General features: G+C 36.5%; 12 protein-coding genes, 1 long non-coding RNA gene and 1 pseudogene across 27 annotated transcripts in view; 8 read left to right on the forward strand and 6 right to left on the reverse strand.

Annotated features, from left to right (window-relative positions):
* LOC137722329 (importin beta-like SAD2) overlaps positions 1–8,147 on the forward strand; it is a 12,405-nt gene extending 4,258 nt beyond the window's left edge. Inside the window, exons 8-22 of the mRNA XM_068461298.2 lie at positions 439–584; positions 663–786; positions 882–1,062; positions 1,936–2,095; positions 2,180–2,221; positions 2,300–2,418; positions 2,506–2,704; positions 3,184–3,315; positions 3,814–3,917; positions 4,323–4,502; positions 5,174–5,313; positions 5,552–5,691; positions 6,299–6,459; positions 7,031–7,157; positions 7,255–8,147. Of these exons, the coding sequence (XP_068317399.2) occupies positions 439–584; positions 663–786; positions 882–1,062; positions 1,936–2,095; positions 2,180–2,221; positions 2,300–2,418; positions 2,506–2,704; positions 3,184–3,315; positions 3,814–3,917; positions 4,323–4,502; positions 5,174–5,313; positions 5,552–5,691; positions 6,299–6,459; positions 7,031–7,157; positions 7,255–7,415 (2,116 nt within the window). The 3' untranslated portion in view covers positions 7,416–8,147. The remainder of the gene's footprint in view (positions 1–438; positions 585–662; positions 787–881; positions 1,063–1,935; positions 2,096–2,179; positions 2,222–2,299; positions 2,419–2,505; positions 2,705–3,183; positions 3,316–3,813; positions 3,918–4,322; positions 4,503–5,173; positions 5,314–5,551; positions 5,692–6,298; positions 6,460–7,030; positions 7,158–7,254) is intronic.
* A 13,672-nt stretch (positions 8,148–21,819) lies between these two features.
* Positions 21,820–25,380, forward strand: LOC137723606 (putative pectinesterase/pectinesterase inhibitor 35). Its single transcript, XM_068462804.2, has 2 exons — positions 21,820–23,021; positions 24,276–25,380. The coding sequence occupies exons 1-2, from the start codon at positions 21,950–21,952 to the stop codon at positions 24,974–24,976; spliced, it is 1,773 nt and encodes a 590-aa protein (XP_068318905.2). The 5' UTR covers positions 21,820–21,949; the 3' UTR covers positions 24,977–25,380.
* A 770-nt stretch (positions 25,381–26,150) lies between these two features.
* On the forward strand, positions 26,151–28,028 carry LOC137722477 (UDP-glycosyltransferase 92A1). The gene has a single exon (XM_068461485.2). It carries the CDS (start codon positions 26,246–26,248, stop codon positions 27,785–27,787), a length of 1,542 nt encoding a protein of 513 aa, XP_068317586.2. The 5' UTR covers positions 26,151–26,245; the 3' UTR covers positions 27,788–28,028.
* On the reverse strand, positions 28,029–30,473 carry POM1 (Chitinase family protein). The gene is made up of 3 exons (XM_068461486.2): positions 29,886–30,473; positions 29,260–29,419; positions 28,029–28,790 (listed from the first exon to the last, which is right to left on the reverse strand). Exons 1-3 carry the CDS (start codon positions 30,271–30,273, stop codon positions 28,373–28,375), a joined length of 966 nt encoding a protein of 321 aa, XP_068317587.2. The 5' UTR covers positions 30,274–30,473; the 3' UTR covers positions 28,029–28,372.
* Positions 30,474–33,163: 2,690 nt separating this feature from the next.
* On the forward strand, positions 33,164–33,778 carry LOC148697292 (putative lipid-transfer protein DIR1 pseudogene; annotated as a pseudogene). The gene has a single exon (XR_015961405.1). The product of XR_015961405.1 is annotated as a putative lipid-transfer protein DIR1 pseudogene (transcript).
* Positions 33,779–40,859: 7,081 nt separating this feature from the next.
* SPPL5 (SIGNAL PEPTIDE PEPTIDASE-LIKE 5) lies at positions 40,860–55,069 on the reverse strand. Of its 2 annotated transcripts, none has more exons than XM_088692261.1 (14): positions 54,389–54,824; positions 53,985–54,143; positions 53,647–53,758; positions 53,306–53,425; positions 52,763–52,920; positions 52,154–52,330; positions 51,385–51,419; positions 51,148–51,304; positions 50,538–50,591; positions 50,300–50,392; positions 48,752–48,891; positions 47,802–47,872; positions 47,405–47,488; positions 40,860–41,158 (listed from the first exon to the last, which is right to left on the reverse strand). In XM_088692261.1, the coding sequence occupies exons 1-14, from the start codon at positions 54,527–54,529 to the stop codon at positions 41,049–41,051; spliced, it is 1,611 nt and encodes a 536-aa protein (XP_088548387.1). In that variant the 5' UTR covers positions 54,530–54,824; the 3' UTR covers positions 40,860–41,048. The 2 variants fall into 2 exon arrangements, with proteins under 2 accessions (XP_088548387.1, XP_068317762.2); XM_068461661.2 differs by lacking the exon at positions 40,860–41,158 and adding an exon at positions 46,961–47,281 and having other exon boundaries at positions 54,389–55,069.
* On the forward strand, positions 41,647–42,292 carry LOC137723626 (putative lipid-transfer protein DIR1). The gene has a single exon (XM_068462823.2). The coding sequence runs from the start codon at positions 41,730–41,732 to the stop codon at positions 42,054–42,056; it is 327 nt and encodes a 108-aa protein (XP_068318924.1). The 5' UTR covers positions 41,647–41,729; the 3' UTR covers positions 42,057–42,292.
* Positions 55,070–56,427: 1,358 nt separating the features above from the next.
* Positions 56,428–64,199, reverse strand: LOC137723580 (prolyl 4-hydroxylase 1). 2 transcript variants are annotated; one of them, XM_068462778.2, is made up of 12 exons: positions 63,976–64,199; positions 62,860–62,907; positions 61,630–61,698; positions 61,471–61,520; positions 60,632–60,697; positions 59,489–59,563; positions 58,980–59,054; positions 57,946–58,016; positions 57,803–57,854; positions 57,596–57,685; positions 57,062–57,154; positions 56,428–56,850 (listed from the first exon to the last, which is right to left on the reverse strand). In XM_068462778.2, the coding sequence occupies exons 1-12, from the start codon at positions 64,037–64,039 to the stop codon at positions 56,743–56,745; spliced, it is 861 nt and encodes a 286-aa protein (XP_068318879.2). In that variant the 5' UTR covers positions 64,040–64,199; the 3' UTR covers positions 56,428–56,742. The 2 variants fall into 2 exon arrangements, with proteins under 2 accessions (XP_068318879.2, XP_068318881.2); XM_068462780.2 differs by having other exon boundaries at positions 56,603–56,850; positions 61,626–61,698; positions 63,976–64,149.
* Positions 64,200–66,853: 2,654 nt separating this feature from the next.
* Positions 66,854–73,931, forward strand: LOC137723147 (mitochondrial import receptor subunit TOM40-1). Of its 2 annotated transcripts, XM_068462318.2 has the most exons (12): positions 66,854–67,155; positions 67,579–67,660; positions 67,761–67,860; positions 67,953–68,048; positions 68,160–68,210; positions 69,872–69,937; positions 71,100–71,201; positions 72,707–72,775; positions 72,896–72,979; positions 73,455–73,550; positions 73,646–73,737; positions 73,819–73,931. In XM_068462318.2, the coding sequence occupies exons 1-11, from the start codon at positions 67,020–67,022 to the stop codon at positions 73,700–73,702; spliced, it is 939 nt and encodes a 312-aa protein (XP_068318419.2). In that variant the 5' UTR covers positions 66,854–67,019; the 3' UTR covers positions 73,703–73,737; positions 73,819–73,931. The 2 variants fall into 2 exon arrangements, with proteins under 2 accessions (XP_068318419.2, XP_068318418.2); XM_068462317.2 differs by having other exon boundaries at positions 73,646–73,931.
* A 1,386-nt stretch (positions 73,932–75,317) lies between these two features.
* Positions 75,318–81,347, forward strand: LOC137723481 (Phosphoenolpyruvate carboxylase family protein). 2 transcript variants are annotated; one of them, XM_068462676.2, is made up of 9 exons: positions 75,318–75,823; positions 76,476–76,687; positions 77,632–77,913; positions 78,861–78,983; positions 79,437–79,587; positions 79,902–80,122; positions 80,685–80,721; positions 80,821–80,980; positions 81,116–81,347. In XM_068462676.2, the coding sequence occupies exons 1-8, from the start codon at positions 75,439–75,441 to the stop codon at positions 80,937–80,939; spliced, it is 1,530 nt and encodes a 509-aa protein (XP_068318777.2). In that variant the 5' UTR covers positions 75,318–75,438; the 3' UTR covers positions 80,940–80,980; positions 81,116–81,347. The 2 variants fall into 2 exon arrangements, with proteins under 2 accessions (XP_068318777.2, XP_068318778.2); XM_068462677.2 differs by having other exon boundaries at positions 75,340–75,823; positions 80,025–80,122.
* Positions 81,348–81,740: 393 nt separating this feature from the next.
* LOC137723482 (ENTH/VHS family protein) lies at positions 81,741–89,626 on the reverse strand. 3 transcript variants are annotated; one of them, XM_068462678.2, is made up of 14 exons: positions 89,386–89,626; positions 88,833–88,958; positions 88,530–88,581; positions 88,304–88,383; positions 88,143–88,221; positions 87,806–87,889; positions 87,421–87,566; positions 86,664–87,023; positions 86,144–86,185; positions 85,635–85,727; positions 85,337–85,536; positions 83,657–83,898; positions 82,647–83,580; positions 81,741–82,550 (listed from the first exon to the last, which is right to left on the reverse strand). In XM_068462678.2, the coding sequence occupies exons 2-14, from the start codon at positions 88,865–88,867 to the stop codon at positions 82,087–82,089; spliced, it is 2,811 nt and encodes a 936-aa protein (XP_068318779.2). In that variant the 5' UTR covers positions 88,868–88,958; positions 89,386–89,626; the 3' UTR covers positions 81,741–82,086. The 3 variants fall into 3 exon arrangements, with proteins under 3 accessions (XP_068318779.2, XP_068318780.2, XP_088548388.1); XM_068462679.2 differs by having other exon boundaries at positions 83,657–83,880; positions 89,386–89,578; XM_088692262.1 differs by having other exon boundaries at positions 83,657–83,889; positions 89,386–89,578.
* A 4,056-nt stretch (positions 89,627–93,682) lies between these two features.
* On the reverse strand, positions 93,683–97,833 carry LOC137723139 (mitochondrial import inner membrane translocase subunit PAM16 like 2). Its single transcript, XM_068462310.2, has 4 exons — positions 97,693–97,833; positions 95,479–95,566; positions 94,053–94,186; positions 93,683–93,954 (listed from the first exon to the last, which is right to left on the reverse strand). The coding sequence occupies exons 1-4, from the start codon at positions 97,693–97,695 to the stop codon at positions 93,823–93,825; spliced, it is 357 nt and encodes a 118-aa protein (XP_068318411.2). The 5' UTR covers positions 97,696–97,833; the 3' UTR covers positions 93,683–93,822.
* A 21,389-nt stretch (positions 97,834–119,222) lies between these two features.
* On the forward strand, positions 119,223–121,352 carry LOC137723437 (uncharacterized). 7 transcript variants are annotated; one of them, XR_015961407.1, is made up of 4 exons: positions 119,223–119,402; positions 119,478–119,530; positions 119,704–120,164; positions 121,060–121,352. It is a non-coding gene; the product is annotated as an uncharacterized LOC137723437 (long non-coding RNA). The 7 variants fall into 7 exon arrangements; XR_015961408.1 differs by having other exon boundaries at positions 119,498–119,530; XR_011066911.2 differs by having other exon boundaries at positions 119,224–119,402; positions 119,762–120,164.
* A 1,279-nt stretch (positions 121,353–122,631) lies between these two features.
* On the reverse strand, positions 122,632–128,063 carry LOC137722570 (uncharacterized). Of its 2 annotated transcripts, XM_088692263.1 has the most exons (4): positions 126,647–128,063; positions 124,085–125,971; positions 123,156–123,982; positions 122,632–123,045 (listed from the first exon to the last, which is right to left on the reverse strand). In XM_088692263.1, the coding sequence occupies exons 1-3, from the start codon at positions 127,911–127,913 to the stop codon at positions 123,171–123,173; spliced, it is 3,966 nt and encodes a 1,321-aa protein (XP_088548389.1). In that variant the 5' UTR covers positions 127,914–128,063; the 3' UTR covers positions 122,632–123,045; positions 123,156–123,170. The 2 variants fall into 2 exon arrangements, with proteins under 2 accessions (XP_088548389.1, XP_068317706.2); XM_068461605.2 differs by having other exon boundaries at positions 123,156–125,971.
* Between the last annotated feature and the right edge of the window lie 14,029 nt (positions 128,064–142,092).

A 142,092-nucleotide genomic window follows, 5' to 3' on the forward strand; every position in this document is an offset into this window, starting at 1 on the left:
CCACTTCATTGCTTATTATTCCTTGATGCACTATAGCATATTATTCTTGAGTATTCTGAAAATATGACTTGATTGTTTACTTTTCCATTTTATTATCCCCTTTTAATTTTGAAATTACTGTGATCCTGTGAATATTGAATGTACTTGAATTTTTCATGATGTTGCACTAAGAAAGAAAACCTAATTTTTGAAGTGAGCTTATTTCGTGTGACTAATTACTAATGTATAATCTCTAAAGAAAAAAATTTGTTAATACTTATATTGTTGAATGGTTTCTGTTGTATTGGATCTGTCAACCTTCAAAATGAATTCTCTGTATAAGACGATGTTCTTTGTGTTAATTAACTTATGATTTGCTTATAGTACTGCTCCAATGGTGGAGATGTACGGAACATTTTTGTATCTCCCTAACCTCCTTTCATTTGTTTATATATGCAGTATCTCAAAGAATAGCATGTATAATCTGATGCAACCTCGACTTAATGTTCTTCTTTTCGAGATTGTTTTTCCCCTTATGTGTTTCAATGATAATGATCTAAGGCTTTGGGATGAAGACCCGCATGAATATGTGAGGAAGGGTTATGGTCAGTTTTCAAACTCTTGTTTTATTACTTGCAGATCTCTGCTTCATTGGTGGTTTATTCGTTTTCTTGTTGGTGCAGATATCATTGAAGACTTATACAGTCCAAGGACAGCTTCCATGGATTTTGTGAGTGAGTTGGTTAGAAAACGTGGAAAGGAAAATCTTCACAAGTTCATTCAATTCATTGTGGAGATTTTTAAGAGGTAGCTTTTCGTTATCTTTTGAATCTGATACGTATGTATTGGTGACTTAACATTGACCATTTTTTTCCTCTTGAATTTTTTATTTCTTGATCCAGATATGATGAAGCACCAGTGGAATATAAGCCATATCGACAGAAAGATGGTGCTCTTCTTGCTATTGGATCACTTTGCGACAAACTGAAACAAACTGAACCCTACAAGTCTGAACTTGAGCGTATGTTGGTGCAACATGTATTCCCCGAGTTTAGTAGTCCTGTTGGCCATCTTAGAGCTAAGGTTTGCTACGTGAAATTCCTTTTCTGTATTTCTTACAATAATTGTGTTTGTTTTTATTTTTCTGGCTATGTTGCACCACCTCCATGATATTCTATAGATCTTTATTAGGACTTTCTACTTGTTGCACCCGTGCAAGAAATTATTGCATATGAAAATAAGGTGGACAGTGACATGCTAGTGTTCTTGAAACACCGACCCTAAAGATCCTTGAACTGACATCTGATCTTTCCATAATCAAGAATCTTTTATTTCTCTTTATCCATAAAATCTCAAAAGAGGCCCACATGGTATTAGAAATTGGCGTACACTAGAGTGTTGCACAACGACAGACAAGAACCTGTCAACACTTGCTACTTTGTCCAGATGAAACTCGAAATATACATCCTTCACACACAAATCAATATATTAGAAAGGTGCTCATACAATGCATGTGCATCATAGAGGGAGTTATTGGTAGATCGATTTTAAATGAAAATAGTAAGTTGATTTTAAGTAAACCATAGAACATTCTCTGTTTCTCAGTCTATTATCAAAAGTTGGTGGTGAAAATGTTGGAGCCTCTTTGTCCAGCAAGGGAGAGTGAGCTTTTAATAATGGTAACAACAATGCTTGTCAGTCGTGATAATTTCTGTGCAACAGTCTTTGGTTTTCCTTGTTTCATTTTCACAAATGTTCTTAATGTTTTGTTGAACCCTTTGTAAATTAATGGAGGAGAGTAGATGCTCAGTTTTTATTTATTCTTACACTAGGCAGCAGTTTTGACTTTAATATGTACTTTATTCTTCTTCCCTTTTGTAGAGTTCTATATGCATTCATTGTATCCGTTTTCTGTTAAAAAGGTATACTTATCCTTCATTATGAAATGAATATTAGGCAGCCTGGGTTGCGGGACAGTATGCTCATATTAGCTTCTCGGATTCGAACAATTTTCGTAAGGCATTGCATAGTGTTGTCTCGGGGATGCGAGATCCAGAACTTCCTGTTCGAGTTGACTCAGTATTTGCATTGCGCTCTTTTGTTGAAGCTTGCAGTGGTACATAGCTACATCTCTCTCTCTCTCACACGCATTCATGTAGTCATCTTTTTGTGTGTGAATTTTTTTTTGTATGCTGTGCAGATTTGAATGAGATTCGGCCAATTCTTCCGCAGCTTCTTGATGGTATGTGGGATAGACAACATTGTTTGCGTCATTAACAATCATCTTGAGACTTACCCAATGTGTAATTTTTCTGTTCAGAGTTTTTCAAGCTCATGAATGAGGTTGAAAATGAGGATCTTGTCTTTACTCTGGAGACAATAGTGGACAAGTTCGGGGAGGAAATGGCACCTTATGCTCTTGGTCTGTGCCAAAATCTGGTAATATTTACTTATCGGTGTTTTTGAGAGTACTTCAGCTTCATCTTCAAATGTGCTTGCATAATTCTGTTGTTTACTTGTTTGCAGGCAGCTGCATTTTGGAGGTGTATGAATACAGCTGAAGCTGATGATGATGTTGATGATCCTGGTGCTTTGGCAGCAGTTGGTTGTTTGCGTGCTATTAGCACCATTCTTGAGTCAGTGAGCCGGCTTCCTCACCTTTTCGTTCAAGTTGAACCAACTTTGCTTCCTATAATGCGCAGGATGTTGACAACTGATGGCCAAGGTTTGAATGACACTTGTTTTCCTTTGTCTCGTATATCTAGTACTTCTGTTTACTCCATTTCAAAAAGTGTATGTTTCACTGCTTGCAATAGGGTTGAGGTCACTGTTATATAAAACGGAACACTGCTTGATGGGTGTATCCTTCATCCTGAACTTCGTCAATGCTTTATATGGCAGTTTTTAACTACTAGTAAAAAAGCTCTTGGGTATTCTGTTCTGTTAAAATCCCCTCAAGTCAGAAAATAAAAACTTTGTTTCTCTGAGATCCAATTTGATTTATACCTCTCCTTTGAAATTTTTTACAATTCAAGAAACTTACAATGTACGTTTCTAGATTAGTTTAATGATCTTTGTTATAACAGTTCAAAGCACTTGTAAGATCTTACGTGATTAAGAAACCTGATTTCTCTTTCTTTGGTGTTATGCACATTGTTGATTAAGACTAACAGATCTACACCCCTCTTATGATTTCCCTTGCAGAGGTTTTTGAAGAAGTGTTGGAAATTGTTTCATATATGACATTTTTCTCACCAACAATATCTTTAGATATGTGGAGTCTCTGGCCATTGATGATGGAAGCATTGGCAGAATGGGCTATTGATTTCTTTCCAAGTTAGTCTCATATTTCCAAGATCTATGCATTAAAACTTCAATTCTGCATGAAACAAAAGCACAAGACAAATAGTATCATTCCATGATTCCCTGCTTCATTTTCTATAATTTTGTTATTTACTGTGATAATTATCTCATCTTAGGATATTCTGGGCAGAAGCTATTGTTTTTGGGCTTGCAGTTCCTTTTGCAGTATGCTATAGTGTATAATTCGTAACCTACCATTTCTTCTTGATGCAAACAATAAAAAAGCAATTAAAGAAACCTTAGGAGAAACTTGAACCTGTAAAATGATACAATGCCACTGTACATAATGCTTAACATGGATGTAGAACATTGATTTTTTTTTTTTTTTTTTTTGTTTTTTTTTGGGGGGGGGGGGGGGTTGTGATAGAAAAAATCATTATGTAAGTTGAAATTTTGATGGTTCATGCAATTATGCACTCATGTACTCTTTTTCTTTCCCATACACTACTCATATTATTTGTTCCTTTGCAGATATTCTGGTTCCTTTGGATAACTACATATCCAGGGGGACAGCACAGTTCCTCACTTGTAAAGAACCAGACTACCAGCAAAGCCTTTGGAATATGATTGCAGCTGTGAGTTCCCTTTATGTTACCAAGTTTTTATATTCTTGTTAGACTGAAGAATACATATAGAATATGTCTCGTGCACTTTATTTCTATATTATTTAAGCAACCATCTAGTGAATGGAACAGTTCATAAATTAGTAAAACACTAGATGGTAACCCACGAACTGTCCCAATTAAGAAGATATTCGGTCATTAATCCTGTTCAATTGACTTTAGTAAGTTGATTGAGTTAATGTGATAATTAAGTTAGTGATTTCATATAGTTAGATCCTATTGTGAATTTCAGTTGGTCTAACAGATATTTATTGGCAACCAAGCAGACCCTTAATATCTCTGGTGATTGCAATTTATAGTAATACGGTCTCTATGCTCTTGTTGATGAGATTTGTGCATTCTCCTTGTTCTGTTCAGATCATGGCAGATAAAAATATGGAAGACGGTGATATTGAGCCTGCTCCAAAGCTCATTCAAGTAGTTTTTCAGAACTGCAGAGGGCAGGTTGATCAATGGGTTGAACCATACCTTAGAATTACAGTTGAGCGGTTACGCCGATCTGAGAAGCCGTACTTGAAATGCCTTCTCATTGAAGTTGTAAGTAGCCAGACATCAACTCTGTATTTCTCATTTTAAATCTTCTCTAGTCTTATGTCTGCCTAGTGGATCTGTGCCTTAGAGGAAAGTAGACATGCTAGATTATTTCTGTCATCGTAGCTATTAGCCATATCAATTTTTCCCCTGGACCCAGTCTATTAGTTCGATAATTGGTGCTTTTCGCCACCTAGGACATTTTCGGACATTTTCTTATTTTGTTTAGTTTTTTATTACTGCAGTCTCAACCCATCTGTAACATGGATTTATATTATCATGGACCTAGAAACTGTTATATTAGTCCATTAAAATAGTGAAGCCACTGAATGTTTGTTGGAACCTTACATGATATGTATTGCTCTCACAATAAGGACATGTCTACAGAAAGTGGTTTTAATTGTCAATGGACAATGTTTCATTGGCTTTACTGTTTCTCTAAAAAATTTGCTTAACAAATTGACATAATTAAAAGAAGCTTCTCTGCAGTTTCTACATGAGCAAGATGTAGCCTTTTCCTTTTATTGTATGACTGCAATGCCAGAAGCGATGGTGATACGCATTCAGAACTTTCTATTATACATGACTTTGTAAACTGACCATTTAAAGCTTTTATAATGACAACTGTCGGAGCCTTTGTATATATGTTTTTAATCGTTTTATTTTTCTGCTGGCAGATTGCAGATGCACTGTACTATAATGCAGCTTTGGCGCTCAGCATATTGCAGAACCTGGGTGTTGCAACAGAGATCTTTAATCTTTGGTTCCAGATGCTGCAACAGGTCAAGAAAAGTGGTGTGCGTGCCAATTTTAAGAGGTAATTTGTGAAGTTTGTTTCACATTGTGTTGCCCCACGAACTGAGTTTGTTTCCATGTGCTTACCTGTCTTGTATGTGAAAGCTCACATTGGTATTGCGAAGTTTGTTTCACATATTGTTGCCCCACGAACTGAGTTTGTTTCCATGTGCTTGCCGGTCTTGTATGTGAATGCTCACATTGGTATTGCTCCTTCTGGAAATGTTTGTTGTAGAGCGTGATTGAGTTTTTCATTGCAGGGAGCATGACAAAAAAGTATGCTGTCTGGGTTTGACATCATTAATGATACTCCCTGCTGAACAGTTGCCTGGGGAGGCATTGGGCCGTGTTTTCAGGGCTGCCCTTGATCTCCTAGTTGCGTACAAGGAACAAGTTGCAGGTCTGTTCTCCCTCTTAACTATATAGATTATATACTAATACAGGCCTCCATTTTTTTCATTGTGAGCTTTTGTCCTTCATATGCACTTAATTTCTTTTAATCCTCCATTTTTCTTCCTTGGACTTGTCCACAATAAATCGCTCTTTTTTTCACTTGAAATTTTAATGAATATAACTGTTAGATTATCACTTTTATAATTGTTATGAAAAACATGTAAGCTTGAGGCCACTTACTTTTCTTTTCATAATTTTTCTGTCCTTATTCTCTCCCATCCCTATTGTTATCTTAGTCTTATTGTTAATTTCACTCCATTTTGTTATGCGTTTTATTTACTCTCTAGTTGCATCTCCACTTGGATTAAATATCCTTGAAACAAATAACGTATGAATGAGAGGAATGTGTGACAGTGATTTAATTCGACGAATGGGAATATTTAGATTTATAACGTGAATCAATTCAGATTTAGAAATGAGAGTGTTTATACATTTCATTGTAGCTGGTAAAATATGTTACTTCTACATTTTAATTTGTAACTTTTGTTTGCATGGCTCATGCACTTAAGTTTTTTACTATCAGTTTTAGATACTCCTTAATGTTGTGTTGGCAGAAGCTGCAAAGGAGGAAGAACCAGAAGATGACGATGAAATGGATGGTTTCCCAACTGATGATGATGATGAATATGGTGATGGATCTGACAAGGAAATGGGACTTGATGCCGAGGATGGTGATGAAGTTGATAGCGTTAAACTTCAAAAGTTAGCTGCACAGGTGTGCCCTGTTTTCTTATTAAGAATTTTTTTAGAGAGAATACTCGTTATTCTATGGTGGTCATCTTTTATGATCTTTTGAGGGTAAGGGTGAAGTTAAACATTCTGTGTAGTGTTGTCACATTATACTGGTTTGTGATGCATAATATTGACTGAACAATTCACCTTTCTAACTTATCCCAAAATTTGAATTTCTTTTCCCCTTTTTTTCGTTATGATACTAAAATTACATCACAACAAGTTAGTCAGGCTTTCAGGTGATTCTCGATGCTTGATGTTTGTTCAAGTTCAATTTCTTTAAATTATTTTAGTCCTTGTGAGGTGTGCTGTGAAAGGCCAGCCCGGTGCTTGCCCAGGTACTAAGTCAATAAAGATGCCTAACAGTCCCATAGGACCCTTATGCATGCAATTTAATGACGCGCTTCGTCCCCTGCATCCCTTGAGAGATTGTCGCGAGCTTTTTTATTTTTTGTTCAAGTCATTGTATTTTCTTTTACTGCATGTCTTCACATTATTCTTTCTTGCTATGTATCCTCTGCCGGCTAATAATTGTTGTTTGCGGGGTGCTACAGGCAAAGTCTTTCCGCCCTAGTGATGAATATGACTCAGACTCGGACGATGATTTCAGTGATGATGAGGAATTACAGTCACCAATTGATGATGTGGACCCTTTTATCTTTTTTGTTGATGCAGTCAAAGGTATGTGGACAAACTTTCCGGTGTTATCTGTTGAATAACTTTTAAATTTATGGCATTTCTGACATGTTTCCTTATTTCCTATGCGTTGCTTGTGAAGCCATGCAAGCATCAGATCCGTTGAGAGTTCACAGCCTTATGCAGACTCTGGACTTCCAGTATCAGGCTCTTGCAAATGGGGTTGCACAGCATGCTGAACAGAGGAGAGCAGAGATTGAAAAAGAGAAGATGGAGAAGGCAGCAGCTGCCACAGCTTCATGATTTTACTTCTCTCGTTGTGGCTTCAATTTTGCCTTGCTCTTCTTTGCCTCTTCCATTCATGTAGTTACGGGAATATAGAGAAACAAAGTCGTTGACGGTCCAATCAGAGTATTTGGTTGCTTTGGTGGTCGCAGTTGTCGGTGAGTCTCAAGGACTTTTCATTTTGAAGTACTTGGAGCAGTTGTCTGATGAGTTCCAACAATATGCAAAATTTTGGGGAACTCTGGAGCTGGTACGTCAATTCTGGGTTTGGCTTTTAGTCATTGTCCGGTGAGTCAGGCCATTCTGTGGTAGGATATGCCTTTCTCCACGGGTTTGTGTTGTCATTTTCTTGTTTCTTCTTTTTTCGTTCACGTGTCTCCTGTGGTTTAGGCATACCATTTATTCAGGTTGAGATTCTCTTCACAGAGTATTGTTGATTTAGATCCGATACGTTATTATTGTGCATACCAGCGAGGGTTCAATGCACTCCGGGTCTGTAATATTTTCAATGTTGGCCATTATATGGGGTGTTTTAATGGCTGTTTTCTTGTTAAGTCTGCAATTCTTTCCCCTGTGTTCCTCTTGTTTTGGTATATATAGCAAAAAAAAAGGTCGGCGGTATCGGTTTATTGGGTTGGGAGTTTTGACATGAACGCAGAGAGCTCCAAGGGTTGCTTGCTGCTTATTGTAAAAACTCTGATGGATCTATTTTTTCGCAGATTGGTTAATTGGAAATGGTGGGTTTATTTATTTTCTTGACTTCTGCGTTGTTTATGTTATTAAATCGAAACCTTATGCAAGAACTGTAACTTTGTCTTTATTTTTGTTTGTTTGTTTGATCACCATAGCACCTACTTTGGTGAATGCTTCATGCAATCGAGGCCGGAAAAATATCAAAATTTGAATTTGTGTTTTAGACGTTACTTGCCTTGCCGCTTGAATATTGTGAGCGGGTTTGTAGAAGAATTGCTTTCAATTGCGGGTTTTCATCTTTAATGCATTGTATTACGTCCGACCTTGACATTGAAGAATGAGTAGTTGAATGAGTAGCAAGTATATCAATTTAATAAAAGAACAAGTTAATCAGAATAATAATAATATGAAAGCAATATTCTCCTAAATGAAGACGTTGAATGGTTGTTAAAAGAGGTGGACTCCTTTGGCATAACATTTTGGAGACTGGATCATTGATTTTGCAAGTCATGTGGGTGATGGAGAAGTGCTTGAAGCAAAGCTACGTTGGACATTGTTAGGATGGTTAGGAAGCACGTCCTAATTCCTAAGATGGATTACCAATGCATCTCAGAGTGGGTGTATTTAATTGGAATTTTAATGGATTATAAGAGTTTAAATACATGGGGTTTTAGATTCGATTTTTGTCAAAGGTAAATCTGAACTCACTGTTCTAAAAATCATCGCCTAGCACTACCTAGGCTGTTAGCCACTGCCTCGATTAATACCTAGGCATTTGAAAATTAAGAAATGACGCCTGCATAAACGGTCTAGGCACTTACCTAGCCCGTCCAGACTCGCCTGGGCACCTGCCTAAGTTGCGACTCACTTTGATAGAAAATAGATAACTTTAATTTTGCATTTTATTTTTTTTTCAATAAATTGTAAGAGACTTGTTGAATACTTAAATGAACACATATTATATGCTTGTTCCCCATGTTTTCATTATGTTTCAATACTTCATAATATATGTTATTCTATTTTATAGTTTATGATGAAGTTATATATATATATATATATTCAAGTATAAACAGACACTTATTTATACGAAATATAATAGATTTACTTAAATTCGCCTAGACCCCGCCTAACCGTCTAGGCGCTAGGCTCTAGCCCGTCGCCCGACTAGCACCTAGCATTTTTTAGAACCTTCTGAACCACATTATTGATAGTCTATTGTGAGACTTAGTACACTCTTCATCCCTTAGTGTAGATAATTTCGTTTGTTCACAAAAACATAAAAAAAAAAAAAAAAAAAAAAAAAAAAAAAAAAAAAACAAACAAACAAACATTTGTATTCAAACAAGATTTTAAAGGAGTTCATAATGACTTTTTGGTAACGTTTTACAAAACGACTTTTGAAGATCTGTTTTGTAAAACCAGCAACACACACAAAATATTTATTTTTATGGTCTGAGAATCATCTAGTAGTTTAATCCGAGAATGATTTTTGAGAATGAAAACATTGTAAACGCGTTTGATATCAATATATAAAATGTTAAAATAAATAATGTAAATTTGTATTTGGTAGTAATTGTGGAGACATAATAACTACATCCAGTAGAAGATGGACATGTAGACAATATGCTCAATATGTGCTCTTACCAATAAGGACCGTAAGAACTACTAGTTGGCAGGACTGTGGATAATGGTTTGCATCATCAAGGACTGCCTAGTATGCTTTGCAGTCTCCCCTCCCAGCTGCTTGCTAGGATTATTCCCTATAAATAGGCAGGTAAAATAGAGGAAACCATAATCGCCATTTACTACTAAGAACTCTCTCAAGTTCTCTTATCTATCCACTACTTTTTGACTTAGGCATGAGATGCCCTTCGATACACCCTCACCCGAATATCCACGTGGACCCAAAAATCAAGGCATGCTAATCATCACCTGGAGGGTCACGAAGCCATAATATATAAGTGATGTGTAAAAGTACAAATACATTAAAACCAAAGTCTTAACTAAAAGTTTTAGTGCGCACTGTAGGATGAACCCTTATTACAAAACATGCAGTGTCAGAGCATAAATAAAAGTGTAACACAATTAAAGAATATTCTCATTTGGATAGGATGGATATTTGTACAAAATAACATAAACTAACTTTTTACATAATCGGAAGTGGAAGTCAGCAAGTACCAATGATCCTCGTCTACACCAGAATCCAACTACTAAGTCCTAGAGGGCGCAAAACAAAAAATATAAGTGAGCAAAAATATAAAGATTTTCTAAAACCTTTGTTTCTTGGAATATAGTAACCCCTCACACCCTATCCAGTATTATACTGGATCACATGTTAGATTTTGATATAGTGGACTTTTTAGTTAGTGAGGATCTTGTTCGCGTTTAGCCTTTTAGGTGTTTTTATAGTTTTGTTGGGATTTGTATCTTGTACATGTCTCTAATTTATTGTTGAAATTGTTTTAATGAATATCACTATTTTTTAAAAACATTAAAACAATTTCACATGAGAAAATTCAATTTAATAAGATTGCTAAGGAGACTTTTTCAAAGTAAGACTCTTTATGGGTTTTCAATCACCTCATACTTTTGGCACATTATTTTATAATGTTGGCACGAGAATTATGTCAAAAACATGATATAACGAAGAGTCAAAAGTGAGGGAATCTCCTTAGCATTTATAATTTGAACATATAACATTTTCCAATAAAGTAGAGATTAAATAATTATTGGCAAGTCCTTATAGATTTTAAACCTAAGCACTCTTTTCGTAAGCATTTGACATCCTTCGTTTTTCTAAAAAGATTAATTTAAGGACGACTATCATTTTTTTTTTTTTTTTTTTTTGAGATCAAGAAGGAGGATCTTTAAGATTTCTGAACTCCACTTAAACAATTAATTACACTTAAATTCAAATTTAAATCTCTCTGTCATTTAATCCAAGTGGCTTTGAGAAGCATGTGGATTCGACACCTAGATGATTCTTTCCAAAACATAAAAGTCAAAGAGAGTTTTGTCTAGTTGTTCATTTGATTTGATTTCTCGTCCTTTTGACATTATTGAGTTTTTCTAAGGCCCCATATACGTATTTCAATACATATAACAACCATTCGAGTTCTGACGCACGTATACCTCCAACCCTTTTGGTATGGAAATGACATAGTATATAGTCCCATATATTGCATTATTAGGTTAAGCTGAGTCACTAAACCATATTTATCGCTTCAATCTTAAAGAGGGGTTGGATTAGCCTAATTGTGTTTTTGTAGTGGCACCTTAATTATATATATATATATATATATATATATATATATATATATATATATTGAGAAATGCTAAGGACACTCTCAACTGAGACTTTTCATGGACTTTCTGTCACTTCATAGTTTAACATTAATTTTCGTATAAACATTATAAAACATTGTACAAAAAACATGAGGTAAAGAAAAGTCCATAGAGAGTCCTAAACATAAGGGTTTTTATCATAAATGGTTCATGAAATTGACCCTCACCATCAAGATGGTCCCTGAAATTGAAAATCAATCAATGTAGGCCCTAAAAATAGGTGTCGCAAATCAATGTGGTCATTCTGACACAATTCTGTTAAGTGCTGATGTGGCACATAAATGGGCCCTACAAGTCTTTTTTTTTTCCTCACAAATGGTCCTTGAAATTGACCCATGACATCAAAATGGTCCTTGAAATTGAAAATTGATCAATGTAGTCCCGCAAGTAAGTGTTTCAAATCAATGTAGTCATTCCGTCACAATTCTGTCAAAAATTATGTTATGTGCTGATGTGACACATAAATGGGTCACACAAGTCTAATTAAATTAAAAAAAATTACAAATAGGCTTAATAATTTAATAGTTAATAAAAAAATTGTCAACCTAAGAACCTAGTCTTGCAATCACCTCCGATCATAGTTCACATTTCTCTACCTCTTTCGCTCTCTATTCTCTAAAAAAAAAAAAAAAAAAAAAAATTCTCAATACACTCATCTTTACACACTTCGACTTTACCGAATTGAACTTGAATTGAGACTACCTTTGGTGACGGCTTGGCCCATCAGCAACGACTACTGGGATATCACCGTTAACATTTCGGCGATCAACATTCTCACAACTTAATCTTGGAGAGCTTGTTCAGCGCTTCCCTAGTGGTCTGGTGATGCAAAGAACAGCGAGGCCTGCCTTGAGATAATGAGGTTATAACTGAGGTGCATCCATTGTTGGTTGAAAACTATTTCCACACCTCCTCTTAGGCCTTGGTTAAGTCTTGTGCCTTTGAGAATTTATGGAAGGGATCTCTCTTCGGAGTAGGCCCTACTATAAGGAAAAGAAAATCGGTTGTGCAGAAAGGTTCTTAGACAATTTTTTTAAAATTTTCAGGGACTATATTGATTGATTTTTAATTTCAGGGACAATCTTAACGATGATGGTCAATTTCATGAACCATTTGTAATAAAAACCCTAAACATAATGTGTTTCGTAGTGCACTTTATATATACTTTTCCCTCAATTATTTGTTCTCTTTTAAGCTGTTTATTGTGATGCTACCCTTCCATCTATCACGACATCCATATATTTATGCTTTTGGATTGAATAATCATTTCTTTTCTCTTCTCAAGTCAATTTTCTAATAGCTGTATTGTCAATGAATTGACATCTACAGCTCTAACTAGAAACTGCTTTGAGGAAATAAATATGCTCAATATCTACAGGTTGATCAGTTTCAGGATAGATGAGTTCGGATAAGATGTTGATATTATACTAATTATTTCTAAAAAAGCATTGTCTTCGGCTGACAATAATGCTAGAAAGATATATTTAAGCTGAGTTTGATACCTAATGGTAAGCTTACTTGTAGTGATATAACTTTATTGTAAGTGAATAATCCTGTTTTGAAAGTATCGTAGCTTTGTAAATATACTATCATAACCTTGTGATCTAGTAATCATTGCCGGAAATCTAAAGTCATGTCATGTGAATGTGAAGAAGGTATATATTTGTTGCGAGTTCGTTAATCGGTTTTGGCTAGCTTGTTCACTAGATTATTAATTAGTTGGTATTGATTAAACACATTTTTTGAGTTTTTATTTTAATTTAACGATATATTTATATTAATGGGTGGTGATTTTGGGCTAGACTACAAAGTGGGCATGCAATAATACTTTAGCATCGAACTTGTCATCCATTGAAGTTAAAGCAAAATCTCTTATACGTAGAGAAAAATACTATTTGACCATAGATGACTAAATGACATTTTCAAAGTTTTAAAACACAGAGCGCTTAAAATGTTGTGTACAAAATGATGGACAATCTTCGTATGCATGACGTTTAACCATCATATATGCATGGGTTTGGGATGCTCTGAAAGTAACAACCTTAGTTATATACATGCATATATATTTTCCTTTACGACGTACATGCATACACAGTTATTACCAGGTGAAGCAATTTTAGAACGACATTTAGCCTGGAAATGATGAGATTTATATCTGAGGGCACAAAAATGTTGCCCTTTATGTAATAAATAAATTTCTGGTATTTGTAGTACTGTTTAAAGTCTAAAGAACACAGGCAACCACACACTTTGTAGTCAGCGATTGTAAATCAATTAGAAGAACAACTAGATTATAAAGATGATATAGATAAGGAAGGGTGGCCTTTCCTTTTGAGTGCAACTTTGTACCAAACATATACATTTAAGAAGAATTATGTTAAAGCTGATATAGAATAAGCAGCTGGCATCTCCTTTTCCCATTATTATTGGATGAATTGATATATATAGATATATATTCTTGAGTATATTACATAAAACTACCTCAATTATTGGATCAGTCACAATTTCATACCTCATATTTAAAACATTTCAATGTTATACTTCATCTTACGAATTTGTTACAATTTCATACATTCCGTCAATTTGTCTGTCAATTCTTTCATTAAATAGTGATGTGACTTGAGACGGGACCCACTCTCTATTAAAAAATTAATTAAATATTAAAAACTTTAAAAAAAAATATTAATATTTTTTTTTGCATGGGGGACCCACCCCATATCCCCCTCACCCTTCTTCCCCGCCCCCATCTTCCCCAACCCAAAACCAGAACCACCCTAAATCTAGATCCCAAAAATGGCGACATGGGTTTTGTTCATTTGGTATTTTTCTTTGACCCTTTTTAATATTTTCAGGTGCAGAGCTCGCCCCCAAGGTGGGTGTGAACTACGGCCAGCTGGGCAACAACCTCAAGACCAAGCAGGTCAAGCTCTATAACGCCAACCCCAAAATTCGCACCACCATCTGTAACACCGACCTCCAGGTCTCCATCGTGGTCCCTAACGAGCTCATCAACAACATCTCCTCCAATTAGACGTTCACCCACCATTGGGTCCACACCAACGTCGTCCTCTTTTACCCATAGAGACTCAGATTCGGTACCTCCTCATTGGGAATGACATCCTTAGCCAACTTGATAAACATATTTGGTATAATCTCGTACCCGCAATGCGAACACCAAACCGGGTCCTAGCACAGATAGGAATTTCGAGTTGCATGTGTACTCGATTGACTTGAGCGAGAAGATGCTTTTGTCAGAGTACTTGCCGTTGCTGGCGGCGACGAATAACAAGCCATATAAGGGGCTGATTTGGTGCATGGTGGCGAAGGGAACGAATATGAGTGTGGTGGCGTCGGCTCTATCATACGCCTGCTCGTGAATAGGGCCGCGGTTGCCACGTTAAGGCATGGGGGGAAGCAGCGCGGTTGAAGAAGGTGGAGGAGTAGGAGAAGAAGCTGGAAGTGAAGGAGGCAAAGGCAGAAGCAGATGAGAAGCTGGAGTGGAGAAGGCGAATGCGGGTCGGATCTGCGTTTGGGGTGGTTTTGGTTTTGGGTAGAGGGAAGACGGGAGCGGGGAAGAAAGGTGTGGGGGATAAAAGGTGAGGGGGATAAAAGGTGGGTCCCGCATGCAAATTTTTTTTTTAGTTTTTAATATTTAATTAATTTTTAAATAAAGAGTGGACCCGTCTCAAGCCACGTCATTATTTAACAGAAGAATTGACATACAAACTGACGGAATGTATGAAATTGTAACAAATTCATAAGATGAGGTATGATATTGAAATGTTTTAAAGATGGGGTATGAAATTGTGATTGACTCACTAGTTGATGTAGTTTTATGTAATTTACTCATTTATATAAAGCCAACAAGTCCAATGAATATTGTTTTTTGGTTCACAAGCTTCGCCAAAAAAAAAGAAGAGGACAAAAATGCCCCTCAAACAAAAAACTTCAAAAGCAACTCAAAATAATGCATCAAATATGACAGGGGTATTTTCATCATTTTCATAGTATTTTTTAATGATTAATTTTTTTGTACTGTTTTTTTTTAATTAGTAACTCACAATATACTAGCCATAATGTGATTCAATCAGTTGTTCATTAAATATTATTTTCTCTATTTTTAAACACGTTCAAAACATCTTAAGAGGCATGCAATGCCGATTATAAAAAAGGTTTTTCGCACGCGAATAATAATGTGATTAAATAGTTGTCAAATGATTGTTTATTTTTTTTAACAAACGATATTATCTACACTAAGACCATCACCAACTGAAGGGTCCAAAGGGCCAGAAGGCTGAAAATAGCTCGAAAACCGTCTCCAACCGAGGGCAAGGCCAGATGGCTCGTGGAATCTGAGAAGGCCACACGGAATCTGAAAGGGTTGGAGGGTTGGCTGCAAGTAACTAGCCAGCCCGGCCGGGGCTGGCCAGAAAACTGATTAATCATGTCGATTATAATTGACAGGAATTCTTAAAAAGAATTTTGAATCCAACGGCTAGTTGACGTCAACTAGCCGTTGCTAGCTAGCGCCAGTTACCGTTGGATTCTTTTTTATTTTTTTAATTCTATTTTTTTTCCTATAAATTCCTCACAAAATTTTCACCATTCCTACACCATTTCAATTCTCATATTTTCCTTCCTCTTTCAAAAATCTATCCTTCAATTTTTTTAATAATTTTGAAATGGCCTCGTCTACAATGAAAGGTAGGGATTGGACCCGAAAAGAAGATGAAGCTCTTTGCAAGGCTTATAGATGGGTGTCGGATGATAGTGTGAGGGGGAATTGTCAAACAAATGACGGTGTTTGGAATCGTGTGTCCAAAAAATACTTAGAGTTCTATGAAGGCACCGCTCCAGTGAATATTCGAAACCATGAAAGTTGTTCTTCAAGATGGAAGAAACATCTTAAGCCAAGTTTGAACAAATGACATCAAGTATTGTTAGCAGCCGCAAGTAGACATGAAAGCGGCGCTAATTACTACAATGAAGTAAGTGTTTTCACAATTTATTTTAAATATTTAATTATATTACATTTAATTTCATAAATTAATTTCCTTTAATTTTTTTCTAGGTATGCCAGGCGGAGGAATTGTATATGGACAGCAGCTCGAAACTCTTTTAGTTTCACAGTTGTTGGGAAATTTGTAAAGTGTGGGTGTTATTTGAAGATCCACCACAGAGAGCTCCTATGTCGGTGTTCGGAATTGCATCCTCAGCTGCAGATATGGATGAAGATGGATCTCCAACCATTCAACAAACAAGGGTAGAAAATCTGTCTTTGAGTGAAGGTTCCATACCTAGGGTTATGGGATGAAATAAGGCTCGAAGGTTGAAGGAAAAGGGCAAGGCAAATGATGATTACGCCGCTCAACATGAAGTAGTGGTCTCATTGCGATTATTGGTGGGGCAAAATGCCCTTGAGGTGGAAGAAAGGAAGTGTAGGCATGAAGAACGGGCCAAACAAATACAAGAAGAGATGAACAATAAGAATATGGAAATGAACACTTCGAATTACACTCTAATTAGTAAGGCCTATTTTGATAGGAAAAAAAAAGAAGAAATTATGAGCCGACGGCAGTTGTTTACCTTTGACTATACTCCTACGATGGTGGATGATGAAGATGATGTTGATTATGGATATTAAATTTAAGTTGTAGTAGTTTTTAAATTTAAGTTAATGTTGTTTTCGAATTTAATTTATAGTTTTTAAATTTAATTTGTCTTTTTTAAATTTTAGTTGTAGTTTTTAAATATAAGTTGTTGTTTTTAAATTTAAGTTGTTGTAGTTTTTAATTTAAATAATAAATTATGTTTGGTCCTATGGCTCTCTGTTGGAGATGTTTTTTGTGACAGGGCTAAAATGAGTTATTTGGCCCTTTGACCCTCTGTTGGAGACGGAGGCAAATATGGCCCTATACTGTTTATTAAAATATTAATATCTTAGAGGGCCAAATGGCTAAAATGAGCCCTCTGGCCAGCCTTCGGTTGGAGATGGTCTAAGGGGGAGGGGTGGATTTAGCCTCACAATGAGTTAGTAATAATGTGATTCAATTAGTTGTTTATTAAATATTATTTTCTCTATTCTTAATGTAAATTCAATAGAGATCGATTTTATTATGTGGATTCAGCTCCTTTAATTGGTTTATGAGGGATTTCTTCTAGCATGATCTAAGATTATTCATTTACTTCAAATATTTGACTTTCCTTTTGTTTATTTACGCATATAAATACATTTAAAATCTGTAAGTCACGTGTAACACACCGTAATTCAAAAAATACCTTCTGCACTATGAAAAAAATGTGCATAACTTGATTAAGAAAAAAAAAATCACCCTTTCACTCCCTGCCGACAGTGTATGCTGATCCATACATGCTTTATTCTCTAATTCCTAACTTATCTATCATAGATTGCAACCAGCAACTACAAAGTATAGCTATTTTTTTTTATTGAAAAAGATGTCATCCGCCACCCTTTATAGCCGGATCCCTTTCAACCTAATTAACTTTAAATTCGGATCGTTTAAATTTGATTCAACGGTTACAGTTATTATTATTTTAGAGAAGCCTCTTATTTGAAATCGTTGGATCAAATTTTAACGATTCAAATCTTGAACTAAGTGAATTAAGTTGAAAGAGATCAGGAAAGGATCCCTTTCCCCTTTTATATATATCATTTCAAATTGCAAATTTTGACAGTGACATTGCGTTACAGTACTAGCTAGTGGATGTGTTTGATTTGACGTAGTAGAGAAATACTGCCACAACTAATTTTGAGGCTAATTTTAAGTACAATTAAGGCTACTTTATGGGATGAAAATTATGTAATTGACATTTTGGCCTTGATCTTGTACTTAAACGTACGTCGATTTTTTGGAATTTCATATTATAACCTTCTCAAAGAAATTCAAGGTTCAAAATTCTGGATCCAAATCGACATACTTATGGACATAACAGTAGGCCTTATATCCACTAGCCTTTATGCATGCGATAAAATGTGTGCAGAAGGTTGTCAAATTATTATTATTTTTTTTAACAAATAATATTATCTACATTAAAAATAAGGGAATGAACTTAGTCTCACAATAGGCTAGCAATAATATGATTCAATCAGTTATTTATTAAATATTATTTTCTCTATTCTTAATGTAAATTTCATAAAGATCGATTTTATTATGTGAATTCAACTACTTTAATTGGTTTATGAAATTTTTTTTTCTAGCATAATATAAGATTATTTGTTTACTTTAATTATTTAACTTTCATTTTATCAATTTACGCGCACGCCTATGTGTGTGTGTATATATATAAAGGACTTAATTATTGTGCAGGAGTGATTAGTGTAGTATTTATTAGTAACTACTTAACCAGCAAGCAAGGAGCCTTGTATGTCTGCAGGTACATTACGTATACCAAGCGATAGTCACATCGAGCTTTGATTTGATAAACTGAACTTTCAAGAAAGACTATGGAGACTTTTTCAAAACGAAGTTCTTTCGTCGCATGATTTTTTATGAATTCATTGTTATTTTATAATTTAATGCTAATTATTATATTAATATTATAAAATATTATGTAAAAAATATAAGGTAGCAGATCATCTATTGAAGTTCCCCTTAAAATTTCTCTTGAACTTTCCCTGTTTAAGCTCTGTCATTTAGGAAATTTAGCTGACGTAGTCACATTTGAAGTGCTCGCCACGAGGCAATTATATAGACTTCCAAGTAGGGATGATTATTGGTCCAAGAGGTGATTGGTATGCCACTTTTAGCTCTGCCTCTGAGTACATAGGAAAATAGGGTTTTGTTAGAGAGTACGTGGATTGACTTGTCATTTGCCTCTCGAAGATTTTCTACCCTTCTATTCTTATTCATTTTCATCTTCTTCTCTTACATATTATTTTTTATCTTATTATCTTTATAAAAAAAATCAATATAAGATGTTGACATAGCTTAACCGTGACCGTTCAAATAAAAAGACATGCAAGGATAGAAAAATTAGGAGGATAAAGAATCCTCCTCCCTCTCTATAGAAAGCTTAATTGAAATCTCTTCCCTCTCTATAGGGAGCTTAATTAAAATCGATCAAAATTTTGAAAGTAACTTGAAAATGAATATAGATTATAAAAGCACTTTTTGGTGCTCCATCTGTTCTTCGTAGAGGATGTGGATCATCATTGGATTCTTCTTTTTGTGGGAATCCTATAAATCTTTATATTATAGTCATTTATCGTATATGTTCGTTAATTAATGTTTATATTTAATTTTAAATAAATAATTTAAATAATTTTTGACCGCACGATATATACTGAATGATTAAGATGTGAGGATTCTTAAAATCTCTACAATTTGAATCCGAATAAGATCCAATTACCTCCATAAAGCTTTTTCAAATTGTGATGAGCTTATAAAAAACAATTTATTGTACAAAACAGTCGCAAACAACTATTTGTGACTGTAACCCAACACATTAAAATTAAAGTTGGATTCTCTCTCTTCTTTTTTTCCTTTCCTTTCCCTCCTCTCCTATTTGAACGGTCGCGGTTAAACCACGTCAACATCTTATATTAATTTTTTATAGCAAGAGAAAGACAAAATAAAAGAATGTTAGAGGAAGGGATAGGAGGGGATGAAAAGGGATAAAAAAAGGAGGGAAGAGAATCCTAGTCTATTAAAATTTTGTATAGTACATGTACATGTATTTCAAGGAGCTATTATTGCCACTTTATGCAAAATCATCATATAGTAATCCCTGCTTGTAGAAAAAAAAACAAAAGCAAAAAAGTGTATGATAACTCCATTGGCATGTCATCAACAATTTCTCTATTTGAAATATAAATATAAAATCATTGAAATTATAATACCACGTACCCATCATACTTGAAGGATAGTATATTATTCATATATTCATTTTTATCTCTTATACACCCTTATTAATATTTTACCATTGATCTTCTTCAATTCTTTCGATCTGATGATAAGAAATTAAGAAGAATGTGTGAAAAGTAAAAATAAATGTGGATAGCACTACCCTACTTTAAAATTACTTAGTTAGCCAGCCTAGCTTAAAAATTACTTAGTTGGCCAGCCTAGCATATGCTAAAGATGATCTCATGGGTCTTATAATTTTATTTTGCAAACTAAAAAAAAGAAAAAAAAGAGATGAAGATATACGTTCTCTGTATAATCAACTATGACCAAGAAATCAGAGATTCTATTATATTACGGCATCTCTATTGAAAGATGCAAAATTGAGATGGAAAAGTTACATTTACATCTTATTTTACATTTTCAGGAGATGTATAATTTAGGATTTTATTTATTTTTCTCTCTTTAAATGACGGGTTTCACCTCCAAAAGATGTTAAATGTGTAAGTTTTCATTTTATTACATCTTCTGGCCAATATTGTTGTTTTACAGATCACCCGTTGGAGATCAAAGCATATAATTGTCAATTTCAAAGCATTTTGCACCTTCCATTGGAGATGCTCTTATATATTAATTAAAAATCAATATTGTCGTAAGAAGATTCTGCCAGTGCTAAAACCTTAAAGCAAGCGTTAAGAGGTGGATTATCTATTTTGGTGTAACTAATCTTTCTTCTGCAGCTTAATCTGATATTAACGACATAATCGTACGTAGTGATTAGAAAACCTTGGTAGCTAGCTAGCAGCCTGTGCCAACCTGCTTAATTAGAATACAAATCTGCTTAATCTGGTTATGGTTATATATATAATAATGATTAGAGAAGTTTGTACGTAGGCAGTAATCAAAACCTACTCCACTCCACTTGCATGGAAGAATTAAATACTGAAAACCCTAAATATTAAATAAATATATATAACAGAAAAAAAAAAATGCATGCAAGTTTTAGTTCCTTAGTTCGTAACAAACTGATCAAGTACTAGTGATAAATTAATACGCAAATTATATTAATTAACTTCATTGTTCACTAAATTTTTTTCCATCATTTGGTTACATGCATAAATTAAGTTGGTATATGTACATATATGTGTAGGGACCCAAATACAAGATAGCGTTGCTTCTAAGCAATATATTAGGAATTAGTGATCAATAATGGTGACAACAATCACATTTGGAGTATACAGCTACCAAAGTCACCTTTATTTTTGCTGAAGAATGCAATTTCAAGTCAAAAACTTGAATAAACTACTACAACGTGATAATAAATGGTTTCACCGTTGATTGTATTAAGGCATTTTTATGATAAAACTCAACATAGAGTGAACTATACAATTATTTAAGTTGGGACAATATTTGATTGTATTGTAGTGTGCTAGGGTGCACAGGTAATTAAGTTGAAACAAAATTGATTTAATTAGTAGTCAACCTCTAACTGAACACTGAAATGAAAGCCCTTACATATTCCCGAACAAGTCATAAGGTGGCATGAAACTAAAGGCCCTATTGTGTATATATATGTAACCAAGCTAAGTGCTCACATACGTACAACTCTCTCTAGATTCTCTAATCTGTGTCCGTCTCTCTCATTTAAGCATGTTTACAATACTGAGTTCCTCCAATATTGGAGAAGACAGAAGCAAAACACACACTTTCTTTCTAAGCATGTTCTTGATCATACAAATCTTGCTGCTATCAGCAGAAGCTAATCAGGCTTCTTCACCATCCCTTTTCTCCAAATTCTCCAGAGCAGGACCATCCAAAGAAGCCAACAATATTGTATCTTTTTGCAAACATACCCCTCACCAAGCAGCTTGTGAATCCATTTTCATCTCCAAAACAAGTAATATTACTACAATTACTAAACCATCCCCTCAAACCCTTGAAGGCCTCTTTGTCCACTCAGTCGACTTCAGCATTATAAAGGCTAGTTTGGCTCGCGCTCTTGCCTATAATCTTACCATCTCCCATCGTCAAACCTCTCATCAAACACACTCACTTGGCGTTATCAACGACTGCCTTGAGCTGCTCGAGGACAGTATCGATTTACTCGATAATGTCATACTCAAATACGACAGTACCAAAAGCGCCTATAGCCATGCTGACGACGATATCCAAAGCTGGCTCAGTGCTGCTTTAACCAATCAAGAAACTTGTCTAGACAGCCTTGAGAGTGATAAGTCAATGGTAGACAAGGGTTCTATGGAGACTTCAGCTCAAAATATCAACCAATTCATAAGTAACTCTCTGTCACTTTTCATGCTCACTAGTAGGTCACCAAAGCAGGCCCAAAAGAAAAACCCTAGTAACATTGTCGGTGGCCGGAGGCTGTTGTCGGATGATTTTCCCAGTTGGCTGTCCGGCGATGAGAGAAAGCTTCTAGAAGCTTCTGTGGGTGACTTAGAAGCACATGCTGTGGTGGCTTTGGATGGGAGTGGTACGCACAAGAGTATCGGCGAAGCACTTGGGTTGGTGGCCTCATTGGCTGAGAGTGGAGATGGCGGCAGGTCTGTAATTCATGTAAAAGCTGGGACTTATCATGAATATATTAAAATACCAACGAAGCAGAAAAACGTTATGTTAATTGGTGATGGTTTGGGGACGACGATTATTGTGGGCGATAGGAACTCTGATGATGGTTGGACCACTTTCCAGTCTGCCACAGTTGGTAAGAACATATCAAATTTCCCTCTTCTTTAGGTTTTTTTTGTTTCTAATTAATATAAGAGAATTTCCTCTTCTTTTTCTTCATTTAAAATATATGGCTTTTTTATTTTGTCAAATTGTAAAATATGTAAATTACCTGTTAACAAAATCTTTTTTGTTATAAAGAATGGTGAAAAAACAATTTGGTCATATATCAAAAAAATAAAATCATAACAAGTAATGTCTCGCACAAGTTCAAAACTTCCCACTTTTTTAATCATTGTAATCTTTTTAAACCTCCTTAATAATAATAACTTTTGTTAAAAAAAAAAAAATCAAAACTGTTAGAGAAAAACTAATATTTAATGACTGGTGCTATTGTCACTCACCAAAATTATTTACAAAACTCACTTTTAAAAGAAAATTATTATGATTTTATACTAGTTGAAGATAATATTAAAAATAAAATTATAAAGAAAAAATTATAGGGTTTGCTACCACTCATGTTATTAGAATTTGTCTTTGACAATTGATATTAACTGGTGTCCCGTGATGCCAACTTTGGGTTGTCTTGTAATGTCGGTGAGGGAGCAATTAATGGTAGCAATGGTCTCGATCGTAGCTCCCGCGTTACAGTGGGAGACGAATCAACGTTAGTTAGGCAGCTAAATATTACATCTAATCATTCACTTTATCATCATTTAAAAATTATATCTGTAAAAAAATTATTCAATTTGATATCATATAGTCATTCATATGTGTCAAACTAATCAACAATTTTGATAACAAGTAGCATCGTTGTGATGAACCGTCAATTTATTTGATGCATATGAACAATTCCAATTATGAAGTCCGTACGTCAAAAATACATTAATCATAAATAGAGAATGAGTAAATTCTCTGTGAAGGAAAAACAAGCATTATTATCCATTAAAAAAAAAAAAAAAAAAAAGAAGAAAATATAAAAACAGTTCACATGTATATACATCAACATCAACATCAAATAGAAAAGAATGAAATCATAAAGGAATAGTTGGTTCTATTAAAATTCTTTCTTTTCTTGCTTTAGTCCACCACCTTCCTTCGATATCCATTTCCCTAAATTATAATGTTAGACGTGATGCTCATAAAGGATGATCAAGGTTTTAATTTCGTAGGTTTTTTTTTTTTTTTTTTTTTTTTTGACAAAAAGAGTTGGAAGGAAACTTTTCTCTTACCTAATAAAAATTGCATGTCCTCATGGCACATAGTAACATGCAAACAACCCTGTTTTCAGCTGCTATGGGAGACGGATTTATAGCTCGTGACATAACGTTTGAGAATAATGCCGGTCCATCAAAGCACCAAGCGGTTGCCCTCCGAGTCGGCGCTGACAAGTCAGTGATTTTCCGATGCTCTATCGTCGGCTACCAAGACACCCTCTACACTCTCTCCAAGCGCCAGTTCTACAGAGACACCCAAATCTACGGAACAGTTGATTTCATATTTGGAAACTCAGCAGCAGTTTTCCAGAACTGCAACATTTACGCAAGAAAACCCGCTTCGACCGGTCTCAAAAACTTTGTCACAGCACAAGGCAGAACCAGCCCGGATCAGAACACTGGAATTTCGATTCACAACTGCAAAATTTCGGCTGCTTCGGATCTTGCTCCGGTGAAATCCAAGTACGAGACGTATCTTGGAAGGCCATGGAAGCAGCACTCAAGAACAGTTATCATGCAGTCTTACTTGGATGACTCAATTAGTAGGGCTGGTTGGTCACCTTGGTCAGGTGGGTTTGCTCTAAATACATTGTATTATGGTGAGTATTCAAATTATGGGCCTGGGGCTTCAACTTTGGGTCGGGTCCGGTGGCCGGGGTATCATGCGTCACTTACACCGGTTGCTGCACAAGCCTTCACTGTTGGTGGTTTCATCTCTGGGAACCTTTGGTTGCCTTCCACTGGGGTTTCTTTTGATTCGGGACTCATTAAATGATCGCAATAGCGGTTTTCGCACTCTCAGTTTAGCTTCTGACACTTTGGTTGTGATGTGAACGTACAAAGTATATAACATACACAATTTAAATGCGAGAAGCTAAACTAAGAGTGCCAAAATTACTACCTTTTGAAGACGTTGTGCATTTGTATAAAGTTGTATTTGTGTTTGGTTAGATGTGATCTGAAACCAAGGGGCTTATGTGATCGCAGGCCTATTGTAGTTATGTTGTGTGATAGTGTTTTTGGCCTTCGATCCCCTTGAAACAAGCAATAGTTGTGTTACTATTCTTTAAGTTTAAAAATCCAGTTGAATAGATTGGAAGCTTATGTAACTTGTGTTGCTTTTGGTGAATGCAAATTCGCCTACGAATAACAACGGTCTTCATCGTATAAATTTTAAAATTAGAACTGTTACATAATAGGAGTCTAAATTGTGGGTGCAAAGAAATTTCTCAATAACCACAACGACAATTTCCTCAAAATTGTGAAATCTTTATATAAATGTCTTATATTTACGGTACGAGTAAGTACAGATATATGTGTGTTGTGATTGATGAATCCTCCACTAATCACCATTTGCCAATCTTAATCTAGAGTTTACATATAAATTAGTGGTGACTAGGGACCAATAATTCCATAAACAAAACTACAAACAATCAAATGAACAATTTGTAATATATATTGACGCTAACCTAGTTTTTAATGCCAAAAAAAACTACAAACAATCAAATAAACAGTACTGTTTAATGATGATAGCGAGAAAAATAATTTAAAGCTGCATAATCACATCCACGTTAATTTGCCAACAAGGGCATGAATGTCAATTTACATACTCGAAGAGAAATTACATAGAAAATTAGAGACGGATCGTCACACTAATCACCATTTGTCAATCTTAATCTAGAGTTTATAAATAAATTAGTGGTGAATAGGGACCAATAATTCCACAAACAAAACTACAAACAATCCAATAAACAATTTGCATGGTTGATGATGACCTAGTTTTTAATACAAAAAAAAAAAAAGATAAAAAATATAAACTTAAAGATTTGACTCCGCCTTGAGTCCTGATTGATCAGAACGTGGCACCATAAAAGGGAGACACGTGTCTTTTTAACTCTCCAAATTCCTTAACCAACCTTGCATTGTTTTTTTTTTTTTTTTTTTGAAAATTCATTCTTTGTTTTGATATCAACCAGAAAAAAAAAAACTGAAAACTTCCTGTCAAATACAAAAAGGCAAAAAAGAGGATGAAAGGTAGGTAGGGATGGAAGGCCAAGACCAAGAGCACATTGTGATGCTGCCATTCATGGCTCAGGGCCATCTCATACCATTCCTGCAACTTGCAAGAAATCTCCAACAGAGAAAAAGCTTGATCACTGTCACCGTCGCAAGCACCGCCCTCAACATCGACTACCTCCGCACAACGATCGCCTCCAACTCAAGCTCCCAATCTGACTCCAACATCCGCTTGGCTGAGCTATCATTCTGCGGCACAGACCACGGCTTGCCCCCGAACGGCGAGAACACGGAGAACTTGCCTCTCAGCAAAATAGGAAACCTAGTTGCTGCATCAACGAGTCTTGAAGCTCCTGCTCGCCGCCTTATCTCGGATATCATCGAAAAGGAAGGCCGACCGCCGCTTTGTATTATCTCTGACATGTACTTTGGATGGGCTGCTAATCTTGCAAACAGCTTTGGAACTGCGCATGTGACTTTCACCACAGGTGGTGCCTATGGCACTGCAGCTTTGGTGTCTATTTGGCTTAACCTCCCACACCGTTCTACAGCTTCGGATGAGTTCCCGGTGCCGGGGTTTCCTGAGAGTTACCGCTTCCATATATCTCAGCTGAATCCATACTTAAGAGCTGCAGATGGTACTGACTTCGGGTCAAGAGTTTTTCAACCTCAGCTTTCACTTTCTACCAAATCCTTTGGTTGGTTGTGTAGTACTGTTGAGGAGATTGAGCCAGTTGGATTGAAGATCTTGAGGAACTACCTGGGGCGTCCTGTATGGTCCATCGGACCACTTCTTCCTTTAGAAGCACTCAACAAATCATCTACGTTGGCCTTAAGTGTTTCAAGGCAACGCGCCGGAAAAGAGTTCGGCATACCTCCTGAAGCATGCCTCGAATGGCTTGACTCACAAGGTTCGGATTCGGTTGTTTACGTCTCATTTGGTTCTCAAAACAGTATAAGTTCAAACCAGATGATGGAATTAGCTCTTGGGTTGGAAGAAAGTGGAAGGCCTTTTATTTGGGTAATAAGGCCTCCGATTGGATATGACATGAAGGGTGAGTTCCGAGCAGAGTGGTTGCCCGAGGGGTTCGAAGATCGAATGAGTAAAGGAAAACAAGGGTTGGTGGTGCACAATTGGGCACCCCAGTTGGAGATATTGTCACACAAGTCGACGGGTGTGTTTGTTAGCCACTGCGGATGGAATTCAGTGATGGAGAGCTTAAGCCAGGGGGTGCCAATGATAGGGTGGCCGTTGGCGTCCGAGCAGGCATTTAACTCGAAGATGTTGGCGGAGGAGATGGGCGTGAGCGTCGAACTTACAAGGGGATCACAGAGTGTTATTGTTGGGAAGGAGGTGAAGAGACTGATAGATTTGGTAATGGAGAAAAGTGGCAAAGGAGGAGAAATGAGGGAAAAAGCTGGTGATATTGGGGAGCAGATAAGAGCAGCAGTGAGGGATCAGGCAGAAGACAGGGGATCGTTTATTTTCGAAATGGATGATTTTCTTGGCACCATTTTAGCAGCTAGAAGAAAATCAGCGGATAAAAATTACTCCGGGATAACGGGCTGATCTACCCCAAGAGCTCACAGCAACAGGAAGATTTGGCACCTTGATGTCAGCTCTTCACCACCTGGGGCTATAGTATGTTCCAAGGGTTGGGCTGTTTGCCCAGTACGTGAGCTGATTTCAGAATGTCAATCCATAGAGAATTAGAAGTGTGAATTTCCTCTTGTATGCCGTAATCAAATGCCTAACAGGAATAAGATTACGTACTTTGTCGAAATAAAAAATAAAGCAAGAATTTGCCATATACCGATGAAACTTTGCACTCAAATTTAGTTGTCCATAACAGATATACGAGAACAAAACGGTTCATATATTACATATAACAAATTACACAGACGACTCAAAACCCAGAGAGCAAATATAACTTAAGTATGGCAACAAATCAATCAACAGTTCACACATTCTCACAGATATGCATCTTCACGCGCGAAATTCCAAATAATCTATCAACATCTAGCTTCGATGCCTTTTTATTAATACTTCACCTTGTAGAGAAGAAGATGCGTTTCAATTTTCCTTTTAAATTTCTAAGCTGATGGGAGAAGAAGATGCCTTTGATAGGGCAGGCAACCTAACACGATATGGGTCTCAAGATGATGCAGTAACAGCAGGCTGGATAGGGTTAAATGCAACCTGCTCGGCACAAGTTAACACGTCATGAGGCCCTGCCTCGTCTCGACCGACACCCATAAGGTCAAGGTAGTACTGGTAATGTGAAACGATGTTGTTCATGGCATCAATGTCACCCTTGCCACAAACTGATTCCCCATAAAGAATATTCATTGTAGTGCCAAATCCAGGAAACCGCTTACTCAATGTATCGTTCTTGGTAGGCTTCCAGTCTCCGACAAATGCTTCGTGGGCTGAGGGTTGTGACTTCTTGATAGGGGTCATCCACCTCCATACTGCAGCTTGGAAGGCAAGAGTAGCATTCTGCTCAATGTATTCTGGATGGTTCAACAGATCCACCTTCAAAGCGTCTCCAGCTGCACCGTAATTGTAGTTCCTAGATGGTAGAAACAATGTTAAATTAGTAGCATTGTCTATTCAAAGAACTCAAACTACATCCTAATATATCTTCTAGAACGTCAGATGTCACTAGATTTCAGGAAAAACATAAATGCGACAATAGCTAGACTATAGAACAAACTGACAGACAACAACAAAGGCTTATCCCACTAAGTGGTGTCTGCTGTATGAAGACAAATATGTCTGACCGACAAAACAACTCTATCTAGTTTCCGCCACAAGTAAATTACTAGCTTGCAGTGTGTATCATCTAATTTGTGAACTTGCTAAGATGGCATTATACGAGTAGACCAACGAATTAATCTCATCTAACGATAGCTCGCTCTACTTTACAACACAACTGACATCATCTTTGGTTAATTTATTTGGTAAACGAAAGCTCAGAAATATGAATATTATGAAAGGAAATCGACATAAACCAATGATAAAATAGATGGAATACAAACCAGTAGATAGGCAAAGCACCACGGCCATAGTATTCAGCTCCAGGACTGCAGGGATATATGTACTTGTAATAGTCATCACAGTATGACTGCATGGGACTCATTTCCCTGTTGTAGCAAAGCCCCCAAGCGAATGGTCCTCCGGTGGCCACACCGTAACCACCTGGAACAATCATCCCCATCGCCGTCAACAACCATAAGAACACCGGTATACATATGTGAAGTACAGCAAAAGCTTACTGTATTTTATCAAGGGTTAAAAACCCTTTTCGTCACTGTATTTATGGTCACTGCGTTTTCAATTTAGCCAATTCGGTCACTGTGTTTTACAAAATTTGCAATCTTCGTCACTTCTCGTAACTTTATGTTAAAAAATTAAATTTTTTCATTTTTTGACTTAAAACACAGTGACCGAATTAGCTAAAATCGAAAACACAGCGACCAAATTGGGAAAATCGAAAACACAGTGACCAAAATTGTATGAAATCCAAGTTTTTTCCCTCAAAATCGAGGTTGTTCATAAACCAAATTCACTAAAACTCAACAAATCTCAATCAAACATTACTAATTATAAAAACAAGAGCTACCCAAAATAGCAATTCTATGCACAAACAAGAGTGGTGACTTACAAGAGGTTTTGCTGCCGACATGTCCAAGAAAGGCGGCCATCTCCTTCATCTGCATAAGCTTCCCACCAGTGGTCCCAAACCCAAGAGGCTCGAAAAGCGCGGCGGCGGTGATAAACGCCTGGTAATCCCAAAACCCAACGGCATGCGCCACCGGCGTGTTTCTCTTGGAGAACAGATTCTCAAACTGGTAAGTCTGGAAGTAATCGGAGATGGTGAGATTGCAACAGTACTTTGACCACCCTTTACATTCCCACCCTTTGTCGCACAGCTTCTTCCCCCTCACGATCTTCACTTTTGCGACGGTGGACGAGTAATCGCCGTCGCTGCTGGCACACAGGACAACACTCAGCGCCACCACCGCCACCAATGCAGCAGCGGAGATCTTCATGGTTGGATGCGGAAGAACAAATGGGTTTGCTTCGGAGCTCGGCAACCAGGAGTTAATAGCTAGCTGTTGGTGAGGTAAGCGTTCGACGGGGTGTCGTTGGAGGTAGATGTGAGTGTCGGTGGTTAAATGGCGTGCAAGTTGAGGCGGCAATGGACGGTGGATGATGGGTTGATTAGGGAGCTAAGATCTTGAAGGTGTTCGAGGTTTAATGGGGGGAACAGGCTGGAATTACGTTGGAGGGGGGCTGACCCACGAAGCTCCACCGACAGCGGCTGACGTGGTGTGAAGTCTCAGTACTACCTTCTTGCCACTTGGCAGAATAAGCAAAGGAGAAAATGGGAATTGAATACGGATCGACACAGAGAATCCTCGCCCCTTACTGCCTCGAATGGAAGGAAGAGGATCCGATCCGAATCTCTCACATTAAAGGCCTATGATCAAGTGATTCGGACCATTAAAATTTGATCAAACGACTACAATTATTATAACTTCAGAGGGGCCTTTGTTTGTAGCTGTTGGATCAAATTTCAACGGTCCAAATCATTTGATCCTGGGCCTTTGATGGGAGAGATCCGGACCGAATCCTCTTCCTGAATGGAGTAATGCTAGGAAGATCAATGTTGATTATCGTACTTATTTTTTATTGGTAATATATTATTTACTTTGCAAATTTGATTTATAGATGTGTTATGGGACACGGACAACTACAAAAAATAATATTTACAATATAGTGCAAAAAGAGAAAAATAAGGTCTGAAAATCATATCATTTCTTCATTTTATTTATTTATTATTAAGTGGAAGGAGGTCAATGCTATTACAATAATTTAGGGAAGTAGAATTTTTCAACCTCAAACGCGTGGATTGAACTCCAACACCATGTTCATTAGAATATTTGACCACATGCAAAAATATAAGTCATTTCTCATCTGTTGTTGGGGTGTTTTGTGATGTGTGTATTAGTATAAAAATTACGATACCAAACTCACGAGAAATTTTTCAATGTGTTCAAAATAGGTGGTGGTATCTCATATGTTATTATACAAGCAGAGAATTTTTTTTTTTCTTTTTTTTTTTTCAAATATCTTTCTACTTGTATAATAACATAAGACATATGTATCGTGTTCCTTCTATACTAACTCTCCAACCCCACAACGTCTCAGGGAAAGCCTACTCCAATAAAAGACCATGTGTGGCCTTGGTAGGCTAATATGACAAGAAACACAATAGAGTTGAAAGTTTACCTAATGACACGAGGAATAATAAAAATGATTCTTGATTTCTTTAACCCATTCCAGGTTGACAAATTATCAATATCAGTATAAATTATGTATTCCTAGCTAGCTTTTTTTTTTTTTTTCTTCACACTTTTCTCAATTTTTAGACGTCAAATTGAATAAATTACAAAAAAAACTCAGATAAAAAAACTATCAAATATGTGTAAATAATAAAAAAAGCGTACGAAAATCATCATTTTTCAAAATTTTCATCACCGACAAGATACAATGTCGTGGCAGGTGCAATCTTTGAGGGTGAAAGTCGATAATTTTTAGCACCGACAAGATAAATGTGGAATGCCCCAGAGAACGCAAAAAATATTATGTTCTTTAGTATACATGCAATTAAGGTTATCTTTGAGTGAGAAATTTGTAAATGCATGTATGCAGATTAGTTAAGAATTCCCTTTTAATTTGTTAGTAATTTACAAATCTATCTCCCATGCTTTTCCGATGCTCTTGAAATGCGTTTCGGTTCGGTTCGTTTCATCCAACATTTTGTAGTACCTTCTTTACTCTGCCTCAATTCTTTTAGATCGCCATCCTAATGTCCTATCATGGGTCATTCTCACAATATCGTTTTTCTAGATTTAGTTTTGCGATCAAGGGGATATTTGATCAGTTTCGCAATCAAGATTTAATCTTTTATCGTTTTAGTCAATTGCCCATATTTCTTTGCCAACCACTATTAACTAATTAATTTCCTACCATTCCCTTATCTACATTTCCTAATATATTTTTTTTCTTTGCTTCCAAAGTAAATTTTCTATTATTTCTCTACTTTCCAAGCCAAACCTATCTCACACAACTTATGTATGAAATATCTGAGTACTAGTATTATTTTAAAGCGGTGCTATACACATATTTTTATTTTTTATTTTTCATATATCTTTATAATTTTCGGCTATCAGATCGAATGAATTGAAGAACATCAAAGAATATAAATTAACATAAAATATATGAACGATAAAAAATAGAGTGTTGATAGTACCAAACACTCTTTAATATAACAACAAAAATGCGGAGCGCTTTAGTTTTGACAAGTAGAAAGACGAACAACATCACGTGAAGAGATAACTTAAGAACCCTTTTTCCCAACAGCCAAGGAAAACAGGTCATGACCCAAAAAATAGAATAATTAACCCTTCTTGTCAAGAAATTAGATATTCCACACTTTGGCAAATGATTTCCACACTTTTTTTTACGCTTTCTCCTATATTTTTTCATCTTTTCCGTAGCATTTGAATTGAGTAGATCAAATAGAAATCAACCGACATAAATATAGGAGAGAAGTGTGGGGAAAAAAAACCCAGTAGCGTGAAAATCACTAACGTATCCAGAATTATAATAACTAGGGCAAGTAATACTAATAACTAGCAAGAACAAAAGAAGAAGAAAAGACGAGTAGGTTAGAAATTTAAAACATGCAGACAAAAACAAGTGCGTCGAACTTATCTGAATCACAAGTACGGATCCCGTGACACCACAGCATGGCCAACTTTTGGGTCCACGGGACCACCGTCAGCAAGCAGTACCGCTCCTCCCATACCTTCCCACCACCACCAATAATATTCCTTTGCTTCTCATTCCCCTATAAAACCCACCAACTTTGGAGCTCCAAAATCCACAACCTTAACGCACCAAACAATTCCTATGAGAAAAGATATGGAAGGTGCTCGTCAAAAGCTGGTCGTAGTTTTGGCTGCTGTGGTTTTGGTTGCAATTGCAGGCAATGGCGGTTTTGTTCATGTTGTTAATGCTCAGAACATATGCAACGTCTCTGTCAGCGATTTGATGACTTGCAGGCCGGCTGTGACTTCTCCGAATCCGGCACCGCCTACAAAAGCCTGCTGCGCGGCGCTGTCGCATGCCAACCTGAGCTGCCTTTGCTCCTACAAGAACTCCAGTGTCTTGCCTTCTCTGGGGATTGACCCTAACCTTGCCCTACAGCTTCCCGCCAAGTGCAAGCTTCCCCATCCTGCCAATTGCTAGACAGAGCGACGTACACAAAGGTCTAATCAACAAACATGATTTAGTTACGATTAAGATATGGTTAATCGTGCAATCAGACACAACTTTGGATAATTAATATGCTTTCCTATATGTAATGTAAGCATGTTTAGTTTGGATGTGTGCGTTTCTTTTGTCGTTCTAGTTCAATTTGCTATCATGTTTTCGATATCGAATGTGTAATATTATTAATAATACAAATCTTGGTTTTTTTTCTTATTTTTTTCGGTAACAAGCCTCTTTGAATACAAATTTTAGGGACGGGACTCACCACAAGTCTCTTTCAATATATATCTATGTTTTCACATAAGTGGTTATTAAGATTGCAGTCATATATTTCGCATATAACTCTAGTTTTTTTTATATGGTTTTCGAGAGAGAAGAAATTTATTAAGCTTAATAGGCTCCAGCAAGTGAGGAATATCTCCCATCAAAATTTCACAAGTATTATAATTATTAAGATGATTAAGATCTAAAGATTCCTAATCCTTCAACAATATATACACATACATACATACATACATACATACATACATACATATATATATATATATATATATATATATATATATGAAACACCATCTCCAATGGTTTCCTAATCCTTCAACAATATATACACATACATACATACATACATACATACATATATATATATATATGAAATACCATCTCCATTGGGCTAAAAGTCAAAATTTTTAGTTTGGAAATAGCTTTTCTGCTCCAATCGTTATGGCCTAAAATTTTAGCCCGGGATTATTAAAGAATGAACTTAATCTATTTTTTTCTTAAATTAATTTTCTTTTTTAAATGAATATGTAGATTATCGTAAATTAATTTTATGAACATTTTAATCTAAAAAAAATTTAAATTCTGATAAATATTGAAAAATCACTAAAATTTCCACAAAGCAAGCCTTCAACTTTCACCAATCTTTCAACCCTGGGCTAACTTTCAATTCACCAACCGTTCAACACCAAATTTTCAATTCACCAACCGTTAAACATCAAACTTTCAACTTTCATCAACCGTTCAACACCAAACTTTCAACTTTCACTAATCGTTCAACTTTCATCAATCATCCTCTATATAAACATATGCCCAATATTTGTTGATCACACAACCTTTCAACCTTCAATCATCCTCTATATTCACCAATCTTTCAACTTTCAAAGAGTTTTTGTTTCCTAAAAATCCTCAATATCTCATCAATGGGTGATAGAAGAAGGCGTAGCATGGAAATGCAGATGGCAGGTGACACACCCCGACCCAGAAAGTCCACTTGGACCCTGAATTGAGCTGTGCTGGCCGACACCTGGAAGGTGACGAAGCCATAAAATGTGATAGTGTATAAAAAGTGAATAAATTTGAATTTAAAAGTGTCTAAATAACAGAGTGCGCTACGAGTGGGAGCAAACCTATTTCACACGCGATGTCAGAGCATAAGTAAGGTACAGTAGTGTGGGTAAGAATCATACCCTTAAAAGTAGCCACCAGTACTAAGATTAGCTATATATCATCGTCGATACGAACTCAGCAGTTAAAACCTGAAGGGGTACAAAACAGAAAGTGTGAGTAAGCAGTAAAACCAAGCTTCCCAAAAACTATTACCTTTCTAACAGTAATAACCCCTCACTGTAATTCCCTTATCGTTTTCTATAGGACAGTACAACATATATACATATATCCAAACCATACTCAGAAATGACCAAAACCACGGTTTGCCATCAACTCCACCCTACATTAATAAGTAGGCCAAATGAACTAAATCAATACAAAGTGATATATCAGTCAGAGTCATCTAAAATGACATGTACAACTTATCCATATCTCATTAATCATGGCTAGCATATAAGTCGGAGTCACCTATAGTGACCTGTACGACTTATCCATATCTCATCAATCCTGATCAATCCTGGCTAGTATATAAGTCGGAGTCACCTATAGTGACCTGTACGACTTATCCATATCTCATCAATCATGGCTAGCATATAAGTCGGAGTCACCTATAATGACCTGTACGACTTATTCATATCTCATCAATCCTGGCTAGCCAATAACTCAATAAGTATACCTGCACACGAGTCGGAACCACCTAAAGTGGTCTGTACGACAGGACTGGGTGTAAATAAATACGCTCAAGTGCTACGATCACGTGAAGACTGGGCGAATAATCGCGGGTCACCTACGAGTCGGAACCACCTAAAGTGGTCTATACGACAGGACTGTGCACCTACCTTGGATCCAAGGTGAACGTAAGGTGCGGGAGGTGAACATCACGTGAAGGACTGTGCCCTGGCCACGGACGGGAGCACTAACACTGGGGTGCAGGTTTATGAGCTCTCAATGCATCTCAATATAACATGTGCAACTCATGGCAACCAGTACGACAATATCGAAGTTGCCTAACATATAACTGTAGTCATGCTATAACGCAATCGATTCAACTAATACCATAAACTCACCTGAACTTACCTGGGTGTCTTGCGTTCACCTTTGCACTTGAAAGCATTCCCAATAATTATATGCAAGTAATATACATATGGATATACCATGATGCAATCTAATACTCAACATTGTCGTAGCATTTTCAATTATAAACAATACGGTGTGAAGTGTACAATCAATAATGCCCTACTCCCGAACAACTTATTTTCAGGGATAATTATCCATGACAACCCAATTATCGCTAATTTAACTAACTAATTCACAAAACTAAAACTTGCCTTTACCAATTTCCTTCGCATTACTCAATTTCCCAAGCAAGGCTTTTGTCTCTAATATTTTATGGCTGCATCTAACGTCTCGTTAGACTGCCTACGTACCCTAAACAGGGATCAAGCCATTCGTAGTTCATATAGGTACTTCAAGCATTCATAATAATTATATGAAGGTAATATACCTAACCAATTTAAAAGTGTTGATAGAACTCTCAATAATATGTACGATAAAAAGGGAAAGATCCACTCACCTGGAGTCCACGCTATGATTCTCTAGCGCACGCATCGAGGCGTCCTGAATGATCGATCCCTGTGACCAATTATCAAATCACATCTCAGAACTCTTATCCGTAGAATACGTAATTCACATAAAACACAACCTCAACGACATTCTAAAATAGTTTGAGACCCATTGACCACAAGTCAACAGTCGATCAAAGATCGACGGTAGGGTTTACAACCCTGTATAACTTGACCTGGAAGATCCGTATATCAGATTTCCAATCCGCAACTCCCAACGATCCACAATATGTTTCTAGAATAACATATTAAAATTTCATTACGATCCAACGGTCAGATCTCCGTCAATTGCCTAAAACAAGTGGTCGTGAACATTTATTTTACTAACTTACAAATCCAATTCAGGAAGATCCGTAAGTCGGATTCCCAATCCATAAATTCCTATGATCTTTAAATATTACGTATTATAATGTATCCAATTTTGGTGACGATCCAACGGTCGGATCATTGATTCCCATTTTTATCAAGTAACGTATCGTAACGAATTTAGGTTCCAACGATCAACCTACGTCATTCAAATGACAAAACTGAATTCAAGACATTCGACATAGCCTAAAAATAGCATTGGCGGCCCACTGGCCACGCGCCGCCGCCCCGACTCGCCGGAAAATCCAACTATTTCCAAAAATTCTCAAACTTCACAGAAATGAAGATCTCAGTGAGTGGAGCAACTTTCATACCTGCCACGAAGTCCAAAAGTGGACGGAAGATGGTCAATTTTTCCCACAAAGCTGGCGGGTGCCTAAAACTTCCTGACGTTGATTCGTCATCTACGGTGGTCCAACAGGGTCAAGGTTGGTTGGGTTTTGCTCCTGGGATGATGGGCTACAAAGCGCAAGTGGTGGCATCGACCATCGCTTTGCCGATTTGCCAAAAAATCGAAAAGGGTGGCCGGTGCACTATGGATTTTCGTCAACTTTCGTGGCCTTAAACTGCCACATCCCATAGTTAATCAAGGTGGTTCTTGGGTGGGTTTTGTAGAGGGGAATGAAGCTTCAAGATGGTGGTGGTGGCATCGAAAAACTCCACCGGAGTTGGCTGGAATAGGCCTCGAAAAATGGGTGGTCGTGCATGTCGTTTTGGATTGGGTCATGGTTTTAGGGGAAGCTGCCAGCTTCTCTCTCTCTTCACCTCAATTTCTGATTGGTCCTTCCTTTCTTTTACTGATTGGTCCCTTATTTTCTTGCTTAAAGGCTGATTGGTTAGTCTTCCCACAAGATGGGAGTTCAAATAATTTAACTACCTTTAAATAACCAATTTCAAACGTCCGTAACTACACCGTTATAATCCGGACTCGCAAACGGCTTTCGCTTATACATTCGTACCAACGAGTACTACGAGGATATGCTAAAAGAATAAGTCCCACATCTCTCAAGTCGATGGTCAACGGAAGTCAAAGTCCTTGCCTCTAGGGCAATTTCGTAAATTCATGCTTTTAAAATAAAATAAAAACGTAAAATTTAGAACGGGTTGTCACAGCAGGTGTAGCATGGCAATGCAGATGGCATAATACTAAGCAAGGATTGAGATTGAGGATGTAGAATTGTTCAACACCGAAGTTGAACTTGTCAACTCGTTTAACGTTCATATGTGCAGCGTGATAGAGAAAAGTGTCATGACCGAATGATGAAAGATTATTTCATCGGGCGTCCGATATTTCTTGCTCATGATTTTCGGAGGTGATTTCAGATGAGGAGAGAGCTTTTTGAAAACATCTTGAACGCAGTTGTCAATCATGACCACTACTTTGCATGGAGGCTAGATGTCGCAGGCCGATAAGGTTTATCACCTCATCAAAGGCTCACATCTGCTTTTTGCATGCTAGCTAATGGGTGCTCTGCAGACTCAACTAACGAGTATTGCCGACTTGCAGAAAGTACTGCTATTGAGAACCTAAAGTGCTTCTGTAAGGCAATTGAAGGTATATATGGAGCCACATACATCCGCAACCCAAATCGTGAAGACTTGAAAAAGCTTTTACACAAGGCAGACAAAAGAGGCTTCCCTAGCATGATATGAAGTCTCGATTGTATGCATTGGAAGTAGAAGAATTGTCCTACTGCTTGGGCTGGCCAATTCAAAGGCTGTCATAACAAGCCAACCATCATGCTTGAGGCTGTGACGTCCTACGACACATGGATTTGGCATGCTTTCTTCGGCGCTCCTGGATCAAACAACGATATCAACGTTCTTTGGTCTTCTCCTCTGTTCAATAATGTTGTCAATAGATGGGCACTAGAATTTCAGTAAAAGGTAAATGGTAATAGGTATAAGCTAGGTTACTACCTAACTGATGGTATTTATCCTAGTTGGTCTACCTTTGTCAAAAGTTTTTCTCATCCAGATAGTGCAAAGAAGAAATTATTTTCGCAGAGACAAGAGTCTTACAGGAAGGATGTAGAGATAGTGTTCGAGATCCTACAAGCTCGATGAGCCATTATTAGAGGGCTTGCACTATTTTGGCAGACCGAAGACCTTCATTCAATCATGATGACGTGCATAATTTTGCACAACATGATTGTGGAAGATGAGTACATCGAATTTGAAGAAGATTCAGATGAAGATGTGGATGATAACCAACCAACACATGCGAGAGTTATTGCAAGAGATGTTGAATATCTCGCTCCAACCACATATGAGACCCAACAAGATAGGGTCACCTTGAGTGAGTATATGAGACGTTTAAATAGAATTCAAGCTCCTCAATGTCATGATACACTTTGCAAGGATTTGGTTGAGCATGTATGGCGCTGAAAAAGTGAATGTTGATGATGTTGGTTAAGCATTTATATAATAATTTTAAGTGTACTATGTTGTTATTTATAGAGTTTTTGTGTGGATGATTGAACAAATACATAGTTATTTATAGAGTTTTTGGGTGAATTTTGAGTTAAATAATTTTTTTTTAATTATTTTAGCCGTTGGATTTAAATTTGGGCAGTTAGATTTTTTTTTTTACCGTTAGATTTAATTATATTCGATCTCAACCGTTGGATTCAATAATATATAAATATAAAAACAAAAAAAAATTGAATCTAGGCCGTTGGATTAACCAACGGCTTGATGATCACGACCGTTGGATGCAAGGCGGAATGTGGCCGACAGGCCCACGTGGGTGGGTCCCTTGCGGTCGGAAGGCTTGCGCATTAGGCGCATTGGGGGTTGGGTTGGGTTGCGTTTGACGCCCAAACGCTGAAAAGCAGACATTTCGGTGAGGCCCACACCCATTTTTGTGCTAAATTTTAGGCAGAATCTGGCCTCACTTCCCCATTTAGCTTTTAGCCCAAAGTTTCCTCTTGGGTTGGACTGAGTTTGGGGGAAACAGCCTGATGATCACGATCGTTGGATGCAAGGTAGAACGTGGCTGACAGGCCCACGTGGATGGGTCCCTCGCGGTCGGAAGGCTCGCACGTTAGGCACGTTGGGGGTTGGGTTGGGCTGAATCTGGCCTCACTTCCCCATTTAGCTTTTAGCCCAAAGTTTTCCCTTGGGTTGGACTGAGTTTAGGGGAAAATTTTGGGGGGAAATTTAGTCCATAGGCCACCATTGGAGTGAATCTTAAGGGAAGGATCCCCATTTTTTTTATAAAAATGAGGATTAGTTATAAGGTTCACACTACATCGAACTTTAACGATCTGAACCGTCTATTTTTCAAGTTCCACCTCATAGATCATTCTTACAAAATATTAGCCAAATCCAAAATGTTTAAGACATCTAATTGAGTTTAAAGAAATTAACGAATACTTTATTATATAAGAAACAATGAAATTTTATCTTACCTACAAAATAGATGGTTATATATATATATATATATATATGTATATGTATGTATGTATGTATGTATGTATGTATGTATGAGCAAAGTTGCATTTGATCGAATGTAATTACCGGAACATCCTCACAAAAAACACAGAAGTTGGGCTATGATAGTTTGAGAGGCTAATTCTAAAATAATTAGGGAGAAATTAATTAAAATTGGAGACCGTTTAGTCAGTCAACATAAGCAAATAGATAAACGGCCTACCAACTCCAACCATCTACTCCAACCTCAAATTTTATAATTCATTGCAAAATTGATTTTTGTATGGTGAATTATAATATGAAAGGTTCCAATAACTGAACAACACTTTGGTTCCGCATTAATTTGTAAGGAAATTCCTTCAAAATATTGTGAAGCCAAAAAAATTGCTCTTAAAATGATTCGTCGTCCAAATATGCTGATGCATCAACACAATTTAAGAAATTAATAGGCAATTATAAGTCCCACGTTAAATATCCAAAGGTTAAAATATATTTTTGAGTTTTACTATGAACTCTTGGATAATATAATATATACACGAATGCATTTTGAGCTGAGCATAATTCTTGTACAAATTAAACAAATGAACCTCTTATACCACAAGCTTTTATGGAGAAGACAAGCATCATCTCCAATAATATATGTACATACAAACGGGGGCCATCAGACCGATCTAGCTACTGGCGTCTACGGACGGTTCAACGCTCGATGGGGATACCTCTGCGCCGTAATCCCAGAGTTGTTTCAGCTCACGCCTTATCAATCCCAAAATCACTGTAACACCTGGTGACCAGAGCAGGAATAGGAAGGCAAGGTAAAAGATCTGCAAATTCTATCGGCCTAAAATTGGAAAAACGCGTCTTGAAAACCAAACAGAAGATGTAAGATCAATGCGCTGGAAAAGGAATAACGTTCCATTAGTACCACATGAAGACAATATGAACATGTTTAGTTCGATCATGCTGCAGTCTGCTATTAAAAGGAAATGAAATAAATACAGGAGCGTGAAAATCACTACCGTATCCAGAATTATAATAACTAGGGCAAGTAATACTAATAATTAGGGCAAGAACAAAAGAAGAAGAAAAGACGATTTGGTTAGAAACTTAAAATATGCAGACAAAACAAGTGCGTTGAACTTATCTGCATCACAAGTATAGATCCCGTGACACCACAGCATGGCCAACTTTTCGGTTCACGGGACCTCTGTCTGCATGCAGTACTGCTCCTCCCATTCCTTCCCACCACCACCAATAATAATCCTTTGCTTCTCATTCCCCCTATAAAACCTACCAACTTTGGAGCTCCAAAATCCACAACCTTAACGCACCAAACAATTCCTATAAGAAAAGATATGGAGGGCGCTCGTCAAAAGCTGGTCGTAGTTTTGGCTGCTGTGGTTTTGGTTGCAATTGCAGGCAATGGCGGTTTTGTTCAGGTTGCTAATGCTCAGAACATATGCAACGTCTCTGTCACCGGTTTGATGACTTGCAGGCCGGCTGTGACTTCTCCGAATCCTGCACCGCCTACAAAAGCCTGCTGCGCGGCGCTGTCGCACGCCAACGTGAGCTGCCTTTGCTCCTACAAGAACTCCAGTGTCTTGCCTTCTCTGGGGATTGACCCTAACCTTGCCCTACAGCTTCCCGCCAAGTGCAAGCTTCCCCATCCTGCCAATTGCTAGACAGAGCTACGCACACACTGGTGCAATAAACAAACATGATTTGGTTACGATTAAGATATGATTAATCGTGCAATCATGCACAACTTTGGATAATTAATATGCTTTCCTATATGTAATGTAAGCATGTTTATAGTTTGGATGTGTGCGTTTCTTTTGTCGTTCTAGTTCAATTTGCCATCATGTTTTCGATATCGAATATGTAATATTATTAATAATACAAATCTCGGTTTTTTTTTTTTTTTTTTTTTTTTTCCGGTAACAAGCCTCTTTGAATACAAATTTTAGAAACGGGACTTACCACAAGCCTCTTTGAAAACAAATCTCGGTTTTCATATAAGTGGTTACGTTCAAATTATGGAATGTATAATTAAGATTGCAGTCACATTTTTCACATATAACTCTAGTTTTTTTGTATGGTTTTCGAGAGAAATGGAATTTATTTAGCTAATAGGCTCCAGCAAGTGAGGAATATCTCCCATCAAAATTTCATGAGTGTGGATGCAAATTTTCGCCTCCTTCTTCTTGGACAAAATTGCACCTACAAAACAATTAACGCATTAGGGTCAACGCCAAGAGCCTCATGAGCCCACGATGAGTGGGGACTTTGGCCGAAGAACCTCCGATGCCAAAGTTAGAAATTAGAGAGAAAAGTGTTTAGAGAGTTTTTGGAGTTTTGCAAGAGTTTGGACTTAGCTTTTTAGAGAAAATGGGGTCCAATTTATAGAACATGGCCGGCCCTCTTTGGGAGAGAGAGTGGCCGGCCTTTGGGTATTTTTTGGGGTGTAATGGGTAAGTTATTTAGCAATCAATGGATGAATTAGGTAATAAATCCATTAATTGGTCAATTAACTCAATTTATATGGAATGTTTTGAAGGTTATGGAGTAAATACCTTGTAGGGAATATAAGATGAGGATGGATGAACTAATTTTGAATTTGTTACCTATTTTGGGCACTTTTGGCTTGGTTGAGGGATGCTTACCCGCTGCTCGCGTGTAGGAAACCTGATGTGCCTCGAGGGTAATTTTATTCTTTTTACCCAAAAATCCACGTGTTGCCTCTTGATTATTTTTGGTTCCACAAATACCCCTACACCTGCTGGGTTGCTCGTAGGAAAGGGCAGCAGGTGTAGAGATCTTGCTTTAGGAAACTTAGGACTGCTTCTTATTTTGATGTAGATTCCCTCTTTAATATGAAATTAGATCCTTCTAAGAAAAGGAAATAAATTCCTCTCAAAGTCTATTTAAGTCCACCTTAAGTGGGTTGTTAAATCAACTTTGGAGAGCGATTTATTCTACCCTACAAGAGAGAGAAAGCTTAGAGGATATTTGTTCCCCTTCCTCTAGCAATCTTCTACATCTTGCCCGTGCAAAAGATCGTCTTTCGTTGCTTGCTTCGTCTCCGCGCTGCACCGATGTAAAAAATTTAATTTTCCTTGTCTTCTTCTTGGATAATGCTGTCGCGGTGCAGTCGTTGGGGTGATACGGCACGTCGGCTAACAGGGGCCAGGAGTCGGCTTGGCATGGGCCAGGGAAGTGGTGTGGCAGGGGCCATTGCTTGTGCTGCTCAACTTGATTGAAGCCAAGGATTGGCTCGGCATGGGCCGAGGAAGTGGCATGGCATGGGCAACGATTTGGGCTGCCACGTCTGGGCTGCTTGCCAAAAATGAGGAGACTGCTTGAGCTTGATTTCTCAGCTGCCGTAGATGAAGCAATCAAGGATGGAGCTGCCAAGATCAGAGTTGTTGAAGATGAAGTGTCGGATGAGCGAACTGTTAAATGTAAAATTGGCTACTGCCCCCTAACCATTTGTTGCCTAATTGATCTTCAAGCATTCGATCTTTTGAGCTATGTGGCCATCTCGCACTGGAGAGCTTACCCAGATGGGTGTTGGGGAATTGGTTTACCTTCTCGCACTGGAGAGCAATTAGTTTATCCTCTCGCACTGGAGAACAGACCCATATGGGTGTTGAGGAATTGGTTTACCCTCTCGCACTGGAGAGCAATTAGTTTATCCTCTAGCACTGGAGAGCAGACCCATATGGGTGTCGAGGAATTGGTTTACCCTCTCGTACTGGAGAGCAATTAGTTTATTCTCTCGTACTGGAGAGCAGACCCATATAGGTGTCCAGGAATTGGTTTACCCTCTCGCACTGGAGAGCAATTAGTTTATCCTCTCGCGTTAGAGAGTAAACCCATATGGGTGTTGGAGAATTGGTTTACCCTCTCGCACTGGAGAGCAATTAGTTTATCCTCTTGCATTGGAGAGCATGGAAATCATTGTCGTGAGTGTAACTGAGGAAAGCTGGACTATTGGGACAACTGAAATAATCCTTAGCTTGCCTCCAGTTCTTGGCAGTTGGGCTGATGTGTCCTACTGGTACTCATCTGCCCCCAGCGTGCCATTGGGCTGAGCTGCTACATTTGTCGGAACAGAAGTAGTCTTTATATCTAGCAATCTATATGGGGTAGCCCCGTCTGCTCGACCTTGTCATTGAAAGATGACTCGCTCATGTTGGTCATGTCTCATCGAAACGCCTTGTCAATAGCTTTGTTGTGCGGGAAATTGCGCAATCGCTCGGTCATGAGCCTTTCTACTTCATCCTGAATTTTCCTTTATTGGGGGTGGTAGAGCTCTCGGCTGCCCCCGATCATGACCTTCTGGTCTAAACTACTCTTCCATGTGTTCGGCTCGTTTATGTCGCAATTGTGGTGGGTGTGGTATGTTTATAGCAGGCGAGCGGGTAACTCGCAAGCTGCTGGTTGAACTTGAGTTGGATTGAGTAACTGTTTCTTTTAGTTCGTTGTGTTGCCTACTCTGATGTGAGGTGGAAGATGCTTCTTACGGGTCTTGTCGCGAATGAACATTTCATTTGGAAGGTTGATTATCGGAGTGTGGCCTCTATTGTGAGTGTGTGTTTGTCCGTGGGCCTAACTGAAAGTGCACACTCCTCCATATTCTAAGACAGAAGTATACGCTATCTCGGAGGTCCAGTCGGGAGTGTACTCCGTTAGAGCGCTCTGTTCGTGATTGGTCAAGTGGCTGCTTGTCGGGACGTTGGTGGAGATGTTTGTCTGCCCTTGTCCTTCTTCGGGACACCTCGTCAGGGGCACATGGATCTTGGTGCGTTGCAAGAGTTGATTCACCAAGGTTGTTTGTTGTGCAAGGGCGCTCGTCAACTCTATGACTTATCGAGACAAGTGTTATTCACCATTTGGATTGGAAAAGCTTGGAAGGAATATGCTTCTTTAAGTAGTGGAAGTGTGGTAGGCTCCGGGCACGAGATTTGAATTGAGAATTTCCAAATCTGGGAGAAACGTGGTGAAAATGCCCCCGGCTCGATGGTTGGTCTGGATGGTTAAGATAGTCTTGGGCCGATTTGGGTTGCTTGAAATGTTGCGGGAGCAGGCTGGGCCACGGGGGTATGCTGGGCCACGAGAGTGGGCTGCTTAGTGAGAGCAAGCTGGGCCACGAGAGTGGGTTGCTCAGTGGGAGCAGGCTAGGCCATGGGAGTGAGCTGCTCGACGTATGATGCACGAGGGTGCTCGGCCTGGCAATGCGTTAGGCTCGTGTTGGGCGTGGAGTGACATGACTTGGGCCGTGGTGGTGACACCATGGACCTCGCCACGGGTGGTTACCGTGGTAACCACCGCGGTGGTTCCCGTGGTGGAAACTCGTGGTGGTGGTGTCGCTTCACCTTTTGTCACATTTAACCTCGTGGATCGTGGTGGTCCCATCTCTTGAATGTTGAAATTTTCATTCGTTGAATTTTCTAAATTTCTAGCCATTGTATTTTTGAGAGTCTTCTACGAGTGTGGGACTTAACTTTCAATGAAAGCACCAATTTGTGGATGCAAAATTTCGCCTCCTTCTTGAACAAAATTGCACCTACAAAACAATTAACACCTTAGGATCAAGGCCAAGAGCCTCACGAACCCACGATGAATGGGGGGCTTTGGTCGAAGAACCTCTGATGCCAAAGTTAGAATTTAGAAAGAAAAGTGTTTAAAGAGTTTTTGGAGTTTTGCAAGAGTGTGGACTTAACTTTTTAGAGAAAATGGGGTCCAATTTATAAAGCATGGCCGGTCCTCTTTGGGAGAGAGAGTGGCCGGCCTTTGGGTGTTTTTTGGAGTGTAATGGGTGAGTTATTTGGCAATTAATGGATTAATTAGGTAATAAATCCATTAATTGGCCAATTAACTCAATTTATATGGAATGTTTTGAAGGTTATGGAGTAAATACCTTGTAGGGAATATAAGATGAGGATGGATGAAATAATTTTGAATTTGTTACCTATTTTGGACACTTTTGACTTGGTTGATGGATGATTGCCTGCTCACGCGTAGGAAACCTGGTGTGCCTTGAGAGTAATTTTATATTTTTTACCCAAAAATTCACGTGTCGCCTCTTAATTATTTTTGGTTCCACGACGAGTATTATAATTATTAAGGTGTGTGTATATATGTGTGTGTGTGTATATATATATATATATATATATATATATATATATCTAGGAGCAAAGTTGCATTTGATCGAATGAAATTACCGGAACATCCTCAAAAAAAACACAAAAGTTAAGTTATGACAGTTTGAGAGGCTAATTCTAAAATAATTAGGGAGAAATTAATTAAAACTGGAGACCGTTTAGTTAGTCAAACATAAACAAAAAGATAAACGGCCTACCAGGTCAAACCATCTATTCTAACCTCAAAATTTATAATTCATTGCAAAATTGATTTTTGTATAGTGAATTATAATATGAATGGTTTCAATAACTGAACAACACTTTGGTCCCACATTAATTTGTAAATAAATTCCTTCACAATTTTGTGAAGCCAAAAAATTGTTCTTCAAAAGATTCGTCGTCCAAATGTGCTGATGCATCAACACAATTTACGAAATTAATTGGCAATTTTAAGTCTCACGTTAAATATCCAAAGGTTAAAATATATTTTTGAGTTTTCCTATGAACTCTTAGATAATATATACATGAATGCATTTGAGTTGAGCATAATTCTTGTACAAAATAAACAAATGAACCTCTTATACAATAAACTTTTATGGAGAAGACGAGCATCATCTCCAATAATGTACATACAAACGGGGGCCATCAGACCGATCCACCGGCGTCTATGGATGGTTCAACGCTCGATGGAGATACCTCTGCGCCGTAATCCCAGAGTTGTTTCAGCTCGTGCCTTATCAGTCCCAAAATCACTGTAACACCTGGTGACCAGAGAAGGAATAAGAAGGCAAAGTAAAACATCTGCAAATTTTATCGGCCTAAAATTGGAAAAACGCGTCCAGAAAACCAAACAGAAGATGTAAGATCAATGTGCCGGAGATTACCTAGTGTACATGGAACGAGATATAGGAGTGCAGGCTGACCGTTGCCATTCATGAGATACAAACCCAGGTAAGTAAGACCGAGTCCTGGAAAAGGAAGAACGTTCCATAAGTACCACATGAAGACAATATGAACATGTTTAGTTCGATCATACTGCAGTCTGCTATTAAAAGGAAATGAAATAAATACACTTGATTTATGAGCAAGAACTTACAATCTTATATAAACAAACGCGAAATGGATTTTACCGTAACACAGCAGAAAATGAAAATATATAACACAATGCTTTCCCCGAGCAAGGTAGGCATAATTTTTGTAATTCATGTATATCGTAGGAGGGGAAAGAAATTATTTTTTTTTTTTAAATAAAAACAAATTAGATGTTGCAAGAGCACTCACCAATTCCATAGCCAATTAACAACCAGGGAAAATATCCGTTAAACGCACTCTTCTTATTTTCTTTGTCAAACCTGAGACAGCCAAACCAGGAAAAGATCAAAAACGGGGGAAAGATATACAGAAAATCAAATGTAAAACAAAATACTCAGAAATAGAAAATCAATAACAATTTAACACTCAAAGTTCAATATTTGTATGGCATTCATTATCAATATATCACCCAATTGACTTTAATTATCTTGGCCATCCAGCAACAATTTTTATATGGACTTTTTGGGTTCATCAGCAGAAACTGAGCAAAGCATGAGTCCAGCATGCAAATAACAGAGAAAGGAATCGCGTTATCTTTAATCTCTCACCCCAACCCTCCATTGCCCGGAACCAAAATCAGCCAAAGTATTCCATATAATGTCTCGTCTGGACTTCATTACATAGACGACTAAGGAAAAATTATCGGACTTGATAACAAGAAATATATATGTGAAAGGCGTTAAGTTTCCTCTTTCATTGTTGAGGGAGCGAGAGAGTTCTGATACAGATAAAAAATCAATGTTGGAGCTGATTTCCCATTCATAATCCAATTGTTCACCATCATGACAATGTATCTATCCCAAAGACAGGTGCATTACCATGATGCAACATAATTGAAATTTTCACATAAAACATCCCTCCCTTGAGTTCGTACACGATTTTCGTATGCTTTCTAAATATGCAAATGTATGAAAATTGATAGGTTAGGTGCACTTCTGAGTGTAATAACTGTTAATTGTGGTATGGGGATCTGGGAACATATGTTATATACTAATTAAAACCTCATTTAATCCGGAGAGAATCATATTTAACTAAGGACTTCTTTTCAATTAATCAACTAGCTCAAGAACTTAATCCAAAAAGGAAATGTTGTACTATCTCTTTAAAAAATAGAGACACTAACTGAAAGAAGTCAGTACCTGTAAGTAAATACAATAAGCAAACCAGGAAACAAAACGTCCCCAAAGCCAATCATATTCACACCACCCCAGGGGTCAAAAAAGCGAGGGATTCTCAAAAGCATTGGTAGGGCTTCACCACTGCTGTCACCCTTAGCAACCTATAAGCAAAAGCAAATTGTAACATTTTAGTTTCTCTAATAGAATTTTGAATGAGGATTTCCAAACAAAAAAAAAAGGGCTAAAGTGTAAAAGCTAATACTCTAGTAAAGCACATCTCACATCCATGAATCAATTTCCCAACAATGTACATGATATCGATACACAAGCATCATACATGCACACACAAGATTTACTTAAACGGGGATCATGGGACATAAGCCAAAGATGTCAGTCACATTTATGCTTGCATACTTTTGTTGGTGAATTCATTGACCTTAACACATTACTAAAACTGAGCCCAGAAAATAGAAGGACTAATTATTTCTGACGAAACATGGATGTGAACCAGAACAAGTATTTTCCTGAGGTTGGGGAAAATTGCCATGATATAAGCAATGCTTTTATTACCTACAGAAATACATGTCGATGTACATATGCCCTCTACGTATGTAAAGACACACAAAGACTCTTTGAGTCTTAAGATTCAAACAAGCCAATGAGTCAAACCTTTTGAAGGGATCTACTCTCCCAGTTTGGCAAATGACCAGGCTATTTACCAGGTGGACAGCTGGGCATAGTCAAGCTGAAGTTAGACAACTAATAATCTTTACACCTTAACACTGGACCACCACCTAGACTGCTAATAACATTTTAAAATTACTACTTTTATGCATTACAACATTAGTATGCTAACTACTGTAATTTTATAGTTATAAATTTATGAAAAAAATATAAAATGGATGTCAAAACTCCACATGTAGGTATATTTATTTGTTTCTATTACCATTTCATCCACAAATTACACATCATATTTTTGACAGATTGTGATGGCAAGGTGGGTTGCAAAAATCTAAAAGTATGACTAACGGCTTGAAACCCTGTCCTTATCTTTTCGCTATCAATGTTCCAGCCCAGGTTTTATTAGTACAGTCGATGTAGGTTTCATGTGTAACGAAAAGAAATAAATGAATTTCATGTGTAACGAAAAGAAATAAATGAACACAAATTAGGGATATATGTATTTGCATATGATTGGACAATGGACAACTAAAAATCAACATGAAGGAGTATACACGTATAAGCATACTTGTTCAAACACTCAACACTCTTTCAGTAAAGACTTTCTGAGATGAAAAAATCAAAATTGTATTATTTCTTAATTCTTTTTAAAATATCAGAAAATATTGAATAAGAAAAAAAATGAGTTACAAATAAAAAGGACTAGGTGTCCATCAATAACATATGTAGAATCATTTTGAACAACAGTGAGCCTTCATCAAATAAACACATGCAATACACCTCAATACTCCAATCGATGCATTTCAGACGAAAACCTATGCACTTTTCGATACAAGGTATCTAATAAACCGAGAAAAAGAAGAAAAAGAAGCTGATATCAGAACGTACCGTAACCATGACACTATCTTTGAATATTAAGGGTGACAGGAATACCCAAAAGATGTCATAGACAAATGCACAACAAAGTAGTACGGTAGCAACCTGAGACATGTCAGAATTATGAGACAAAAACACATGTTAGAATTATGAGACAAAAACATACGTTAGAATTATGAGAGAAAAACACATGTTAGAATTATGAGACAAAAACTTGATACATTAATTAAATGAAAGAAAGAACTGGTACCTTTATATTAGGCAATCGAGCAATTTGCAAGACCGTTATCATCAAGCAGATACCCTGTCAAAAAAATTATAATTTTAACTAGCTGATATGAACAAAAGGATAGACGGATGTAGAAAATCATGTAGAGAAAAACCCAAAGATTAAAAATGGTAGAATAATGATAACGATATGGCACAAACGTCATAAATTTTTAGGTTTCTTTGCAATATTATATCAGCAGTCCATACAGAACCCTCAAACAGCTCAACTTAGGTTGATAGAAGATCTTTGGGTGACTAGCTTACAACAACAACAAAGCCTTATCCCACTAAGTGGGGTTGGCTATTTGGGTGACTAGCTTAACAAAAAATATAAGCAAGAAATAGATTTTTTCCAATTTGCTATACTGTATGCATGACCCCTAGCAATTCAATTTTGAAGGTAAGTAAGAACTTTCTTTCAGGTATGACCATTAGAAATGTTCTAAGATATTACAATAGAACATCTCCTATTACTCTGTTACCAAGTATTCAGAATTTGAAAAAAAAAAATTCAAATTTCTGAAACTGCATAAATTTGCTGAATGCATAGTACACTCAGCCTAGCACACATATCAAAACATGAAACTTACAAGAACATCCTGGCCAATCCATGAATATGATGCCCGCCGGGTAACAACCCAGAAAACTGCAAATGCCGCACAGAAAGCCAATACAACAAGCGAGAGAATAGAAACCTCATCCAGAAGAGGCAAAGTTATCGTCTTCTGTCCACCACTTCTCCATTTTCTATTCGACAAGTAAATAAAGACATTAAGGAACATGGGTAATAGGTTCAGTAGAAACAGCAAAAATAATATCAAATGTACCTCAAAATCAGGCTCAGAACACAATTATGCATTCCCTGAAAACAAAAGATACATCAGCTAGTATGACACACAAGTCAACTGACAGAAGATTCACGAGTAGCAGATCAAACACATTTAAGAGAACAATTCAAAAGGATGTCCTTATTTAAGAAAGTTATGGACATCCTATTTCCAGGATGTGATTCAATGATGGAAACCATTCAGTTTTTAGATTCTCATTCAAGGATTATCCATGCCAAAAATCGGTTATATCAGAAAATGTTTAGCTGTTTGATTATCCACAATTTCATCTCAGCTTTATGTAGCAAGCCATGTTGCTTTGCACATTTTAGATGACCAAACACATTAGGATTTGGATATTTTTTACAGTGTTGAAATGATGATCTAAGATATAGATGGTTCCAATCGTTGAAAAACATTATGGGTAGACCTAGGAAGGATGTCCATAACTTTCTTACAATAAGGACATCCATAACTTTCTTAATATTACTGGTATGCTTCTAGTTTCCTATTTAATGTTGTTAGTAGGATTTTAGGTTAGTTGACATCTTGTCCTTAATTTGTATGAATTAGTTTTTATTAATAAAAGTTGTTTCTTATTTAAAAAAAATGCATTCTTTAGCATTCTTTAGATTGTAATGCACAGTTCTATTCAGTTTAATTCCCATATAGGTACAAAAATGCCATGAACTCTGTTTATAGTCAATTTTGTTTACTTTGCAAGCAAATTAATAAATAAAAGAATAAATAGTAGAATTAATCACTGTACCTCAATACCACCAATGCAGAAAAGTACAATCAGCACCCAGATAAACCAAGTAGACATAAAGAAATATAGTAGCAACAGAAAAGTGGATGCTGTTATGACGAAACACACAGCACCTGCCACACTAAGATTCATGACTTCGTCCTCAGAATCATCTTTGGCTGTTCCAGCATTAGATTCCTATCCAATCAAAGATGATATAAATACTATTTCCCATAACTACAACACATTATAAAGTAACAGGAGGGCTGAGAAGAAAATATCAGCCGTGACGGAAATATCTCTACTCAAATTATGGAGGATGTTTCGGTTTCTATATCAATATCAGTGACTGTCAACAGGTTGAGGTATATTTTCTTTGAAAATGAAAGTTTTGAATGAAACTTCAGTGAAAGTTAATTCAATCATTATCCGTTGTGTTGACAGTCACCAATATCAAAACATCCACCAATATTTCCGTTCATAATGAAATATGCAGCCCTGATAACCACACAATATTTCATGTAAAAAAAACGTTCAAGTGAATTAAAATTAAGACATATGTACGAGAAAAGCATTTAGAGAACAAACAAGTAATGTGAAGACAGTGAATTGAGGCTTGCATGTACAAACCTTTTCCGCTAGTTCATTATAATTCTCATCAGACTTCTCAGGAGCAGTAATCTTTGACCAAAATGAGGCAACTATTATTGTTCCAACAGCCATCAGCCACAGGAACACAACTGAGTAGTCCACCACTGGACGCTTGGGAGAATATAATAGAAGCTCCACTGCAATAAGTTAATAGAATTATCCATATATTATCACATCAAACAAACTTTAGAATTGAAAAATGCAAGCACATTAGCTAACCTATGGATGTAAACAAAGATGGAAAGCAAACTCTTAATCTATATATATGGAAACCTATATGTCCAACCTTGAAAACCCTAATTCAACTGACGCCTGAAAAAGCTATCTATCATCTGTTCTGCCTCTGAAACTTCAATTAATTCAAGCCCTTTTTCTATGAAATGCCCTTTATAAAAGCCCTAAATCAGACCTCCCAAACTGTCCCACATCAGCATGCTATCTTCCTATTACGTTATATTATTACTATTAATCACATTCAAGGAAGTAAAGAATTTGACGAAACAGTAAACATCAGAAGTTGACCTTTCTTTCCATCTTCAATAGATTTCTTGAGAGCTTCTCCATCTGACTTCGGAACCATTACGACAAAAATTGAAATATTCAAAGAAGTGCTATTATCAGGACAAGCCATCTTGGCAAGATCTGAAACAATAGGGAGAAAACATTAGAATTTAGTATTTAAGGGGAAAAAGAGTGTGCTGCAGGTCTTTCCTGTGTTGCATCAAGTCCCTAAACTTGCCAACAGACACAAGTTCACTTGCAAGTCCCAACACATAATAATTTGTCTCACAACAAAACAGGAACCCTAGCCAAGGAAACTATAAAATCACAATGGGATGTGGTAAGTGCATTGAGATTTCAACCTTCTTCATTATTTATCACCACGAGCGCCTTAGCACCTCCTGACTGTGCAACTTCTGCCTTTACGGAGAAGTCACAATCACCACGCGTGGACAAGGCAATAGCCCCAGATAACTGCAAAGAGGAAAAAGGGACCGTAAATACTTCAGAAAACCAAATATGGGTTTATCTTATACAGTGAACTCCAAAGAGACAATGATGCTTGATCATATCCTAGAACCTCAAGGCACACTTTGCTTCTACATTTTAAGTGTTTAGATGAGATGATTTCAGTCCACATTTAAAGTGACAACAAAACAAATTAAGCTTCCATTTAAGAAGGTAAAAAACAAAGTTACACCTTCGAAGATGACGCTGAACAACCATTTAAGGGATTCGAGATAACAACGGGCAATTTGACGGCTTTTTCTTCTTTGGAAGGCAATAAAGCCCCAAACTTTGCACCTGCCCCTTCAATAGTTTCTCCTTCATGGCCATTAACCCAATTCTTAACCTTTGCCTGAGAGATTAGATAAACCAGTAAAAAAGGGTTTTTAGCAGGAAAACAATGACAGTATCAAATTAAATTCCAGAAAAATCCCAACTCAATGTAATTTAAATTCTCAGCAAAAAAAACCCCAAAAAAAAAAAAAAAAAAAAAACATGCATTTTCTCATAAAATTGAATCCCCATTTAACAAAATTAAGAACTCAATTTCTTGAAATAAAAAATGCAAAAATGTATGAAAAAAGAAGGGAATTTTACCATTAGGTAAGGGTTGCTGCAGGAAGGAGTGTCGGGGGTGGAATCCACATCCAAAACCATGTCCTTTTCACCACGGGCCAAAGAAAGAGCAATCAGAGATAACAGAAACACAAGGCGGAGGAGATCCGACGCCATTGCCATTGGACACCACCACCACTCGAAGATTCAATCTCCTCCTCCTCCTCCAACAATTTGTGATTTTTAATCCAAGCTATCAACCCCAATTCAATCAATCCAATGTCGAGCGAGGGAGAAAAGAAAGGGAAGAGAATTGATTTATTTACTTTTTCAATTGTTTTTTTATTTTTTAATTTTAATTTTTCTTTCTTCGTCTCTCTGCTCCTGAGAAAAATAAAATAAAAAAAGAAAGCTGGAAATGGCTGAAATATTGAATTATTTATTTGTTTATAGTTGTATATCTGCCTGACGTGATGCCGAAGACTGGTAGGCGGATAGAGGAGAGAATGTGACGGCAAAAGTAGGGAAATTGGGAAATCATGTCAACAACTACATGGAAAATTACTCAACGGATTCACCGTCACCGTGACATCCGATAACAATACGACTCAACCAATTCATTGTTATTCTGTTATTCTGGTAATAAGGATAATAATACGATGGATTTACCATCGTTCTGATATTCTGGTAATAATACGATGTCAATTTTAAGTTTTTGAATATAAAATAAATATAACGGTAAATCAGTTTTATATAAGGTGCTCTTGAATTTTACGTTCAAAACAAATTCATCCCAATTTTCTAGATTTAAAATTTAACCCTTCAACAATATTAAATGTCAAATAACTACTTTAACCTCAAATCAAAATTCAGCAGGTTCAATATAGCGTGACTTGACTATAACTTTGCACTCGTACGTGTTAAGTGTGGTCAATTCACTCATGGCGAGCTTGGACGAGGGAATTTAAAGTTCTTAGCGTTTAGGCTATATTTCTTTGTAATGCAGTACAAAAATTAGATAGAGGAACATGAGAATAAAACGCAATACATGTGAGAGAACTTTCATTAACATATTAAAAAAATAATTCATTTTAGTGTTTTAATAGTGGCTTTGTATCGTTTGAGTAGTTCGCTGGTAGTATTTTTGTAGTGCATTTTTAATAATCGAATATAAATTCTCTTTATACTTTTAGATCCCTGGTAAACGAGAGTTTTTTCAATACACCTAAAATACGCAATGGTACACAATGTGTCATTATATAAATGAAGGGGTACTTAAAAATAAAAAAAAACTTCCCTTGACGTATGTAGCATAAATTTAATTCAATAAGAATATTCATAGTTTAATATAGGAGTAGTAGTCATTTAGATCTCCATTACTTATCAATTTGTTTGAGACGCAATTTTCCATCTATTCTCACCACGCCAATCACTAAATCTCATGTTCCACCCTGAACAACACTTGTTTGAAAGACAAAACACCATAACCCTCGACCTAAACGCGTACCCTTATCGATCCACAATTGTATTGAAATAAGTCTCGAGATCCTCGGCAAACGGATTTTGAGACTTTAACATATTTTTGACACGCCCGGTGAGACCTTGTATATTCAACCAAGAAAATGCCTACTTTTGTCTCAATATTTCTCTTTAGCTCTATTTAAGTATGGAATTAATTTTCCTTTGCTTGAGATAAGGAATATATGTTTCATCCATTTTTTTGGAAACCAATATTCCTTGACATTCCAGCAGAAGATGAATGGCATTTTTTTGGAAACCAATATTCCTACTGAGAACTGTAAATATAAAGAATCGTTTGAAAGTATTTTTAAAATGTTTGAAAGCGCTTTTAATGAGAATGGTTTTGGAACCAATTCTTAGTAAAAATGCAAGTGAATCTTGGAAAAGTACTTGAAGTGCTTCCTGCAAGAAGCACATAACTAATGTTGCTTGCATGAAGCACTAAAATGCTTTTGGGACCCAAAAACACTTTCACCAAAAGCAATTTCAGCCATTTTAAAAGCACTTTCCAAACGAATCCTAAATGTCATGCCATACATGTCTCATGCATACAAAATAAATAAAAGGCAAAAGAAGATTTTCATAAAAGTACTTTATTTGGTAACTCAACAACACAGATTATCGTCATAGCTCTTTTCTGCAGCAGGTATTCCCGATACAGAGAGGGTTCAAGTCAACTATTAGATTCTGATGGGTAATACCACCACTACCTACGCTGAGGCTGTATGATGCTGCTGTCGATGTATCACATTTCCGACGAGCTGATATGCTTCATGTTCATCTTGGTTTCAGAATCTGCTAGACCTAAACACTACAGGATCACTAAGCTACACATGTTGTAAACCCCCTAGTAAAATCTCCAAACTTCTTACAATCTAAGAGGTACGTTTTTGCCTCATCCATTTTGTAGCCGACCACTTTTCCCCGGATAGTACCTCACACCCTCCATGTATGCTCGTCGGATCCTCTTTTCCTTCGAGACTCTGAAAGAAGCAGGTAAAATAAAATTCACATGGATAGAGGCCAGACTCTGTTAGAAAGCTAGAAACTTCGAAATTGCATTTCACAACTGTACTAAAGGCAAACTATCATTTCGTTTTCAGCAATGCAAACACAGAATTTTACATATCTTAAAAATGGTCAAGGGACCGAAGGCACACCCGGAAAATAGTATAAGAAATTAAGGAACCTTACCATGCTCCAAAAAAGTACTGCATCCCCTTTAGTTGGCTTCACAGACAAACCTGTGACAGCTCGTCCACCGCAGGTACATTTACCTGAACTAGCCTGAAATTCCACACAAGTTAAAACATAGATTGGCAACGCGATATTCTACATACATTACGTGCAAAACTGACGGTAGAAAGACCACAAAAGAAATAGATCGAAAGACAACTAATGATTTGCATAATTATATATTTAAATCCCACATTTTTTTAAGTCCCTGATGTAATATAAAAAAATAAAAATAACAATGTCAGGTACAGTAAACTTCTCTTTCCAGAAAGATGCCTGATAAAATGCCCTGAATAAACAATTCATAAGCAAAGTGAACACCTTGGTGCACACTGCACCGTACCCCGTTCTCCCCACCATACCATGTTCCAGTACTCCCAAATAATTGTAGCAAGTATATTTGCCTCTTTTAGCCCTTGTAATTTTAGCATCAAAATCTATACCTATCGAAGATAACATCAAAATATAGCATCAAATCAAAAGACAGATTACCATAGGGAAAATGGTCTCTCCGCCCTCAACATTATCACTCAAATACATCAGAATTGTTGCTACTCGCTGACCACCACGTTTCAAGTTAAACTGTCAACAAAAAATCAAGGAACATTTAGATTCCTAATGTTATAACATTAAAAAATTGAAGGATTGGCTGCAATTACGGGATACCAATTCTTACAAATGCAGGGTAAATAAACTTACAGTGTCAGAGAAGTAGTCATGGTGAGGTTTGTAATACTGATCCTTTTCGTACCTGTGCTGCTCCAGATGTTAGTCTTGATACTAAATATATTGCTCAACATTTTCATGAAACTTACCACATCTTATATAAATAAGACACCCACCTTAAAACTTGAATGAGCTCCCCATTTTCTATTGGCACTTGAGAAAACACAGCAATACGCTTTTCAATTGCCTAATGACGAAATAGAAAAAGAGGACAGTTAGAGTTCTGTTTTCTGCTTTACCACAAAGAACAATGGTAACCCAAATGCTAAAAAGTGGACATCACAGATACTTCACACACACATACATATGCACACAAGGAAACAAATGCCTGACACATACGGAGGGTTTCCCAAGTAATATTTGTTGGCAGGCAGAGGCTGTGGATGTTATTCATACAAATTGTTCAAGTTTTTGGCAGATCAATCTGCCAAACCAACAACTTCCATATCTTCATCCCAAGAACTCACTGGTACTCATCAAAGAATGAGGCCCAGATATCATATGTACACAGAAACCTCTGGATTTCTTGTCAATTGCTCATTGTTGTATGGTCATGTTAAATAGTCGCCGCTTGGGTACAAAAAGGGCTCTTGGATACCAAGAGAAACCCTCCTGGAACAAATTCTGGAAGGCCTTGTGCATCCATTTAGAAATTAGAACCGACTATCAAGATTAAAAAACTAAGAGTTTGTGATAGCATTTCTTTACATTCAACAAGATTTTTTTTTAACTGCCTCCATTTTGAACAACGCAAAAATAACTAAATTTAATTTCCATCTTAATGCTTAAAACTTCCTCGTCATAACATCATTGTATGTTCTACATACATCACAAATGAATAAGCGTGTATGCTGTAGTCGGTGAATTTGAAAAAGATAAAATGAACACACAAAAGAAGATCGCAATTTGGATGCTTTTCCAATAAGAAATGAGATTTGTATATTATTCACAGGATGAAGGTATGAATTTAAAACTAGCCTACGGACCAACGATGATAAACAAAATATTCAAATCAAATAATGAATAAACACCCAGAACTTGGAACCTTTAAGAAAACAAAAATAACATTTAGTATCTTCTGAAGTATAAAATTATAAATATGAATCTGAATGCCAAATGGAAGAGAGCTGAACTTAAAACAAAAATTAACCTGTATCATCGGGTACTTTTTCTCTTCGGGACTCAAGAACATACCAGAACTTGTGCGAACATTACTCTTTATTCCCTGAAAAAATGGTACACAATATGATCAATTATGCACTTAAATGAACAGGAAGAATATCAAACAATATATATATATATGTCTGTGTATTCGATTATAGTTTGATATACAAAAGATTCCATAAGAAATTTAGAGATCACTCTGCTATCTTGTTGATGAAAAGTAAGGACATTTTCATCAGGTTCTCTATCCAAATAACACATTTTATTAAATAGATAAACAGAAAGATATCATACAGAAGTCAATTGTAAGTAACTATATCAAAGCATTGTCCTTTTCTATCCAAAATAGTAAAGTTGTGGCTATTCTAATAAAGCATGCATAAAACTGGAAAAAAGACTAACGAGTAAGCCCGTGAAATTGAGTGAAGTCATGCCCTAAGATAGAGAGTTATCTGATACCGAGGTGTATGATAATTCGTAGGGCATCCTGCGTACCTTTCCTGTTCTTACGTCCACTACAGTGGAGACTTGAAGGCGAGGCGAGGCAAGAGTTCTAAGGTAGTCACATTCCTGAAATGGCCATAAAAACTTTCACTTTCACTTAACTATATAAAGGAGCTTCTTTTTAGAAGAAAAACCCAAAGCTGCTCAATAATAATGCAAGAAACTCATAATTTCACCAGAAGTCAAATTTAATGTGCTACCAAACAACATAGACCAGCCAGCAATTGACAGGTTAAGACTAATAAGCAATTGTAGAATATTCTATCAGAACTTGGGAATTCCAACTTTGGTACTAATACTTTTTGGGGCCATTAATCATTACCCCCCTTTTCATTACTTCATTATGTCTTTACCACCCGGTTCTGTTCTTTTTTTGATCTTCCCCCGCCAACAATTTGACGCGCACAGAATCACGAGCCAACACAATTACATCCAAATACGTTTCCTGCCGAGCTTCAAAGAAGCATACTTTTTTGTTTTAAATAATATTTTGAAATCCAATGTAGCCCAACTCCAAACTACAATGAAAATAATTTTAAATTCCTTTTATTATTATTTTTTTTTTATCCAATTCACTTTAAGTTAGTGTTTTTTTAAAGGTTAGTATAGATCATTTTAAGTTAGTATAGTCCCTTTCAAAAATAAAATACAGACTTAAACAATTACACAATTGCACGATTACAAACTTGCACAATTAGACTTACACGATGACCCTATTACACCATTACTGTAAACACTACTTGCATATTCTCACCAAACAATTATAGTTAGGTAACCCTGAAAACAATTCCAGTTTTCACTATAGACAATTACAGTTAGTTACTCCTGCAAACAATTACAGAAAAGCTACCCTTAAAAACAATTACGGTAATCACATGTCCAACAAAAAATTACAAATAGTTAGAACTTAAATGGTGGAGTGTTCTCTTTTACTGCAGAACGAAAGTGGATACGAGACCCTTATGGTTGCTAACAACAAAGGTTTTAATCATTATTTTAATTTAAGTGAACTTCATTGACTTGTGGGTCCAGCTTAATGCATCCTATGTACTTGGGCATGGTAGAATATTGTAAGAGTTAAGAAACATCATGCCAAACGAATAGAGGCAATTCTGTTATAAGATATAAGCATACCTCCATGCTCAAGAACTTATGAAGTACAATTATTCGAGGCTCCCAGCTGATTACTTCAGGTTTGACCTACATTGAGAGAATAAGAAAAGAAAAATCAAATTCTATTTACTAGAAATTATAATGAGGTATATTAGTCCGGCTTCATGTTTGTATGCAGAGAGAGAGAGAGAGAGAGAGATAGAGATGCATCTCAGATGTGTTCTGCCTTTATTTTTCTTGCAATAGGAAACTGAAGAAATACACAGATGTGTTATGCCTTTATTTTTCTTGCGATAAGAAACTGAAGACATACGCAGATAGGGAATTAACACAGGGAAAGTGGTTAACTACAACATTCCAGGTACTGGAAAACATGACAGACCCATCAACCGGTGTCGACACTAGTTTAAAAGCTACTAATATCATTAACCTTACTAACCTACAATTGTACAAGATTTTTTGGACTACATTACTGCCTGCAATAACAGATATACCTGTACTTGTATCTAGATTGTTTCAGAAACTTTGTCCAACACCCTGTCATTGGATTAAATACCAATACTCACTTCTACGTGCACAAATCATTACAGCACCGTACAACTCCAGGCGGTAGACTATGACTAGAAGGTTCAGACCTAATAGACCTAAGCAACAACGAATTATTTTAAGACATAGATTGCATAAGTGTGTCATATCACACATACTGCCCCCAATTATGAATTGAAGGTACTCAAATGTCCAATTTTCATTGTCCTGTACGTCAAATGATGCATGATATTTACTTTTAATCTTCTTTTCCAGCAGGCAGGGATTATCTCAAGTACTTGAATAAAAACTTAAAGCTAAACTTGCAAACATACATATCCCAGGCGTAAAATTTCTGCTTCTTTATCATTGCTCCAATGAGCACCTGAGAATTCAAAACAGAGGAAAGCAAATTAGATTAAAAAAAATATTTGTAACTTAAGCAACAAATGTGGTCTATCTACCAAACTAAACATGATAAGAACCATACCAACCTCCGGGCAACTGACGATAACCATCATTTAGACTTCTACGCACTTTTCTAGGAGATGGAAACTCAGAGCCTAAAAAAGACCAAATTTTAAAGCAAAAATCATCTAACACATTAACGATACAATAAGCATGATATCCACTTGCAAACAACCGTAAAATAAATATGACATAACTTACAATAAAGCAATACAAAGAAATTGTTCTAGATAATAATTTAATCAACAATATACAGGCTTTAAAAATACAAGATTGCAAGAATTATGCAACTAAACATATCAGTTCCATTGGTGTCCAATGGACCAAAGAAGAGAAAAACTATAAAACATTTAATTGATGAAATAATTCCAACGATACATACCTTAACTGAGAAATATGAGCATAACAAAGGTGGAAAAAGAAACATTTATAGACAGAATAAACCATGCAAGACGAACACTCAATTTATTAGAACCAAAAGTCAAACATTTTTTATAAGGGAATAAACTACAGATGCCAAAATTTCTGCAAACATTTTTCGTTTCCCTCAATCAAAGCCTCTGAGGAACTTTATACGAAACCTAGTGTTATACTCTTGTAGGATCTCAGCTGGTCACTTTTATGACTAGATCTAGAATCACCATGGACTGTCAAGAACTACAGATTGAATGAAATAACATGTTTCACACAAAATCTAACGTGCCTATATGTGTAAATGCTGTAGTTTGATTCCAAGGAGCACCTGTAAATCAGTAAAAATCTGATAGCCTTAATTATCCCGAATCTCCTTTAGTTGCATTGCTTTTTTTATTTATTTAAAATCTATCCATAATTTCATGGCTTAACTGCATTAAGAGTTGCATCACTAATCCACAACCCAATGCATCAACTCTTAGTAATGGTTGTCCCAGCTTGACAATTTTGTTTTGCAAAGAAAAATGATATAACTAGATGAAAAGGGATTCACACTATTCTGTCAAAAAGACACTTTCAATCTGATCCATGTTAATCTGACCAAAAATCTTGATCCACATTATAGTAGGCAAAGCGGGAAAGAAAAAAGGAACCAAGAATTTCTAACATATACATAGTAAGAGCTTCACCAAATGGCTGTGTCACAAAACGTCTTCTACTTAGTGTAGAAGAAGGATACATCAAAAAGGCATAACAAAATCACAACCATGAATTTAACATGCAAGGAAGACGGGGAATTACAAGAAAATATATTTGTATAAGAATAAAGAACTAAAAGATACCATATGAGTCTTCTAATCTTCGTATAAATGCCAATTGAAGCAAAGCACCTGTGAGTTAAACAAAAAAGGAATTCAGTAGATGCTTGTTTATTGAAAACTGAGTAGCACAATCAATTCAACATCATTGTAGTGAAAGGATTCATGTGCTGATGATCTTCAAATGCTTAGCTTATAGAAAACTAAACTTAGCATACTATACAATACAATACAATACAATACAATACAACGCAGAGCAAATAGAGGGTAGAGGTTCTCAAAAGACACAATGAAGATAGTTGGTAATAAAAAGGCCGGAAAATTCCCCAGACGGCATCTCTGTGTTCTGCATAATTCGTAGTACTAGGATATGGTGTGGTGCCAGTGGCCCACATGTCTCCCTGCTATTGCAAATTCCTGTTTAGAAGAAGGATATCAAATCTTTCTTTATGTAAATTCTTTCATTTCTTTCTTACTTCTAAACCCTCTGTGTCCGAAATGGGAGTTTCTTTTAGCAAAACTATGACACCAACATATTAGACACACATACCTCTACAAATTTAGTGCTACTACTATGCAATACCATACTTTCCGGCACGCGTAGCCAGCAATCAATGCAGCACATCCCAAGCAACTCCAGAGCTAGGGTAATCCGATAAATCTCAACCAAATATATAAGCATTTTTCACTCAAAAATATTACATCGAATACTATGCTAGTATTGACTTACAACAACAACAAACCAAGCCTTATCCCACAAAGTGGGGCCAGCTGTATGAATCTTAGAACGCTCGGTTTATGCTAGCATTGACTATAATTTGAAAACCATTTTTGGCCAGGAGCCATTACGATTTGCCCTAAGAATCCAAGTCAAAGGAAGCTTCTGACGGAGCTGGTAAAATTATGAATCCGAAGACTTGTTTGATTACAAACCTTAAAGTATCCAATACCCAGATCAAACCCAGACAGGAGCTTTCGTTTGGTTCCCGAAAAACACGGGAAAATCGAAAGTACTAACATAGGACCAAACTCCTACAGTTTTCTGGGTAATCGCAGAATCCACATATGCACAAATCAATCAAATGTACATGCATGTATATAATCAAGACAACAGAAATTGCTTCGATGGTTTGATTTTACCTATGATCATTCCGACAGTGACAAAGGTTAGCAGCCCGAATACAAACTTCATCGGAGCAGCCATGGTTTCCGGTGAGAGAGAGAAAGAGATTGCAATCAGGAAAATGTAGGAAAATCAAAATACTAAGAAGTATTCTGCACTCTTAAACAGTTGCCAGCACAAGGACCGGCCATTTGTTGAAAAGTCATGTCCCGGCGTTAGTCAATTACTTTCTCTTTTTTCCGTTTTTTTTTTTTTTTTTTTTTTTTTGTGCCGTTTTCAGTCTTATTTTCGGACATGATTTTTTTGGTCAATTTTCCTAACCAACGACCAACGAACAGGGATGAATTTCTCTCGTTCACTACGGCTTGGAGTGCACGATACGAAAGTCTGTTCCCATTTTTGCTCGGGATTGGGATGCATATTATATGATTTTAAGTGAAATTAGTTCGGATTGTCATGGTAGTAATTGATGGGAAATCCTTACGAGAAATAGATGTAGTGATGCCGATAATTTAGATAAGGTTTTTTTTCTTTTTTTTTTTTTTGTTCTGAACAAACGATATTATCTAAGGAGAGTGAGTGAGCTTGTCATCATAATAAACTAGCAATAATGTGGTTCAAGTTCATCTTTGGCGAGAAACAAACTTAAGACCTCTTACTTACAAGTAAAAAAAAATCACTAAACTGTAGTACTACGTAACAAATAATATATTTTTTTGTTCTTGTGAAAGTAGATAAATACTAAATTGGACTAGGGTTTTACACTGTTTAGGACCTCAGTTTGTTTGACCTCCTGAGCTAGGACTAATAACCTATGTTTGGTATGGCAAGAGACCAAGTTAAATGGGATTAGCCCAAACTCTGGACCAGCTAGGACTAATAATCCATGTTTGGTACGGCAAGGACTAAGTTAAAAGGATTAGCCCAGATTCATGTGAACTTCGGACCTCGCTAAGTCGCTTAAATTAGTCCCGCGCGTGAGCAAGGTATTGCTAAGAACCTCACTACGCCGCCTTCTCTCACTTTCTCTCACTACGCCTCCTCTTACTACGACTTCATCAAAGCCATCGATCATTGAGTGAGCTTTATCCAGAACAAGTATCCCCTCTCTCTCTCTATATGGGAATTGGGAGAATTGGGTGCTTCGAAGAAAATGCTGGAAGAAGAGGAATCGCGGTTGCTAAATCGTGGGTGGAGGAGGAGGGTGGGCGTCGTGGCTTGCTTCGAATCTGCAGATTGGTAGGAGAAAACAGGTCTGCAACTATTTGTTTTCATAATTGAGATGATGATGGGATTAGCAAGGCTATGGCAGATGAAGAGAGATGGAGAGGCGTGAAGAAGAGAAATTGATGAACTTAATTATTATTATTTTTTTTTGTAATATATTAGAATTACCATGGTTATCTTGAAGTTCATCAATTTAAAAAGTAAAAGAAAAAAAGAATTTGGAAGGGAACTAAATTTAATTATTTAGATCATAATGTGAAATTTAGTTTTTATAATTAAATTTAAAAAATCAAAATTTAGTCCTAATCCAACACCACGAAAGTTTCACAATTTTAATACTGCTTGAACCAAGTTAAGCCAATCTAGTTTAGTCTATGAAACTAGTTTAGTCTGAGCTACTTCGGTGCAACAAAGGCACCAATCTCCTAAAGGATAGTGAATTAAATCTCATCCCCTAAAACTCCTCTAACATACCACTTAGTACTATTCTTTTTTACTTGTAAAAGAGGTTTTAGGTTCGATTCTCGCCAAAGGTATTTTGAAGCACATTATTATAGCAAGCTTATCGGAAGGCTTAACCCATTTCCTACTCCCTTAGTGTAGATACTATCGATTGTTCAGAAAAAACCCCTCTAACCGTTTCCAATTCACTTGGCCCTGAGTAGCTCAGTTGCTCACCTAGGTAAAAATCAACTACCCCAGGGCCTAGACCATGTGGCACAAGGTTGACGTCAATATGACGAAAGCACGATTAAAAGTTATAAATAATTAATTAAAAATACAAAAAATAAATATTTTATGTTTTATAAAAAATTTCATATAAATACTTAAATATGTTCTTCCACTTTATATCATATTTCAATATTTTCAAATACTTTCAATCAATTTTTTTGTTATTATCCGAAATTAAAAATATTTTTTTTATAGTTTTATAAATAAAATAATAACAATATTTTAACACTAATAGCCTAGGTTATTCAGTTTAGGAATGAATATGGACTTTAGCATTTATTGTTCACTTAGGAGGTTAAATTGACTATTGCCTAGCAGCTTTTTAAGAGTGCAAGTGCTCTGAACTTTGGCTCAATTGGCAGGGCCGGTATTGAGATTTCTGAAGCCTGAGGCAACACAAAAAATGTGCCCTTTAAATTCTTTTCATTAAAAAACCAAAAACGAAAAGCAACCACTTAGTACTACAATTAGTAATATTTCTTTTCACTTTTAAGGTTGGATTCTCTCCAAAGATAAATATAAACCGCATTATTAATAGCCCATTGTGAGACTTAGCCCACTCCCCCACCCCATGTAGATAATATTGTTTGTTTTCCTGTCACCTTTGTCATTTTGTCAATTAGTACTACGGTCTAATGGTATTTATTTTCATTTGTAAGTGAAAGGTCTTAGATTCGATTCTTGCCAAAGATGAATTTGAACCATATTTTTGCTAGCCCAATATGAGGCTAAGCCCACTTATTTACCTTTAATTTAAATAATTTCGTTTGTTAAAAAAAAAAAAAAAAAAAAAAAAAAAACTGGAGATCCTCTTATGCCAAATAGAGTTAGTTACTTTTATACCAAATTTACCATAGCAATCAGCCCCATTATTTTTTACTGCGTTCCTATTTTTTTACCCAAAAAAGCAGCCACCAACGGCCCATTTGGTTCCTCAACCCAAAACACCCGCTTCTCTCTCTCACTAGGGTTTTAGACTTTGGAGGTTTTGCCACTCGAAACCCTCCAGTTGCAGGCTTCTCGTTCTGATTTGATCGGAATCCTCGAGAGCCATTCTTCTTCTCTCCAAGTATTGTTGCCGACGGAAGGCAGAGCACAAGCAATGGCGGGCCTCGTTCCTCCTCCTCCTCCAACCGCCGCGGCTGATACTATTCCGAAGCCGAAGGAGGATGAGAAAGTGGATTACTTGAATCTTCCTTGCCCTATTCCCTATGAGGAGATCCACCGTGAAGCTCTCAGTCAGTCTCTCTCTCTCTCTCTCTCTCTCTCTCGCTCTCGCTCTTTCCTCCATTATTTTCATATTTCATTATCTTTCTAGTTTATCTTGCTTTGTTTTTTGATGTGCAAATTATGGAGATTTGTGTTTATTCTTGTTAATATTTAAAGTTTAAACATTTGCTCTTCTGGGTTTTTCTTTTACATGTAATTCATGAAAGTTTTATTGTGAATTAATATGTTATATAACTTATATTTGAATTATGAATTATTGGAGAAATACAAACGTATTAGGTCTTTTAGCTACCATTGTGGTGGCTCATGTTGCGTTACCCGATTTTAGAAATCAAAGGGAATGACATTTTATTTTTGGGTTTACTTGGAAAGGATAGAAGTGCACTTTGAGTGCCGAGTCTAAGGCGAGATTATTTTGTATGTGTATGCAGTGTCTTTAAAGCCGGAACTGTTTGAGGGGATGCGCTTTGATTTCACCAAAGGACTCAATCAGAGGTTCTCACTCAGTCACAGGTCTGATCAGACTTTCAATTCACCCATCATCATTACGTTTAATTCTTATTATTTAGATACTGATCTGAATCGTAACGCTCCTTTGCCAACCAACAATCAGCGTGTTCATGGGACCTACCGAGGTTCCTTCACAATCTCCCGAAACTATTAAAATTCCCACTGCTCACTATGAGTTTGGTGCCAACTTTATAGATCCAAAGGTAACTAACTGTCGTATGAAATTGATCTTTTCGCATACTTTTCTTTGGCAATATGAATTTAAACTCTCATTTAAACATATGGTAACATGCAGTTGATGCTTTTTGGGAGAATCATGACTGATGGGAGGCTTAATGCAAGAGTAAAGTGTGATTTATCTGAGAATCTTACTTTGAAGGCCAATTCTCAGGTGATTTGGAAGACTGTTGAAGCGCTTTATCCCCTTTTTTATTAGCAAAGTTTGTGCAGACAATCTGTAATGTCTAAGTTAGTTAGTTAACTTTTCTGTGCTTCTTTCCAGCTTACCAACGAGCCTCACATGTCGCATGGCATGGTCAATTTTGATTACAAGGTATGGTGCTGACTTTGTAATATCTTTCAGTTAATTTTCTTTTATATAATGGTGTTGCTACCAAGACGAGGTTAAACTTCTCTCATGGCAGTGATCAAGAAAGAACTTTCATATAGCTATTTTAATTCTAAGTACTTGTTTGGCACAACCTTTTCAGCAATGTAAGAGTTTTGCTGTAGTAAAGGCGCTTTTCTTTGTTTACTATGTCGCTTCACAGCACTTGAAATGAAACTTCATGTTAGGTTCATGCAAAAGCTAAAAATGCTTTATCTGTCATAGAAATGAGACAATTGTATCAAATCAAGCTAAGAACTGTTTGTGGAGAAGCTCTAAGTTGTAGCTTTTCCAATAGCTAAGAAACATCTTATGCTGGAAGCAGTTGCCCTCTTTAATTATTTCTTCTGTGATTTAACCTTGTAACTTTCATCAATGCCCTTTTCACTTTTGAAAATTAATCAGTAATACGGATTGCTAATTGGTTGGTTCAAAAAAATTTTCATGGTTTCTTATTCGGTCGAATTAGTTTTTATTTGTTGTTGTCTGGTAATTTGTAGAGTGGATAGAATGAGAGTTTGGGTGGGAGATCTTTTTTCAAAGCTTGCCTTCTTGGTTGTTTAATGTTATTGATGTCCAGGTACCATAATGGAACCATTTACTGGCTTCATTTGATCCGGGTGAATTGGGATTTTGGTTGTAGACATTTAGGAGGTACTTAAATGAGGTAGTACTGAAATGAGCAGATTTCTAGAAGTTTGAAGCTGGAGTCTTCAGCATCCTACTTGTATGTCTTATTTGAAACTTATTTTTCACTTTGACCCAGTTCTAGAATTTCTACCACCACGAAGGGGAAGCTTCTTGCGTGGATTTTGCTCATGGTAGGGCTAACATGTGCAATTTGATACAAAGACAAGCAAATTGGTGTATTTCAATTTTCACCTCATTGGTGCATTTTGTATAAGCAGGGGGAGGTGTTCAGATTATATATCTGTGCGCTTTCCAATATCTCTACATTATGGTAGAACGGAGGTCAGTGAGTCGGGTGGTTACGGCATCCACTGGTAAGTAATAAGCCTTTTGGTGATGGGAACAAGGCTAAAGTAAAGCCCTTTGAGAATTTACCTTTTGGTGATGGGAATAAGGCTAAAGCCCCTTGAGAATTTATTGTGCTGGCAAATCGAGGAGTATGTAGGGGTTTGGGAATGACCGCTAGTCTAGAGTTAGGTTTTGGGCTTTGATTTGGTCATCTGTTTCTGTGGAATTTAGGGGGTGTTCTGTTTGTACTGTTCTAGATTGTAAGGCATTTGTGTCTTAATTGTTTCTTAATGAAGTTTTATAGTAAAGTAGGTCTGTGGTGTTTTGGCTTCAATTTGGACTCCTTGTCCACTGTATTGAAAAAAAAAACCACGATATTATGTATAGGCTGTTAGGATCGATTGGATTGATCTTTGATCTGCTTTAGAGATTAAGAACAAGAGCTTTGAGAAGAAGAGATTTAGACTCCCCTCCTCCCATCTATATTTTTTTCCTAATTTTTTCAACAACTGGAACCCAAAAGGATAACACAGTTTGATTTTTGTCATGTATTTTGAGCTAACCACTTTGTAATTAATTTTCGAATCATTTTTTTGTACTTATGCCCAACATTGACTTCCTCTGCACAGGGAAAAGATTACAGGTCACAGTTTCAACTAGGAAATGGTGCACTGTTTGGAGCAAACTACATTCAGGTAAAATATTGGACAACATGTTCTGTGTTTAACCGTTTCTTTAGCTTATGACAAGGGCAAAGTTTCATGTCATGATAACTTACTTATTGTTGGCTAATCTATATATATTAATTATTGCCAAATGGATTCTACAAGGTTTCCTTAATGTAAGAGGGTCCATTTTTTGTTCTCCTTCTGGGCTTCTGTATCTTTGGAGCTCTGTAGAGTTTTTTTTTCTTGTAAATATGTGTTAATTGGCAAAGCTGCTGTAATTTTGCTATTTGATAGGTTGGTTTGTTTGTTTTGTTTTATGTAATTTTGCTATTTGATAGGTTTGTTTGTTTTGTTTTGTTTTATGTAATTGCTATTTGATGGGTTTTTTTCTTGTCACCTCTCAAGGAAGAAAAAAGTTGTTCTTATATTTATTTTATATGGATTGTGTATTTCACAACGTTTTGGGAAAGCACTTAATACAAAAAGGCAGAAATGTAAAAATCTGTATTAATTATACTAATGTATTAATGTACTCATGTTGGAGATCAACCCTGGTATTTGATTACCATATTTAACCCAGTAAGATTTTCTTGTTCTTCCCCTGACCATATTTAACCATGTGATGACCATGTTTTTTGCCAATTATTAATAACTGCTTGTTTACTTGCTTTTATTTATCATTTTCTTCGTTTTCCCAGCTTTTATCATTTCTATAAATCTATTAAGCTGTGGAAGCTGTTATTGGCACTCCCAAAAGGTCATCCTGCAATCCAAGGGAGAAATTGCACTTCAAGTGCAGGATGACTTTTTAGTGTGCCAATAACAGTTCCCTAAGATTTTGCCAAAACCCTTTTAGCCATTAAAGCACTTTGATTTTAATTTGAGCATGAACCAAAGGTAAATGGAACAATAAACGTAAGTATATAAGATAATTACAGTATTGATTAAAAATTTGTCATCTTCCCGTTGGTTGTGGCACGTATTATGATTTATACTGGCATTTATTATGTATTCTGGATTGTTTTTCTCTGTAATTGTTTGTTCCATTTAAATTCTTAGTGATAAGCATATTTTGTTGCCTTCATGCCAATGGCACATCTTCTTCTCTCTCTGAAAGTTTGAAAGTGGGATTTTTTATTGATTTACCTAGTGCATTTTACCAATCTTTTGAGTGCTTATTAATTTTCAGAGTGTGACCCCCCATCTCGCTTTGGGTGGTGAATTGTTCTGGGCCGGTCAGCATCGGAAGTCTGGTATTGGCTATGCTGCTCGGTATAACACAGAAAAGATGGTATACTTCTTGAACCCTTAAATTATAACTTCTTGAATATGCGACATACTGTTTTCATTGATTCCCACTGTTGTTTACTCATTAATTCTTATATTGCAAATAAGATATTAATTTGTTACATTCTGGCACCAGAAAGGGCATGCATCAAGATTCATATATCTAGAATGTATATTAGCAGTTAACTGCATGCTTTCTCACTATTGTTTCTTTTTCCAAATACCTTCTTTGTTTTAGATGAATGCCACAATTGTTTAGGTAAAGCTAAAACATCATGAATTTTTTTTCATTTTTCAGATTTAAAGTTGATTTTGTTAAGTTCAATGTATGCAGTTAACTAAAGCGAATAAAGAGGGAAAAGATGTAGCTCATTTTGATTGCAATGTTAGTTTTCAAAATTAATTTTATGACACTCTTAAGGTCGTAAGAGTTGGTTAAAACAATGATATGATGAAATAATTGGAAATAAGGGAAACTAACTAGTTGTCAAGTAATAGTAGGATTGTTCATGTTGCAGCCTCATGGTCTCTATTCTAGAGGAAAAGCGGCAAATATCCCGCACATTAAAACTAATGCTATATTTTCATCTAGTTCAAGTCAGCATTACACTTTAGTTCAAACTTTTGAGTACCACAGGGTATGGCTATGCATATGGGAAAGCATTGAGGTTGAAGTAAGAATAAAAAGTTTTATATATATATATATATATATATATTGCTTACCTCATATTCCACACATTTTCGATTTGCATTTGCATGAGACCTTAATAATTTTATTTTTGATTTTGGGTAAATCACATTTTCCCCTCCTCAACTTTTTGTCCAATTTCAATTTCATACGTCTTCCATTTTTTTTTTTTTTTAAATTTCTTACAATGTCTCACATACCAATGTCATACATCCGTCTCAATTTCTGTTAGTTTCACTGTTATCTCCTCATGTGGACCTTGCAGGCCCCACAAAATTTGTGCCACATGGATAAAAAACAAGTAGTCCACTCCTGAAAGAAAAAAAAAAAACTCAAAATTGCAGCAACACCCTAATTCTTGGGGGAAAATTCAAAACAACACAGAAAGCAAAGAATTACAAAACAACTTGAGACCTAATATTGCAGATTGGTCTTCATAATCATCTTTGGTACTTCATGAATCTTATAAATGGATTTCAGCTTCTTAGTTGCTTTAGTAGTTGTTAAGGGCACATGGCCAACATTTTTCCATGGCACTAAGCAATAACCATCTCCGGTGAGGCCTGTTCTATTACCAAAGGTGATATAGGGTCATAAGATTTTAAAGCCCAAGACGTTGAACCTTGGAAGGTGAACCTCAGCATGTATACTAAATGAACCTAAGTAGGAGTATTCCAACTGTTGTATGACTGGGCAGCTCCAGAACATATTCCATGGGATTTTGTTATATATTTCCTGGCTGATTGTTTTAATAGGAGATTTTGACTCGAGTAACTGTTATGTGATCCACACCTTAATCCAACTTGTCTTTGCACCCTCAGGTTGCCACAGGGCAAGTCGCTAGCACTGGAATGGTTGCTCTTAGCTATGTACAAAAGGTTTCTGATAAGGTGAGCAAAGTTGATCTATGGTTGAACATATTTAACTTTTTATGCTGTTGGAGTATCTTTCTGCAGTTTTTTTTTTCATGATTTATCCGAGCTCTTTCTTATAGTGTTTCTTCCTTGTAGGTTTCTCTCGCATCAGATTTCATGTACAACTACATGTCAAGAGATGTCACAGCTAGTTTTGGTTATGATTACATTCTTCGACAGGTAGCTTTCGAATTGTTAATGTTCAAATATTTCATTGAAATAAATAGACGTTCTCTTTTTCTTCTTCTTAGTTCGTATGTTGTGGTCTTACTATATGCATAGTATGGTACGGTTACACAACCAGTGGTATCTGATTGCTGTTGGAGGATGTGACCACCTATTCGGTGAACAATTTCATGAAGCATGATTTCTCGGACATTATGGCCCGTTGATTCTATGCAGACCTTGATCCCGATTCAGATTCTGTCTGGCTACATAATTTTTTTATGTACATATGCAGTCCATGCATGTAAAACTCACTATACACTGCCTTGTCGACCGTAAACCATAATCACTTCCTATTCATCTAGAACCTGGAGGCCTTAACAGATTGGGTTATTTCTCTTTTTCTTTCAAATAGTGGTTTCTTAGATATGAATTAGTAAGTATTGACCACTCTTCCTGACTATTTTTTTTTTTTTTTTAATTGTTGCAGTGCCGTCTTAGAGGAAAGATTGATTCCAATGGCACCGTAGCTGCATTTTTGGAAGAGCGACTAAATATGGGTCTTAATTTTGTTCTTTCTGCAGAGGTGAGGATTTAGCAACGTTTTCTTTTTCTTCTCAGTTAACGAAACCCTGCTTTGCCAGTTCTCTCTTGACAAGTACTAAAATACACGCCTCGCAGATTGATCACAGAAAGAAAGACTACAAATTCGGGTTTGGGTTGACTGTCGGAGAGTAGAGTGCAGGACCAATGCTGTTTCGTCATTCTTGCCGGCAAGATACTCTCTCTTTATTTTTCTATTCGAGTTGAACTAGAGATCCCTGTATACTTAATCTCGGGTAACATTATCGCAGGGCGGCATCAGTTGAGCCAGTTTTAGTAGCCGGTATCCTTTTGGAGTTCCCCTTTTTCAGTTAAGAGATGTAGAATAAGATTTCGGAATAATTCAAATTGAATTCCTAGTCACGACATGAACCTTTGCCCGAAAAAAAAAAAAAAAAAAAAAAAAAAAAAAAAACTTCGATTTCTTGTTGGTTGTTTGGTCATTCTTGGTCGTACATCAAAGTATTTGGAAGCTAAAACTTCCCCGGTACCCTTGATTTTCCGGTCGACCTCTCCTCGTTCTTGTGATCTTGAGCTTGGGGAGCAACAGAAGCCTTCAAGAGTTGCATTAATCGCCCCCAGTCTGGTTACGACCGGAATTCCTCCTACGCGTCGAACCTAAAAATAACAGTTGCTTGACGAGGATAAGGAGAGCTTGTGAAGAGGACGATGAGGAAGAGGACTTGAAGATTTATGTTTCCGGAAATTGGTCGCTGGGTTTTGAAGAACTGGTGGATTCCTCCCCCTTTTCTGGGTTTTCAACTCGCCCGAAATAGGCCAATTTTGAGGATAATTTGAGATAAAAACTTTTAATATCACCAATTATTCAATCAACATTCAAACACTGCAACTTCAAAATCATAAATTTTCATCAACTAACAATAACATCACCAAAAGTTTAATTGACATTCTGACTTCAACAAGATGGTATCTATGTTGACAAAGTATTACATACTTGCAAACCAAAAGATGACAACTTTAAAAACTAAAGCGTTGTTCCAAACAACTTTACAGAAATATTTTAGTTCATCTTAAACTTTTATTTGTGATATTACATATTTTTGTACTTATTAACAATTATACTGTGTACTTTTATTCAGTCGTAAGGGCACAGACTGCGGCGCCTCAATAAACATAAAAATGTGGAAGGTCTAGAGTTCAATGCTCTAAGCTGGTGAGTCTGCTTGACGTTGCCACAAACAGAATAAAATTTCCCATAGCCTCTCTGCCTTTCTGGGTCTGGAAGAGGTGGATAATCGTGGCTTGCTACCAGTTGTCTTCCTTTTAAAGGAAAAAAAAACAATCATTACAGTGTGGAGTCGTGTTTTCTCAAAGTGGGATCAAGAAAAATTATAACTTATTATAATGTGGAGTTTATTCCTACACATAACTGGTTCTAAGTTGGGAACAAAACTTCTTATGACGAGGTTATTCCTTTATAGAATATTACCGAGAGAGGTTTTGCTCTACTTCCTTCTTGCTAAAATGTGGCGTGAACATTGCCACTACGCATACATGGATAATGGATTAGTATGACACGAGTACTCTCACAGTGATATTTGATAATCATAATACAATAATGTATGTTAGTTTATCTCCCTATGTTCTTTTATCATTGATAATAGGACGTTAGCTTAATACAAGAATTAGTATGATCCGAGTATATTTTTACGGTGATATTTCATATCAATAATACAAAAATACGTGTTAGTTTATTTTCCCGTATTCTTCGATCATTGATAATCAGACGTTAGTAATAGCCTCTCCGTAACATACAAGTTGCTCTAAACAAAGTGTGTGTGTGTCGTCATAATTTATAACGCCTTTGATAACCTTGAACACGCACAGAGACACAGGCACAAGCCATTGAAATGAATCTGCAGCATCAGGTGTTGCTTAGCAGAAACTGCAGCAGCACCGTCTCTCCTCTTCCCCACAATTCCTCCTCCTCTTTCAATCCCACCACCACATCTTCAAATCTCCCATTTGGGTCATCGTCAGCCCTCCATTTCAATCAACAGCGACCACTTTCACTGCCCCACAAGTTCAAACACACCACTTTCACTGCCAAAGGGGCGGCCCCCCAAACCATCGCAGCTTACTCCGGAGGAGACAGAGAAATAGCCCCCGAGTCTCCGGCCAAAGAGCTCCGCCGGATTCTGGAGTTGCCGGGGGTTGTCCAGGCCCCTGCTTGTTTTGATGCTCTGAGTGCCAAGCTTGTGGAAAGAGCTGGCTTTCAGTGCTGCTTCACTAGTGGTATATGATGTTCTATTTATTTATTCAGTTTGTTGATGTGGGTCTTCTTCCTTTCTTGTAGATGTTGACATAATTACATCGTTTGATTGTAGTGACTTTAGTTTGAAGCAGTTTTTGATGTGGGTTTGGCTTGACATGTTTCTTGTGAGACTCTGGGAGTCGTCTTGATTGTATATACTCGTTGTTATTGATACCATTACTTGTAAAAGGTTTGGGAGGGTGCAGTTGCAAGGTATATTGAAATGAAAATTTTTCAGCATTGGTGAACCGAGTAGTATTACATCGATAAAGCTAACATGAAGAAATTGAAATGAAAGTTGTTTAATCAAAGAAGAAAAATGGTAAGATTCTAAAGTATTTCAAACATAAAAATCATAAGTCATCTTTCGTTATTCGTGTGAGTTTACAGACTGTTGTTTCTTAAGATCTTATCTATTCTAGATATTTGGTAATTATCTGTTGTGCAATACGTGGATGGCAATTTGTTCCCTGTGGATGTTCTTGTTATGTTTGTATGTTCTTTATAAAAAATGTAGTGCATGTGATTGCGGTTGTGTTACTGCATCCCTTGGTCGTTTTTCTGGTATATCTTCTTGCCTAAGTGTATCAAACACTAAAGCAAGCTTATTAATGCCATTTGTTCTTCCATTAGGATTTTCAATATCGGCTGCTAGATTAGCGTTGCCAGATACAGGTTTTATATCCTATGGAGAAATGGTGGATCAGGGGCAACAAATTACCCAAGCTGTTTCAATTCCTGTTATCGGTGATGGTGATAATGGATATGGGAATGCAATGAATGTGAAGAGAACTGTCAAGGGATACATTAAAGCTGGTTTTGCTGGGATTTTGCTTGAAGATCAGGTTATAGTTATACTATTGAATTGAACTTTTGCATCCATGAATATTTCCTGTTTTCTTCATCGTCTCTCTCTCTCTCTCTCACTCTCAATAACTGTTGCTGTTACTTTTTTAAATTAACCAATGGTGGAACTGGCAAGGAACTGTGGGATAGGGAGGAGGTGGGAGTAGATTGGAGAGTAATTAAGGTTTAAATTGGGTTTGCCTCTTTTTATGGAAATTTCTTCATGTTTCCCAATCCTACGTTTATAGTCATGTCTACCCAAAGATTTTATAGTTACTGATTTTTTGTGTTCTTAAGCCTGATTTATTTATTTTCCTTATAGTGGATATTTACAAAGAATAAAACCCTACTGTCCATCAAAGAAATTGGATCAGAATTCTGCTAACAGAATAGAAAATTGAATCTTTTGTTGAAAAGCAAGTGTAAAGCTTTTATTTTTATTACTTTACTCAAGTGGCCGGGTTAAAATGAATAAACAATATCTCGTATCTATCTATAAGTTATACTAAAACTTCGGTCCAACTACGTTGGAATTTTTTATTATAAAATAGTTTCTTCCTCGTACATTCCTTTTTGTTTCCTCAGTTAATCTTTAGAGAAGCATTACAAGCATAATATTAGGTTTAAAATATTGAAACTGTTGATTGTCCAAAGAGATCTTTTATGGAATCGGTGTCCTCTCGAGACAGGGTAACTTGATGGTCGGAATGACAAAAAACATGTGTTTGATTCCCATTGGTCTACATGATGTGATTTCATATTGGTATGCGAAGTATGTTACTTCGTATTTCTTTGTGGTTGGTTTGATCTATTTGAAACACCTTATCACCATGTGCTTAAATTTGTAATTGACTAGCTTTTTACTTATTTTGCTAAGTATTATAAATTCATTTATCTTGTCCCTGTTTGAGACAATTATCACTGACAAAACTGTCATCTTTAGGTCTCTCCAAAAGCTTGTGGTCATACGCAAGGAAGGAAAGTGGTGTCAAGAGAGGAGGCTGTAATGCGGATAAGAGCAGCTGTTGATGCTCGGAAAGAGAGCAGCTCTGACATTGTCATTGTAGCAAGAACTGATTCTCGTCAAGCAGTGTCTTTGGATGAAGCACTCTGGAGGTCAAGGGCATTTGCTGATGCTGGTGCAGATGTTCTTTTCATTGACGCACTTGCTTCTAAAGAAGAGATGAAGGCTTTCTGTGGGATATCTCCCTTAGTTCCAAAAATGGTACATTACATTTGTCAAAGACTTGGATTTCGTCACGTTTCTTTTTCTACATTTGTATACCCAATATGTCTAGCCATAGATTAGTTATTCTTGTGCATGATCCTGAGTTCATCTGAGGATAAGCTGTTTGTAGTAGGTTGTATTCTGTTGGTGAAGTCAGAAACTGTCCTCAGTAATGGTATAGTAAACCCTTAAAATTTGCAGAATATAAACCTCAATTATATCTATAATTGAAAATTTTCTTTGTTAATAAAAGCAAAAAGTTACAGCTTTTGTTTAATGAATCCAAGTTATATTTCATAACATGTAATTTGACAAAGACTCCGAGTTATGTTCCGACTGGAGCCCTCATGTACGTAGAAGGATATCGGTCGCCTGGTGCTTTATGTGTATGAAAGATGTAGAATTTGATGGTTGTGTACTAAGGTGTCACTGTGCTTCCTAGTATACTTATTCTTTGGTCTTTGGTTTCTGTTTATTAGTTGTTTATATGGTGTCAAAACTCAAAACTGATGGGATGCCACATGTTCACGAGTTGTGATACTACTGTGGTTGAAATTTCTGGTTTGGGAGTGAATATCTGACTACGGCCACTTTCATTACTCTTTTTGGTCTACGACTCTATTTATTATTATTTTTAATAGCAGAATGTAATTGAAGATTTTTTGTGCAGATAGTATGGTTAAGTGCCAGACAGGTATTGTATGAGATATTGCCTATAGCATGAACGAGAGTTCTTTGTAGAGGTCTTTTCCATTTATGGTACTAGAAACAGCATTTAGTTCTATATATGTTGCACTGCATGGAGATGGATATATGTGATATATGCATATCATGGTATGTCAATTGATAATATAAGAATCATGTGGCTTAATTTGTAACTTCAGAGGGATTGTTGAAAATGGAGAATAATTTGGTGTGATTGATGAATCTCCATGTTCTATCAGGCTAATATGCTTGAAGGAGGAGGTAAAACGCCAATACTCAATCCGCTTGAACTTGAGGATGTTGGGTATAAAATTGTGGCTTATCCGCTTTCCTTGATTGGGGTATCTATTCAAGCAATGCAGGTAGCGTGCCTACACCTTTTTCTTTTAAATAAAGTTCAGCATCAAGAGAAAAGGTCATTTATCTTAACACCCTATAATTATGCTGCTGTAAAAGATTTGATATAGTTATGACTATTGATCTCTCCGCTATTGCATGAGTTAATGATATGATTCAAGAATCAGAACCGAAAACACATCAGCAGCCAACAAAGACATTTCTCATTGTAAACTCGTAGTTCCTGAAAATTGAATAGAAAAGAAACTGTTTACAATATAATGTTGGATTTACCCTTTTTTTTGTTTCAATCCCTAAGAATATCAAGGGAATTTTCACCATTCTGTCAACAATCTAAGTTAAAGCAAACATTGTGTTTCCCTACGCTTTTTAGAAGTGTTATTTGCCTAGGATTCATTAATTTAGAATACTAATTTAGAATACTATTTAAGGAAGGAACTTATATGAATCAATTGCAGGTAGCACTGGCTGGTCTCAAAGGAGGCCGCATCCCTCCTCCTGGAAGCATGCCATCCTTCGAAGAGCTTAAGGAGATTCTAGGTTTCAACAGTTATTATGAAGAAGAAAAACAGTATTCTACCAGCAGCAGTCAGCTATCTCCAGAAAGATGTGAGTAACTTGTATAGTCACATGAGTTGTAGATATGTCATTATTGCTTACCCTGATGATAATTTGTTATCAAATGGCCTCTACCGTCTTTCCCCCCATTTTGATGAAAGTTGATTACTTTTATCAAAACTGGGTTAAAATTGGACTAAAATAACAAATTGGGTTACATCTGGATACTGTAAAAGGACAAATGGCTCTATGCAAGATAAATTTCAACTTGTTTCCATTCAATTTTTTGTGTACCAACCAAAATTTTATAGACATAGATGAGCATTTTCGTTTCATAGTGCTTATACATGAAGGTTATTTTCCAGTGACCAGTAGTGTATACAGTCTCCAAAGGACTGCTAGAGATGGTGGAGAGCAGAAAGATCAGAATCTTCAAGATCCCGTTGTTGAAGTTATAACACCTGACGTGTACAATAACTATGATGCAGATGGTTCCAGGGGCCCATTTTCTGGGATCTGGTCTCGGACGTTGAGGGTCAAAATAACTGGAAGGGATGGCTTTGAGAGACTTGATGTTCGGATTCCTGTAAGTCTTCTATTCTTTATGGGCATAGCATTCCATTCACAATGCTTCCACTGTTATCCAGGAGAAAAGATTGTAAAACTCTTGGAATAGGTGCCCCACCAACCTTATTGAAAATCCTAAGTTTGTCTTCATTCTTAATTGTTAGAAATCCCTACAGTGTTGTGATGATAGGTTCGCAAGGAAAGAATTGGTAAACAGATAGTGTTAAAGAGTTCCGAAAATAATACCCTCCCAAAAATTTGGTGAACAGATGGTGATATATCAGCACAGATTCACCTTATGTTACAATATGATTAGAGAGTTACCATTTCACAGATGGTATCGTGCTAAATATGTGACCAGGCAGTTACTGGAGCGAGACAGCGTGGTCGCAATGCTGTTATGAATATTCATGAAAGAAGGAAAAAAAACACTTGAGCATGTGAAATTCACTTCATTTCGTCTGTCTCTTCATCTGGGATCGTCTTTGATATGATTGTATATCTTCGTCATTTACATGTTAGTCATGTTATTTCAGACTTACGACAACCTGCTTTCATGTTTTGGTTATAAATTTTTACAGGCTGGATTCTTGGAAGGAATCACAAATATAGTTCCAGGTATTATTCATGTTCTCTCCAAACTTATTGAAATAGGTAATTGCTCCAGACCGGTAGTCCCTTATAGTGTAATTAAAACTCCACATGTTTTTCCAACAGCTCTCGTGGGTGTGAACATCAAACAACTGCTAAACGAGGCAACTGATGAAATGGGAGGGAAGCTGCTGCTAGATTTTAATGACACAATTGATGATAGGATTCAAGTTTTTCTAGAGTGAATCCAAGAGAAGTAGAAGTCTTACAAGCATAATGCTAAAAGGTATGTTGACCAAAAAATTGCTTAAGGTATTCTCTGTGTAATATGAACGATCCTCAGACGCTTGATTGCATATTCTCTGAAAGAAAATACCAAATGTTCATGTAACAAGTGTTTCTACTTCTATGATTGATGCAGGGGTAAGGCCAACAAAAACTGAAACTCGGCCAAAGAAATCGGCGGTGATGTACAAAGTTTGATCAATTTAATAGGACGAATGGTTTCTTTTCGATAGATTGTAAATTAAAGTTACGATATGATTACTTTTGATATGTTGTGCGCATTTCTTCTACCTTTTAGTACAAACAAATACAATTTGGGGTTTGGACTCCGTTTTTCGGAGTCGATTGTTAATGGCTTTGTTTACAAACTGATTTGTTTGGTTGTTTCAACCAGTGCTTTTATGGTTTTCTTAGAACTCGTTTGATAAACGTTTCGTGAACTACTAAAACGGTACATCACGCTCACTAACACGTTGTTTTAGTCAATGATCACTGCAATTACGCAGATTGCCTTCTTCGGAACATGATTACGTGACAGAGACCTCGATTTCGGCTTCAATGTACCGCCGAGACGAAGGGGAGGACATTGTTTTCGAAGTTTCTAACGTTGAGCAAATTGACAGTGGTTGATTCGTACTAGGTTGTTTCATTGTTCCCACGAACTCTTGTTCGACCATTTCGGATTTTGTGCGTTTTTCCTTTCCAACGTCGTCAATCACAACTCTTCTGTTTTGCTCGTACCGGCATACAAACTGAGAAAGTTGTAGAATGAATCAAAACCTTATTAGTTTGTGTTCGTAGCCAAACATCGCGATAAATGTTACACAATCTGGCAAAAAGAATATATATCTCCGATAAAAAAGGACCGAAACGATAACCTGAGACGGGTTATCCCCAAAACTACACAAACAAGACAACAGCTGCTCAAACCAGCCAGGCAATGCACCTATAGAGAACACACTCTTGTGACCCATACGAAATGCGGAGTTACAGAGATACATCACATCCCCACATAAAAATTACACGACTTTGTTTCAAAATACCAACCTTCGCGTTCCAACCTTATCGACCTCAAATCAAATATGCATCGACTTACTTCCGTCAATTTCATCGGTAGCCACCGCCATATGGCTGCTGAGGATAACCACCTGCGCCCATCATGGGGTTATAGCCAGGAGGCATGTTTGCACCAGGAGGTAATCCGGTTTGCCCTTGCATCCCCATGCCCATATTCATTCCCATTCCCATGTTCATCCCCATCCCCATACCCATGGGTTGATTTGTGCCACCGTAGCCACCCATGCCCATACCTCCACCTGGACCCCCACCCATACCCATAGCCATTCCCATGCCCGGACCCATCCCCCCGCCCATACCTGAACCCATCATAGTGTTTGGTGGAGCCCTAAGAACACTTGCACCTGCACGGCCAATTCCAGAACCAGATCCCATGGCTTTACCCATGTTAATAGTAGATGTTGCAGGAGTTGCCGGCTGCCTCTCCATCCTCTTTTCCTTCCGATTAATGGAATCAAAGTCAATTCCAATATCATTCAATGGATTAATTTTAGCTGCACGTGAAAAAAAAAGGAAATAAAAGCCATTATAAAACCCTCAAAAAACATAGATCGTTAATAAACAAGTTGAAGAAGAGACATAGCACTCACCTCCAGATATATTTAAATTAACTAGGCCTCTGCTGAGTGTATCAGCCCAAACTGCTGACTTCGGTTCAAACTTGCTGTCTTTAGGTGGTTGAGCAACTATAGCAAGTGCCCCTGTTGACGATGACAGCGGTTGCTGGGAACCCATTGAGGTGTTTGGTCCTTTTTGTGAAAATAGGTTGCCCAGAACATCACTGTTATGTTGCAAACCTGGTCCAGGTGGAACTTGAGGAGTGGCCTGTGAAGCTACTGGGCCGACAGAACCTTGTGGATGGAAGTTCCCTTGTTGTGGATGGAAGTTCCCACCATTAAGCTGTGCAGCTGGTCCATTATGAGCATGAGGAGCCATGTAACCTCCCTGTTGTGAAAAATAGTTTCCGCTGTTGGGAGCTGAAAATCCAACTTCTTGTGGAATGAAATTTCCATTGTTAAACTGTGCAGTAGGCCCTGTTGGAGTTTGAGGAGCCCCATGTGAAGTGATAGGAGCTGTAGGCCCTCCCTGTGACGGAAAACCCCCACCGCTGTATTGTCCAGCAAATCCAGTTTGATCATGAGGGACTACAGATCCTGGCTGCACATGAAAATTCCCGTACATATTAGCACTTGGCTGTGGATGTTGACCTGTTGGACCTGAAAAGGACTGCTGTGAAGGTCCAGTAGGTGGCAAAATATCAGCAAGAATATCCATGTTTTCAGTAGACTGTTCTTGAGACGTAAATTGTGAGTTTGTTGGAGTTTGAACACTGGAAACACCAGATGACGAATAATTTGCAGCAGAAAATGAATCCCCAAAGGGAAAGTTGGAAGCTGTATCTGCACTCTGGTTCACGGTTGGTGGGAAAGAGTCTGTGGACGTCGAAGTGTGTGGTTGAGGTTGGACCGTCTCACTGGAAGGGAGAGCCTTGAAGGGGGAGTCACCGAATGGATCTTCAAATGACTGCATTGAAGGAGAACACTTTTAATCCAAGAAGGATGCCACTTGAGAAATTCTTTTAATAGCAAAAAATGCCTACCTGATTCATAACATTAGACGCTGGTGGAGTTGCCGTAAATGTGGTTGCAGAACTAGAGTTTGCATGGGGTTCGACTTCAAATGTAGCAGTAGAAGGTGTAGTTGGTACAATGGCCAATGCATTTGAAGAGAATGAGTCTGACAGGGAACCTAGTAAGTCCATCTCAACGTTTGAGGTAACCGGGGCTGCTTGGACAGCTGGGGCAGCTGGGGCAGCTTGGGGAGCTGGGGCAGCTGGGGCAGCTGTTAAAGGAAAGACAATGTGAGTTTCTCGTAGTGCTGCTTTTCAATCACAAACATAAATGCAACTAAAATCTTGCAGCTAGTCCCTGAAAGGCCAAAGAACAACTGTATCGAAACAACCTGCTTGCAAAAGGGCACCAAGATAGTAAATGATCTTTTTTTCAGGGACAACATATAAGAATTTTATACTCAGGAGCATGAACTAACATAAAAACACTATGTTGTTACACGAGATCTTCATTCTCTGTATCAACAGGGTGTACATAGAAACCTAAACTGCCTTCCGCTCAACAGTATTAGGATGTTAAAGACAACCAGTACAAATCGCACCCCAGACATACTAGCTCATAAAAAAGATGCTAAAACCCTACTTAATATTAAACTAAGAGGAGGCTGTCAACAATATTTCCACAATTCTAACGTTACCACCACAACTGCAATCACCATGTCTAAGTTAATAACCATAATGTCTCCACAACTACCATCACCTATCATTCTAAGAGAGTTGATCGTGGCATGAAACACTGAACAGGAAAGTAAAAGAGAAGAGAAGAGGATTCACAAAATAACAAAAATCTTCCCAACTTCTACAACCTAAGAAACACAAATAAACACTCACCAATAGCTTAGTAAGGAAAGATGTATTGTTATCAGAAAAACAATAAGACCATCTCCAAAGGAGATGTCAAATTCTAAACATAAAATTTAAATTTGACAGCTTATGTTGCACTTTGACATCTTTTAAAATTTTGCTCTCCACCCGATATGCAAACTTTAAACAAAAATAAAAATTCATATTTATTTTCTTTGTATTGGTAATGAAAGATAATGAATTAAAAGGTATAAAAATATTCAAACATTGCATTGGTAATGAAAAAAAATTAAAAGGCAAGACTTTAAACCAATAAAACATTGATAAAAAGCATTTAATAATTTTTTTTTTTTCGAAGCTGCTGTCAAATTTGGCAGCAAGGGGGGAGAGATGCCATTCTATGTCACATGCCACATCAGATTTGGCTTCTCGGTTGGAAAACATTGCTACTATCTATTTTTTACCGTTATTACTTATTTGGACATTTTGACATCTGCGTTGGAGATGCTCTAAGAAAAGCAGTCAGAAAATTGGAACGAGACAAGTTAACTTGATTGCTTCCCCCTAGTCAAACAATCAAGATAAAAGAAAGTAACAAATTCATGCAAAAGAAATTATAAACTACTCTTTTTTTTGTCAACTAAAAAAGGGTAGGGTTTAGTAGCAGATGTTCCATGTCATTTGAATGGGACCCTCAGACATTCAAATACACCCGTCCTGACATTTGCAACAAACAATTCACAATAAAGAAATTTTGGGCTATAATCATTATAAACACAACGATAACACATTCCTCAGCTGTTCGTACTGGAGTAAAGCATAAACATGTCTACGGTACTTACTAACCTGAAACAGAACCACGTGGATCAAATTCATCTGAAGGCTCCACTTCCTGTTTTGCAGGTGATGCAGAAGCAACATGAACACTGGTTGCTTGGTTTGGATTAGATGCAGAAGCAACATGAACACTGGTTGCTTGGCTTGGATTATTGCTTGAAGGTGGAGATGAAGCTCTAGGAGCAGAAGTTGTTGGAGTTTCACCACCCCTGTAATCAAGAAGAAATATTAAATGATTTAGCTAATGCTTAAAATAGGAAAACAAAATAAAGGGAGATCAAATTCTTTATTACAGACAAATTAATACCTTTCACTGTGAACAGGGCTTCGAGATTCACTTACAACCTCCTCATAACTAGGAGGAGCCCCAATGTTTTGTTCAGAAAATTTCCTACTTAGCCTGCCAAAGATGAATAATATTGTTATTGGGAAGTGGCAGTCTTCTGGAATGCTCTGATAAAAATACCATATTCCTGAAATTTACTATATTATCATCATTACCTTGTTTCTGTTACCGAAATCTTTAATATTTCTTCAATATGATGCATATGTATATACAGATCCATATACCCATAATAAAATCAATATATTGCAATGAACATAAAGATCTTTAAAATGGCCCAATACTAAAACAATCGTTCCATACACATAAAGTTCCTCTCAACTTTTCCAAGGGATCAGCATGCAGTACAAGTGATAGTATTAGGATCTTAATTGTATCAACTGATTCCTATCCAACTTTAATCACTTATATTCATGTCCAACAGCCACACAGACTTAAGAATATATTTCAAGCACATGTCCCTGAAGATTTACCTTCCATCCTGGGATTGGTCATCAGCTTTAGCACCACTACCACTGCAATGAGGACACATAAAGAATTAACAGTAAGTTTCCAATTTAGGTTAAGTAATAAGTACACAATAAAGACATCAGACTGCAGCCTCAACTATTACAAATATTTAAAAAATAAAACAAAATATGTAAAAGCATCCAAAAAATTTTGGCATGTACATATATGCACTTCCACTTTTAATGCATTAAGATGGAAAACTTATCTTTAGTACTTCCTGCTGAAAACATATATTTTTAACGGTAATATTTTCTACAGTCAAACCATCACAGAAATGAATAAATTAAATAACATAGAAACAAGAGAATAAAATTGTTAAATAACAAATCTGCCTTCTCAATGTTCAAGAAGATAACTAAGTTGACTTCCTGAAAATAGTCTCTAAAATAACCCAAACAGAATACATGCCACCAATAAAATCAAAATACTTCTTAATCACATACTAGTAATGATTCAAAATTATCAACGGAACAAAACCATTACCGAGAGGAATATTGACCATCATCATCAACTGAACGCTCCCTCTCTCTATCAGAGCTTCTACTTCTAGAGCCATGAGGGTAATCATCAACACTTTGACTTCTTCCTCGGTAATCATCATCCCTGTAACCTTCTCTCCCGTTGCGTTCATCATATTCTCTACCATAACGATCTCCGTCACGACTGTACCGGTCATCATCCCTATAGCCCCATTCTCTTTCCCTCCCATAGCCATTCCTATCTTCATCCCTGCCTCCATAGCGGCCTTCGTAACGATCATCGTCATATTTGTCACCATATCCTCCTGTACTTGAATGGGAACCGGGCCTATACATTCCACCTGTCGATGCTGTATTACGGAACCTGTTGGGATATAGAAATCAATCAGAAACCTCTTTCATTATAATTTCCTGTAGATGATGAACTGGGCATGGTTCTACAACACTACTCTTACTTTTCTTATACATATAGATCTAGACTTTTTTTCTCTTACACCTAGCTCCGGAATCCAACAAGGCAAAAAACTAACACTCTTTTGAACTATTACAGCCACTACTAAAATAACAGTTAATGCTGTAAAGCAACAAAGAAACTTCAATATAAGACTTCAGAAAATTAACTTTTTCAAGTGGAGAAACTTTTCCTGTTCATAATGGCATGGGATGCTTATATAAATATTAAAATTAAAATAAGAAAAAAAGAATTCAAGAAAAGTAGAAGATAGTTATGAAAACAAAGCCCTTTCTGAGAGAATGCTTACTTGTCCCTGTTAGCAGCTGCTTTCTGTCTAACCTCAATTATCCTTTCTTTATCATTGACAAGAGCCACAAGACTTTGAGACTTCTTTCTGACATTACTTCCCTGGTCCCTTCCACTGGAATCAATGTATTGAAAATTGGACAATGTCTGTATCAAGGAAAAAGTACTGGTTCAGTTAGCTCGATAAACAAGTCTGGTAGCTAATCCAATGGGGCTGGCCCAAGTGGTGTGTGGTAAGTAAAAGGGTTATTATTATGATATGCCAAGGGTTCCATCCCTTCCCAATGCACCAAAAAGAAGCAACTATTTCATGTTCTTTGCGATTCTCAGAAAAATGAATAAATAAAGAGTTAATATGAATCTTGGAAACAAAAGGCCGAAATTACCGATATTTGATAAGCATGCTCCTTTATATCATCGATGACACGTTCTGACCCGTTGGCCACCATGTATTCCAAGACAATTAAAGCCTGATTTGAAGCACAAAATATATTATGAACCACATGTCAACACAGAAGTAAACAAAACCGCGCCATATTACTAGCTGCATCGTGAAGCTAAAAATAAAAAAATACAGTGACGGTAATAATAGGATTTACTCATACATTACATGGAGATAGAAGGGGACAGGGCAGAGGGAGAGAGACAGAGACAGACAGAGAGATAGAAATAAAGAGAGAGAATCCTAAACTATGTGTATCTGAAAGTTACTAGATGACAAACCTTGTAAACATGCCTCCAGTTCTTTCCAGTATCACTTAACCGCTTCCAAATGACAGCCATTATCATTTGGTATTCATGACTGCACAATTGTTCTGAAATGAATATCTTTCGACGATAATTTGTGATATAAAGAAATCATAAAAAGAAACTCTCAAACTTACTAGTTTCGGGTTGCCTGTGCAATTTCGGCAAGAAGTGATCCATGAGGACCCCAGGGCTCATTACTAGTAGCATCAAGAACCTAAAAAGAATAGGGTGTGTGTGAGTTGGGGAGAGAGAGTGTACATCCCAAGGCAGTTATGCCTAGCCACTGATGACTATCAACCAACCTACTTTTGCATACAAAATTATAAACGTAGATGCAGAGCTGACTAAGAAGAAAATTACCTTCTGTTCTATTCCAGGAACTTTCAGCACTTTCTTGTTCACCTCTCTCTTTCTGCAACAACACAATAAACCACATCAGTTTAGCGGTTTTGGATACAATCCGTACGAAAAAAAAGAACTTTCTTTATCAACCGGGTCACAAAAATATACAGAATTTGTAAAGAAGTACCAAAAAAGATCACATTTTTTCCCTTCAAAATACTCTTAAAGTAACAAGTAATAGGAAGATCATTATCTAAGCACTACAAAATTGAGAAAAACATAGTAAACAATTTTAAGAGATGAACACAATTCAAGACTTACAAGTCCCTAACAGTTTGATCAAAGACTTTCTTCATCGTAACACAATTTCTGAATCAGTAGCAATCGACAACAGCAGCAAAACCCACGATCCAATCAAACGAATATCGCCTCTTAGGGAACCTTGACCTGCAAGAAGCATCAATACCATTTAAAGAAGACAAGGATCAAATCAACATCTTTGCTTCCCAAAAACAGAATATTTAAAATTAAATTAAATCATGAAAAATGATACGAAAATGCCTCAGATCAATCAAAATTGAAACCCAAATCTCATGAAAATTCAAAACTTGTTGGCAAATTTGAATCATATGTTATGTGTTGCAAATGAACATACATATATAAACAATGAATGAATATATTGAATCGAGTATTGAAAAACCCAGATGATAATTTGACCCATAAAAAATTATAAATTGGGTAAAAAATAGAATTTGAAATCAAATGTCCAAATAAGCGCAGCTGAATTAAAGCAAACACGCAGAAAGGAAATGAATTAGATCTGAAAACTGAAGAAATTTAAGAAAACCCAGATCTAAAATGACATGAAACCTACCTGTTCCAATTGAAGCGATTATTGGGTCCCCCAAAAAATTGTGAAAAAGAATGAGAAATGGATCTGGTACAGACAGAGGGAGGTGGAGGAGGAGGAGGAGGAGGAGGAGGAGGAGAGAGAGAGAGAGAGAGAGAGAGAGAGAGAGAGAAGAGCTCCTGAATTCCCTGAGCTGTTTCTGGTGATTGTCTTCCTCTTTGAACAAAATAAGTGTATAGCCAAGAGAGAGAGGGTCTTTGGCTTTGGCTTTTGGTTTTTTGGTTTTTATATTTATTTTTTATTTGTTAATTATTTGTTTTTTTTTTAATTACTTCTCAATATTTCTATTTTAAACTACAATAAATAAATAAATCCATAATAAAGAAGAGGAGTCGAAATTTTTAGGGAATTTTGGTTGAAACTTCATGCTGCGCTTAAAATTTTTTATATTTAGGAAAATAATGAATTTTCGATTTAGTTCTTGAATTATCATCTTAATGAAAACTAAGTTCCTGAATTATTTATTCGGTAAAATAAGTCTTTAAATTCATTATAAACTACTAATTTTATCCCTAAAATTATACTCAAAATTATGTTATTCAATTTTTCATCAACTTAATTCACCTAACACTTTTTAGAGGATATTACCACCATTTTCTTGCCTATAAGCTCTTAATGTTGCATATAGGTTGCGAATCTAATGTTTGATTTACCATTCATAGTTATCTCCATAAACTATTTCTTTGAAGGAAATAAATCCTTAAAATATGAAAAACTACCAATTTACTCTCTAAAATATATTACATGCAGGTCACTTGACTTAAATTGACGAAAAATTGAATAGAATATCTTCGAATCTGATATTATAGACGTAATTGACAAATTTTATTAGTTTGGGGACTGATTTTTCCGAAAAATTAATTCAATAACCTAATTTTCACTGAAGTGATAATTTTGAGACTAAATCTAATACTTGTAAATAGTGCAAAATAAAATTTTAACATGTTAATAACAATTCCATATTTTTATTTTAAATTTCACTAAAGATGAGAAATAATTTGGATTCCAAAATACAGTATGTAAAAAGAGTTTAATCCACCGCAACAATCAACCACTTACGGTTATAAAAAAAAAAAAAAGTTTTGTCCACCGCAACAATCAACCACTTACAGTTAATTATTTTTATTTTCTCTCTATCTAACTTTATTTCTTAAATTTTAATTGTGATTAAAGACTTTTTTATTGGTGTGTTATAGTTTTCTTCTTCTTTATGATTTTTTTAAGAGTTTATACTTTTTCTTTCATTTGGAGTTTGCAATAACGTAATAACATTGAAAGATGGGTCCCCTTCTTACCAAAAACACAGTGAGAGGTGTTTTGGGTGGTAGGTGTAGGTGTAGGTGGACAATTCAACCAATTTTGTTGTCATATCAAGTTTGATTCTCATTTCATAGGAGTTAAATTGTTATAGTAGGTCGAAAAATTGAATCTTATCCTTTGTTTGAATAAGAGAAATAAATTTGAAGTTCAGACAAATGTCATAATTTATAAATTAGCGTGCAATAATTCGTTTATTTAGATTCATAAACATAAATAATTGTTATTCATAGTTTCATGAGTGAAAATTTTAAAATATGACACGATGCCACGTTAATGGAATTCAATATTAACTATGCATAAAAGAGGAAAGCAACGCCATCTCTTAGAGAATCTCCGACTTTTTTTATAAGACAAATAAGTAGTTAACATGCCACATAAACCTGCATAATACAATTTTAACTACTTGGTTTTGCTTGTATACATAGAGATTCTCTTATCTCCATGCCTCAATGCTCATCATCCCCTTTGTAGCAAATAACAATTTTTGGAGTTTCTTAACAAAGCAATGATGGCATGGGAGTTCCATGATGAATAAAAAGACACTTTATTTTTCTTTAGTGTTTAATTCATTTAAGATGCTAAAGCAACTGGCATTACATAAACATAAAGCTTGTCTAAAAGCGTTTTCAGGGAAAATGTTTTTGGATTCAAAATGTTTACTAGAAGAAACACAATAAAAGACACTTTATTTTTGTTTATTGTTTAATTTATTTGAGATGCCGAAGCAACTCCCATAATATAAACACAAGGCTCGTATGAAAGTTCTTTTAAAATGACTAAAAACGCTTTCAGAAAAAATATTTTTGGGTTCAAGGTGCTTTTTGTAAGAAGCATTACGTGTTTCTTCCTAGAAACACTTAAGTGATATTCCATAATTTACTTACATTTTACTAAGAATTTGTTCAAAAAATAATTTCACAAAAAATATTTTCAGCTATTTTAAAAATATTTTCCTAAACGAAATCATAAAAGCCTTTTTATAATATACTTTAGTAACTTTACCTATTTCCATGTTAACCTGAAAGGCGGCCAAAAGGAAAAACCAAAAAAAGCAGTCAAGCCTCCTTTTATTTTTGGGAACACCGACGAAACAAATATATAAAAAATTAAAAAAAATAAAATCGAGAGAGCTGTGACAGCAACCTCCGGTCGAGCAAAAGCCACACGGTTAACGCGGTTTCCATATTTGCCAAAATGGAATACTAAACAGTGTTTCTAGAAACATTCCCAACTATCCTATAGAGAGTTCATATTTTCTCTTCTATTGTGAGCAGCGTCAAAATTACGAGACTGACTACAATACTTATACCATTTAACTATTGAGATAGTGATTGTATTTAATTTATATAAGTATTGTAGTCAAATCTCGAAAGTATTTCCAATATAAACATTGATTTTAAAATAAAATTTTTTTTTAAAGAATTTTAAGGGAGAAGTCTGTAATTTTCTTTTAGACTGAAAGAAAAATTCTCGAACCTCAAAATTTTGCTTCTTTTTATTATACTAATTTTTCTTTAATGTTACAATAGCGTTGAGTGGTATGAGAAATGAATGGTTGAAATTAAAAATAAAATATCTATGACTGAAAAGTAATGTTAGAGAAACCACATATTTATATCATATTTGTGTACTATCTCATGTGACACGTGATGCATACAATAAACATCTAATCAAAGTTATGACATATACACATCACTTATCACATGAGATGAACACAAATATAGTCTCCCTATCAATTTCCATAGCTAAAACACCCGCAACAATAAGAGTGTTACGTAGCATTGAAGCTACACCCCTTTCAAACGCCTTACTATCCAATTTTTGCACGTCTTTTCACCTTATGCACACCGACGCCCTTTTTTTATCTTTTAGATTGAACAAATACGGTAAAATCTCTATATAGTCAGTGTTGGGCCTTAAGCAATTTTAATACTATAAGAAAGTTATTACTTGATAAAGTTGTAGCTAAAAAATATTATTGTTTTATTTTATCTTTAATGCAAGTCATATGTACAAAGAACTATATTAGTAGTGGAGTATGTCAATTTTCAAAATATAACATCGAAAGAAGAGTGACATCTAATCTCTAAAAGCATACCAAAAGTTTTAGGCCAAGCAGTAAACATGCGTGAAAATCTTTGAAACATTTTGGCCTCAACAAGAAAGTGTTCATATTAACGAGGTATTATGTACCCGCATCAACTTTGAAAAATAACAATACCCAAACAACTGTACATAAATATTTCACTTCACTTGATTTCCGGCATCACAATTTTTCAAACTTATTAACAATTATTGCTATGCGAAGGCAAGTTTACTTAAGACAGGATCAAGAAAAATTATAACTTACTAAAGTAGAAAGTTTTATCCCTATATAAACGTCCAGATCTCTTTCACCAAATCTCCCGGATCAAGTGATCCGGCTCCTTGAAATTTGATCCAACAGCTAAAATTATTATAACTTTTAAAATGAGCCTTTATTTTTAGCCATTAAATTAAATTTCAAATATCGAAACCACTTGATCCATGAGCTTTGATGGAAGATATCCCCCGGATCTCTTTCCATATAAACCGCCCCAAGTTGGGACGAAATTTGTATTAATATATTATTTTATGAGAATCAAAGGTCATGCCTAAATAAAAAAATACTTGATTTGATGGTGCTCTTCATATTCATATTCCACAGCTAATCAATTTCACATGTGCTTTTTCCATCTTTTTCTCAATCAAAGTAGCCAAAAAATTGCTTTATTATCCAACAAACAGGAACTCTCAACGACAGCTTGGCCACCGCACGATGAAACGAAAACCTTTGATGGCTTCTTCCTTCAGGCTTCAGCCCTCCGTTTAAGACCACTTTGCAAATCACAACCACTAATTATTTGATTATTTGATTATTTGATCAAACATTATAATCAAGATGTGATGTGAACACAACAAGTTCAACAAACTCTGGCATTTCGAAGAAAAGCACGTGTTTATGTGTCGTAGACTCGTAATACAATTTCAATTTTTCGGTTTCAAGCCATCGGACAGACTGCAAGAACACTAATTATACAGTTAAAATAAACCATACTCCTCTCAACTAGGGGTACCCGTACCCTGGTCTTTGTCTCGATATGCAGCCTCTAAACATTCCTTGGCCCTGTGAACTTTTGACTGAAGGTAGAAGGTCCCGTTCTTCGCATTGTTTTCAAATAGAGTGTCGTATCTCTGCTCGGGTTTAAGAAACATGTTTTAGAAACTCCATTCACAACGAATATATAGGGCCAGAGAGGGTAACCAAAGATGAAAATGTTTGAAATATTTACCTTCAGAACTTCCTCCCAAGTGGTCGTCTCTGAGACATTAAGAATCTGCCTAGCTTCCTGCTCTGTCATGACCTTGCTACTTCTACGGACCGCGTTCTGTAATGTTTCTTGGGCAACACCAGTCTTTGAGGCATCTGCAAAATACCGCAGATGGTTAAACAGAGCCTGCCTAGACATCTAAAGTTGGTAAAATCTTTACAGGGGTAAGAATAGCAACCAATCAGATCTAAGCTGTGTGACATAGATATCTCCAGAAACTATTTTCTATTTAATTATGTGCATAACACCACTCTAACCCAGGTCATGACAGCAAACAGACAGAAGGAAGGCGCAGAAAACTGACTTAAAAAAAATACCATAGGACAAATAGCACCCAAATACATCATTGCAAAAGTTGCCTAAACCCACGATTACTAATCACTATCATCTGTTATACGTACAACAATACCAAGTACAATTTCATTGGCCAAGTGCTTATTTGAGCTGAACCTTGTTTCTCCTTAGGGATGGAGGTCAATCTTGAAAGAGGATTTTATTTGAAGTTCCACCAAACCATTACAAAAGCTTGCCCTCCATTTCTCCCCTACCTCGCGGGAAACTTTGCAGCCAACGGATATTGAACTTAAAAAGTATATCCTAAACACAGTTTATAATCAATTACACAAAACCTCCACTTGGATAAGGTGTATATCTTCCACTAATATAGGTTAATCCCATATATTTTTTCATTGCGTGCCCCATTTCACCTTCCTCCTCTATCATTATCTCATGCTCAACCAGAACAAAAAATTGACAAGTGTTGTATTAGTAGAGATTATTGTTTTATGAGGTACAGATTTTGTTAACCTTTTTCTTGGGAAGATTGCAATTAAATTGAAGTCTTAGATACTGAACATCTCTTCTTCAGTGATTCAATGAAATAAATGATTTAAGAAATGGGTTGTATATTCTACTTTCTATGCAAAGCACCGATTATAAACAACTGAGGTAAGTACGTAAAAAAATTACAGATGCTGAGGACAGCACTAGCAAGCACAGGCACATAACTGGGACAAGATGTGAATGCCAGGTAGGGTTAGAGCATTGGTTTGGAAGTTAATAATGGTACTAGGTCTAAGTGAGACAACGTAATCAAATTCCAGAAAAATCAGAAAGCTTTTCCTCTACTTGGGGTATAGGGACACTAATCAACCTGACATATACTAAATTTGTAAGATAAAAGAACTATTTTGGAACCATATTGTTAGATGAGCCAGAACTTTAAACAAAAATGATTACATGAGCCAGACTCATCCTCAACACTAACCTACCAAAGCAGTATTAAAGAATTATAAAAGGATCAACTACCAAAGCAGCCACATATTATTGCTAGGGAAAAAAAACTATGCCTAGAACTGCAGGGATCTCAAGACCAAAGAAGACTTACTTGTAAGTGCCTGACGATATGCTTGAACTAAAGCCCTTGCCACTATACCAGTTCCCATCACAATTAAGTTAGCAAGAATCTTTGCAGCCTGCACAAATGTATGAGGCAAATGGAATAAGCAAGAAAATCTAATGACACAAGAAGTCAAGAGAAATTAAAGTCATTCCCAAAAGCTATGCTTCCTACATTAATGTTATTTCTAAATCACGTTTCCTACCTCACACACACGCGCGCGCACACATACACAGATGTGTACATTCAATCATGCACACACCAAACTTGACGAACGCAATAAAATGAAATCAATCTGTTATGCTTAACTCTATCTTCCGATGTATAACTGAACTTTTTGTTTCATCTATTCCTATCACGTCACTAAACAATCTTCAAAATGCTTATGAAAAAAAATAAAATACATATAAAAGGAACCGGTGACATTTTCACCTTACCTATGCTCATCTATGAAACTATTTTTGCTCGGAAGCTTATAAAGTAAAATAACCAAAATGGGCTTAGATGGCATCCACATAAAATAAACTTCTTTTTTTTTCCGATAATGAGAACACAGATTTTTTATAACTTCTGAAAATCAACCGTGCATACTACATGACATAGTGAACAACCTTTCCACTGGGATGCATCAAGATGCGTAACCAAAAACCACAAAAAACCTCACTAAAATTCAAAAAGCTAAGCTAACATAAAAAGAGTTTAAAATATCGGGGTCTTCCAATCTGCATGAATGAGGAAAAAAAAGTATACTCAAAACTCTGAGATCAGTGAAGCAAGTATAGCCCTTTACTCTGAGGTCAGTGAAGCCCACAAAGTATAGCCCTTTCACTTCCACCCCCTAGCGTCTTCAAGAATCCATTTTTTTCACTCCATTTATACTACTAATAGACATCATACAGCTCATCCACAAGGTTTTGGGTCCACTTTTCCCCTCAAAAAAAGCAAAACACTTCTCAACAATAAAAAAAAAAAAATGCATAATTTGGGTAGCTAATGAACTTCAAACGAAATACAAGACAAACCACAACCAAATATTTAAAAAAAGTCTCATCAAAACTCATTTATTTTAAGCAATCCATTATTCAAGCGCTATTTTCTGGGAAGACCACAACCCAACAACCTTTTACTACATTATAATATTCTTTTGTAACTGACCCTTTAACCAATACATCTTAGACTGGTAACCTCGCTAAAAATCTTAAGAATGAATAATGATATTCAAAATACTCTAGTGCATTCATTTCAGACAAATAGTTCGCTGTCAGCATTTGCCAAGGTCTTTCCAAATTATGGAAAATTTCTGAAGGGATTTCACTTAGAAATCAAATGTTTATAATTGGAACCATTCCAAAAGAAGTCAAGCCAGTACCACTTCAACATGGCCTGGAAATAAGAAGAATTATATTTTCCTTATATTTGAAGCTTGACATCTTTCAAGGAAGAAAAGAACCTACACATTTGCATACATTAAACTTCGTCCTTAAACACCATATACATGAATTCTGCAAACAGGTCTCTAACAGACATATAGGTACTGAATTCACTTGTGTACATAAAGTAGAAAATAGAGGTCAATTACGTGCATCAAATCGTCCAGTAAACAAAATACGGGAAATGAAACTGAAAATCATAGAACTTTAAATCATATAACCTTTGAAGGCATGCACACAGTAAGAACATTCAATCATTTCTTCTAATGTCTAATTTGTCGGATAAATATTCGAAAGTACAGCAATATCTTACAAGTGGATAACAAAACAAATACAATTTTTTATCTCAAATTGAACGCAAATACACACAACAGGTTGTCAACATTTTTGCAAATCATATGCAATCATTTCCAAAATTTGAAAATTCTCACAACCAAAAAAAAACCACCCCAAGAAAAAAAATTCTAAAATGATAAAATCATTTGCTTCCGCCATAAATTCTTTAATTTAAGATTTCACAGTTTAAGAATGAGCAAAGCTTGAGTTTTCCATTTTACCCAAAAAAAAAAAAAAAAATTCAGCTTTCCAATGCTGCCACCCATGAGCTAGTTCAAGGATTAAATACAAACATACAAGACGTCGATGCGAACAAACATAAGCTTAAATTTCCCCCCTTTTCTTCCCTATTGCCCAGTTTTTCTCGGCAACCAAACAGAAAATTAACGCAAAAACCATGAAATTAGAAAGAAGAGAAAGGGGAAATGGATCATACCATAGCTAATTAATACCAAATCGATCACACTGGATTCTCCTCGCCGTACAAATTAGGGTTTGTAATTTCTTCTTCTTCTTCTTCAGGATTTGGTATTTGTTTGGTTGATGGATTTGCGCAGCGGAAGCGAAACTCGTCGGGAGGGGTTCCAGTCTTCAAGAGAAAAAGGCAATGTAACGTAGGATTAGGATCTTCTCCGGATCCTTCACTCTGGAATCTGTCCGAAACTCTTAATCCTAGCCGTTCACGAAGATCGTGCGGCTAGTGTCCATTTTAATTTTATTACGCAAAATATATATAATTGTGATTTTTTTAATAGGGACAGGGATCGTTTCCGGATCTCTTCCACCAAATCCATCAAGTCCACCCATCCGGATGCTTGAAATTCGATTCAGCAGCTACAAATAGGGGCTTTCTTTAAAAGTTATAATAATTTTAGTCGTTATATCAAATTTAAAGGGCTCAGATGGGTGGACTTGATGGACTTGGTGGAAGAGATCCAGAGATGATCCCTTTCCTTTTAATAGGACTTTTCTATTTAAATAGTTTGCACCCAATTTTGAACCTCTCGTAGAATGCTTTGATCCTTTTTAAACATTGTTCTAAAAAATTTCGCCTAGGCCTCACTTAAGTGTTAAGTGACTGGTTACCGCTCTGATTAATTTCTAAACATTTGAAATTTAAGAAAGTTTGCCTAGACCACATATGCGCCCGTCTAGCCCGTTCAAACTAGGCTAAATAACAACTCTCAATTAGGCATAAAGTAGATAATTTCATTTTTTTTAATAAATTGTAAGAGCTTTATTGAATACTTAGATGAACACAAATATATGTTTGTTCACTATATTTTTATTATGTTCTAATATTTTATAATTTTTATGTTATTTTATTTTATAATTTTTGTATCTCAATGCAATTACGTATTTTTAAGTGCAAGCATCCACTTATTTATACGATATATAACAAATTTACTTAAATATGCCTAAACTCTGCCTAACCGTCTAGACGCTATGTCTCAACTCACTCTTCGTCTAGATTGGTGTCTTTAGAACCTTTTGCTTTTAAAGGCGTATTTTCATAACGAAAATGAAGATGGGGAGAATGAGAGGCGTTCATATTTCGGACCCTTTTACTTACTCAAAGAAGTATGAAATGTACTTGGGGCCTCATCAAAGGAATCTGTTCCGAAGGGTTGAGCTCAAATTGAGCTAGCCAAAATTAGAGAAGAACACCCCTTCTTAATTATAGCTTTCAATTATCAAATTCAACCTCTGATAACTCAATTCATAAACATCAAGTATTATAGCCAAAATTCTAATCGGATACACAATATGTTTAGGCCAGTTCGGTGGGTTGAATGAGATTGAGCCTGAAGGATATAATTGATTGGTATGGATTGGTTAGGTTTTGAATCTCAATTCGTTATTTGGTGCAACACTAAGCTGAATGAGACTGAATTGAACTTAAATCTTGTCCATTGCTAGGTACAAGACTGGATTGGACTTAAGGCCATCTCCAACTGAATGCTGGTTAGATGGCTCGTTTTAGCCCTCTGGCCCTCCAAGAAATTGATATTTAATGAAAAGTCCATGGCCATATTTCTTACCATCTTCAATTGAGGGTCAAAAGGCCATAGGGCTCGTTTTAGCACTGTCACAAAAAAATCATCTCCAATCGAGACCCAAAAGGCCAAATTATTTAAATTTAAAAATTACAACAACTTAAATTTAAAAACTACAACTTAAATTTAAAAAATACAACTTAAATTTAATAACTACAAGTAAAATTTTAAAAATACAACTTATATATTTCAAGTCAAATGTGAGAGATTTTATTTAGAGCATAAAAAAAAAGGAAAAAAAAAAGGGAAGTCGGTGGGAGAGTCCCACATCAGCTGTGGGAGTGGAAGTAGAAAAAAAAAATGGAAGTGGGTGAGAGAAATTTGTGTAACCAAACATGCTTATAAAAGTCACATCGCAATGCCCAGCTTTGAACAAATCACCTTTAGGCCTATAATTTTTTTTAAAAAAAATTTGGCCCAAAAAAAAAAAAAAATCAAATATAACAGCTAGTTGACATCAGTTAGCCGTTGTATTCAATTTTCTGGCCAGCCCAGGGGCTAGCTGGTTGCGTTGGGCTAGTCAGTTGGCCCTTTTTTGTCTAGTAAGGCTCACGAGCCCTTTGACCTAGCCCTTAGTTGGAGACAATTTTGGGCTATTTTTGGCCCTCTGACCCTCTAGACCCTTCAGTTGGAGATGGCCTAAAAGGCCTGTTTGGTGGGCTGGTTAGGATAGATTGTGACCAATTAAAATAGAGGGTAAATTACATAAAACTACCTTAACTATTGAGTCATTAACAGTTTCATACCTCATCTTTAAAAAGTTTCAATATCATACCTTATCTTCGAATTTATTTTCAGTTGTCTGTCAATTATTCTGTTAAATGCTGATGTAACTTAAGGCGGGGCCTAATTTCTATTAAAAAATTCATTAAATATTAAAAAAATTAAAATACAATTATTTAAATATTTTTATAAAAAGGTGGGACCCACCCACCTTTTTCCCTCCCACCCGTCTCCCTCTATACACTTACTTCCTTCACTCCAGAACCCCACCCCCTCCCCCATGCCCTTTCTTCCCCTTTCTCTCTCGGTCTCCCCCCCAACCTTCTTCATATCTCCTTCTCGTTCATCAGCCATAATTTCATGCGCTCCCTGAAACAATCAAGGGCAAGTGTTATCCTCCCGATCTCCGCCTTTCTCTCTTGGTCTCGGCGTTGACCTGTAAATCTACGTCCAGAGCTTTCTCCCTTTGTCTTCCTTTTTCACATCGTCCGTTTTTGATTATCACACCCTGATTTTCACTAATCGTTGCCACAATCCGTCGATTTTTTTATTATTTTGTTGAACGATATGAGGAGGGTGGGAAGGAGGGAGTCGAGCGATGCCATGGTATCTGGGTGGTTTTGGGTTTGGGGAAGACGAGGGGGCAGTAGCGATGGGGTGGTGAAGGACAGGAGCGGGGAAGAAGGGGGGTGGGGTCTGGGTTTGGTTTTGGGGAAGACAGAGTGAGAAATAGGGAAAGGGCGCGGGGGGTTCTAGAGTGAAGGGAGGAAGGGTGTTGGGGGGGGGGAGACGGGTGGGAGGGAAGAAGGTGGGTGGGTCCCACCTTCTTTTTATAAAAATGTTTAAATAATTGTATTTTAATTTTTTTAATATTTAATTAATTTTTTAATAGAAAGTGGACCCTCCCTCAAGCCACGTCAGCATTTAACAAAATAATTGACCAACAACTGACAGAATGTATGATATTGCAACAAATTTGAAGATAAGGTATGACATTGAAACTTTTTAAAGACGATGTATGAAACTGTTAATGACCCAATAGTTGAGGTAGTTTTATGTAATTTACCATAAAATATATTTAAGTCTAGTCCATTGTTTATTGTGTCAAAGTGTGAGATGGACAAGATTGGACATGATAGGTTATGAATCCACTAGCCATTTGGCTTGGGGCTTGGGGCTAGTTGGCTAGGTTGGGCCAATCGGTTGGCCTTTTGGCCCTTTTTTGTCCAGTAGGGCCCACGAGCCATTTGGCCAAGCCCTCAGTTGGAGACAGTTTTCGGGCTATTTTCGGCCCTCTGGACCCTTCAGTTGGAGATGGCCTAAATGGCTTGTTTTGTGAGTTGGTTGGGATAGATTGTGACCAATTAAAATATATTTAAGTCTAGTCCATTGTTTATTATGTCATAGTGTGAGATGGACAAGATTGGACATAATGAATTATGAATTCATTATAGAGTGGGTTATCTAACATATTCTTATATGTGGGTTACAAGTCTTGTCTTACAAATCTCTACTAATCCAATCCTATCCCTAAGGCCCAACCGTATCCAACTCGCTAAACGGTCCCAAAAAGATTCATTTATTTTTTAATTACCATTCAATACCACATATAATCAATCCAAACAAATAAAACAACCATAAATTTAATAATAAGAAAGTCATATGAAGATACATATGTAAAGTCATCCAAGAAAGTACCCAAACAAAGTCCAAATTAAAATGACAACCTAATCAAAGTAAAAATTCCCAAAATTTAACTAGAAAATGTAATAAAGTCCAAATTAAAATGCAACCTCAACAAAACTATAATTCTTAAAAATCCAACTAGAAAGATATAACAAGCAAATGCAAAAAATCAAACTACATATAAATCATGCTCTCTATGATCGACCTTCAACTAGCAATTTTTTTCAAACCATCAAAAATTTTGTTCGGCCTTTCCCTTTTCCTACTTGCAGTTGCTATCGATGAATCAAAATAAGTTTGAGTTACTACTTTAGTTTGATGACTCCCTTCTAACCCAATGTGAGTCTCAGATGCCTCCACCTCTTCATTATCATCATCATCCATAACCATCTTCGAATGAGCTAAACATCTTGTTCAAGTTGCGCGATCCTGGCCAAATGTATATGGAAACTTTTCAAACCTTGGAAAGGGTCTACCTCTCCATCCATTAACATCTTTATTTACCTATAATAAATAAATATAATAATAAATCCAATGGATCTCTACCTCCTTCCTTGTTTGCACGTTTTAATTTTATTTTTAACTTTCTTCCAGATTTTTAGCTTTTCAATTTTATTACTTCTCTTTAATATTAGTTACAATACTAAATCTAAACCCTCTTTGTCAACCAAAAAAGGATGAAAGACTATTTAACAAAACAAAATTTTGCTATCTTTTGTTTTAGCCTCACCTACATGTGATTTAAAAAAAAAAAAAAAGACTAAATATACATTTTAACATCTGTATATTGTTTGCTTATTTATTTACTTTTCTACTTAAGTAGTCTACTAAATGTACACTTGTTACTCAATAAATCATCAAACTACTTCCAAATACATTATAAGGATTTCCTTAGTGCTTACGGAAAATATTTCTAAAAAAATAAAATTTGCATTTTTTTAGAAAAAAACATGGATTAACATACACGGTTTTCAATCGATTTTGCAAATTTGTACATAAATCACCGTTCAATCTATTTATTTTCATCTTTGCCTCACTATAAAGTTTTTGAAAATTAAGGTGAGACTTTCCGTTGAGATTCTTGAGTATCGAACATCATTTGACAACGTTATGGGCCTCACTACTATGTTTTTCACTTATTTTTTTAGTTTTCGGCTCAAATATTCTAGTGAATATACATTTCTTACTCAATAAACTGTAAACTGCTCCCAAATTCCTTAAAAAATTTAACTTAATGCTCAGGAAAAATATTTTAAGAAAAGAAAAAAATTTTGCATTTTTTGGGTAAAAACATAGATGTTAGGCGGGATCGACGCTCACAAAACGAGGTGGCGCACGCAGACGAGACAAACCATGGCATGCAAAACAAGGCGGGTTCTGCTCATAGAAAATGGGTCGATCTTCTGGTAAGAAAAACGAGGCGAGATTCGTCGCACAAATTGAGACCAGCCTCGCGCATGTCAAGTCGAATGCACACCAAAACGACAAGGGCTCCGTGGACGTAAAAAGGGGTGGGCTTTTGGCATGCAAAACGATGTAGAAACCTTACATGTAGACACATAAGACAAGGTCGGCCGTGCACGCAGGACTAGGCAAACTCCCGAGTGCTCAGAAAACAAGTCAGGCTCCATGCAAAGAAAAATATATTTTAAAAAACATTAATATGGTAGTTTGTTGTAGTGTAAGAGAAATAAAAGAAAGATGGACAAAAATGCACAAAAATGATGACTTTATGCCACCCTGGAATTTAAATCTTTCTTGCACTATTTTTCTTTTATTTCTCTTACCATCTTCAAAATATACTTTTCCATACAAAATCTATTATAATTCGTATTTAAACACTTGTTGTAACATCCCACATCACCCAGGGGTATGAATCCTCTATGCCTTATATGTATATTCTCATCCCTACCTAGCACGAGGCCTTTTGGGAGCTCATTGACTTCGGGTTTCATAGAAACTCCGAAGTTAAGCGAGTTCGCGCGAGAGCAATCCCATGATGGGTGACCCCTGAGAAGTTGCTCGTGAGTTCCCAGAAACAAAATCGTGAAGGCGTGGTCAGGGCCTAAAGCGGACAATGTCGTGCTACGGTAGATTCGAGCCTGGGATGTGGTGGGAGCCCGAGTCGGGATGTGACACTTGTGATCAACGATTTAAAACCTAAATTTAAAGATATTTGAACCTCTTTTTTTTTTTTTTTTTTTTTTTTTTTCCTTTTGTCAATTTTTCTTTTATCTAAATCTAATCTACATATTAATAGAACCCACTTTGTCAACAAAAAGAGGGTGAAAGACTATTTAACAAAACAAAATTTTGCTATTTTTTGTGACATCCCGTCCCGGGATTATTAAAACGTACGTGCGAAATGACCATTTTGCCCCTGGTTTGTTTCCGTCATGTTGTTTGGTTGTTTTGTGTGGTGTTGGCATGTGTTGGACCACACACACACACACACACTCCCTCTCCCTCTGTCTCTGTCCCGTGTCTCTCTCTCTCCCTTCTTTCTTCTTCTTCCTTCAAACTTGTACGGACAAACACCAAACTCACCCAAACCATCATAGATCGAGGGAACCAACTACACCATTGAACTCGTGAGGCTGAGAGGAGCACGATCGTACCATTTTTAGGTAAGAAATACATCGTTTTCACGTCGATTCGACAATGGCAGTTTCGAGCACTATTCATGCAAACTTAATCTAGCTTGTTTTTGGGATTTTTAAGGTCGTAGGTAGCTTGGTGGTGTGACAAGGAGTCTCGGAGTACTTGGTTGGACGAAATTGGACGTCGGGAAGGCCTGGTTCGAAGTTGGCCGGTTTTGGTTTGTGTGGACATGTATGATTCCGTGAGTTTTAGCCCTTAAAACTTGTATGGATGTGTTCTACTAGTCTAGGGCTTCATTTTGGTTCAAAAATCACGAAAAACTGTTGAGAAACGAGTGAGAAAACTCGAGTTGCAGGTTTCCCAGTTTTCCGGCGCCGGCGACGGCGCCGGAGATTGAACGGAGAAGGTGACGAAATATTCCGTCAGAGTTGACGGAATATTCCTGACGCCGTTAGCGGAATCTGTCAAAACTGACGGAATATTCCTAACGGCGTCAGTTGACGCCGTCAGTGTGCGCCACACGTGCCTGCGCGTGGCCGGCGCGTGAGGGCGCGTGCGGCGGAGGAAAATTTTTCTAAAAATATGGTTGTGATCCTGAGGTTATGTAGAGCACATTGGTATATTCAATTGTCCATTTTGAGCAATGTATGAGAAGTTATTACGAAAGTTAGGTTATGTACTTTAAAGTTAACGTTTTTATAGCTATTTCGCATATAGGTGACACGTACCCCGAGGACGAGCGTGCACACGCGAGGCAGGGGGGCTACGACCCTTCCACATACTAGTGAGTGGGCTTTTGGTTTTCCGTATATACCTATATACTATATTTTTCCCAGAAATTGAATAAATGTTTATTAGTTTATGCCATGCATTACATTATCGTTTTTCGTGCATCGTTGGGTATGTTAGTAGTTGCATATATATACATATGCATATTGGGTGCTGTGGACGCACAGGTAAGTGCCAGGTAAGTGGTATTCATATTCACATTCAGCAGTAGTTTGTTATGCTTAGAGAGCTCATAACCTGCACCCTCGGTGTTAGTGCTCCCGCCCAGAGTAGGGCACAGTCCTTCACGTGATATTCACCTCCCGCACCACACGCTCAGCTTGGATCCAAGTTAGGTGCACAGTCCTGTCGTACAGACCACTATACGTGGTTCCGACTCGTAGGTGACCCGCGATTATTCGCACAGCCTTCACGTGATCGTAGCACTAGAGCGTACATATATGTTACACCCAGGCCTGTCGTACAGACCACTTTAGGTGGTTCCGACTCGTGGGCAGGTTCAGTGATTGAGATTGAGATTTGAGCTCTATATGCAGACGTACAGGTCACGTTAGGTGACTCCAGCTGCCAGATTACATGTTATTGACATGATTATACCTGAGCCCTTGCATATCATTATGAGATTTCGGCATGGCATATTATTGAGCACATGGCATATATTTGAGCATGATTGGCATATCTATATACATACGTATATATGTTTATTTTCTGGGAAGTATACAGGTTTTACGGCGAGGGGTTAGAAAGTATTTTTACAATTGGTTTTCGAAAGATTTGTTTTTGCCCACTCACGCTTTTGTTTTGCGCCCCTCCAGGTTCTAGTTGAGTAGCAGTTCCGGTGGTTTCCCAGAGGGCTTTTCCGGCACTTCTGACAGACACCTATCATTGTAGGGTCACCTTCGGGTGTACTTTATCGTAACTTTTCTTTTGGACTGCTTTAGACCTGCTCTGAATTTGTATTTCACTTACGCTAGCAATTGTTCTAGGACTTTGTATGCTAGTTTTTAATTATTCGTACTTTTATATTACTACTTTATTAGCTTCCGCACGTGCACATGGCTACGTCACCTTCGTGTGACGGCCAGCATGCCCTGATCTCGGTCGGGGTATGTCATTTTTTGTTTAAACCTCACTTACAAGTGATTTAAAAATTAATTAAAAAATATAAACTAAATATACATTTGAACATCTCTATATTGTTCGCTTATTTTTTTTAACTTTTTGGCTTAAATATTATACTAAATATACATTTGTTACTCAATAAATTGTCAATTCGCTTCCAAATACATTATAAAAATTTCCTTCGTGCTCACAGAAAATATTTTGAGAAAATAAAAAATTTGCATTTTTTTACAAAAAACGTTTACTAACACTCTCGATTTTGCAAATTCGTACATAAATCACCGTTCAATCTATTTATTTTCACCTTCGCCTCATTGTGAAGTTTTGGAAATCATGGTGGGACTTTCTGTCGAGATTCTTGAGTGTCGAACCCCATTTGACAATGTTCTGGCCTTACTATTATGTTTTTCACTTATTTTTTTAGTTTTCAGCTCAAATATTCTATAAAATATAGATTTGTTGCTCAATAAATTGTAAAATTGCTTCCAAATTCCTTAAAAAGTTCAACTTAATGCTCAGAAAAAATATTTTGGGAAAATAAAGAAATTTTGCATTTTTGTGAAAAAACATGAGTGTTAGGCGGGTTTGACATACGCAAGACGTGGCGGCACATGCAAAATGAGGGAAACCATGACACGTAAAACAAGGCATGCTTTGCTAATTGAAAATAGGTTGGGCCTCTAGCACGCAAAACTAGGCAAGCTTAATGCACGAAAAAGGAGGCGGGATACGTCGTACAAATTGAGACTAGGCTAACCCCACACATAGAAGATGAGGCTAACTCCTTGCACATCAAAACGACGCGGGCGTCTTGGACATAGAAAAGGACGGGCTTCTGGCATGCAAAACGATGCGAACACCACACATGGCACACCCCGACTTGGAAAGTCCACTTGGACTCTGAATCGAGTTGTGCTGGCCGCCACCTAGAGGGTGATGAAGCCATAAAGTGTTGTGTAGTGGAAAAAGAATGTGGATAAATTTAAACCTAAAAGTGCCTAAACAAAAGAATGCACGAGTGAGCGGAATTGCACTCATTTCACACGGGATGGTAGAGCACAATATAGTAATTAGGGTGAGGGTTATACCACTAAAGATACCCATCTACTGAGATTTGCCAGAATCCTCATTTACACGTAAGCACAACTACTAAACTTAGAGCGGCAAAAAATAGAGTTGAGTGGGTCGGCAAAACAACGTTTTGTAAAAACCTTTATTTTCCAATATACTCCCCTCACCATAAAACAAGTATAGTTTCCTTAAAACATACAACGTAAGTATGTAAAGTTGTAAACAATAATACAACAACATTATAACCAGAAATATGCCAAGTCATGATATATCAATGCCACAATAATAAAATGATGTGATAATCAAGTATAGTTAAGCGCTCATCCATCTAAGCTGACATATGAGTTCGAACAGATAATTTCTGACATGAACAGGACTGGGTGTAATCAATATGCTCTAGCACTATAATCTTGTGAAGGCTGGTGCAGAAGCACGATCACATACAAGTTGGATTGCCTAATGAATCTGCCCAACAGGACTGGCACCTAACTTGGATCCAAGGTGAGCGAACTGTGCAATGTGAACGTACATGTGAAGGCTTGACCCTGGCCTCGGGACGAGTACTAACACCGGTGCAGCAAGATGAACATGTACAGATACGTATGAATGTCATGACAGTAATATCCTAACCATATAGCAGCATTTATCACAATTAATATCCCAATAACGAATGCTTGACAATATAAGCGTGAAAGTGAAGTAACCACGCATTTAGGAAAACTATAAATATGTATAGGTATAAAATAAACTACCCATTCACTTGGTGTCCACGCTATAACTCCCTAGCACAAATATCAAGGCATCACAAACAATCGTCGCCTGGAACAATTATCAAATCACAACTCAGGATTCTTATCGAAAGAACACACAACTCATGTAAAACATATCCCTAAGGACGTTCTAGAATGATTTGAAACTCATTGACCAAAAGTCAACCGTCGGTCAAAGGTCGGCGGTATCCACAATCCTACGTAATTCGATCCAGAAGATCACTACCTCGGATTTCTGATCCGTAAATTCCTATGGTCCTCAAATATTATGTACTATAAGGTATTAGGGTTTGGTGACGATCTAATAGTCGGATCATCAATTCATGCAAGGATCCCGTGAAGGCCAACTAGGTAGTCAACTACGAGACTACATTAAAACATCGTAATTTCACTAAACGGATGTCAAATATGGAATCGGGGCTTCAAAATTAGCCTAAGATTGTCAGGTGGGGTCTCGGCCCACATGCCGCCACGGTTCGCCGAAAAATTTCACTATTTCTCAAAATTCTCAAATTTCATAGAAATGAAGATCTCAAATAGAAGAATAACTTTTATACCTGTCACGAAGTCTAAAAGTGGACAAAAGATGGTCTTGCCCACAAATCTGATGGGTACCTAAAGCTTCCCGGCGTCGATTCGTCGTCTACGGTGGTCTAATGGGGTCAAGGTTGATCGAGATTTTCTCTTGGGATGATGGGCTACAAAGCCCAAGTGGTGGCATCACCCATCGCTTTGCCGATTTGCCGAAAAATTGAAAAGAGTGGTCGGAGCACTGTTTAATTTTCGTCGACTTTCGTGGCCTCAAACCGCCTTATACCGTGGTTAATCAAGGTGGTTCTTGGGTGGGTTTTGTAGATGGGAATGAGGGCTTCAAGATGGTGTGGTGGCGTCGAAAAAATCCACCGGAGTTGGCCGGAATCGACATTGGAAAACGAGAGGTCGTGGGGATGTGGGTCGATGGGAAGGAGAAGCTGGGAGCTTCACTCCTTCTTCCTGATTGGCCCCTTTTTTTTTCCCATTTTTCTGATTGGTCCTCAAAAGAAATAATATGATTGGTTAGTCTTCCCACAAGGTGGGAGTTTAATTTAATTTAAAACTTAACTTTGAATAACCAATTTCAAACATCTGTAACTATATCGTTATAATCCGGACTCGCAAATGGCTTTCGCCTATGCGTTCGTACCAACGAATACTACGAGGGTACGCTAAAAGAATACGTCCTACGTTTCTTTATAAGATGGTCAATGGAAGTCAAAGTCCTTGCCTCTAAGGCATTTTCATAAATTCATGCTTTTAAATTAATAAAAACTTAAAATTAGGGACGGGTTGTCACAACACATGCATAATGATGCAAACCGAAGCATACAAGACGAAGCAGGCTCCATGCACGCAGAATGAGGAGAACTCCTGGGTGCTTAGAAAACGAGTCTAGCTCCACACACAGAACAATGTAGTTTGAAGAACATGAATATGATAGTTTGTTGTAGTGGTAAGAGAAATAAAAGGAAGATTAACAAAAATGTACAAAAATTATCCAAATTCCTGGGGTGGTAGAAAGTCTAAGTCACATGTGACTTTCTGCTTGTTGCTTAATAAATTGTCAATCCACTTCCAAATACATTATAAAGATTTTCTTAGTGCTTACAAAAATATTTTGAGAAAATAAAAAATTTGCATTTTTTACAAAAAATGTGAACTAAAACTCATGGCTTTTAGTTGGTTTTGTAAATTCGTACATAAATTACCGTTTTAATCTATTTATTTTCACCTTCGGCTCACTGTGAAGCTTTGGAAATTAAGGTGAGACTTTCCATTGGGGTTCTTGAGTGTCAAACCCCATTTGACAATGTTCTGGGCCTCACTACTACGACTTTCACTTTTTTTTTTAGTTTTCGGCTCAAATATTCTACTAAATATACATTTGTTGCTCAATAAACTGTAAACCTGCTTCCAAATTCCTTAACAAGTTTAACTTAAAGCTGATGAAAAATGTCTTGCGAAAATAAAAAAAATATTTGCATTTTGTGAAGAAAAAAAAAACATAGGTGTTAAGCGGGCTCAATGCACGAAAAAATGAGGTGGCGCACACAGAACGAGGCAAACTATGGCAAGCAAAATAAGGTAGGCTCTGCTCACAGAAAACTGGTCGGGCTTATAGCACACAAAATGAGGCGAGCTCCGTACATGGAAAACGAGGTTGGCTCCATGCACACCAAAACGACGAAAGCTCCGTGGATGCAACAAAGGATGGGCTTCTAGACGCAAAACGACGTGGACACCTCACATAAGACAAGGCGGGCCACGCATGTAAAATGAGACGAACTCCTGGGTGCTAAAAAAATGAGTCTTGCTCTATGCACAGTAAAATATATTTTGCATGGTAGTTTGTAGTAGTGATAAGAGAAATAAAAGAAAGAAGAACAAAAATGATCCAAATTCCTGGGATGGCAGAAAGCTTGTTGCTCAATAAATTGTCAATCCACTTCCAAATGCATTATAAAGATTTCCTTAGTGTTCACGGAAAATATTTCGAGAAAATAAAAAATTTGCATTTTTAACAAAAAAACGTGGATTAACACTCACGACTTTTAGTTTGTTTTGCAAATTCGTACATAAATCACAGTTCAATCTATTTATTTTCACCTTTGCCTCATTGTGAAGTTTTGGAAATTAAGGTGAGACTTTCCATTGAGTTTCTTGAGTGTCGAACCACATTTGACAATGTTTTGGGCCTCACAACTATGGCTTTCACTTTTTTTTTAGCTTTCGACTCAAATATTCTACTAAATATACATTTGTTGCTCAATAAACTCTAAAACTGTTTCCAAATTCCTTAACAAGTTTAACTTAATGCTCAGGAAAAATAATTTATGAAAAAAAAATTGCATTTTTGTGAAAAAAAAAACATGGGTGTTAGACGGGCTTGACGCACGCACAAATGAGGCGGCGCATGCTGAACAAGGTGCACTATGGCAAGCAAAACAAGGCGAGGTCCGCTCATGGAAAACAGGTTGGGCTTTTGGCATGCAAAATGAGGTGAACTCCGTAAACAGAAAACAAGGCTGGCTCCATGTTTGCCAAAGCGATGCAGGCTCCGTGGACTAAAAAAGGGGTGGGCTACTGGCATGCAAAAAGATGCATACATCTCACATGCAGAACGAGGCGAACCCAGACACACAAGACGAGGCGGGTTGTGAATGCAGAACGAGGCGAACTCCCAGGTGCTTAGAAAATGAGTTAGGCTCCATGCACAGAAAAATATATTTTGAAAAACATTAATATGGTAGTTTGTTGTAGTGGTAAGAGAAATAAAGGAAAGATGAACAAAATTGTACAAAAGTGATCCAAACTCATGGGGTGGCAAAAAGTCACGCGCCACTTCCGGAATTTGAATCATTTTTGTACATTTTTCTTTTATTTCTCTTACCATCTTCAAAATACACTTTTCTGTACAAAATCTATTATAATTCGTGTTTAAACACTTGTGATCAACGATTTAAAACCTAAATTTAAAGATATTCGAAATTTTTTTTTCCTTTGGTTAATTTTCTTTTATCTAAATCTAATCTACATATTAATAAAACCCTATTTGTCAACCAAAAGAGGGTGAAAGACTATTTAACAAAACAAAATTTTGCTATTTTTTGTTTTAGCCTCACCTACAAGTGATTTAAAAAACAATTAAAGAATATAAACTAAATATACATTTGAACATCTCTATATTGTTCGCTTATTTTTTAACTTTTTGGCTTATATATTCTATTAAATATAAATTTGTTGCTCAATAAATCGTCAATCTGCTTCCAAATACATTATAAAGATTTCCTTAGTGCTCAAGGAAAATATTTCGAGAAAATAAAAAGTTTACATTTTTTGCAAAAAACGTGTATTAACAATCTTGGTTTTGCAAATTTTTACATAAATCACCATTCAATCTATTTATTTTCACCTTCGCCTCATTGTTAAGTTTTAGAAATCAAGGTGGGACTTTCCGTTGAGAATCTTGAGTGCCGAACCCCATTTGAAAATGTTCTAGGCCTCACTATTATGTTTTTCACTTTTTTTTTTTTTTTAGTTTTCGGCTCAAATATTCTACCAAATATACATTTGTTGCTCAATAAATTGTAAAATTGCTTCCAAATTCTTAAAAAGTTTAACTTAATACTTAGGAAAAATATTTTGAGAAAATAAAGAAAATTTACATTTTTGTGAAAAAACATGAGTGTTAGGAGGGCTCGACAAATGCAAAACGTGGGGGCGCATGCAGAACGAGGCAAATCATAACACGCAAAATAAGGCAGGCTCTGCTCACTGAAAACAGGTCGAGCCTCTGGCATGCAAAACTAGGCGAGCTTAATGCATGAAAAATGAGATGAGATACGTCGCGTAAATCAAGGCTAGCCCCGTGCACGAAAAATAAGGCTAGCACCATGCAAATTAAAACGACGCGGGCGCCGTAGATGCAAGAAGGGGCGGGCTTCTGGCATGCAAATTGATGTGGACACACCACATGCAGAATGAGGCGAACGCAAGCACACAAGACAAGGAGCGCTATGTGCATGCAGAACGAGACGAACTGCCGAGTGCTCAGAAAACGAGTCAGACTCCATGCACGAAACAATATATTTTGAAGAATTTGAATATAATAGTTTGTTGTAGTGGTAAGAGAAATAAAAGAAAGATTAACAAAAATGTACAAAAATGATCCAAATTCCTAGGGTGGCAGAAAGGCACACGTGACGTTTTGGCTACCATAAAGTCATTCGTGATTTTCTGCCACCCACGGAATTTGAATCATTTTTGTACATTTTTCTTTTGTTTCTCTTACCATCTTCAAAATACACTTTTCCGTGCAAAATATTTTATAATTCGTATTTGAACACTTGTGATCAATGATTTAAAACCTAAATTTAAAGTTATTTGAACTTTTTTTTTTTTTTTTTTTGCATTCTTTTAATTTTTCTTTTAACTACATCTAAACTATATATTAATAGAACCATCACTGTCAACTAAAAGAGGGTGAAAGACTATTTAACAAAACAAAATTTTGCTATTTTTTGTTTAAGCCTCACCTACAAGTGAGTTAAAAAAACAATTAAAAAATATAAACTAAACATACATTTTAACGTCTCTGTATTGTTCACTTATTTTTAAACTTTTCGGCTTAAATATTCTACTAAATATACACTCGTTGCTCAATAAATCGTGAACCTGCTTGCAGATACATTATAAAGATTTTATTAGTGCTCACTGAAAATATTTCGAGAGAAAAAAATTTGCATTTTTTTTTTACAAAAAACGTGGATTAACTCACGGCTTTTAGTCGGTTTTGCAAATTCGTACATAAATCACCTTTCATTCTATTTATTTTCACATTCGCCTCACTGTGAAATTTTGAAAATTAAGGTGATACTTTCTGTTGAGATTCTTGAGTGTCAAACCCCATTTGATAATGTTTTGGGCCTCACTACTATGTTTTTCACTTATTTTTTAGTTTTCGGATCAAATATTCTATTAAATATACATTTGTTGCTTAATAAACTGTAAAACTGCTTCCAAATTCCTTAACAAGTTTAACTTAATGCTCAGGAAAAATATTTTACTTTTTTGAAAAAAAAACATGGTTGTTAGGCGGGCTTGACGCACGCAAAAATGAGGCAGCTCACGTAGAACGAGATAAACTATGGCACGCTAAACAAGGTAGGCTCCATTCATTTTTTTAATAAAAATAGGGATTAATTGTGGAGCCCACACCACATCGTATTTTATCGATCTGAACCGTCTATTTTTCAAGTTGCACCTATTCTTGCAAAGTATTAGTCAAATCGAAAATATTTTAGACATCTAATTGGTTTAAAAAAAAGTTAACGAATATTTTTTTTTTATATAAGAAACAATAAAATTTTATCTTGATAATTAAATAGAAAAATAGTTTCAGATTGAATTGAATTTTTGCAAGGATGATCTGTGAATCAAGATTTATAATATAGACGGTTTAAATCGTTGAAGTTCGATATGGACTGGGCTCCATACCTAATCCCCAATTTTTGAAAAAAAACAAAAATGAAAATCCTTTTGCATAAAAGGCATATATATATTGCATGCAAACTTGTTTAAAAAAATACACGGAATTATTCAAATCAAAGAACTAAAAGCTTTAGTGTCATCCAAACCTCTCTATAGAAAGAAGACTTTTGCTCTAACAATGTATGCAAGAAAAGAACTAGTAACTATGATCTAAAAATTAGTTACTGACTTAAGCATTAAAAGTTGAATCAATTAGGTCTCCGGTAACACAATTTGAGCTCAATATGAATTAATTGTTAGTGAGTGCCAATGATATCAAGTTAATTATCAACATCCACTCTTCTAAAAATCACCGTTTAGCGTGTTCAAGTGCTAGCAGGCTGGTCAACGCCCGATTAATTCTTAGACGTTTGAAAATTACGAAAGGGCACCTAGACCTGCCTAAGCGCCCGGTTGGGAACCCGCCTAAATCGCAGCTCTCACTTAAATAGAAAATAGATAACTTTCTTTTTTAATTTTATTTTTCAATAAATTACAAGAGACTTGTTGAATACTTGGATTAATACTCATTATATGCTTGTTTCTCATGTTTTTAATATGTTCTAATATTTTATCATTTATATATCATTTTATTTTACAATTTATGTATATTAATGCAATTGTGTACTTTTTAAATATAAAAAGACATTTATCTATATATTATATAGTAAATTTAATTAAAATTAAAAAAAGAGCCTAGGCCTCACTTAGATGCCCAGACGCTAAACTCCTACCCGCCGGCCGACTAAGAAAATACATGCAATCCCACCTTGACCTATGAAAGATGCTATTTGGATAAAACAAAGTACGAAAAGCCATTTGAAATTGCGAAATGAGGGAAAATATGAAGGTGGGGAATGCAACACTTGACTTGTGAGATTATGATGCAAATTAATGGAGCAGGTGGTGACGAGTGGACTTTCTAGCTGTAATTACTGATCTCAATTCACCTGCTCTTCTCATGGTTGAACGCACGTTATGACAAGGGTGGGAAAGTTGCCCATCCTGCGACCATAAAATCCCTTCAGCGAAGCCCATTTTATCATCCAGATTGCCTGAAGTCGCCTTGTGAGGAAGGGCAAAAGCAGAGCAGCACTGGTTGCTAGGTTAGGCGGAGGACGAAGCAACTTTTTAAAGGCTTTTTAGCCAAAATGGTATCTGAGATTGAAAATCAATAGAAATTGTCCCTGAGATTGTCTATCATCCATTATTTTGGTCATTCCGTTAAAAATTTAGTTAATGTCCCGAAGCTCTTAGCCGAAAGTTTGGGCAATTTTCAAAGTTTCGTAACTCAATCGTTTCTTAACCAATTCAACCCATAATATATCAAAATGAAGATAGAAAAGTGTAGAACAAAATTATATCTATTTAGAAGCCCAATGGTTGACGGAGATTGCCAAAAAATAGCCTGAAAATTGATTGGCCCACAGGAAAACTAGAAAACTCGCTGGAAAATGGGTAAAATTAAACATCATAACTTCTTCAATACTCAACAAAATCGAGCGATTCAAAAATGAAAATCATACTTCTCGATGAGACAAAGAGAATGGTACCTTTTTAGATGGCTAAATCGCTGTGGTTTGGCCGGAAAACGGCTCGAAATTGGCTATCTTGGTCTCAAGTTAGCCACTTTCGAGTCATTTTCCGGCCAAACCACAGCGATTAGCTGTCAAGAAAGGTACCATTTTCTTTGTCTCATTGAGAAGTATGATTTTTGTTTTTGAATCACTTAATTTCGTTGAGTATTGAAGAAGTTACGAACGTTTAAAGTTTACCCAGTTTTCGGCAAGTTCCCGCGGACCAGTCGCCTTTCAGGCCATTTTCTGGTAATCTCCAACAACCATTGGGCTTCCAAATGGTATAATCTTGTTCTACACTTTCCTATCTTCATTTTGATATATTATGGGTCGAATTTGGTTTAGAAACGATTGAGTTACGATGCTTTGAAAATTGCCCAAAGTTCCGGTTAAGAGCTCCGGTTCACTTAACGGAGTTTTTAAGGGAATGACCAAAATAATGGATGGTGGACAATCTCATAGACCATTTATTTTTATTTTCAATCTTAGGGATAAAAGTGATGTGTTATGCAAATCTCATGGACTATTTTGGCTAAAAACCCTTTTTTAAAACAAATCTTAGACCAAAAGGACATCATTTAGGCCATCTTCAACCAAAAGCTGGCCAAATGGCTCATTTTAGCCCTCTAGCTCTCCAAGAAATTAATATTTTAATGAACAGTACATGGTCATATTTGCCTCCATCTCCAACCAATGGCCAAAGGGCCATAGGGCTCGTTTTAGCCCTGTCACAAAAAACCGTCTCCAACTGAGAGCCAAAGGGCCATAAGGCCAAACATAATTTATTATTTAAAAACTACAACTTAAATTCAAATCCAATGGCTAAGTGACGTCAGCTAGCCGTTGGATTTGAATTTTTTTTTGCTATAAAGAGGATGGATATTGGGCTATAATTCACACAACTTTGAATTCAATCTATTTCAATTCAATCTCTTTCAATTCAAGTTTGCAATGCATTCCAACTTTGGATCCTCTTCGGATTCCAACTGGGGGTCATCATTCAATTCCAAATTGGAAGAAAAATAGGTGCAAATGAGACGAGAAGATGAGGAGTCTGATGAACAAGTTCAAGTAAGGCACACCAAACAAAACAGAGTAACAACCTCAATGGGGTGGCTCTGTTGCTGGTCGCTCTTACAAACCATGAAATAGAGTAATGATGCATGCCAATCTAATGAACAATTACTTCAACCCCAACTCGGTGTACACATAAGAGGATTTCAAAAGTCGCTTCCGGATAAGGCGTCATGTCTTCGAGTGTTTACTTTGTGATGTCCAGCATGTCAATCCATACTTTCGACAGAAATAGGACAGAGCAGGCCGCCTTGGTTTCTCACCTCATCAGAAGGTTACTGTTGCACTCTGAATGATGGCCTATGGCTCCCCAACTGATTCGATGGATGAAACCTATGGTATGTCTAAGTCTACATGCCTTGATACTCTTGAACAATTTTGTGACACAATTGTTCAGGTTTACAAAGACGAGTACCTCCGCGAGCCAAATCAAGAAGATCTGAATCGGCTCTTTCACAAAGCTGAAGACCGTGGGTTTCCGAGCATGATAGGGTCATTATATTGCATGCATTGGGATTGGAAGAACTGTCCCACCGGATGGCAAAAAGGTTTATGCGAAAGGTCAAGAAAGCCAATTGTTGTGTTAGAGGTGGTTGCCTCATATGACACATGGATTTGGCATGCTTTCTTTGGAGTCCCTAGATCCCAAAATGACATTACAGTTCTTGGTTGTTCACCCCTCTTTAATCACCTGATGGAAGGTAAAGCACCTCAACTTGACTACTACATCAACGACCATCAATACATTATGGGGTATTACTTGGCAGATGACATCTACCCAAAGTGGGCGACACTTGTCCAAGCAATTCCAAACCCTAGGAATGATGCGGAAAAGTTGTTTACCTTACACCAAGAGGTATACCGGAAAGATGTTGAAAAAGCTTTCGGTATTCTACAAGTACGGTGGAAGATCATCAGCGAACTGGCAAGAATATAGAGTCGAGAAAATTTGGACTCCATCATGATGTCTTGCATCATATTACACAATATGATAGTGGAGAATGAGCGAGATGAGTATATTGATGGAGAGTCTGATGATGACCAAGAAGGGCTCGTGCAAAAATATATGATGGCCCTAATTTGTCTTTCAATCCAAGAACAAGTAGTATTTCTATAAATGAGTATATGAGGCGCTATAAAATGATACGTTCCAATGCTACAAACAAGTACCTACAACAGGATCTTGTTGCACATCTTTGGGCCAAAAATAGCATAGAGTAGGCGTTTAAGTTTTATGTTGTATATTATTCTGGTTAATGTTATTTAATGTTGTTTCATGTTACTTAATTTAATTTAATGCTGTATAATGGCTTAGGAAGTTATAGGAAAAAAAAATAGAATTTTAAAAATATATGAAACAAATTTTGTAAAATAGAAGTTATAGAAAGTTATAGAAAAAAATAGAAGTTATAGGAAAAAATTTGTGTAAAAAAAAATAAATAAATAAATAAAAAACTGTAAAAAAAAAATAAAATAAAAAATTAACAGCTAGCTGACGTCAGCTAGCTGTTGCATTTGAAATTTCGCCTAGAATTCTTGTCAGTTATATTCGACAGGAATGCTAGAATTTATGGCCCAGCCCGGGATTGGCTAGCTGGTTGGTTTGGGCCAGCCGGTTGGCTCTTTCAGATTCCATGGGACCCACGAGCCCACTGGCCTAACCCTCGGTTGGAGATGACCTTAGTTCAGCACTTAAAGTGGACAATCTCGTTTTATTCAAATAGAACAAATCCTTTGACCTTTATGGCCCACATATCATATCAACCCAAGCATCTCTAATTGATTTTTGAGAAATCTGAAAGACTCTTGTAAAATTAGACTCTTTATGGATTCGCCACTTCATTGTTTTAGTACAATATTTTATAATTTTAGCATCAAAGTTAATGTTAAACTATTAGTTGAAAAAGCGTCTCATATTGAGAGACTCTCCTTAGCATTTCTCTTATCTTGATTCTTATTCGTTTTGTTTGATGTTTTATTTTTTTTTTCCTTTTATGAACTAGGTATATATAATATAATGATCATACTTATTGTTTTTGTTTTTTTTTTTTTTTTGATAAAATCTTTATCATACTTATCCTAAAGATATGATTAAGCACATTGTTTGACAACTATAATACCTGCAATATTGTAAGTGATTATGACATTTCTCTTCAACTTTTGCAGATTCACTCATTCTTTTATTGTTAATTAATAATGACTATCACTTGTAATAAAAATAATACTTATAATTGTAAAAATAAAAACACAATTCTACAAGAGAAAACTAAAAATGAAATGTTAGTATAAAAGTTGCAATTGTGTGCATGAAATGCTGTTTTTAATTTCAAGAATGTACAAGAAAATATGGTAATTGCGACACCTTTTTTTTACGACTCGTGATGTGGTCCTCGCAATAACCATTAAATTTCATTATTTTCTACGCGAAAAACTTTGGCGCTCAGTTGTGAATAAGTAAAAGAAAAAAAAAACATAACTGCACGCTCTCATCTCCCTCTTGCTCTCCGCCTCTCTCTTTCTCGTCCGCCGCCTATCTCCCTCTCTTCAAAGCATAGATCTTTCTTTGTCACTCTTGCCGCTACCACTGATCTTGAGACACAATTGAACCAAGTAAGGATTTATGTTTCTTGTTCCTCTCTCAAATCTCCCATTTCCCCAACCCTAATATTTTTTGTCATCTCTCAGTTTTTTCTTTTTGCTGCTAGAAATTTGAATTCAACCTCATCCCTTCTCATTTGGTAAGATTATTTGAGGAATTATCTTATAATTTTTTTTTATTCCAGTCTTATCTATTCTCCATTGGTTCTCCCGTTGTTTAGGGTTTTTTTTTTTTTTTTTTTGTCTTTTCTATGTTCAATTTCATCACCAATTGCTAATATTATTGGACCATTTTTTTTTTTTTAATAATTAGAGCTAGTCAAAGAAGTATGCTGGCTTGGTTTTGTTTATTTATTCTTTAATGGCACCAGTGACTCAATTAGCAAGAGAAGCAGAAATTTGGAGGTGGATTAATTGGAGAAAGATGAGGAAGAAAGCATTGATGAATGCAGAGACAATGGCTGTGCTTTTGTGAAGAAGCACGGATTGGTCAGAAAAATGTGAGATTTGTAGAGGAAATGGGAAGAATTGTTTGGAAAGGAATGGTGAATGATGAGTCGAAATCAGAGCAAGACGGAGGAGAATATGGAAAGCGGACCTCTAAGAAAAGTGAGAATGAGGTGTAGTTTAAAGGTCGAAGATGAAGTGGGGCATTCTGATGACATCGATACAGAGAAAGGTTTGCGAAGAAGAAAGAGAGTAGATTATTTTCTTGGGGCCATAAAGGATCATACGAAGCAGGAAGAAAGAAAAGTAAATAAGCAGTCCAAGAAAGTAAGTAATTTGTAAATTCTATGTTTATGTCATTTGTGGTCAATGTTGTGATTTATAATGTAATTGATCTGGTATGCATACAGAACTGGTATTCTATGTTTATGTTGTCATTTGTTGTGACTGTTATATAAAAGTCTATGTTTATGTCATTAGTTAATGAAATTGCTCAAGTTCGCCGCAAAGAGTGTAAGAAGAAACGATTATGTATTCCTTGCATACATAAATGCCATGCATTAATTTGCTCTGTATCTTTTAATATTTCTGATTAATAACTTACTAAGATGTTGGGTTAATTGAGTTCGTTTTGTTAGAATGGCCACCACCTTTTGAAGTGAGTTGTCCGAGTAGAATCCGGTAAATGATGTTTGATTTGGTCTGGATATGGTTTAAATATTTGTATGTTAGACCATTAATTCTATTATTACATTAAGAATTAGTCCACTATTTATCTTTAAGAAATGTAGCTAATTTCGTGTTGTTTTGCTGTAATAACTTGGTCTGTATAAAAGGCTGATCTATGTTATAAATTAGTGTCTTACTATTCCCCTCCATCTTTGTTTCTTGTGTTTTTTCCCCTTATTTTGTTCCTCTTTCCTTAGAAATTGGCTTGGTTGGGTAAAAGCTACTGCTAAGGTCGAGTGAAATCAGATGTTGCTGGGATGAGTTGCATCAAAATTCCACTATAACAAGTAATACGTAAAATTTCTAGGTTGAGTTCCATTTCTTGATATGACATCTGGTTATGAGCTCAGTTATCGTTGTATCAGTGGTACTGAAATTGTTCTTATGAAAGTAATTATACAAATGTTGGCGTTGTGCCGTTTGTTATAGTTGTATCAGAGGTCTGCAAGTTACTTTTGTTCCTTTGTCATTATTGATATCATTTTTGTGGCAGTAAATTCTTGTCAACTACAGAGACTGGAAGATGAAGAGGAGAGGCGTAAAGTTTAGAAGGAAAAACAGTCAAGGGGATATATATCTTGCTAGGTCCGACAGAAAAGCACTGGTCTGATGTAGCATTATAGACTATAAATGTCTAATCATGTATATATATTTAATTACTCCAAATGAAATACATTACAATCTCAAACATTCCAAATAAGTGTTTTTCATTTTGTAAATTATGAATTGTAACATTGATTTGAATTTTATTTTAGTTTGGAACTTGTAGTACAATTTTACATGAAATTTTTTTCTTGAAGCTATTAAAAATAATGTCATTGGCGTCCAATTTGGTGCCCAATATTTTTTTTTAAACTTGGTGACAATTATTTGTGACGTATTACTTGCTGTCACAAGCTTGTAATAAATAGTATTTGCGATGCGCTCATAGCGTCGCATATAATCGATCAACATTTACGACGCATGGTTATTGCGACGTGTTACTTGCCGTCGTAAAAGGCCTATTGCAACACTTTTGGGAGATTTTGCAATGCGTTTTTACCATCCCAAAAGGCCCTTTTTTTTGTAGTTTAAAGAATTTATGTTATCTAAAATAACTTGTAAGCTTTTGATAAAAAATAAAAAAATAAAAAAATAAAACTACTTGTAAACGTTTACACCTCGCCCACCCAAAGAAAAATTCTTAACCCGCCACTAGCTCTTCTCCCCTAGAAGAAGCTCATGACATAGATTCCGTCATTTTCCCAAATCCTTCGCGTATCTTTTCATGTTCCTGCTTACCAAATCCTTCTAGCTACTATTTAAGTTATGAAGGAAAACAGCATACACATTTTTTATTAGCAGAAAACAATTATGTAACACTAAATAAATGTTAACACCTAAAACCTAATAATTTTGTGCAACTTAGATGGATCGGGGGCAATATATAACTCACGGATTTCTTTAGAGATGGAACAACATGCATGGGCCACGGGTTACAACCTCATTGTCTTCTATATATATATGTGTGTGTGTGTAATGTGTATTTATTTGTTTATATGGGAGTGGCAGCCCAAGTTGAAGTAATGGAGCTTGGAATAATAGTTGTTTGCAAGGCTGCTTCCAGGTAATCGACGAGTCGTGTGGATCCCACAATCCCACTACTACCGACTCTGGCAGATATCATTGATCTCGTGCAACTTTCAAACCTGGCACTGGCTGCAGCCTGGTATCCAATACCATCAGGCTCGGAGGACCAGAAGTCTGCATAAGCAGCAGCACTAACCAAAAAGCCTGACAGGCCACTACAGTCTGTACATATATCCGTCGCTTTTGGCAATATAGCAGATCCTCTGATTTGTTGGCACTTTTGATCCTCCATTTGTTTGGCATTTCTGAAATGTCTCCTTACTAGGGATTGAGGAAACAGTGGAATTATGTGTCATCGGTATCTTTTTCTCTGTTCGCAGTTGGAAATGGAAGGCTTTATTCCTTGTGTTCATGACAAGTTGAAGGAGTGATGAGCGAAAAAATAGAAGAACATTTCAAGTTTTTCTACATACCATGGTCCATGCAAGGGGAAAAAAAAGAGAAACTGGACGTACGAGTCTTCTTTTATTGCTAAGAAGCCAATTATACAATCAAAAGGCCACGGCACTCGCTACACATTCATAAATAATTAAGACCCCAAGAGGGAGAATTGAAAAATGAAACTGTGACAACCAAGCCAATTCCAAGCCCCTGACGCTGATTATAAATTAAACTTCCAATTAATATTTGCTGATTTTTCTCCAAAACTTGCTTTCCCAACATGGATAATATAGTAGCAGCATGTGCAAGATGGCTACCAAAGAAGTAGATAAATTATGGGTTGAATCACTAATGTTGTAGCTCAATGAATTTTCTGACAGACCCTTATTGAATCGACTTGGATTGAAAGCTTGATGTCTCAACTTTCCACTAATGGAGCCTTCATTTATTTCACTGTACAAATTAAAACCTGCAATATTCGGAATAACCAGAAATAAGATTAGTTGCTTAATTTGGTAATAATTGGAAATGCGATTGATGCCAAGAAAAAAAAAAAAAGCAATGAACCTTTTGACTTACATGATTTATATCTGCTTAATAATGAATTGGAGGTGGGGGAGATCCATAAATGTAAACCGGCGGTGGTGTTTCTACCGGAGGTGGAGGGGACTTGTAGATGTAAGGTGGAGGAGGAGAGGGTGATGGTGGTGGTGGGGAGTTGTATTTGTATGGTGGAGGAGGTGATGGGGAAGGTGGGGGTGGGGAATTGTATTTGTATGGTGGAGGAGGAGATGAGGAAGGTGGTGGTGGTGAGTTGTATTTGTATGGCGGTGGAGGAGATGAGGAAGGTGGTGGTGGGGAGTTGTATTTGTATGGTGGTGGTGGAGATGAAGAAGGTGGTGGTGGAGACTTGTAGATGTAAGGGGGAGGAGGGGAGGGTGATGGTGGTGGTGGTGATTTGTAGTAGTAAGGTGGAGGAGGTGAAGAAGAAGGAGGTGGTGGGGATTTGTAGTAGTATGGTGGTGGTGGTGAGTATTCTGGAGGTGGTGGAGATTTGTAGATGTAAGGGGGAGGAGGAGACGGTGATGGTGGAGGTGGAGATTTGTAGTAGTATGGTGGTGGTGGTGAGTATTCTGGGGGTGGTGGAGATTTGTAGATGTAAGGGGGAGGAGGAGAAGGTGATGGTGGAGGTGGAGATTTGTAGTAGTATGGTGGTGGTGGTGAGTATACTGGGGGTGGTGGAGATTTGTAGATGTAAGGGGGAGGATGGGAGGGTGATGATGGAGGTGGAGATTTGTAGTAGTAGGGTGGTGGGGGAGACGGTGAGGGTGGAGGAGGGGACTTGTAGTAGTATGGAGGAGGGGGAAAAGGTGAAGGTGGTGGGGGAGACTTGTAATAGTAAGGGGGTGGAGGTGGAGGTGAATGTGATGGTGGTGGTGGTGATTTGTAGTAGTACGGAGGTGGGGGAGAAGGAGACGGTGGTGGAGGAGACTTGTAGTAGTATGGAGGTGGAGGAGAAGGTGATGGTGGTGGTGGTGATTTGTAGTAGTACGGAGGTGGGGGAGAAGGAGACGGTGGTGGAGGAGACTTGTAGTAGTATGGGGTTGGTAGTTTTGGGGATGGGGGTGGTGGGGATTTGTAGTAGTATGGGGCTGGTGGTTTTGGAGATGGTGGGGGAGGAGACTTGTAGTAGTATGGGGTTGGAGGTTTTGGCGATGGTGGCGGTGGGGATTTGTAGTAGTATGGAGTTGGTGGCTCGGGTGATGGTGGAGGAGGAGACTTGTAGTAGTATGGAGTTGGTGGTTTTGGTGATGGTGGTGGTGGGGATGTGTAGTAGTATGGGGTTGGTGGCTTGGGTGATGGGGGAGGAGGAGATTTATAGTAGTATGGATTTGGTGGTTTGGGCGATGGTGGTGGTGGGGATGTGTAGTAGTATGGGGTTGGTGGCTTTGGTGATGGTGGTGGTGGAGATTTGTAGTAGTATGGGGTTGGTGGCTTGGGTGATGGGGGAGGAGGAGATTTATAGTAGTATGGAGTTGGTGGTTTGGGCGATGGTGGTGGTGGGGATGTGTAGTAGTATGGGGTTGGGGGCTTGGGTGATGGTGGAGGAGGAGATTTGTAGTAGTATGGGGTTGGTGGCTTGGGCGATGGTGGTGGTGGGGATTTGTAGTAGTATGGAGTTGGTGGTTTGGGCGATGGTGGTGGTGGGGATTTGTAGTAATATGGGGTTGGTGGCTTGGGTGATGGGGGAGGAGGAGACTTGTAGTAGTATGGCGTTGGTGGTTTTGGTGATGGTGGTGGTGGAGATTTGTAGTAGTATGGGGTTGATGGCTTGGGTGATGGGGGAGGAGGAGATTTATAGTAGTATGGAGTTGGTGGTTTGGGCGATGGTGGTGGTGGGGATTTGTAGTAATATGGGGTTGGGGGCTTGGGTGATGGGGGAGGAGGAGACTTGTAGTAGTATGGCGTTGGTGGTTTTGGTGATGGTGGTGGTGGAGATTTGTAGTAGTATGGGGTTGGTGGCTTGGGTGATGGGGGAGGAGGAGATTTATAGTAGTATGGAGTTGGTGGTTTGGGCGATGGTGGTGGTGGGGATTTGTAGTAATATGGGGTTGGTGGCTTGGGTGATGGGGGAGGAGGAGACTTGTAGTAGTATGGCGTTGGTGGTTTTGGTGATGGTGGTGGTGGAGATTTGTAGTAGTATGGGGTTGGTGGCTTGGGCGATGGTGGTGGTGGGGATTTGTAGTAGTATGGAGTTGGTGGCTTGGGCGATGGTGGTGGTGGGGATTTGTAGTAATATGGGGTTGGTGGCTTGGGTGATGGGGGAGGAGGAGACTTGTAGTAGTATGGGGTTGGCGGCTTGGGTGATGGTGGTGGCGGCTTGGGTGATGGTGGTGGAGGAGACTTGTAGTAATATGGGGTTGGTGGCTTGGGTGATGGTGGTGGTGGTGACTTGTAAACGTATGCCGGAGGTGGTGGTGACTTGTAGTAGTACTTGGGTGGCGGTGGAGGCGGTGACTTGTAGACGTAAGTAGGCGTAGGCGGTGGCGGTGACTTGTAAACATAAGGAGGAGGATATTGCGGCTTGGACTTTTCACACTCCTCGTACGGAGTCTTGGAAGCATAAGCAAATTTGTCAGCCTTGAGCACAACTTCATATTTAGTCTTGGATTTCACTTTGAGTTTGGCACCCTTGTTGCCCCCGTTTAGCTTAGTGGGAACGTTGCATTTCGAACCCTTTGGTGCTGCGTAGAGCTTAGCCGTGCAAGCCTTGGCTCCATATTTGCCATACTCAAAGCCAGGGATAACTACGCTGAATTTCCCATTGTTCTTAGTTTTACCGTAGGCCTTGATTTCCTTCTTGCCATTCCAGCAAGTTACCACAACAACGGAGCCTGCGGTGCACAAATAATAAAAGGTATTGGAAATTTCTCTTTATGAGATACAACACTCGTTTTCCGACAACAATAACAACAACAAATTATATACTAATTAGTTAATTAATCAAATGATTAGTCATGTTCCACTAACTAGGTGTGATGCATTTCAATATATACCAAATCCCTGAGTTGAAAAGGACTATGCAGACTTTGGACACGACCTGTTGGATAACGAAAACACGGAGTTGTTCTTATATATTATTTGTAGCACGTTACATTTTCTTTAGTAAATTAAAATGGGACAAATTAAGCACTGTTGATTAATATTTATGACATTAATTTGAAACCATGGTGTTTCCATACTTTTAGCAAATATTACGTAAATTAATTTTTATAACTCAAAGAAATAAAATAAAATAAAATCGGGATCACTATTTTTTTTCCTTCATCTCAAGGAAATATTAAACCGCAACATGTGTGTCTATATTATTATATGCCTCTATTTATCAAAAGCGAGCCATCGGATTGGAAGGATCACATATACAGTATACTACCCAAATAACTCATTGGGACCAGCAGAGTTGTAAAACATCAAGGACCAAGATTTGGAAAATAAACAAAGATATGATGCGAAAGATTAAAGACAATATTTAAATAAATTTTGAGAAAATGAATTTTTGAGAAAAGTACCTGTGGAGTGCTTCTTGTCGTGTGACTTCGATGGATTCTTCCAGTCATAGCATCTGTAGCAGTAGACCCTTCCGACAACCTTCACCAATGGCGGCTTCGGATAGTAAGGAACTGGTGGTGGTGGAGAAGTGTAGTAGTAAGGGGTTGGTGGTGGTGGAGACTTGTAGTAGTAAGGAGGAGGAGGATATGGTGAGGGTGGAGGAGGAGACTTGTAATAGTATGGGGTTGGGGGTTTTGGGGATGGTGGTGGTGGTGATTTGTAATAGTATGGAGTTGGTGGTTTGGGTGAAGGTGGTGGTGGTGGTGGAGACTTGTAGTAGTATGGGGTTGGTGGTTTTGGTGATGGTGGAGGTGGGGATTTGTAGTAGTAAGGTGGAGGAGGTGAAGGAAAAGGAGGTGGTGGGGATTTGTAGTAGTATGGTGGTGGTGGGGAGTATTCTGGGGGTGGTGGCGACTTGTAGTAGTATGGGGTTGGTGGTTTTGGTGATGGTGGGGGTGGGGATTTATAGTAGTAAGGTGGAGGAGGTGAAGGAGAAGGAGGTGGTGGGGATTTGTAGTAGTATGGTGGTGGTGGGGAGTATTCTGGGGGTGGTGGAGACTTGTAGTAGTACGGGGTTGGTGGTTTTGGTGATGGTGGGGGTGGCGATTTGTAGTAGTAAGGGGGAGGAGGTGAAGAAGAAGGAGGTGATGGGGATTTGTAGTAGTATGGTGGTGGTGGGGAGTACTCTGGGGGTGGTGGAGACTTGTAGTAGTATGGAGGAGGTGGAGAGGGAGAAGGTGGTGGTGGAGACTTGTAGTAATATGGTGGTAGTGGTGAGGGAGAAGGTGGTGGTGGAGACTTGTAAACATATGGTGGTGGTGGGGAGGGTGATGGAGGAGGTGGTGATTTGTACTCATACGGTGGTGGGGGAGACGGTGATGGTGGTGGTGGAGACTTGTACTCATATGGTGGTGGTGGAGATGGTGACGGTGGTGGTGGAGACTTGTACTCATATGGTGGTGGTGGAGAAGGTGATGGCGGTGGCGGGGACTTGTACACATAAGGTGGTGGAGGAGAGGGAGAAGGTGGTGGTGGAGACTTGTAGACATAAGGCGGTGGTGGTGAGCTGTAAACGTAAGGTGGTGGTGGTGGTGGTGAAGAGTAGGGATAAGCACTTGCTTCTACTAAATCCACATTGCTTGAAATCACCACCAGTGTGGCAGCTAAAGCCACTGCCATTTGAGGCCAAAGCCGACCCCAAGAGGGGCCGCCGCCCACACTCCTCATGGGTGTTGCTAGAATTTTCTTACCACCTCTGGTCAATGTGGTTAGTTTCACAAATTTTCTCGGGAAAATTGGGAAATGAAGAGAGAAAATATGCTGAAGGCCAGAGAAGCCTTGAGCTGTTTAGGTTTGGAGTGATGACTTGGTAGATGCATGGTATATTGTGTTTTATAGGAAGTGCGAGTCGTTGAGAGAGAGCTGTCACAAAGGACCAATTCTAATGTACACTTTGATTTAATGCATCAAATGGGGTCACTCTAGCTGGCCTTATCTATTTTTCAATACACTGTTTGAATCACTTGGGGCTCCCCCAGTTGAGATTTAAGAAGCAATGATAATACTACAATATTAAAACAGTAAATTTTAATAATTCCACTTCTTGAGCTCGTTCTCTTTGTCTACACTTTTATTCTATTTTCTCTTTTTAAAAAAAATCAGTGCAATAAAATGTATAATAGTGTTTTAGTAGTGCTATTCACACTCATTTAATTCCTTACACATTTGTTTCAATTTTCGGTCATCGGATCAAATAAAATGAAGAAAATGGTAAATATTTAACAAAAATATGCGAGAAGTAAAAATAAATATGTGAATAACACTTTCTATTGCGTTTACATGGCCACAATGGTTTGAAATTTTTGTTTTTCTTTGGGCAGATAGATATTTGGCAAATATTTGGGTCAACGTTTCTAAAAGATAATTAAATATGAGGAAATTGTGAGATCTGATATGTGGCTAGAAATGCCATGTGAAAGCTTCCATATGGCACTTGTATATATTATTGTCAGTTTTTCTCTTACTTTTCAAATTGTTTGTTCCATATTTGTTAATTACAATCTAAAAACTAATTATTAGTATAAAGTTGTTTAAGCAAAAGAAATCCAAAAGGTTAAAGTAAATTAAAAAGGGTAATAATGAAGGTCCTAATAACAAAGTTGGTGGCCGGTGGAGGAAAAAGATTCGTGCAGGGCAGAAGGTTTAGTAGCAAATAAACAAAAGCAAAACAAACAGAATATTGCACGTTCATTGGCCTCCCTATAATACTAGCTAAAAGAACTGAGGATTTGGGTATATTTATTTTCAAATGCATGTTTTTTTATTAGGAGATGAGTTTCATCATAAAATCAATGACATATAAGGAGTAGTTTAACCTTTTATAAGTTATTGTAAAGTTTTTCTTTTTATCGATATGAGATTCTTTTATCTTTACATCCTCATATGTCTTTTTACATGTGACAAATTTTTAAGCCAAATACGTGGACAACAAGAATTGGGTGACATGAAGCACTTGGGGCTTAGTTGTTGGGCTCACACGTGGGTCACAATACTCTGATACCATAAAGAAAATAAGGTTCCATCATAAAATAAATTGACAATATAAAAAGTAGTCCAATCTTTTATAAGTTTTTATAAGATTTTTTCTTTCACCTAGTGGAGACTGTTTACCTTTAAATTCAAACAACACCATGTGAAAATTCAATCAAGTGGTTTCTGCAGCTTTTGCAGGTGATTACAACCAAAGAGTGTAAAAGAAAAAGAAAAAGAAAGAGAAAAAGAAAAAGAAAAAAAGGACCGAGGAGCAAAGATTGTTAATTATTTGAATTTCATTTCGTGCAAGAAATAATAATGCATGTTTCCTTTGAACATGCTGGACCATCATCGTACGATGTTCCTTTGCTGCACAAATAGGCCACCTTCCTCATACGTTGTTCCTTTGCTGCACACAGGCTACCCCATACTCATCATACCATGATTTGAACTCTCAGCTTTGTTTCTTTCTCTTTTCCTTTGTCTCAGAATAGGGATCATTTGGCTGACTTTACCTTTCAGTAATATCCCACTCATCCATTTGATGGATTGAAATTTTCTTTTGGTAAATTTGAAATACAAAGTAATTTATTTATTTATTATATATAAACACGATATTACTGCATGAGTCTCTAATTTAAACATAAAAAGAAAATATTTGAACACGAGACGCAATGGTTTGAAAAGTTTGAAACTCTTCAAAATTAAAGTTAAAAAATTCATGTAATGAAGGGCTCGGGACAGTAAATTTTTTAGGGGCTTTTAGATCCAGGTCCAAAAACGTAGAGTGTTTTTAGGAGTGAGTCCAATTATCTAATTATATGTTTTTATTTCTTTTATACTCATTTTATATTTTCTAAAAATATTAAAAATCAATTAAAATCTTCTAATATTATATGCATTTTCCAACTCCAAAAAAAAATATTTAATATCTTATAACAAAAAAACTAATACACTAACATAAATTTATCTGCAAAGCATTCTACCCTAACTCAAGTAACAAATATATGAATGTATATAGTACCTATACGTGAGATATGAAACCTAATTAAAAGGTAGAAAAAACATAACATACCTATAAGCAAGACACATTAATCTGTGACAGGTTGATTATAAAAAAAAGAATATGTCATATAGGTAGATAAATATAATTAACCTGTGATATAAGTTGATTATAAAAATTAAAAATAAAATCTATAAATGGGGTTTAAAGCAGGAGGAAGAACGAGAAATAACAAAAAGATAAATAAAAAGAAATAAGCAAAGAGATAATTGGGAAGAAATTTGATTTTTATAATAAATCTTATTATTGAACAAATAACTATTGATAATTAAATAATTAAATATAACAAATTGGACTTATTTTAATAAAATGGACTATTCCTACTATTGGCTCAAAAAATTGGACTTATATCAAGTTTCCCCAATTTTTTAATGTTATTACCTAACATGCCCCGGAAACCCTAAACCCTAATTGGATGGTACGAGGCACATTGCTAAACTCTATTGAGATCGCAGACAAAACCCCAAGCAACCATCCAATTGCACCGTAGCCACAAGGTCTGTGACCACAGTGGATCAGATTTGGGGGCGGTGAGTAATTAAAATTTAAAACAGTGGTTAGAACAGCCAACCCAGAAGTCCACATGGGATTAGTAACATACTAACATACAACTGTTTCCAATTTACTTACAAGTCAAGCTTTCAATTATATTTCAAAGGGAACAAATAACATTAAATAATGTATTTAAATTGTTACTAAATTATTCCACTTCTTCTGCATGATAAAATAGAAATACCAGTACTATGTCACTTTTGTTGGTGCATTGCTCCAATCAGTTCACTAAAATTAGATATACTTCTGGTCAAAAATTATGTTTAGGGTTAATGGACTGCCCCTATAAGATTCAAGCAAATTTGTAAAAGTTTAAACATACTCCTTTCACTCTTTTTGACTATCAATGCCGTGCCATCAAGCAACTCTGCAAGTCTAAATAAGCCAATAATCAAGATATATAGCTAGGGTGAGTTGCTGAGGCTAAGGACATACTACAGCAACACTTTTTTTTATTAATTTTTTTAAATGCTCCCTCTTTTGTTATGATAACTGACTTACATGAAATATGTTCACTGTCACCGTGGCATTCGAAACTAAGAATACAAATGTTATATATTATATTTGTTGAATTTTTCAAGTTGACGGGCCGAGGGCCCACTCCAACAACACCAATACTATCCTTACTTTACCACCTACCCAATCCTCAAGTGTGGGGTTTTATCACAAAATGTCTCGGTGTTAGTTAGAGTAAGGTAATTCTATTTAAATGGATCTTTCTTCTTCCCTCTGTCCGATGTGGGACAAACTGTGTTTCAACAATATTATTGAATCAGGAGGCTTGTAGTGGTAAACCCATTCTATGCAACTTGTTTTAAAGTGAAAGTAATGCATGAAGATTTGGAATTAGAATATTAAGACTATAAGAAAACAAAACAAACAAAAATAGGAGTCCCTACCAAATGGGCCAATGGCCATGATGTTGAAATCATGGAGTAAATGAGAGGCAAATGTAAAGAAAGACTTACCAATTTTGAGTAGGGAATTATGTTAAGATCATTAAAGGACCACATCATGCACCCACCTGCTCTTATTTCCAAAAAAATAAAACCAGTTTAGGTATATGGTGGCACAGATTGACTAAAGATATAGGCTACGTGTTCACCTAACATTGCAACCCTTTTTTGTCTGTCTTTTTGCTATTTCCACAATTTAATTAGCAGAAATCAACATAAATTGGCCTTGTATTGGCATTTCTTTTCTCTTCTCTTTTCTTTAGTTAATGTGTTTTGATAGTTGGTTATACTAGACAATTTGATTTCACAACTATGTAAGTCAAGCTCAGTACAAAACTCAAACAACTACGTAAATCTCTACAATTTTTATTCATGTTTACATCGGTTAGAACATAAACTCAAACAACTACATATATCTAGATACTATACATTTCTAGATATTGTTAAACTTCAATATTGGGTCAATAATTTTTACTACGTATGTCAATGTGTAAATTAACAATCAACAAGTCCGATCTATTTGCATTGTGATGTGCCTCATTGTTCGTCTTACTCTCTATATCGCATCTTTTGTGTTTTGCTCCAAGCTTTGGGTTAATACTGTATAGAGATATGTATAGTATAGTTATTGAAAATTTATCGACACGTGGTACCAATCAAGGGAATGCGTCAAGGTTTTAACACAATTGTGATCTTGTACTAATAGATTTTCGAACTTTGGATGGTGACTCATTAGATAGTTGAATGTGTCTAACATTTTATTATTCAAACTATTTAGCATGGTTTGTCACATTGCTCATCTAAGTGAAAGTTTAATTGATCAATAGTCAAGATTGATAGTTTTACCATATAAGAATGCATCCAATTTCCATTTTAAGAATACCATTTAATAATAGATCAGTGGCATAAAATATGAAAATTCAACAATTTTTTTGTTTTATTAATTGGCCGGATAGCTTATGTAGCTTTCAAGAAAGTTTTAGATCTGTCGAATATCCGAAACTATGCCAGTATAATCCATTTCTCCGATAAAAGTCTTACACTTTTTTTTTTTAACAAACGATATTATCTATACTAAGGAAGAGGGGTGGACCTTGCCTCACAATGAGTTAGCAATAATGTAGTTCAAATTCTCCTTTGGTGAGAATCAAACCTAAGACCTCTCACTTATAAACGAAGAGGAATATCACTACACCGTTGTACAAAATGGCAACCCTACACTCTTATAAGCCAACAAAAAACTTAATCCCAATAACAACACCTGTGTTGTGGCCTATTTTATCGAAGGTAGAGAGAGAGGGTGCAGCAGAGAGAAAGATGGAAAATGTGTGATATTCCCTCATACCTAGTGATTTTATTTATAGTAAACTGGATAGAATTCCTTACCTTGCAAATTAATATCACAACCACCTGGTCATTATACGATATAATAAAAAAACTTCAAGTTGCTCTCAATTTTTTTCCGGTAACATGGAAGAAGAAGAGAACAAAAAAAACACTAAGGAACAACTAGTCTAGCTCTAGAGACTACAGAATAGTCATCAAAACGAGTTTAAACTAAACATGGAGGAGGCTCCACAAGTTCCTCTCATTCATTATTTTTGTAATTAGTAAATTGTTAAGGATAATTTAAGATACATAACTATTTTGATTGGTATATTTATATTGCAATGTTTGAAGAGAAACAGTTTAAAACAAATCCGTTAGGTCGGTATATATGTGTGTGTGTGTATATATATATATATTGCAATGTTTAAAGAAAAAGAGTTTAAAACAAATCCGACCTAACAGATTCGAAGAATCAGCAACTGAGCCAATTCTGGGCTGTGTATTGTTTTGCCCAATCGAAAATGCCACCACTAATTTGGTTTGGTAGATAGTGGTTGAAGCAAACCCTTAATTTTATTCCAGTTCAACAAAATAATTCAAGAAATTTAAGTACGTCCTCTTGTTCATTAACTGTAAAGAAAGCATATGTTTGATTTAATATTACTTGTTATTTGAACTGAAAAGAATATTAGATTTCATGTGCGATCTGTCCAAACAGAAAAGAACACGTATGCTGCTTCTTAATACGCCTTCTTCTTCCTCTAGTTCATAAACACGCAAGGAGAAATGCGTAACTAATATTCGTTTCCAAACTTGGAGCCCATAGTTTTCTCTTAATTAACTACTGAACTTTTTTGTTCTTTTGTCATGATTAAGCTAACAATTTTCACTAATTCGCATTATATTATTGTATATACGAACAAAACTTTGACCTATATATCTAAACCGGATGATGAATGAAACATATTTGGAGGGGGAGAAGAGTTCGTGTTCTTGTAAAACCGTCCTTTCTTTGGCAGAGGATAAATGAATAACAGAAGCTAGGTTCGAACATAAATGAAGAGAAAATTAGAATTAGATGCCTTATTTTAGATTTTTGTAGACTAAACATTTATGCATTAAGCTTTTGAAACATTTGATTAAGATACTCAGACTTAAACTACTTCAGATTAATTGAAATTAATTTACATTTAAATATCTGTTATATATTTTAAATAAATTCAACTATATTTAACTCTAAAAATTTAAACTTTTCAAATCTAAATGTACACTCATGCCAAATGGAAACATACCAACGTCAAACGAAAACGTAGTAACCCCGAATTAAAATGTACCCAATTATAAACTATATTAAAATGAATATTCATCTTTTTGGAATTTTAAAAAATATGTTTGATTCATACACAATGTTCTAGATAGTCTTGTTTTTTGGTAGATAAGTCTCTGAAACAACTTTTAGTTGATCGGAGATAGTCCTTATTATTGTAGATAATGCTAAATAATAACGATAAATCATATAATTTTGAATTAACAAAAAGGCTATTATCCGTTGATTAATGATTCTTTCTATATAAAAAAAAATTAATTTAAGTAATTTAAACTTTTACATTTTTAACGACTCTTTCTATAAAAAAGTAATAAAGCTTATGTTTTGAAAACAAACGTACCAAAAATTCAAATGTACCAAGAAGCCAAATGGACCAAAAATTCAAATGTACCAAGTAACTAAATATACCATTATAATCAAACATATTGATATAACCAAATGTACCTAACAACAAGTTTTGTTACATTCTATTTAATTTACTAAAATAAATATTTTAATAAAAAATAAAAAGTCTTAAATCATCATAATATGAGATGCATAAGAATAGGAAGAAAAAAGGGAATGCTAACATGAATAGACTTCTAATGAAATAAAATTAAAGTACCAAAATTGTAGGGAAAATGTTTAATCAAATTTGCAAAAGGAATAGATGTTTAGTCTATGACATTTAAAAATGAGGCGTCTATATCAAAATATCCCATAAATGAATAACAGAAGCTTGGTTCGAACTCTACACTTTGTTTGTTTGTTTTTTTTTTTTTTTATTTGTTTTGTCAAATGGAGAAAAATTAGGTGAGATTAGTTCTTCAGCAATAGTTTTGTGAGTCGCCGTGAGGCACCTACCCTTCACCGAAGAGATGAGGACCATTACCCTCCTCCCAAAGGGGGACTATGCCAAGACTCGCAAAAACAAAAATGATAGTAAAGACAAAACGAAATGTCACAAGCTTAAGTAGATGCTACAAAATTTGAAACTATAGACCATCAATAATAAGTATAACTATCTAGCCGAGATGAAGCTCAAGCATTTGTAACCTGATTTCCTTTTCTATAAATATGTGTACATTACAAATAATTATTAACATTCGTTGGGTCATCGATGCGAGGAAATATATGGTACTATATTCATGAGCATCTCCCCCTTTTTAGCTTATTTACTCAATTTTATATTTTTAAAAGTCATTACAAATATAGTCTAAAATTTATTTAATCCTCGTTAATATATGCGTGCTGGCATCTCATCACTAATTAATGATCGAAATGATCGAAATTTTGATACCCTCTCATACGTCTCACATGAACAATTATGTATCAAGGAATTAGAATAAGAAATTTTGATAAGGATACTCCTAAATAATACTTTTACAACAAGCGGTAACTAAGCCATAAAGTCACAGTGGACTAAAACTAAAACTACGTATTGAACACTACAATTTTAGTCGAGCTTAAGGCTCTCCAACCATGTGAAAGCTAAATGTCTTTTAGGCCAGTCATTGGGTTCCTTTAAATCGAATTCATTGAAATTCCGTCTGGTAAAATAAAATAATTATGAACCTTAAAAATAACAAATAGGAATATCATGAATAGAATCATTGTGAGACCCATCGAAAGAGTTTCCCCATCCAAGAGCCATTTTACCATATTCTAAATTTAATGGTTTCAATGAACTCTGTGCATTAGTTCGTTTTGGGAGAACATATATTTTGATTGAGAAGACCATAAATTTATAAAGTTTGCCTATGCTAGAATGTCTATAATTAACTTTAGCATGATATTGGATAGGATATTGGGTTTCCACTCATACTTTTAGGGTTAGAAATTCTTCCTCTTCTAAATTATCGTAATAGTTTTGAATCCTCTCTCCTCCCTTAATAATAATAAATTTATAAAAAAAAATTGAGCTCCCGAAGACAAAGTATGATTATCACTGTCTTGTAGAAGAGGACATACAAATTCGACACCCATCACAACAATTAACTCCTTAATTTAAGGATACTTTTGGTACATGTTGTGAACACGTACTCCATTCCATTGTCTACCATGGCCTAATATCCTTTTAGAAAAGAAGAGTAGCAATACGTTTTAAGTTGAACGATGATTTTGTAGTGTAATCATGTTTACACATAATAATTTACTTTAATTGCGTAATATCATATCCACTATATCAACACTAACCTTGTTACACTAATAAGAATAACAATACATTTTTTTTTTTGTAATTAAGACGTTTAATGTTATTGTCATTTTATATCACAGTTAAATATAAAGATTCATGAAAGTCCAAAAGTAAAGAACGATTCTCCACTAATAATTTATTAAAACATAAAATACAAATAACATTTTGATTCTTAATAGGTACCATAAATTATCCTAAATTATTATATTTTCAAATGACGAAATTCAAATTTAAAATCTCTCATTTAAAATTAAGAGAAAAAAAAATATTATTAGACCGTAGTACTAAGTAACTTTCTTAATCATTATGTACATCAACTTATATATTTCTAGTACATAACTATTGCATCCACTTATATATATATATATTTGTAGTACACTAGTACTAACCTTGTTAATCATTATGTACATCAACTTATATATTTCTAGTACATAACTATTGCATCCACTTATATATATATATATATTTGTAGTACACATGTATTGAATGAGAGACCAAACTTTAGTGTGACAAACAGCGATCGATCTTATCATTAATGAGTACTGAATCATACAAGTAGTTATGGTGTTATAATATTCATCATCACTATTATATATATAAATACCTATACAGATCGAGTTTGAATTTGTATGGATCCGATCCGAAGCCTGCAAAGTCAACTCCATATATATAGATCCTTAATTGATTGGTATTTGGTAGAGCAGGCGGAAGGAAAAGAAAAGAAATAGAGTAAGTGAGGAAGGCATCATCTGCAAAGTTTTTATTTATTCTTTAATGTTGCAGCTCGAGCTGGATAAGCGGGCATGTCAGTGTAATGTAATAGGTCGGTTGCATGGTGTGAGATACGTTTTCTATGCTGTTTTAAAAGATTTATGTTTTGCTTGGTTCTTATGAAATTATCTTTTCAACAAAAAATGAAAATAAAAGAGAAGTCTTCGTTTAAATACAATAGCCAATTAGGTTGAGTGAGCTCAACATTTGTATAAATTAATTGTGGTATATAGTTAATTGAATAAAAAACATCAAATCTGTTTTGTACATGAAAGGTGAAAAGTCAAGCAACTTAAATTTGTTCTTATTGACTTGAAAAACAAAAATATTTACTTCTTTTGTTACACTTCATAGACTGCTAGACACCAAACCCTAAACGGCTAAACCCTTTGGCCTTTGTCGCATTCCCCAAACAAACACCAAACTCTAAGTCCCCCTTTGAAAGCTCCCCTAGAGCTCCCAAATTCTCAGGGTCGGTTCTGTTGCAAGGAGTTTATAGCTTAAATGGTTAAGAGTTTGTACGTGATGTTCTACGTTTCATTGCCCTTCCCCCAAAGGGTAATGCTAGAGAGACCATCTTTTTAGAACATATTTTTGTAGACCATATAATCTGGGGGCTGATAATGAATTCCTTCTTTAAATCATTAAAAATAAAATTCAACCATCAATTGTCATATCATGTGATTTATAAAATATAGTCTAAAGAAATAATTTCCCGAACATTTAAAAAAAAAAAAAAAAAAACTAGAGAAAACAAAATACTAAACCCTAGAGAAGTCACACGCTATAGGGGAGGGGGAAGAACAAGTCTCCTTCTCTCCTTTCATTGTTTTATATTGGGGTGTGTGGAATTGTTTTATATTGGGGTGTGCTATCCACACACCCCATTTTACTTCTCACACACCCCTTGATAATTTATGTCCATTGATCTTCAATTCATCCGATCCGATGACCGAAAATTAAAAAGGTGTGTGAGAAGTGAAATAGAGTACTCAAATCAGAGCATTACTCAAATAGAGTGCTCATCCTTCGTTCCAATCCTTCCCCCAAACTCCTTCTTTAAACTTTCCATTTTTCCTTAACTTTATCTCTACTCTAGATTTCAAGGCCTTTGTTACGATTCCCCCATGTGCTTTTAATCAACTCAAGACCCTCACTCGTTATTGTGCTATTTTTAATCACCATTCCACACATTGTTCTATAGATTGTTCTTACTTAGATGGGTTAAATGTGCTGGGTTGATTGGCGGAGTGGCTCCGATTCATGGTGGTAATTATGATTTAGGCTTATGGTTTAATTTGAATTTTTCGTTGTTTTGAGCAGCATGAGCGTAGATACGAATTATGCTAGATTGTGGTGTTGTTTGTTTTTAGTTGTTAGTGTAGATTTTGTCACTTTTAATTTGGATATGTGCATGGCTTTTACACGTTATCTTAATGAATATTGTTGCTTTGTCTAAAATAAAAAAACTCAATGTATAATCTGAAATTTAAGTGTACTCGTCCAACAAGTGAAACGAAATATATATGTACATTTTCTTTTATTAAAGGGTATCGAGACACAAATTTATAAGACCTTTTTCAACATTAATTAAACAAAAACAGTACTAGATCATAACTAGTCGATAAGCAGGAATACAAAATTTCTCTACTCATCAAGCAAAGCATCACTAGATCAGTCATCACTAGTTAATATGTTATTCATAATTAATTATTGTTAATACCACTTGTTTTGAAGCATCACATGGTCATTAAACATGAAAACGCACAAGTCCCAAAATCAGTTGACATACATATGATTTTGTTGTTAGGTAAGGTGATTCAAATTTCAACAATACAATATAAAGAATCAGACAACAAACGATAATTGTACAAAATTGACATTTTGTCACTGCTTGTTTGTTAGAGCATATCTCGATCCTAATAAAATTCACTAAGCTTCCACCCTTATTCTTCTCATTCGTTGCTATTATATATTGTGTATGTCGTTACTTGCAATCCTATCCTATATAACAGATCTTGGACTCTACTTACTCACCATATTGTAAGTCATACCATTAGCAAAGGTGGACCACATTCAAAAATAACTACTAAGAAGTGGAAAAAGTAGGGTAGAGGAATTGGTTTACTCATCACGCTCATGACGTGAAGACAGTAGGTTCGGATCCTGTCCTGCCCAACTCAAATTACTTAAGGGTCGGTTGGTGTATTTCTACAATTGGGGAAGAGTATGGCGGATTTATCACCTTTGTATGGAAGTAGGTTTTATTTGCGACAACTTTCATCACCATCTTTCTTATACTGCTGGATTCACTACAACAAAGTTGGTCTTTTGTGGCGCACAAAGGGTGCCGTAAACGGTTATTCACGGCATGAGCCCCCAAGCAGTAAAAGTCCCTGTCGTAAAAGATGTTTTGTCAAATACGGCACACCTTAATAATCGTGAATAATTTAAGCAAAACATGTCGTAAATGCTCTTAAAGGCATGCCTTACGCGCCTTAATTAGTATTAGATACATCGTTAATGGAGTGTCGTAATACTGCATAAGCAATTACGACATACATGTGTGCCGTAATTTATATTTGATACATCGCTTGTTGAGTGTCATAATACTGTGAAAGCAATTACGGCACACGTTGTACATCGTACAAAAAAAGACTACCATCAACAATTACTACTAATTTTGCAGCTTTAATTTACATTTATTTTTATTTTTAACAATTCATTTGAGACAAACCTAACTTCGTAACATCTAAATTAAAATTGTAAGGAACACAATAGAAAGATAACAACAATCACCACAAACACATTAAACTCCAAATACTTAAATTAATTCGTAGAAATTGTCAATTACAGTGCAATTGGAAGTTTTGACACAAACAAAAAATGTTGGGTAAATTACACTTTACCACCTCAGGTTTGAGGTTGATTTCAATTCCTTACAACATCTTTAAAACATTTCACTTTCATACCTCAAGTACTATTTTATTTCAATATAATACATTTGTTACATTTTCTATCTATTGATCCGTTAAAAGCTGACGTGGCTGCCAAATTTATGCCACGTGACAAAAAAATTGAAAACCCAGTCCATTGCCCATAGAGCATCCAATTTGATCACAAAAGAGCACCATACGAACAAAAAACAAAGCAATTCCTTAAGAAGTGCTGGGCTAATTCTCAAATATGTAGGACCACAATATAATAACTACATAAAAAAAATCATGGATTCAAATATTACAAGTAGTTTAGGACACTAAAGCTAACAACGAAACCAATGAGTTATGCTAAGAAATACCAAACTATCCATGAAGCACCAAACAAGCCTCCAATAACAAGGACATTGTCACTTGAAGACTTCACGTTTCTTTGAACACCTTAAACGAAAGGACTTTGAGAGTTAAATATTGACCCTAATGCTTGAGCCTCAACAGTTCTTGCCTCATGTGCATAGACATAAGCATATGGATCAAAAGAAGAAAAGAAGTTTTGTACTCTCGTAGATAGAAATATACATCTGATCTCCCGATCAATTGCTTACACATTCAGGTTATCTAATGCACAAAAACCAAACATGATACATATTTACTCCATTAACCACCACAAATATATGAAATGTCTCTGTCGTTGTAATCAACCATTTCCAAACCGAGAAATGGTGATTTAAGACGGGAAATCATTCGTTCCCACAATGCAATTGATCGAACTCATAACTGGAAAGATAATCATCACAAAGCCGGGTAAAAACACAACCATATGATTTTATCTACCAAAAATCATAGCAAAATTACTTTCATTTTTTTAAGCATTAACTACCACAAATCAACCATTTATCATGTCCCATAATTTGTAATTGATTAAATTGAAAAATGAAGAATTGAAAACAGGCTTCTAAAAGTGTATGTAAACAAGGCGAAGAAGGTGCAGGGGAGCCAGATTGCACAGAGAGAAAATGGGTTTGGGGTCGGAGTTGAAGAATAAGAGAGATCGAGCAAGGGGTGGGGAGTTTTGCAAACGTTGAAATTTTGGGGAGGGGAGTCTTGCAATAATTAGTTGATGGGATGGGATAAACCAATAAATGAATTTTAACTTCTTTATATTTTGAGAAGTTTTCGAGAGTGTTGTGAAATTTTCAAATTTTACAAATGTTGAAATTTGGCAAAATTTTTGTGTCCCACCTCCTCAAAAATTTTTAGTTAAGCATGTATGATTCTACCACAAATTATGTCTGTGGTAGACAATAAAAAGGCACTGTGGATGTTAACAATATTGTTGACCACGAGCATTGTATGTGGTGGCATGGTATATTTACAATGCGCAAATATGCATGTGATTATTTGCAGCTATTTTACAACGAGCTACAATTTGCTCTTGATAAAAATTGTTATTTACTACGTGCTTATTAATAACCATATAGTTATAACTGATTCATGTAACTAGATTGGTTAATCAACTGGTTTGAGTTTGTTAGGATAAAGTTGTTAGAAAGGGTAATTGAGTCATTGTGTATTGAGAGATTAGCTAGTATAAATAGCTATTGTAGCAGTCGCTTGTAGGTAATCACATTTTCATATGCTTCTCGATGATATACAGAGCTTTCTTCTTCTTCTCATTCCTTCTGCCTTTGTTCTATAATTTTAGCATATCCTAAAATTCTAGGTTAATACTTATTATGCCCGTGGTAAAATGGTACTTTTGAT

Source organism: Pyrus communis, chromosome 4, assembly GCF_041283825.1.
Source record: "Pyrus communis isolate YQ-2024b chromosome 4, ASM4128382v1, whole genome shotgun sequence".
NCBI classification, from domain to species: Eukaryota; Viridiplantae; Streptophyta; class Magnoliopsida; order Rosales; family Rosaceae; genus Pyrus; species Pyrus communis.

Coding starts and splice junctions, on each gene's coding strand:
- LOC137723606 (XM_068462804.2), top strand. CDS start 21,950: ATGTTTACAATACTGAGTTCCTCCAATATTGGAGAAGACAGAAGCAAA. Junction 23,022..24,275: donor TTTCCAGTCTGCCACAGTTG/GTAAGAACATAT, acceptor CCCTGTTTTCAG/CTGCTATGGGAGACGGATTT.
- LOC137722477 (XM_068461485.2), top strand. CDS start 26,246: ATGGAAGGCCAAGACCAAGAGCACATTGTGATGCTGCCATTCATGGCT.
- POM1 (XM_068461486.2), bottom strand. CDS start 30,273: ATGAAGATCTCCGCTGCTGCATTGGTGGCGGTGGTGGCGCTGAGTGTT. Junction 29,420..29,885: donor TGTCGGCAGCAAAACCTCTT/GTAAGTCACCAC, acceptor TGATTGTTCCAG/GTGGTTACGGTGTGGCCACC. Junction 28,791..29,259: donor GGTGCTTTGCCTATCTACTG/GTTTGTATTCCA, acceptor TCTACCATCTAG/GAACTACAATTACGGTGCAG.
- LOC137723626 (XM_068462823.2), top strand. CDS start 41,730: ATGGAGGGCGCTCGTCAAAAGCTGGTCGTAGTTTTGGCTGCTGTGGTT.
- SPPL5 (XM_068461661.2), bottom strand. CDS start 54,529: ATGGCAATGGCGTCGGATCTCCTCCGCCTTGTGTTTCTGTTATCTCTG. Junction 50,592..51,147: donor GGATTGGCCAGGATGTTCTT/GTAAGTTTCATG, acceptor TTTTTTTGACAG/GGTATCTGCTTGATGATAAC. Junction 50,393..50,537: donor CTCGATTGCCTAATATAAAG/GTACCAGTTCTT, acceptor GACATGTCTCAG/GTTGCTACCGTACTACTTTG.
- LOC137723580 (XM_068462778.2), bottom strand. CDS start 64,039: ATGGCTGCTCCGATGAAGTTTGTATTCGGGCTGCTAACCTTTGTCACT. Junction 59,055..59,488: donor TGGACGTAAGAACAGGAAAG/GTACGCAGGATG, acceptor CCATTTTTTCAG/GGAATAAAGAGTAATGTTCG. Junction 58,017..58,979: donor AAAAGTACCCGATGATACAG/GTTAATTTTTGT, acceptor TTTCGTCATTAG/GCAATTGAAAAGCGTATTGC.
- LOC137723147 (XM_068462317.2), top strand. CDS start 67,020: ATGGCGGGCCTCGTTCCTCCTCCTCCTCCAACCGCCGCGGCTGATACT. Junction 71,202..72,706: donor GGTATAACACAGAAAAGATG/GTATACTTCTTG, acceptor TTGCACCCTCAG/GTTGCCACAGGGCAAGTCGC. Junction 72,776..72,895: donor TACAAAAGGTTTCTGATAAG/GTGAGCAAAGTT, acceptor TCTTCCTTGTAG/GTTTCTCTCGCATCAGATTT.
- LOC137723481 (XM_068462676.2), top strand. CDS start 75,439: ATGAATCTGCAGCATCAGGTGTTGCTTAGCAGAAACTGCAGCAGCACC. Junction 77,914..78,860: donor CTCCCTTAGTTCCAAAAATG/GTACATTACATT, acceptor ATGTTCTATCAG/GCTAATATGCTTGAAGGAGG. Junction 79,588..79,901: donor TCAGCTATCTCCAGAAAGAT/GTGAGTAACTTG, acceptor GTTATTTTCCAG/TGACCAGTAGTGTATACAGT.
- LOC137723482 (XM_068462678.2), bottom strand. CDS start 88,867: ATGAAGAAAGTCTTTGATCAAACTGTTAGGGACTT. Junction 88,384..88,529: donor TTCCTGGAATAGAACAGAAG/GTAATTTTCTTC, acceptor TATTCTTTTTAG/GTTCTTGATGCTACTAGTAA. Junction 87,024..87,420: donor GCAGCTGCTAACAGGGACAA/GTAAGCATTCTC, acceptor ATATCCCAACAG/GTTCCGTAATACAGCATCGA.
- LOC137723139 (XM_068462310.2), bottom strand. Junction 94,187..95,478: donor ATATCGTCAGGCACTTACAA/GTAAGTCTTCTT, acceptor GGTATTTTGCAG/ATGCCTCAAAGACTGGTGTT. Junction 93,955..94,052: donor CTTGGGAGGAAGTTCTGAAG/GTAAATATTTCA, acceptor AAACCCGAGCAG/AGATACGACACTCTATTTGA.
- LOC137722570 (XM_068461605.2), bottom strand. CDS start 127,913: ATGAGGAGTGTGGGCGGCGGCCCCTCTTGGGGTCGGCTTTGGCCTCAA. Junction 125,972..126,646: donor CGACAAGAAGCACTCCACAG/GTACTTTTCTCA, acceptor TGTGCACCGCAG/GCTCCGTTGTTGTGGTAACT.